This window comes from Pelobates fuscus, chromosome 1 (genome assembly GCF_036172605.1).
Source record: "Pelobates fuscus isolate aPelFus1 chromosome 1, aPelFus1.pri, whole genome shotgun sequence".
NCBI classification, from domain to species: Eukaryota; Metazoa; Chordata; class Amphibia; order Anura; family Pelobatidae; genus Pelobates; species Pelobates fuscus.
The window spans coordinates 387,635,754-387,779,932 of NC_086317.1; the positions used below are offsets into that span (position 1 = coordinate 387,635,754).

Consider the following 144,179-nt stretch of genomic DNA (forward strand, 5'->3'; position numbering starts at 1 on the left):
CAGGTAGGCACATGTATAGTCCTGGAATCCATCTAGGAGTCGATCCACCATCCTTTGGAAGGTGGCTGGGGCGTTTTTCATCCCAAATGGCATGACCTTAAACTGGTACAAGCCAAATGGGGTGACAAAGGCCGACTTCGGGATGGCGTCTGGGGCCAGGGGGATTTGCCAATACCCTTTACACAAGTCAATAGTGGTGAGGTATTGGCCCCTGGCCATTCTGTCCAGTAACTCGTCTATCCGGGGCATCGGATAGGCGTCAGATACAGTCTTTTCGTTCAATCTCCTATAGTCCACGCAGAAGCGGGTCGTACCGTCTCGCTTTGGTACGAGGACTACAGGAGATGCCCAAGGACTGTCTGAGGGTTCAATCACCCCCAGTTGGAGCATTTCGTCGATCTCCTTACGCATGTTTGCCCGTACCGCTTCTGGAATGCGGTATGGCGTCTGGCGCATGGGTAGTTGCCCTGGGGTCTCGACCCGGTGAGTTGCCAGAGGCGTGTATCCAGGTACATTAGAGAACGTGTCGCGTTTCTCTTCCAATAGTTGCTGTACCTCGATCCGCTCCTGTGGGCTCAGCCGATCTCCCAGCGTAACCTCCCCTAAATCTCCGGACAGCTGCCCATCCCCCAGCAAATCAGGGAGGGGTAAGCTGTCAAACTCTTCCGTGTTAGGGGCACAGATGGCGGTTACCTCCTCAGTACGCTCGTGGTAGGGCTTCAGCATGTTCACATGGAGCATGCGTCGCCCCCCAGTCCCTGTGCAGGGGCCGATAATATAGGTGGTATCGCATCTTTGCTCCACCACCTTATATGGGCCCTGCCAGGCGGCCTGTAACTTATCATGTCGGACAGGTTTTAAAATTAGTACCTTCTGCCCGACTTGAAAGCTACGGTCCCTGGCTCCCCGATCATACCATGTACGCTGGCGGGTCTGGGCCTCCTGAAGGTTTTCCCGTACCGTCTTGGTCAACGCTTCTAGGCGGTCCCGAAAGGCCAACACATATGGTAGGATGGGAGTGCCATCTGTGCTCCGGTCTCCCTCCCAATGCTCTCTAATAAGATCCAATGGGCCTCGGACCCTCCTTCCAAACAATAATTCAAACGGGGAGAACCCTGTGGATTCCTGCGGCACCTCCCGGTATGCAAATAGGAGGTGCGGCAGGAATCGTTCCCAGTCCTTGTGGGTCTCTGCGAAGGTTCGGAGCATCTGCTTCAAGGTACCATTGAATCGTTCGCAGAGGCCGTTCGTCTGGGGGTGGTAAGGGGCGCTGATAATAGGCTTAATGCCACAGATCCTCCAGAGGTGTTGGGTGAATTCTGCGGTAAACTGGGTACCCTGATCCGAGATAATCTCCCTGGGTAATCCCATCCGGGAGAATATCCGCATGAGGGCATCCGCGACCGTCTCAGCGTGGATGTTGGTCAGAGCCACTGCTTCTGGATACCTGGTGGCATAATCTACGACCGTTAAAATATACCGTTTTCCTGACGGGCTAACTTTATTGAGGGGGCCTATCAGATCCACCGCTATTCGGCTAAAAGGTTCCTCTATTATGGGTAAGGGGTGAAGTTTAGCCTTCCTGCGATCCCCCCTTTTTCCCACTCTCTGGCAGGTATCGCAAGTCGTGCAATATCTGCGTACTTCCTGGCTAATCCCTGGCCAGAAGAAACTCTGGGTTAGTCTGTACCTGGTGCGACTAACCCCTAGATGTCCGGATAGCGGAATATCATGCGCTATCCGGAGTAATTCAGCCCGGTACCGCTGTGGTACCACTAATTGTCTCCTCGCTATCGGGTCTAACCCCGTAATCTGTTGGGTTGTTTCCCTGTATAAAAGTTGTTTATCCCAGATAAACTTCTCTCCCTCCGCCCCGGGGGAACCCGTGCCAACCTTGTCCCTATACACCTGAAGCGTGGGGTCTGTTGCGACTTCAGCTACAAATTCATTAGGTGGAGCCCAGGGGACACATTCTAGAGGGGGGGTAGGGTTGCTTACCTGGACCTCCGGCAGTGTGTTATGGTCCTGGGTGCGGGCCTGTTGTCGGGTGACTACAGGGTTGACCTCTCCTGTGGTGGGTGACTGGGGCTCAAAAGCAGAAGTGAGCCTCCCCAGATCATTCCCCAATAAAACCTCCGCCGGTAAATGTGGCATCAACCCCACCTCCACTTCCCCTGCCCCCGCTCCCCAATGTAAATGTACCCTTGCTGTAGGTAGCCGGTACACTGCTCCCCCAGCTACCCGGACGGCAACAGTTTTGTTCAGTTTTGCCTGATCTGAAATCAGGTGGCTCTGTACCAAAGTGATGGTGGCTCCCGAATCTCGTAATCCCCGGACTGCTGTACCATTCAGATATACCGTCTGTCGATGGTGCCGTAGATTATCCACATTGGCCTGGACCGGATCTGCCTCGTGCAGTACCTCCCATTGTTCCACAGTAGTAATGGGGACTGCGGAACCATATGGGGTGGTGACTAGGTCCTGGTAGTGGTGGGCTGCGGCCGCCCTGGGTGGAGGTGGGCCTGGACGAATCCAGGTGGAACGGTCCCGTAGCTGTGGGCATTCCCTTTTATAATGTCCCCACTTCTGGCAGTGATGACAGGGGCCAGCGGTGGGTTGTCGGAACCGGGGCTGTGCAGCGGGTGGTGGAGGTGGTGGTAGCGGTCTCGGTGGAGCTGGGGTGTAGTTGTTTCCCCCGAATGTTTTAAAGGTTGCTTTTGGAGCTGCAGGTTTTTGTGACCTGCGTGCATCCAGGTAGTCATCCGCTTTCCTAGCCGCCTCGGTAAGGGAAGTAGGGTTTCTGTCCCTTACCCATTCCTGGACCTCATTGGTTACTCCCTCATAGAACTGCTCCATCAGCAACATTTGTATTACATCCTCCATAGAACGTGCCTTGCTAGCTTGCACCCACCCGAGCGCTGCCCCCTGTAATCGGCATGCCCACTCTGCGTGCGAGTCCTTCTCTGTTTTCTTTAGATCCCGGAACCTCCGCCGGTATGCCTCGGGTGTTATAGCATACCTGGCGAGTATAATTTCTTTCACTTTACTGTAATTCCTTATTTCGTCATTAGGTACAGTCCGATATGCCTCTGCTGCCCTCCCGGTTAACCTTCCGGCCAAAATAGGTACCCAGTCCTCTGCGTTAATTTTATGCAGTGCACACAGTCTTTCAAAGTCTTGCAGGAAAGCGTCTATATCTTCCTCTGCCTCCACATATGTTTTAAAAGCCTGGTATGGTATTTTAGGCTTACCTTCCTGTGGCACATTAATTGCAGAGCTTTGTTCTGGTGCCTGTGTCCTTAGGATGAATTCTTGTACCTCGGCCATTGTCCTGGTAACAATTTCTGTTGGGGGGTTTTCCCCATAAAAGGATAGCCTGAACTGAACCTGCCTCTGGAATTCCGATCCTTGTGGTGTTCCTCCCGGCTCCCTCTGTGCCGGAACTGAATCGCCCTCCATTCTGTACTCTGCCATGAGTTCTGTAACAAGTACTGCTTTCTTCTTATTGCTGGCTTGTATACCCCTTGCCTCTAGGAGGTCCTTTAGCGTGGAGCGTTTTAGCGCAGAAAAATCAATCTCCATCCGTACTCCATTTACGCTTGTTCCTCTGTGAGTTTGGATCCCAGCGCTGCCAACCAATGTAGCGGAGAGCCGATCTTGCACAGCTATTCTCCACTAGAGATTCCAGTGAGGCTCAGGAACAAGGTGATGTTAAGTCCATAGGCAAGGTTTCCAGCAGGTAAAGTAATACAGCAGTATCCCCATCGCAATCCCAATAACTGGACGACACACAGTTTCAGGAGTAGACTGACAAGCTTTATTCCACAGTTCCTTATAAAGCCCTCTCCCATGCAAGGGAGGAGGTTCTAACACTTAAGACATTATCCAATCTCTAAGTAGTAACCTCCCACAGATCTCCTCCCCTCCTCTAGCATCATAATCCCCTTATTGTGTACACAGTTTTCCCCGAGTTTTGGATGTACCCTAAATACTTGGGGTACATCCACAAATCCAACATCCCCAGATAGCTCTATTCTGGGGGACCAACATACTTAAAAATTAGCCCATTCGGATGAATGGTTCGTGAGATATGGGGTTCCAAAGATTTGACCGACCGCATGGGTAAAGTATCCGAAAACAGTTCCATGCATTTTGGCCCTGCGGTCGGTCACAAACAAGGGAATGAAAACAGGCGAATTGCCTGTGTTATAGAGCCTGGAGAGGGTTTGAATGAATTCCCTTGTTTGAGGGGTTCTTTCTACCGAACGTCGGGTCATTCGGTAGTTTCCATACGAATTTCTGGAAGTATGGAGGTCTCAGCGGTGTTTGCCTAGTCAAGTGTCCGATTTTAGTTCCAGACACTCGACGGCAAAACACCGCTGTTCGGTAGTTTAAGATGGCCGCCGCCACGTGTTTGTTTCCCGAATGGCGGCCACCCAGAGGACAAAGACCACACTGCACTGATTGCCAATTACCTGTTTGCAACATTGTTGCAAACGGTAATTGGAGGCACACTCATTCCTGGGTGGTCTGGTTGTTCGGTAGTTTCATTCCCTTGTTTTATTTGAATGATTCTACCGAACAACTAGAGGAATACAATTCTTTACATACATTTAACTGTCATTATACCCGGATACCATGCTTTCTATACATGTACATATACATTAAACCAGCCATATGACCAAATACACTTATTCTCATACATGTCGTGGGACAGCCCGGTACCAATCCGCTACAACTTCCAACTGATTGTGCATACCAGCAGGTCATAGCTAATCCAGCATAACAGGGCACACGGCAGACACACGCAAAAACACACAGCTGGCACTACCACACACTGGCTCTGACAGATGCACTCACACTGAAGCACGCATACCGGTCTAGGGAAGTAACTGCCGACCGTTACCACATACCGTATTTATCGGCGTATAACACGCACCTCATTTTAAGAAGGAAATTTCCCCCCCTCCCATAGTATTCTCCCCCCTCCCATAGTGTTCCCCCACCCTCATCCCATAGTGTTCCCCCCCCTTTCCATAGTATTCTCCCCCCCTCCCATAGTATTTTCCACCCCCTTCCATTGTGTCCCCCCCCTCATCCCATAGTGTTCTCCCCCCTCCCATAGTTTCCCCTCCTCCCCTTGTCCCATAGTGCACTTTCCCTCCCCTTGAAACCGGAACCTGAAATTGAAGTTCCAGTATCGCGGTGCGCGCTGAACACCGGCCCACGCTTCAAGACAGGTAAGTAAACCTTCACATTCGCTCCATAAGACGCACAGACATTTCCCCTCACTTTTGAGGGGAAAAAAAGTGCGTCTTATGGAGCGAAAAATATGTATATCGGCGTATAACACGCACACATCATTTGCCCCCTATTTTCAGGGAGAAAAAGTGCGTGTTATACGCCAATAAATACGGTACTTACACACCATGTCCTGGAAACCCCCTAGCCTGAAATACTCAGCATCTCGCTATATCTACTATTGTTAATCTTTTCCTAGATCATAGCATGCAGATTGGTGGACAGTACTAGGCTACCAATATCAGCATGTTAAAGCAAATTAGTAATATTAGTAATATTTGACATGATTTATGCTTTATATTATAAAATAGTGCATGATTCAACTAATACCCCAGTTGTATAACCTGCTAATGAGCCTGATGACTGCTGTTGGGGCACCTCTGGCATGTATGTAATAATGTTCATATGCACTGCAAAAATAAAAAAAATGTTTGTTTTTTTTTAAAGTTGTCCAACCTCACTTCTTCTTAGGCTAAACAACTCTTGCATCAACTGTCCCACAGGTTACACTACAGTGTTAGGTGGTTATGGGACACGGCAGGTGTGAATTAAAGTGAAGAAACAGCAGCATAATATTTGACATCTGAGAACAAGGTCATCAATTGCTTCTTTAAACAAATGTTGTTAAGTAAACAATCGCAGTCAAATCACTTAATTTGGAAACCGTTTTCACTGCACATCTTGTGTGACATTATTCATTTCTTTCTAAATATGCATGTTGCCTTAAATATGGTAAAATCACAAAATTTTGTATTAAATGAACATTCCAAGTACCATAACCACTGCATCCCAGTGTAGTGGTTATGGTGTCAGGAGTGCCTTAGCGCTATCCCAGTGTAGTATGTTAAACAATGTTAGTATGGTTTTCCATTAGGAGAATTCGGTAAACACCACAATGCCAAACTGTTCTCCTTGGCCGAGAACCTTTTCTTTTCTATATTCTTCAATGTGAACCTCTACATGTTTTTTTTCATTTATACATTTTTGTAAAAAAAAAAAAAAAAGAATCTTGAAAATAAAGGGGGCCATTCGGCTCTACTTGCACGTATATAAGCCCTTAGCATGACCCAAGAAGTCCTCGGCACCTGTTGTGGAGGGCACCATTGGCTTTTACTAGTGGAAGTAATCAGCCCATTTAACTTGTTACTAAAACCTATTGTTGACCCAATGCACATGATCTACCCCAATGCATTTTATCTATGACCCTCACATCTCTTGTTCTCTTGTTTTCAAAATAAGCAGTTTGTTGCATAAATCCCCAAGCATATGCTAACTGGAGGACATTTAATCTTGTGTTATTATTTGTGTTGTCACTAGATTCAGCTTAGATATTATCAGTTTGTTTGGTCTACCATTTGATTCACTGATTTACCATAGCTTTACAAAAGACAAAAAAACAGTGCAACTTTTCTTGACATTGTATAACACATCTCTGCTTCCTACTGCAGTTAATCTTTGCAATGTTCATGCATGCTTGTATGCCTAACTTTGCACTGCAAAAAATAAAGAATAATAAAAAAAAATAAAGATAAATATAACACAGAATTCATGTTCATAAAGTGCACGCAAATGTGCATTAGCTCTGTGAGCAATAGTTAATATACAAGTCAATACGCCTTGTCTTTATCATGGATTTTCAAAGCACATTCAATGGCATACTTGAAAGGGAAATAGAGACACACCCAATCTGTCAAGGCCCAGAGGAGGCGGGCTGAAAGCTAGCCGGATAAGAGGCATGTGTGGGTGTGGTAGGTGTGGGTGTAACAAGTGGGGGTGTCATTTAGGTAAAGGAGTAGGGTGGGGTCATATAAATAACGGACATTTTGTCCCCTTACCTCAGCCATCTTAAAACTAATGGCGAGGTAACAATTTCCCTCCTGTTTCAGGCATCATACAGTTACCAGCGCTTACCCCACGGCCAAGGAGCATGGATATTGATGGGATCCTTGCTGACCTCCGGGCTGAGGCCCTCCAAGACGGTGGCCGGCACCTGCAGGCCCAGCTGGTGTGGTTTCAGGGTGCCTCCGTGATGGCCGCTCCCTCAGACAGTGGACACGGTATCCTGCGCCGTCGGGCGCGTCCTCCCACCCGGTATAGCCCCTCACGGGAGGGTCGGGTGAGTGAGAGAGAGGAGCAGGAGCCCCGTTGCCGGCCCGCGCGCCAGGTCCCCCGCGGCCGCGGGCGGCATTACCGTTGTTGATCCTATCGCCTCCTCCCCAAGGCGGTCGTGGAGTGGCAGTCAGGTTGCCGCAAATCGGGGAGGTGATGGCCGTTCCGCCCTGCTCCTCCGGTCTCGCGTGCCCTCAGAAGGGCGCCCGCGAGATCCCACTCCAGCAGCTTGTCGCGGGCGGCGCGACGGGCACCAGAAACACGCTCTTCAGCCGGCCCTTCTCCAGGATTGGTGAGTAGGCCGCAGGTCGGCAGGGCTACATCCAGGGGGATGGGGGGTTCGGGGGGCCGGGGCCTAGAGCCTGGATCGGCTAACATATCTCACAGCCCCCCCTTCTCCTTCTCCCCACTCTGTCTCCCCTGGGCTTGCCCCTGACATACTCCCATCATCCTCATATGCCCACCTCATGGCTGGGACTCATTCCATCCCCTCTGAGCCTCTTCCTATAGGGCTAATACCCTCTTCATCAGGCCCCCTCATAGCTGGGGCCCATTCTGCCCCCCTGGGTCTATTGCCTCTGCAGGTTTGACACCCTCTTCTTCAAACCCCCTCACGGGGGTTTTGGGCCTACTCCTACTTCTACAGGGTTGCTACCCTCTTCTGCAGGTCCCTTCATGGCTGGGGTGGGTGGGCTGGGTGCCATTTCACCTGTTCTGTCTTCGCAGATTACCCCTTGTCGGCTCACGGGTCGGTTCCCTGACGCTGTGACTGGTGCAGTGCTTCCTGCGGTCGCAGTCCCCCTGGGGCTGTTGCAGCCTAGTGGGCAAGTTGTGGTTCCGCTGCTGCCTTCGAATTCAGTTCCTGCCGGTGAGTACTCTGGTGTAACAGGGTTGGGTTTGGGGAGCACTAGCGCGGGGGAGGCACAAGAGTAGGGTTCGGTGCTCCAAGCTATTAAAAATGTTTTACAAACGCTTGAGCGGGGTTCTCGCCCTGGGGCACCATCCCCTGTGGCTTTGGATACTCAACTTCGGACGGGGTGGGCAAGTACCGCGGCGTCAGATCCCGCAGGGGTCGCGGCGTCGACCCCTGCCAATTCGATAGAGGCCCCCGGGCCTCCATTTGACGCCGGAATTGCGGGCCAAAATAAAAAAAGGGGAATTTGTAGACATTTTTTCTCTCCTCCCTATCTGCCTCGGGCGGATACAGAAGCAAAAGAGTCCGAGAAAGACAAGGAAAAGTATCGGTATCGGAAGATCCTGAAAACTTTTGGGAACTGGATTAGGGCTTTTTCTATCCTGGCCAGCGTGATATGTGAAAAGACTCCCAGCAAATGCTCTTCCCTATTTTGCTACCAGGATATGATATGGAATGCTTGTCGGGTATACGGCGGGTTAGGGTGGTGGCGGTATGATGAGCAGTTCCGCCAACGATTAGCGGTTCGGCCTTCCATGGGTTGGGATGAAATGGACATCGGCTTTTGGTTGGCTATCATGACCCGCCCTGCCTCGCATCAAGGTGGTCTCTCGTCCTTTCTTGGGGGGGGGGGGGCGGTGCAGGGTCTTCACCCGCAGCGCCGGCCAGTCAGCGTAGAACGGGCTGCTGTTGGCAATATAATGACGGCCAATGTAAATTCGGATCGGGTTGTCGTTTCAAGCATGAATGTTCTGGGTGTGGCGGGTCACACCCCGCTTCCAAATGCTTTAAACGGGGTAAGGCTGGCGACAAAGGGGACTCCGTGGGCGCTAAGGTCGAAGATGCCAGTGGACGTCGACGCGATGCGTCCATGGCTAAAGCGTTATAGAAATAAAAAGGCGGCTGCCTTGTTACTGGAAGGTTTTGGGCATGGGTTTTGGATTCTTCACCGGGCTCGGCAGGTCTCTGGGACATGCCGGAACCTGAGATCGGTTGCCGACCACCCAGGGGTGGTCAGAGAAAAATTGGCAAAGGAAGTGGCGTTGGGCCGCATCGCGGGCCCTTTCCGGGATCCTCCTCTCCCTGATCTTAGGGTCTCACCGTTGGGCGTCGTGCCCAAAAGAGAACCGGGAAAGTTTTGGCTAATTCACCATCTATCGCACCCTCACGGGGGCTCGGTAAATGATGATATCGCGGCTGAATTATGACGGGTTTCTTACGCTTCTTTTGACGCGGCGCTGGGCATGGTCAGGGCTGCTGGCCCCAGGCTACTCATGGCAAAAAACGACATTGAGTCGGATTTTCGCCTCCTACCGGTTCACCCGGAGTGCCACCATCTCCTGGGTTGTGCATTTGAAGGTCATTACTACGTGGATATGTGCCTCCCGATGGGTTGCGCGATATCCTGTTTTTATTTTGAATGTTTTAGCTCCTTCATGGAATGGGTAGTGAGAGCGGAGTCTGGTTACGACTCCTTGCTTCACTACTTAGACGATTTTTTGTGTGTGGGTCCCGCGCATTCCCCGATGTGCGCACAGATTTTGCAATCAGTGGCAGATGTGGCATGTGGGTTTGGTGTTCCGCTGGCGCCTGACAAAACGGTTGGCCCTTCCACGTGCTTGTGCTTTCTCGGAATCGAGATTGATTCTGTTATCGGGGAATGTCGGCTCCCTTCGGAAAAATTGATCTACGGGGGGTAGTGCAGGAGGCGGGCTCCTTACTGAAGATTACGTTGCAACTTCAGTCCCTTTTGGGCAAGTTGAACTTTGCCTGTCGGATCATGCCTATGGGCAGAGTGTTCAACCGGCGCCTGGTGGCAGCCACGGCTGGAATATTGAGGCAGTTCCATTTCATCCGCTTGACCAAGCGGCTCAGGGAAGATTTAGCAGTATGGGCAGTTTTTCTGGACACGTACAGTGGTAGGTCCTACTGGCAACAGCCAGGTAACGAACGCGGTGTTGCATCTGTTCACGGATGCCGCGGGTTCATCGTGTTTTGGGGCTATCCTGGGGAAGCAATGGTGCGCGGAACCTTGGCCTGCAGCATGGTTCGACTCAGGCCTGACCAGGAACATGGCGTTCTTGGAACTCTTCCCCATCGTGGTGGCAATCCATCTTTGGGGGCCGGAACTCAAGGACCGGTGAGTCGTGTTCCACTGTCACAATTTGGGTGTTGTTCAGGCCTTTAATAATTTAACAGCCTCTTCCCCTCCGGTGGTCAGGCTCCTGCGGCGACTGGTTTTACGATGCTTGTCGCTAAACGTGATATGCCGCGCTGTGCACATTCCGGGTGTTGTGAATACCAAGGCTGATGCTCTTTCTCATTTTCAATGGCAGGTGTTTTGGTCAGCCGCACCGGGAGCAGATATGGAAGGCCTCTCCTGTCCCAGAGAGCTATGGTCCCTTGGCCTGAGCGAATAAGGGAATGGATACAGTCTTCAGTGTCAGAGGCGACATGGGTCCGGTATGGTAAGGCATGGGGGGACTGGGTCGCTCTGGAACAGCATCATGGTGGGTACGCCTCTAATGCTGAAAGGGTCCAGGGCCTGTTATGCCTGCTCTGGTTCTGGGAGGCTAGCGGGTGTTCCCCGGCTACGGTATCGGGGAAGTTATCGGGTCTTAGTTTCTGGTTCAACTTGACTCAAGTGCCGGATGTTACCAAGGACTGCATGGTTCGGCTTGCGATGCGCAGTTGGCATAGAGGCCCAAAACTGCGGGATTCTCGGAGGCCGGTTTCAGGTGCGCTTCTGCTAGGGATCATGTCGGTCTTATCCAAGGTCTGTTTTTCTGATCTGGAAGCTCGATTGTTCCTGGTGGCTTTCACTTTCGCCTTTTTTGGGGCTCTCCAGATTGGTGAACTCGTGAGCCCTAGAAGGCGGATTCCAGGGGGTTTGTTGTTCAATGATGTGTCCGTCGTGAATGATACGGTGCGTTTCTTAGTGCGGAGGTCCAAAACTGACATCTTTGGCAAAGGGGCATGGGTTACCCTCCGCGTCATCCCTGGTTCGGCAGTTTTCCCCATCTCGTCCTTTCAGTCTTACTGTCCCGGTCGCCCGGATGTGGCGGGCCCGCTGTTAATTCATGGGGATGGTTCGTTCCTATCTCGCTTCCAATTTCTCCGCGTCTTTCGGCTGGCGCTTGAACAGCTGGGAATTCCGAGTGAAGACTTTGGGGGTCACTCTTTTCGGATTGGGGCAGCAACGGAAGCCTCTCATCTAGGTTTCTCTGATCAGGCCATTCAGAGGATTGGTAGATGGGAATCTGGGAGGTTTCGATCTTATGTACGGCCTACATGTCTGATCCCCCTTGTGTTTTCTCCACAGGGCCCGGCCGACGGATCTGGCTGATCAGTCATTCTTATATCTACTGGGCCCACCTGCGGGCAGGTGTACGCCCGGGTGGGACGCGGCTTGGAATACCTCGGGAGCTGGCGGAGGTCCGGTGGTTCGGTTTCCGGGGCATGAGATGGGGTCAGCTGTTGCTGGAGGTTATGCAGTTGTCGACTTTGTTAGGGGCCCCGGATGTGTTAGTGGTGCATCTGGGGGGAAATGATTTGGGGGCGCTGCCTGCGTGGGGCCTAGGAGAACTGATCAGGCGGGATTTAGCGTGCTTGCGAGTGCTGTTTCCGCAACTTTGCTTAGTGCGGTCGAGTATAGTGTCCAGGAACTATTGGAGGTGCGCACGCGATCAAGGGGCTATTGAGCGCTGCAAGGTTAAAATTAATAAGCGGGTGTCCAAATTTGTGCTCGGTGTCGGGGGTCTGGTGGTGCGACACCGTATCTTCGAACGTGAGGCAGCGATCTATTTTCGCCCTGATGGTGTCCATCTGACCGATGTAGGGTTAGACCTATTTAACTTAGCACTGCAGGATGCGTTGGAGCAGGCCATGGCATTGGTTGGGGGTCGCGCCCGCTGATTTAGGCGTAAATGCAGCAGGTGCTGGTGGTGGGTATGATCCTTGCCGAACCAATTGGGAAAGGAGTACAGTGGAAGAAGGAATGCTGGGTCGGGTCCCTCCCCAACCTCGGGAAATGTTTGAGTATTTGGGCGTGCCCTCCGTGCCAGGAAAGGCGGCCAGGGGTTGGCATGTGGAATTGGAAGGCCAAGATGAAGGCCAGGTATCTTGGACGAGGGGGGAGGGCAGATGCCCTGGTGGGGGGTGTACTCTAGAGGGATTATGGTCCGGTTGGCAAGGACGAGTTTGAGATATATTATGCCCATATCTAAAAAAGGTTATTTATAGTTGTTTATTTAAATATGCTTGTTAATTTATAAATAAAAGCTGTGGCCTGTTTATACCACATTTATGTTTCTTGGTTTTGATTGGGTGGGGGGGGAAAGGGAGTGGGTTGGTGGATATAATGGGTCGCACCACACAATAACCACTACCTACACACAAGGCCCAGAGGAGGCAGGCTGAAAGCTAGCCTGATAAGAGGCATGTGTGGGTGTGGGTGTAACAAGTGGGGGTGTCATTTAGGTAAAGGAGTAGGGTGGGGTCATATAAATAACGGACATTTTGTCCCCTTTCCTCAGCCATCTTAAAACGAACGGCGAGGTAACAATTTCCCTCCCTCCCTCCCTTTCTGTTCTGTGTTGTTATCTTTTGCGTGTTATTAATTTATTTTCTTGTCAAAGCCGGCGGGTATGGTCCTTGCCAAACCAATTGGGAAAGGAGTACAGTGGAAGAAGGAATGCTGGGTCGGGTCCCTCCCCTAAAGTCGGGAAATGTTTGAGTATTTGGGCGTGCCCTCCGTGCCAGGAAAGGCGGCCAGGGGTTGGCATGTGGAATTGGAAGGCCAGGTATCTTGGACGAGGGGGGAGGGCAGATGCCCTGGTGGGGGGTGTACTCTAGAGGGATTATGGTCCGGTTGGCAAGGACGAGTTTGAGATATATTATGCCCATATCTAAAAAAGGTTATTTATAGTTGTTTATATTAATATGCTTGTTAATTTATAAATAAAAGCTGTGGCCTGTTTATACCACATTTATGTTTCTTGGTTTTGATTGGGTGGGGGGGGGATTGGGTTGGTGGATATAATGGGTCGCACCACACAATAACCACTACCTACACACATGTAAAAAATGCTGGTATTAAATGGGAATTTCTCAACTAACTGAAGCAATGTATATTCAGTGTTTCCTTTCTCTTCATAACTAAGTTCATAACTTAGTACAAGACTAATCGTTGCCCATCTAACATAATGTCTACATTACCATAACACCCTGCTGAAGAAGATAAAAGGGTTTAGACCAGTGGTTTCCAAACCAGTCCTCAAGTCACGCCTACCAGTTTAGGACTTAGGAATTCTAAAAACACCTTGGACACAACTGGATAATCCCTAAATCCTGGACTGGTAGGCATCCCCTTAGGGCGGGTTTGGAAACCACTGGTCTAGACTCTAGACAATAAAGTGCATTCAGAACGGTCTTGCAAATTAAAGGGGCACTGTAGATATTATAGCCATTTCATCTCATTGAATTAGTTATAGTGCTTGGAGTCCAATGGTGCTGATTCTGCATCCAGTTTTAAACTATGTTTGATCAATTTAACACTAAACAAGGGTCCCTGGATACCAATGTAACGGATCACCTGGCACCCCGACTGAGTACCTCCGTTAATGGATGCTCCTAGTGCTTCCTGAGGGCTCCAAGCACTCTGGCAGACACCATAATCACCGAATCCAAGAAACCTTTAAATTCTCCCAAGCGTATGAATGCTGTAGACCATTGAATAGGAACCATACGAATAGGCTTGTACCCCTAGCAGTCAACTGGAACAGCATACAATAAATCCTTCCCCCAATAATGAGACGACACATCACTTTGAGGTTAAAACAGGAACTCTGGACTGTCTCATCCAGCCTGGCTTTTATTCCAATAATACACATACAGGCCACACCCAGGGGGAGGCATAAAATAACCAATCACATACATGGTTCAGCCCACACATCCCCTCCCCTCAGATAACATTAAACTCAATTATCCGGTACACTTTTTCAGCCAAGTTCTGGATGTACCCCAAAACCCGGGGGTACACCTTTAAATCCAGCATCGCTGGATAGCCCTTATTCAGGGGGAGAACATATCCAAAATTCAAGTAATTCGGATGAATGGTTCGTGAGATATGGGGTTCCAAAGATTTGACCGACCGCATGGGTAAAGTATCCGAAAACAGTTCCATGCATTTTGGCCCTGCGGTCGGTCACAAACAAGGGAATGAAAACAGGCGAATTGCCTGTGTTATAGAGCCTGGAGAGGGTTTGAATGAATTCCCTTGTTTATGGGGTTCTTTCTACCGAACGGCGGGTCATTCGGTAGTTTCCATACGAATTTCTGGAAGTATGGAGGTCTCAGCGGTGTTTGCCTAGTCAAGTGTCCGATTTTAGTTCCAGACACTCGACGGCAAAACACCGCTGTTCGATAGTTTAAGATGGCCGCCGCCACGTGTTTGTTTCCCGAATGGCGGCCACCCAGAGGACAAAGAATACATTACACTGATTGCCAATTACCCGTTTGCAACATTGTTGCAAACTGTAATTGGAGGCACACTTATTCCTGGGTGGTCTGGTTGTTCGGTAGTTTCCCTCAATATAATGAATGGAGTGATTCTACCGAACAATCAGATGAATGCTGCATACATATCCCAGGTTAAACTTAACACACAAATACACATATAATATTACAGGCAGTACACTAGAATATGTAGCACAGTCTTAAAGGGACAGTAGTCCCAAAAGTCCCAATATGTCCATAGATGCTGTTAAAAGGGCCAGTAGCAGCAATATACAGTACAATATGCCCCAAATAACCCAGGGGCCATAGTCAGTAGGTAGGAGGCTAGCAAACAGGCTTCTCCAGGGCCCAGTGGCGAGGTTGGTTTTGCCACAACCAACAGCTGGCCCCAACCCTGAGGTGTGGCTAAGAAAGACATTACACTCATCCTTCGAGCCCTACTAATTCATACCTGAAATGCACTGTGATAGGTGGAAAGTGGTCAGCTGAAACTTTCCGCCAATCACAGTCTCCCTCTGCTGCTCAATCTAATACCTCCTAATTAGCCCAAGCAGCACAGAGGGGCTGGGGCTGGTGGGGATTCTCATATAGCATTCAAAAATTAAACACGGATTAACGCTGAAGTATGGATGGAAGGACTGTGCCAGGGATCACCAGACACTATAGCCACTTTGATTAGATGAAACAGTTATAGTGCCTACAGTGGTTTCATACTTGTAATAATCATACTTTGAGATGCTGCCACACCTGTTATTATAACCTGAATTTTCCCAAGCCAGTTCTGATTCCGCTTCAACTACTATTAAGTGTATAGGTACAATAGGTACAGGTTTACACCATCCTTTCTAGGATGTGTTACTGGCTCTATCGAATTAATAGAGCACCAGTAACACATATGAATTCAGTTATAGAGAATATGCACAGAGTTATTCACTATACCGGAATTGTGGAGAAATTAGTAAAAGAATTGTAAATTGTAGGTCAATTGAAAAACACTGTTAACCAGTTTAGCTAGTTATGTCTGTAATTTACCATTTCCCTGTCATTTTCCTGTGCAATATGAATTTCTGACATCCCAACTAATTAAGCTAATTTAATACAAACTAAGTTTTCTCAACACAACCCAAGCATTAGCATTAATCCCCTACGGTGTTCCATGACAGTAAATCATTGACTAGTTATTTTGAGAGCGGTTATCCAGCATTTCCAGGGTTGCACATGTAATTTAGAGTTCTATAAATACACCTGTGATAAAAAGCTGCCCATATGATTTAAACCTCATCAATTTTAATAATATAAATATATGGCTGTATTTTCTATGATGTCTTTGCCAAAACCAATGCAACTATGACATATTCTCACCGGCATAATAGAACCCCCTGGCTGCATGTCAAAGACTTAAAAAAGATGCATTATATAATAACATACTAAAAAAATAAAAAAAAACCTTCAGGACAGTATATAACAATAATGGAGGGGGGGCATGGCTGACCAAGAGACTGACTAGACTTGCTCTCGCGGAGCTTTGCTTAGCCCAGCAATTATACCTAAGTTACCTTGGTTTTCAGCATCACAGAAGCTCCTACACAATCTTAACCCCCCAGAGACATAATGGGGCACAAGCATTGCACGTTCCATGTGCCTGAGCCTCCTAAATTGCAATGTATAAAGCTCTTGTTTGAGCAGCCTACTCCAGCTGTGCATTCCAAAATGGCACCCACCATTTCATGGAGGAAGCCTCTGAGGAATCCCTGGAGGATGAGGAGCTACTTACCTCTCCCCGATGAGGCAAAATATACTGGGAAGCAGACTCAGATGTGCTACCTCTTATGCTCTAACAATATAATCTATATATTGATCTCAAACAATATATACTATCGATGACAATTAAAAGGCATTTTCTTCTACATCCTTCCCCTCCTATAGCAGAGACTATGGAAAGTGGAGACCTTTTCTGGAGAATTTTGAGAGCATGGTGGATCAAGAATTTTGATCCCTTACAAAAAAGAATACAAATTGACAATTTTATATTCTTACAAAGCAGGAGAAATTATGTCTAAATAACCTGATGGAGAGGAAAGATATAGTGATTAAGGAGGCTGACAAGGGGGTGGTATTGTGTTGATGACCACGGATTATTATTTACAGGAATCATTGAATATTTTACATAATAAAAAAACCTATAAAGTTCTCCAATATGATCCCACACAACAGTTTTCTTTGGAATTAAAATCCATATTGGAGAATGCAAAAAGTAATAATACTATTTCACAAAAAATATTAGATTTTTTATTTTAAAAAAACCTGATTATTCCCATTTTTTCATCTAAAATTCATAAACGATCAATTATTTAACTCCCCAGGCCGTCCAATAATTAGTGGTGTCAATTCTATTACCGCCAACTTGTCAGCCTTTGCTGATTCACATCTACAACAATATGCTCAAGGAGCTCCTTCTTACATACGTGACACTAAATCCTTCCTACAGGATACTGAGAACATCGAGTGGGATCCCAATTATAGTTGGACTACGCTCTATGTAACTTCTATATATACTCTAATTAGCCATGATCTGGGTCTTGAAGCCATTGATTATTTCTAGACTAAAGATGCACACCTCCCATTAGAATAAAAATTGTTTACACTTCCATGAAATTTATATTAGAGCACAATTATTTTTACTTTAATGGTGATTTTTATTTACAAACCACTGCCATGGGCACCAAGTTTGCCCCCAGTTATGACAACACTTAAATGAAGAGATGGGAAGATATGTTTGTGTGGTCGGATCATGACTGGAGGGCAAACTTGGTGCTCTGGCGGAGGTATATAGATGATGTTATTATTATTTGGAGTGGGTCTTCTTCTTGTTTTCAGAACTTTGTGGATTTTCTTAATCATAACCAATACAATCTCAAATTTACCCACATTTGGAACAGAGATGTGATCAATTTTCTTGACTTGACCCTATTCTGTGAAAATGGGCAGATTAAAACCGAAAGTTTCTTTAAGCCAACAGATGGCAACGAATATGTTCATCAAAAAAGTTGCCACCATCAACCATGGCTTAGGAGGATAGCAAGGGTACAATTTAAACGTTTAAGACGTAATTGTTTACATTTCCACGATTTTAAGGTCCAGTGTCAACATATAAAAAACAAACTTATGGAGAGGAGATTTAGAAGGCATGCCTTGGAAAAATATATCCGCCTTACATCTCAGCGGGAGAGGAATGATTTATTGCTGGATAAATCTAGTCCAAGTTTACCCACCGATACATTTAAATCTGCCCTTATTACCCAATATAACACAGATCATAGGGGGATTAGGAAATGTCTACAGAAACATTGGCCCATTCTTATTTAATATCCCATTTTGGGATCACATCTTCCTTTACATCCCACACTTGTTTATAAAAAGAACCAGAATGAAAAAAATATGTTAGCTCCTAGTTATGCCATTAAAACGAATTTTATAAAATGGTATATCCCTTTTTCTATATACTATTTATATATTCTTTTATGCATTTTTGTTTTTTATGAGGCTATGCTTTGCCTTATTTTATGTCATTTATATCTGTAGTGTTCATGGTGTATATACCAAGCCTTTTTCACTACATGATTGACTTCCGCACAGATTTCAACATCGCTGCTAATTGCAAGTGTAACCGAACACTTAGAAGTTTGTTTTTGCGTTCCACATTGGAACACATGACTTTGTTAAAGTCTCAGCATAGCAGTTTATATGTTATATATTTTTTCTATTTTTTCATATTTTGTATTATTCTTATTTTTTCTATTTCTGTAATTTTATATTTTAGCCATATTTTTTCATTCTTTTTTTCATTTTTTTCTATTTATTTTTTTATTTTTCATACATATATTCTTAACAGGTTGGATATATTTCTGCTATGTTTTGCTTTATTTTCAGTTATCTCTTATTACATTTTGATTCTTAATACACATGTTGGGTCCAATAAGGCTTCTCCTTTCTGCCCGCTGTGGATATGTTGGTAATAATACTACACTTCCCACGATGCCTTTCACAATAAGAATGTCATCGGCACATCTCCGCCTACCGGAAGTGATGTTGTTTTCCCCAGAAGTTTGTCAAGCGTTCCACAGTGGAACGCACGCCATCGTGACCACCAGCTGCAATCAAAAACATATCTAAGAAGAACCCGACGGATCAACATTATACGGAGTAAGTCCTGATAGGACGAAATGCGTAGGACTTGTTATTTTATTTTATCTTGGTTTTATTATTGTTGGGTTTGGTTAGGGATGGGTTTGGTTAGACTGCTTTCTTTCCTTGTGGCATGTTTTGTGATTTTATATCAATCTTGGGTCCCTGAGGAAGTTCCAACTTATTGGGAAAAAACGCGTAGGGCCATATCCACGTAAATGTTTAATTCTGTAGGTGTTTTACACCTTTTTTTATATTGCAATAAAGTTGCTGTCCTTTTCCCAACTTGCATCTGGAGTCCTAATTTTGAGTGGGCATTACAGACCGTGGAGTAGGATTTTAAGCCCCCCAACATCATCAGGGGAGGCACCCTTGAGCGCAACCAACATTTCTATCTGGTGAGTGCATTCAATGATAGCGCACGTTTATAATATTTAACTGTGTTACACTATTATTATTTTTTTGTTCTTTTTAGATTTAGCCGTTTCCCATATTTATTTTTGTTGTCTATACAAGTATCCATAGATTTGGGGCGATGGGGGGATATAGGCATTTATCCTTTAACATAAATGCAAATGTTGTGTTAGCACATACAGAGTATTTGTCCAATGAAACTATATTTTGTTATGTTTTATTTTCAAATATTTCAAATATAAATATAATAAGAGAACAGAAATCGTGTTCTGTGATATCTAGTGGAAACACAGATCAATTTAACATTAGGGTAGACACGCAATGTAATGAGGAAAACTCACAGGATAATAAATGGTATCTGGCACATCATCCTTAGATAAAGTATATGGGATGAGATTGCTCCAAGATGTGGTAGTCTTCTTACTCTTAAAAGAAGCAAAATAGCCCAATAGTGCAGATGGTAAGTATAACACAAAGAATTTATTAAAATTGCACTGACAAGATAAAAGGCATGTCTCACCTTCCAGTGGATCTGGATACTGTTGTAGTAGAACATGCATTGTCCAAGTGAGTCGAACAGTAAAAAGGTAGTAAATAAAGCGATAAAAACAAATCAAAGATGCAAGTCCCCAAACTCGGTATCCAACGCATTTCGTCCTGTGGACTTCTTCAGAGATATCACATCTTCAAGCAATCTCTTCCCATATACTCCATCTAAGGATAATGTGCCAGATGCCATTTATTCTCCTGTGGCTTTTCCTCCTTACATTGCGTGTCTACCCTAATGTTAAGTTGATTACACTATGTTCAGTCTGTGTTTCCACTAGATATCACAGACTATGATTTCTGTTCTCTTATTAAGGTTGTATTATAATTTTTTTCATCATTTTCTCTTGGGAGGTGTCACTCCTATTGATTGAAATTCCTACTTATTTGTTTGTTTCAGAAGACATTGGTGAGCCAAAAGCATTTTGGGGGAATTAAAAGGGAGCCATTGGGCTGATAATATAACAACACATGTCCTTGTTATTTTACAGCTCCACAGGATTGGTGCAAAAATGTTTATCTACACAGGCGAAGATGCATTTTGGCCCCTATTTAAAAATAAATAAATGCATCTTTACCTACGTGTCTTGTTTTAACCCCACCTTTTGTGCTCTAGTGTATTTTACCCCCCCCCCCCCTAGTGTATCCTGACCATCAGCCTGACAATGCGCCCCTAGAGCCGGTGCATCCTAAGGTGGCCGACTGGGCCGCCTTATAGTAGCACCGGCCCTGCAGCTCCAGCAAAACTCAAGAGTATTCTCCACGGTCGCATAAAGAGTAAACTAACAGATGTTTGAACTACAACCTTATCACTCTAGAAGGGAAGAACCTGTGCAGGTCTTGTTTGGTGGACGAAGTAGAAGACTAGAATAGAAGGAGTCGACCTAAGGAAGAACTAAAGCAGTAGACATCTCAAGATATTGTCAAAGGGTTTAGATCAGAATAACGTTTAAGAATTGAGCCTCCTTCCTCTGATTCAGAAGAGAATTCAGATACATTGGAAGCTTCTGAAGGAGAAGATGTAGATTCTTCCTTTAGATTTGTGGACTCAAGGTCAGTTGATAAGTTAATCATGCTTATAAGGGGCACTTTGAGGATCCCAAAAGAGAAGTCAGATATTCAACAATCAGACAGATACTTCACAGACCTAAAGTCAAACAGAGCTACCTTCCCAGTTCACTCTACTATTAAAGAATTTACCTCTCAAAAGTGGCACAAACCAGAAAAAAACGATATCCTTAAGATCAAAGCTTTTAGGGTAAATCCTTATTTCCTAAGGATTGCAGGTCATGGAATGAAATCCCAATAATAGACGCTGCAGTTATCTGTATGGCCAAGGAAACTCTAACTATAGGCTCTATGGCTTACATGAAAGAACCCATGGAGAAGCATCTTGATGCAGATCTCATGAAGACGTACCTGTCCCTATGATCTGCTCTTCAACCGGCAGTAGTGTTGACAACTCTCTCTAGAGCATTGAAGGTCTGGTTTGAGAACTTGGAAGAAGACATCTAGAGAGGAGTACGTAGGGAGAACCTTGTTGATAGTTTTAAAGACTGCAAATTAGCCAAAGAATATTGCTTGGTGATATCTCTTGACATTACCAAGATTCTGGCTAAAAGTATGGCACTTTCAGTGGCATCCAGGAGCAGGGCCACCATCAGGGGGTGACAACCATCTGGTATTTTGAGATGTAATTCAGTGAAGTGTTCTATTGGCAAACATATTATTGAGGACACTTGGGATTCAGTCTAATATTGTAGTAATAGAGAACAAAGTTTTGTTGATTTTTATTGTTATATTATTGGCAAATTGCTTTACTGTTTTTAGCTTTATTTGTCACAATTCAGTTGTGTATTCCTGTTTGTTTTTACTATGTCCAGCTCATATTTGCATTGCATCATTTGATTGATGGCACAACAAGTGTCTTCAAGGATAGGGCTAAGTGCTGATCCATCCATATAAAGGGTTAAAACCTGAAGAGTGAGCAAAAAAACTTATTGGAAGGCCTGTGCCTTTAAACTGGAGAGTTCTACCATACGGAGCATAACAGTCTTTATAAAGTCCAGAGCTGGCTTAACGTGTAGACGTTGGCTTGTCAGTATGGCGAGGGCATCCTGCTTCATTCTCAGAGTGTTCATATGCTTGGTCAGGCACATTATTATTCTTGCACATACATTTAAGTAGCTCTATGAGGAGGAATGCCATTTAAATATATACCAGCACCTCTACTTTCTTCTTCTCCAGTGCCCACATTTAATTTGGACGGAGTGCCCATACTAGACCTTACGGACCCCCACGGGGAGTTAATTCCACTCAGTATTTATATTGCTGCTACTGATTAGACTACTTTGGTGCCAGTTAACTAAAAGTTTTTTTTTATATTTCTATTACCTTTAGATCTGTGCAATAATCATATTATGATACATTCTAAGGTGTTCTAGAAGTTTTTGATTATATTTTTAATGTAATCAATATTTTATGATTTAGATTAACAATAGTATGACTGCACCGTTCTTCCTCTTTGGTTAAATAATAACATGACAGTATTTTGTCATTATGAGGTTGCTTAGTTTATAACATTGAGTAGACTGTCCAGATGTTGAAAAGTGTGGATTTTCAATTGCATATAATCTCATATGTCAGTGACACAGTGCTACAAATATCTAAGAATTATAGAGCCATTACTTGCCAATGTTGTCTTACGGATATGGTTTAGCTCGAAATAATTTATATCATTTTAAGAACATTAGATGGAAATAAGCAAAAAAAATGTTTATTGAATATTGTGTATTGAATACACAATACCTTCTAATACAACAGAAAGAGGGAAGTGGGGTTTTTAGTGTACTCATGATTTCCAATTATACAGACATACCCAAGGCAACTCTGCTCAGCTTGTTATTTTATTTGATGTGGAGTAGCTTGTGTAGGGTGGCTCTATACCCACTAAAAAAAACACTTATTAACTAAACAACTAAGTTGATAACAGAGCTGCAAAATGACATAGACCCAGTGGGAAAAACTATTAAATGTCCAATTCAATAGAAGTGTAGATTTGGTTTTCCAGCTAACTCTGGATGATAATAATTTGGATCAACAGAAGGACTAAGAAGTCATTATTTAGCAAATAAGGTCCAGTAACCCAATTGGAAGGCATAGGAGTAAAAATGATTAAAATGATCTCCAGAAAATACAGAACTTTAAAAATTAAGAAATTTTTCCTTGCATACATTACAATTCACAGCAGTTTTAGACAAACCCACAAATCAGTGAAACAGTAAAGTTTCCCCCATCACAAGTGCCATAAAGCAATATGGTCTCAGATCTCGGTTACATAATGATGCACAAGTGAACGTATCTTGTCTTTTTGAACAAGTCTGGATTTACCGTGTAAACAATTAAGTATTCATAATGGATACATTTGGTGCTTGAGAAGAATTATTAAAATGCCTGGCTGTATTTTCAACCATTGCTAACATCCTAAAAAGATCCATATAATGTTTAGTTGTTTTTTGTACACATATTCATGTATTCAATATGATGTACGTGAATACGTGTGCAAATGACAGCTGCTATTATAAAAATGTATCATATACAGTATATAAAATCATTGCTTCATTTGTCACAAACAACAGAATTCTACCATAGTAAAATGCCAAACTCTTAAGCCATGAAAAGGCATGCCGGTTAGTTTTCCTTTGAATTCCATTTCCTGTAATTGGATACAATACTACAATAATTTAAAATGTATTACCCAAAGGCCATTCCAAGGCCTACACTGCAGTAGTTCCTCTGTTTCTTTTAAACTTCCATATGCCTGACTTTGCACCAAGCTTTTGTAATCGTTTAAGGCTCTCAATGACTCTAGTTACAGATGATATTTAAAGATCCATCTGAACACAGGACTGCCTGCACCTCTTGTGACCAGTAACTTGTGCAGACAAATGTGTTTCGATCTGGTAAGAGTGAAAGGTAAAACTATCTATCTGGATGCTCTTCACTTGCCCTTTGTGAGAAAGGGGAAACTGAGGCTCTGATATGATATGGGTGAGTGGAGGAAAATTGCTATCTTTTTCCTGTTCGACGTGTCTCTTTGCCGTTGCTGACTGAGTTGGGAGCTCCTGAGCCGGAATGGTTGGGTTGACTACGTGTGATACGTCCACTGGCTGGGTGAGCAGGTGCTGTGGTTGATCCTGGAGCAGTGTTGCCGTTTCCGTTAGGTAGGTCAGAGGCTGTACAATAAAAAGAAACACATTGATGTACATTCAGAAAGCAGAAAAAAAGTAAATCTCTTTAGTTTTGAAAAACGGCGCCTCTGAGGGGATATGATAACATTATACAAATATATTCGGGACCAGCACAAACCAGTATCTGGAAATCTATTCATAAACAGGGCTATACATAGGACACAAGGGCATGCATTTAGGCTGGAAGAAAGGAGATTTAATCTAAGGCAAAAGAAAGGTTTTTTTACGGCGAGAACTATAGGGATATGGAATTCTCTGTCTGAAGTGGTGTTTTGATCAGTCCATACAGATATTTAAACAGCAATTGGATAAATACTTCCAAAAACATAACATACAGGGATATAATTTCTAGTTAGTGGGGTAATAGCTGCTTTATCCAAGGAGATATCTGACTGTCATTTTGGGGTCAAGAAGGAATTTTTCCTAGTTTCGTGCAAACTTGGAAGCGCTTCAGACTGTGGTGTTTTTTTTTGCCTTCTTTTGGAACAGTAAAAACAGTAAAAGTGAGGAAGGCTGAACTTGATGGACGCAAGTCTCTTTTCAGCTATGTAACCAGCCTTCATACCAATTAGTATCTATTTCATCACTACATTATAAGTTATATTCTATCAAAGGAAAACGTTGATAAGAATATTGTTATGTCACTTTGGTAAGAATGAAATACAATAATATTAAAGACAATGTGCTTAAAATGCACATGTCAATACCCTGTGCACCTTATAAACAGATTAATAAAGGTATGAACATTATGACTGTTGTGAAATTAAAATGTTTTTTACCCCCAGCTTATTGAATTTGTTATGGTGAGTAAAATCATTACCTGCAGGCTTTTTGCTGTAAACACTGACTTTTCAGAGAAAATGCAGTGTTTACATTACAGCCTAGTGATAACTTCACTGGCCACTCCTTAGATGGCTGTTAGAGGTCCTTCCTGGGTCATGGCTACCTAAAATGCATCCAACCATTCAATGTCTCCTCCCTCTGCATGCAGACACTGAACTTTCCTCATAGAGAGTCATTGATTCAATTTATCTCTATGAGGTGATGCTGATTGGCCAGGGCTGTGTTTGAATCATGCTGGCTCTGCTCCTGATCTGCCTCCTTGTCAGTATCAGCCAATCCTATGGGGAAGCACTGTGATTGGATCAGGCTACCACTTCTGATGATGTCAGCAGACAGCTTGTTTTTCTGGGACAAACAGCATGCAGAGTTACAGCTTCAGATTTTGCTATATTTATGGAGGCATGAGGGGCCCAGATGGTGGTTTTAACACTATAGGGTCAGGAATACATGTTTGTGTTCCTGACCCTATAGTGATCCTTTAAATAACATCACAGCTAGTGATTTTGCATGTCACTTTACTGACTAGAACAACAGAGTTAGGAATGCAATCTCCTCTTGCATCACATTGTAATAGGATAATACATCCTCATAATAACTCAGTTGGTCTCAATGTTGTGTTACATACATTGCTAATAGAGGTATGATGTAGGATATCCAGCTGTCTAACAGTATAAAATAAACACTGTAACAAACTACTGTAACAAACTTACGGGTCTCAGTCACACTATCTACATTTTGTAAATTCCCTTTCACTTAAAGTTGTTGGCTCTTATTTTCAGTTAGGGAATAAAGCTTAGGTCCCTTAAAATCTCAAGAAGTGACACGCAGGTCCCAGTATATATATTTCAAGTGCGTGCAACCGTGTTTCAATTTCAGGAATGCTAAGCAACTGCATCATGTAAGGTAAAACAGTGTGATCCCAGCTGCTCAGCTCCCGGTTGGGCGTCTGTTTTATGTGTTAGGAAGACGAGTGCACCTTAGTGTGGTCACTCTCTGGGCCACACCCCGAGCCTCAGGGAACAGGTCCCTCGAAGAAGAGGATGGAAGAGAAGGAGCTGAAGCGGGAATGAGAGGTAGGGCAAGGGGAGAATGTCATATTAAAGCGGGTGTGGATCAGCTCACCCGCCTCCCGGTGTCTCCTACTGAGGATCCTCAGGTCCCTCCCCCTATGGTCGCAGCAAGCTGGCCCCCCCTGTCCCCTCTCCTCCCCCTCCCAGATATCTGGTCAGGAACTCCTCCGTGACCGCACGCACCAGCTATGGTGCGCATATGTCCGTGTGAGTCTGTGCTCGGTCTCGGGCTGAGTACCACAGCTCTTCCATAACCCATAACTCCTCAATTTTGGTATACCAAAGGGTCAGCGGTGGGGCCGTGTTCTTTTTCCAGTACAAGGGTATTATATGCTTTGCAATGTTAAGGATCCGAATGGTCAGAGAGCGTTTGTATCGGTTTGTGGGGGATGTTGTGTGGTGTAGAAGATAGGGAGCTGGCCGGAAGGGTGGAGTCTTATCCATGAACAGGGCCACTATGGAGGCTATTTTTTTCACAGAAGGGTACTATGATCGGGCATTCCCACCATAAGTGTAAGAAGGATCCCACTTCCCTCCCACACCTCCAGCAAAGACCATTGGTATCCGTATGTATTCTCTGCAGGCGTTCCGGTGCCAAGTACCGTTGTGCGAGAACCTTATAGGCAGTTTCCTGGATTTTACTAGCTATTGTGCAATGGTGCACCAGGTCGCATATCTTATGCCCTTGGTTCTCAGTGAGTGTTTCTCCGATGGCAGTTTCCCATTTGGACATGAAAGGGGGTGGGGAAGGGAGTCTCTGCTGCTGTTGTATCATTGAATATAAGAAGGAGACGCTATGGGGCATGGTGTCCGGTTCCTGACATAGTTGTTTAAATGGTGTGAGGTCTCTATGGATATCAGGGTGTTGTGGTATCGCAGTGACATAGTTCTTGATTTGAGTGTATCTGAAGTCAGTCATGAAGGTGTGGGTGGGTATGCCTGTGAGTGTTAGCAGGGGCAGGATTTTGCCATTAGCAGTAATGTCTTGGATTCAGGGTTTCTTGTGGAAGTACGCAGCAAAGGTTTCCGAATCTTATCCCCGGCTCAAAGTCTGGGTTGTACACCAAGGGCAATAGTAGGGACAGGAAGGAGGACAGATGTAAATTCCTTGCTTGTGAGTGTCATATAGACATAGTGGCTGTAATAAACGGTTGCTGGGAAACCAGTTGTCTGGTAACAGTGGGATCAAGCCATAGGAGGGCAGAGAGTGGCCTCCAGGGTTTATGTAACCCCTCTTTAGCCCATTCTAAGTTCCATTGCATATGGCATGCCAAGTAGTATAGTTTGATATCTGGAACAGCCAGACCCCCTGCTGTTTTGGGGAGTGTAAGTTGTGTGTATTTGAGTCTGAGTTTAGTGCCCTTCCAGATTAAATTAATGAGGAGGGTGCAGATTGATGTAAAAAAGGCAGTGGGGAGTGGGATTGGTAATGTTTGAAAGAAATAGACTACCCATGGTAGGATGTTAATTTTGGTTATGGCCACCCTACTGAGCCACAAAAAGTGGGGCGTAGCCCATTCTGCTATGTTCTTCCGTATAACCCCTAACATTGGGACAAAGTTGGTTTGGTATAGTTTGGTCAGGTCTGATGTAAGCCCCACTCCCAGGCATTTAAGAGCGGTGTCCTGCCATTCAAAGGGGAATCGTCGAATCTGGTCAGCCCTCCCCAAGGGGTGCCGATATTGAGGATAGAGCATTTGACGTAATTGATCTTTAGGTTTGAGACTTGGCTATATCTCTTAAACTTAGCCATGATGTATGGGAGAGAGATTTCTAGTTTGGTGACAAAGAAGAGCATATCATCTGCATATGCTGCGACTTTGTGATTGTCTGCCCCCACCACTACCCCCTGATATATGCGGGTTGTCCCTAACTGCCTGTAAGAATCGTTTGAGGGCCAAGATCAAGAGCATTGGCGACAGGGGGCAACCCTGCCTTGTTCTATTTCTGACTGGGAATGCGTCAGTATAGATCCCGTTGATACACATTCTGGCCGTGGGGGATGAGTAAAGGGACTCTATCCATTGACACATATGATTCTCCAGGCCTATGTGTTCCAGGACCGCGAAGAGGTAGTCCCATGCCACCCTGTCGAAGGCCTTCTGCACGTCCGTAGAGAAGAGAATAAGGATCTACAAAGTACGTTGCGCTTGATGGATCAGTGATAGAGCTTGTGCCGTATTGTCCCTGGCTTCCCTATAAGGGACGAATCCTACTTGATCAAATGAGATCAAGCCTGATAGGTGTGGTCCCAGCCTCCTTGCCAGTATTTTGGCAAACAGTCGTAGGTCAGCATCCCCATCCTCTTTTTTCAATAGAATAATGTTGGCTGCCGTTGTCTGCTTGGGGATCGTATTTCCCTCCGTTATGGAGTTAAAAGCCAAAACAAATTGAAGGGACAGGGTGGTCATGAAGGTTTTATAGTATTTGAGAGGAAGGCCGTCCGGGCCCGGGCTTTTGCCTGTCTTCGAGTTTTTGATGGCGAAGGCCAGTTTCCCCTCCGTCAGAGGTGCCTCATTCGCGTCCGTGGGAATCTTGGTTCTTGCGTATTTAGTGAAATAGGAGCTGATGCGCGCTGTATTTGTCTGCGGTTCCCCCGGGAGGTGTGTGAGGGAAGCGCGTATAGGTCCATATAAAATTGTTTCACTGCTGTGGCTATCTGGTCTGGCATATGGCAGAGTTGACCCTAGGCATTCGCGCGATGTACATTGTGTAGCGTTTTTTATTTATCATTCTTGCAAGCAACTTGCCGCATTTATCTCCTTCCGTGAGGAAAAATTATTTTGTGTGTTGAAGAGCTCTGGAGCATGATTGTTGCAGGACCTCTGATAATTCCTCACGCGCTATTGTAAGCTCTCTCAAGAGTGTGCAGTCCAGTGTTCATTTGTGTCAGGTTCTTACTTTTTGTTACTTTTGACTCGGGTCTTACATTGTCTCCTCACACCCAGTCTGTTGCCATTTTCTAACTCAAGATACAACTAAGGCACATGTTCATGCACTCATTATTTCCCCACTTGACTAATGCAACTCACTGGTCTTCCAAATACCTGCATTTCTCCGCTTTAGTCTCTAATAAATACTGCCACAAGGCTGTTCCTGACTAACCACTACTCCCACACTTCACCTCTTTGTCAATCATTACATTGGCTTCCTGTACCCTTAAACTTCCAATTTAACCCCTTAAGGACACATGACATGTGTGACATGTCATGATTCCCTTTTATTCCAGAAGTTTGGTCCTTAAGGGGTTAAACTCTGAACACTAACTTACAAAGCCCTCACTAAATACAATCCTCACTAGACTTTACTCAAACATAACCTTTATCGTTCCCTTTGCAAATGACCTTCTCCGGACATTTGCTCGTTCCCGAATTGCCAACTCTCATCTGCAAGATTTTTCAAGGGCTGCTTCATTCTTTTGGAATGCACCAACCCGTGTCATCAGACTCTCCCCTAGCCTCCAGTCCATTAAGACATCACTGAAAACACATCTTTTAAGGAAAACATACCATCTACCTGGGTGATGCTTCTCTCATTTCACTGCCCTCATCAGTACCCACTCCTCCTTAGCCCAGCTCTCTTTCCCTCCTGTCACAGTTAAATTTTTCCCCTTTTACCACAATATTTCGACACAGGCATCTTATCCATCACTCCCTACCCCCTCTGACATGCTGTTATTTCTCTTGTGTGTCTTTACCCATTCCTCATAGACCAGTGATGGCTAACCTTGACACCATAAATTGTTTCTGGACTTAATTTCCCATGATGCTCAGCTAGCTTTAGAGTCTAAAAGCTAGCTGAGCATTATGGGAAATGTAGTCCAGAAAGAATTTATGGTGTCAATGTTAGCCATCACTGTCATAGACTGTAAGCTTGTTTGAGCAAGATCTTCTTCACCTCTTGTCTGTTATATTCCATATGTAAAATTACCTAATGTCAAATATCCCCAATTCCTCAACCTGAGCCACCACAGTTATACCATCAACACACTGTTCACACACTCGAAGCACTGTCCACACACCCATGAATGGGGCCTCACAGGGGCAGTCGCGGGACTCTGCCTTAGTCTCTGTAGGTTGGGTCAGTGGACATTGAGTGCTGGTTCTGATTTCAGCATGGGGCTGGAGTGTTGTGGTGCACTGGGTCCTATTGACCAGCTCTCCTTACATCCCCCATAACTAAGGGACTTCTTTGAGCCTCTGTCCCAGGGAGGGAATTGGATGATTCTTTGCGGCTACATTATGGTGTCACTGAGTCACCTGCCAGTGATACTCTGCTTGCCAAAAAAGCAGGGGCCAGATGCACCTTTACTTGCATGTTAATTTGCTCATACTAGCACAGGGCACAAAGTGCTACATAATCTCCAAGTCGGAGTGTACTTTTCTTGTTAAGTACTAACATGCCTGATCTACTTGTTTGAAGTCCCTGTAGCAGCATGGTTTTTCTCATATTTCCATATTCTGTAAAAATTGTGCAGTTGTATTGAAGCCACATGATTGTTATTTCAAGTCTTAAGTTGCACTTGCAAAGGCTGTTATTGCTTAGCAAGTTTCTGTGTACCACTATGTACGACAAAAATACTAAATAAGGGGGGGGGGGGGGCAGAGCCGACCAGCAAGCCGAGCAGACGTACAGAGCTGAGGCTCCGTATAGCCAAGCGAACTAAATACAGCAAACTGGGTGCTACGCCGAAGGTAAACCAACCCCTCACCCCCATAACGCGATGGGAAAACAGGCCAAGAAGAATAAAGCTGGGTCCCGAAATATTGGGGATTACATGCAGGGAGGCCTCCCGCGCATGGCGCCAAAAATGGCGGAGCAACGTACAGAGGACTCGTCCTGACACTGCTTCAGCTTAATATTGAGCAAACAGTTCCTCATATTGATATGCTTTGCTACCAATTATAATTATCTTTTATATATACATAAAAGTATACTATCTGTCATTGGTACCATCAGCCCTGTGTTGTTTTCGCAAGCAGGGTTAGGGTTGCTTATGCTATAGATATTCCACCAAGGACTTTTATATTATTCTGGACTTTTTAAGTGACAAATTATTTGTATTTCTTTTTTTTTTTTTCGCATTTGTGTTAGCTACTGGATACTCTATTACTACTCTGGATACTATATTTTATGGTGTGTTTTATTTATGTTCTAAAGGTTTTGGTGAATTCATTTTTCCAGTTTAGAGCTACTCTATCTTATTCCCCTCTATCTTTTCTGTAATATTTGTTTCTGAATATTAGAATACCATACTCTACTGAAAACATGTATATCAGGAACAGCAGCTTATAAAAACTGAAAAAGATTAAAAGTTTCTCCGCTAACGCCTCCCACATAATGGAGAGGAACGTTATGCTTTTAATGAAAGATATGAATCAAAACTTACAAAAATTTAAAAACTTAGAAACCCTATGGACAGGTTGAATTAACCCCTTAATGGCACAACTTCTGGAATAAAAGGGAATCATGACGGAATATATCTGTCGTCTGTCCTTAAGGGGTTAATATTATTAATTCTTATATTCTACCAAAATGGCTGTATCTGTTCTCTTAAAATCCCTAAGACTTGGCTATTAATGATCCAATCCAACATCAATAAATTAATTTGGAAAAATAAAAAACCTAGAATAAGTCAAAAAAAATATCTCTAAAAAAACTGTCACAGGGAGGGCTAAACTTTCCAAGCATTACTAATCTTTATTATGCAAATACTATACGACATATATACACTTTACAAGAACCAAAAACATTTTCTGAACCTTGGTATAATATGGAATAGGAAGCTTTACATGCTTCTAGTCTCTATTCATATATTTGGTCAGATCCTGGGAAGTTCCCGAGGGACTTGCCCAATTGCTTGATGTCGCTGGCCCAGTCTTTGGAAACATGGGCTGAAATTAGGAACATTTTGGGCTTAACTAATTTAATCCCTAGAACATGCAAATTAAATATACTAGAAAGTAATATAGAGGATTTATCACTGAGACACTGGCCTAACAAAGATACAATAATTCTATCGGACATTATGCAGGGTGATAATATTCTACCCTTTCAACAGATTGCGGATAGTCTCCATATACCATCTAAATAATTAATTATTTACTTACCTCCGTATCAAACATTATATTCAGAAACATGTTGTCCAATCTTCTTCTCCGTGGGCTAAAGAGCTGCAAACTATAATTTCTTTCCAAACTGTACCCAAGATTATTTCGGTTGCTAACTCGCTTTTTAAAGGTTTAGATACCTTTCCCTATAAACCGGTTAAACTATGGGAAAAAGAACTTAACTTAATGATTTCACCAAATGACTGGTTTTCTTCTTTAATTCTTGTAAATAAAATTGTCCATGGCTTAAACCTGACTGAGTGCCACTTTAAGTTACTATATAGATGGTATTATACTCCAACAAGATTGGCTAAAATGTACACTTCTCAAGACCCTACTTGCTGGAGATGTGGCACCTATTCAGGTACATATACCCATATATGGTGGTTTTGTCCAGCACTCAAGCCACTATGGGCCTGGACGTTTAACATCATATCTGAAATATCTTTGAATGAGGCATCATTTAAGGATACAAATAGAAATCCAGCCTCGGCCCTCCTTCATCTGAACTGGCCTTTTAAATCAAGCAAACACATTTGTTTAGCTATTCATTGCTTTATTGCAGCTAAAATCATCATAGCGAGACAGTGGAAATCTTCTGAGCCCTTTCAGAAGATTTCCCTAATAAATCAAGTTAAATTCCAATTAACAATGGAAAATTATATTATCAAAAGTCGGTCAGTGATCTCTAAAAAAAGAGACTGGTATACAGTTTGGCTAAAAACTGTTCTCTACTCTATGGTAATTCATAAACCCTTTATGAACTGGGGGTGTGGATGATGCAATTCTAATTGGTCAGTAGAATTCACCCCATGGCCAACAAATTTCTAAATGTGTGCTTATTCTCAGGGAGATACTTCCTATTACACTTTCACAGACTCCTGTCTATGTTATATTAATGACTTCCTGGTCTGTTTTTTTTTTTTCCATTAAGAATGTTGGACTGCTATACTCTAACGAACTTATTATTTTCTACATAATATGACTTATTTATGTTCACTGGATGTATTTTGTATGATTGTGTGTATGTATTCTTTTGAATTGTCTTGTAATATTAAAACAAATCTTCTGAATAAAAAGCTATTAAAATAAAAAAAATTTAAAAAAAAGAATTACAATTATTTCCTTCACGGGAGGAACTACCAATATTATCAATAGGCCAACTTAGATGGAACTTAAAATCCCCAGAAGGGTTTGCAAGCTGTTGTCTGAATGCTCAGAGGCTTACTTCATAATGGCCTTTCACTTGACTTGAATCTGATATATCAGGAATGTGAAATAAGAAATCAATCAAAAGTAGGTGTAACTTAATTGTCTAAGTAGTTAACAATTTAACCCTTATAAAACCATGCCAAAATAGAGGGGGGGGGGAGACATTTGATCCAAAAAAGTCCTGGAATTCCATTTAAAGATTAAATTTTCATTAGTAGAAAATCCAAGATAAATACATTTCATACTAACAACTCTTTTCTTGATGCTGCATCTCACCAGTTAAATGAGTTATAATCTCAAGGGATAAAGTGAATTTACCTTGATTAAGCCACTTCCTGCAGAAAGCAGGGGATCTGATAGTAATCATACACAACTGAGGATATCCATAGGTTACAATAAAATCCGACCATTAGAGGGGGCGGAAAGTAACAGAGGCCGCTTAAATGAACCTGGTAAGCCCACTCTTGTCCGGTTTGGTAGTTCTGAGTCGGAGGTGTGCATAAGCGGCCTACAAGAGTTTGGGCTGGGGAGAGGCGGCCGCTCCTCCCGCTCTACAGCTATCTGGTCTCACCTCACTCCTATCTTCCTCCCCCCCCCATGGTCCGGCAGGGGTTATCCCGGACCACACTGGGAAAGCAGTGATGATCCAATATTCTGAGAAAACTGCTCCACACAATATGGCAGAGACAACTCTCCCTAGGCCATAAAGCTCACCGCAGTGCAGCTCATAACAAGAAGACCACTCTAGTCACATCCTGTGGAAGCGATATTTCCGCAATTTTGCGCCCAATTTGAGGCACGGTTGGCGGCAACATGTTCTTTACCAACTGGGAGAGACTAGAGGAGCTGGGACACACACAAGCAACGATTACAGCCAGCACCACAATCCCCTCTCACTCACCCGGGCAGCTGTTTCTATCTCTTCGGGCCAAGCTTGCGGTCAAAGTTTCTCAGAGGGTGTGCACCAAGAGGCAAAGACCGCAAAAGCACAACTCGAGGCAGACTGCAAACAAGCCTACTCCAGAGCGGAGGGAGATAAGCCCTAGGATTGCCACGTGCACAGCGGAGGTATGGGAGGCATGGAGGGAGCCAGGGAGGCTGCAAAGCTTACCTTTCACCACATCAACAGCGCTCACACTACTGGGCTGGCAGCACTACTCCACCTTGTGGGACTATAACCTACCTGTTGCCGGTATCGGCTGAATGACGTCCAAGCATTGCCTTATTTCCCCTCATGTTTAGCCTAGCTGCTAGATTTTATTTTATATTCTGCTGGACTTTGTTTCTTTATTCCTTATCTCCCTATGAATCAGTTTTTGTTGTTGTTGTGCATACTGGTATCAACATACAGGCTTGAGGTGCCCCAACAGCAGTCCTTTAGCGTTTTATCATGCATAACAATAGGAGCATTTGAGAAACGTGCATTTTTTTTAGGTATAGTAGTAGGATAACAGTAGCAGGTACAACGATATATTCAGTGTTGCAAGCTAGAAATGCAGGCTTACATTATAATTGCTTAATCTTTATGTGTGGGTTCTAAGCTTGGGTAATCACAGGCTGCCGGTCGGAGTGTTGTCAATAAGTGGTTCTTATCGGCATTTGCTCCCTAAGACAGGTATGGTGTCAGGTGTTGCGAGTGTGCGTGTATCTATCAGAGCCGGTGCATGGTGGCGTCAGTTGTATTCTGTGGCACATGTCTGCCTTGTGTCATGTCTAAAGGTCTCACTGTGGGCTAGGTCATGTTTAAAGCTGTGTGTGCAGGCCTGTATGATAGGAACCTGAGGGTAGTCCAGCATATCATGGGTATATAGTTCTGGCTCAGCCGATACCCCGGCTTGGTAGCAGGCTTAAGGGGTAACATGTCAGCAAGAGGCAGGGTTAGAGTGCGTCCTCCCCAAAGCCTTGGTCCATCGTGAAGGCCTGCATCTGCGGACCATGAAGTTGGGCGTAGGAAGCCAAGTTCCTACCTTGCTGGGGACTGCCATGGATCCCGATGGAGAGTCGCCATCTGTGGCGTTGAATCCTCCGCTCCGGTGGCTGATGCTCCAGGATTGTATCCCCGATGGTCTTCAGCCCAAATGGGCCTGAAGTGTAGAACTGTGTGCTTGCTTGGTTAGGAATGCCTACAGGGGACCCACTCTTTTCCCACCTTGCATTTCATTGCTCGTGCATTGAGATTATCAGGGTAGTCAGCTGGCTTGTCCCAGGGGCTGTTGAGTATTTTATTCAGGCACTGTGGTATGTGTTCATTTATGCTCTGCGATGTCTTGCCCGCAAGTTGTGCTTGCAGCTGCCTGGTGTCGGCCATCTTTGGGTGAGTCGCCCCGTCAGTGCTCCACAACATGGCAGGTGTTTGGGGCTTGCTGTAGCCAGTTGTGGTCGCCCGTGGAGACCGGGATAACCTCCACCGGTCCAGAGGGGAAGGGGGGATAGCAGGTTGCCATTCGGAGAACTGGGAGAGCGGTCGTCTCACCCTAGCTCAAGCTCGGATAGGCATCAGGCCTCGATCGGGTTACTGTGATGCCGTGTTGGGTCGTTTGCTGCATCTCCGTGTACACCGTCGGCTGGTGAGTCGTTTGGTCACTGATTTGGGTCAGTGTCTGCTTGTGGCACGCAGTTAGCACCGATATTTCAGGCTCAGATGCAGGTGCTCAGAAGAAGCACGTCTGATCCAATCATCATTTTTGGTAAATATTTTATTAGATCGTTTCATGTGAACGCTGAAGAAATTTAAACGTAAAGTAGTAAGTGTACAGCCTGTAGAACAGTGTAAATTTGCAGTCCCCTTAAAATAACAACACACAGCCATTAATCTAAACCGTTGGCAGCAAAAGTGAGTACCCCCCCAAGTGGAAATGTCCAAATTGGGCCCAATTAGCCATTTTCCCTCCACGGTGTCATGTGACTCAGTGTTACAAGGTCTCAGGTGTGAATGGGGAGCAGGTGTGTTAATTTGGTGTTATTGCTCTCACACTCTCTCATTCTGGTCTACATGGCACCTCATGGCAAAGAACTCTCTAAGGATCTGAAAAAAAGAAGATAGCAGAGATAGTGAGGGAGCTCTCCATCATAGCGGTTACTCAGACTGTCAACACAGCTTGATTTTTCTGCATCGTAAGGAAGACAGAATATGTGGCCGCTTGAGCCACTTTGGTGGCCCCAGTGTCTGCCTTCATGGCGGCCATGCGGCCTTTGAGGGTGGTCACCTCCTCCCTGATCACTGCAATATCTGCTTGGAACATCGTCTGTATGTACTTTGAAAGGGCTTTGATGTTAGCTTTGGTGGATGGGGCTTCATCCCTGGGGTGAGAGGCTGGGGTGGTCTGACCTGTTTTCTCGATGGTGCTAGCAGGTCCTCTTCCAGACTGTAATCCTCTGAGGACTCAGACGAGCAAGTCAGATCAGAAGCCATCTTGGAAAGAGTGGGCCTTTGTTTTTGGCAGAGCAGTGCTCCTATATTGCGAGTCCCGGAACCAGGGTCTGGCCGATTTTTTTTGTATTTTTCTTCCCCATGGTTTGCAGGTGGGGGATCGGTCACTGCATGGCCCAGGAGAGAGTGGTGTCTCGTTAGGAAAGGTATTAGCTGGGCAAATCACGAGGAGCTTGAGGCACACACGTCTGTCTCCGTTGGGTGCTGACTTCACCCCTCATGAATCAATTTATTTTAAGTTGACACAGTAGGCTTTATACCGTTTTGCTCTGGTCTGTTGTAATTTTCCTATGGGGTCATGTGGGGAGGGACGTCCGCTAGTTGGGAGTCACCTGGTCTGTTTGCCCTTTCACCACATTGTGGATCATTTAATCATACACACAAGTTATCTCAAACGCTAATCTACGTTTATGAATACTCTAAACATGTCTGAAGTCTTAACTATACCTTTCTTTTCAGTCGCACAACTGCATGTTTGCCTAGCTTGATTGTTAACTATTACTATAACAATTGTGCGGATTCTTAAAATACCACACTGATGTTTACTGTGTCATATTATTCTTGTTTATGCTGTAGTGGCAAGGCAAACTTGTATTGTTATATGTGCACAACAAAAATAAAGAATTATAAAAGAAACATTTTGACCAGTAATTTAGCCTGATCGCATACAGAGTTAAAACACCCATGTTAATGGTAAAACTTTCCTCTTTCCAAGGAATTTCCTAAACTATTACATTGTAAGTTTGTTTGGGTAAGGCCGCTTTACCTACTGTATGCCAAACCTGTTTCTTCAGGATTGCTTGTGTAAGTTTACATATTGTACAGAATATGTTGGCACTACATAAATAATTGTAATTGAATCTTTGGGAGTAATATCACTCACTGAAAATTTTACATACACCCAGTATGTACAGTGAGGGAAAAAAAGTATTTGATCCCCTGCTGATTTTGAACGTTTGCCCACTGACAAAGAAATTATCAGTCTATAATTTAAATGGTAGATGTATTTTAACAGTGAGACAAAATAACACAAAAAATATTCAGAAAAATGCATGTCAAAAAGGTTTTACATTGATTTGCATGTCAATGAGTGAAATAAGTATTTGACCCCTTCGACTTAGTACTTGGTGGTAAAACCCTTGTTGGCAATCACAGAGGTCAGACATTTCTTGTAGTTGGCCACCAGGTTTGCACACATCTTCGGAGGGTTTTTTTCCCACTCCTTTTTGCAGATCCTCTCCAAGTCATAAAGGTTTAGAGGCTGACGTTTGGCAACTCGAACCTTCAGCTCCCTCCACAGTTTGTCGATGGGATTAAAATCTGGAGACTGGCTAGGCCACTCCAGGACCTTAATGCGCTTCTTCTTGAGCCACTCCTTTGTTACCTTGGCTGTGTGTTTTGGGTCATTGTCATGCTGGAATGTCCATCCACTACCCATTTTCAATGCCCTGGCTGAGGGAAGGAGGTTCTCACCCAAGATTTGACGGTACATGACCCCGTCCATCGTCTCTTTGATGTGGTGCAGTTGTCCTGTCCCCATAAAAACACCCCTCAAGCATAATGTTCCACCTCCATGTTTGACGGTAGGGATGGTGTTCTTGGGGTCATGGGCAGCATTCCTCCTCCTCCAAACACGGCAAGTTAAGTTGATGCCAAAGAGCTCAATTTTGGTCTCATCTGACCACAACATGTTCACCCAGTTCTCCTTTGAAGCATTCAGATGTTCACTGCCAACCTTCAGATGGGCCTGTACATGTGCTTTCTTGAGCAGGGGGACCTTGCGGGCGCTGCAGGATTTCAGTCCTTTCTGGCGTAGTGTGTTACCAATTGTTTTCTTGGTGACTACGGATTCCGCAGCGATGTACAATTAGTGGAGAAACGTACAATATACACAGACAAATACAAGAGGTAGAGAGAGCCCTGCCCGTAAGCTGATATCTAGACATTGGAGCTCTTTTATACAAAGTGCTTGGCTAGATGGCCAGTGAGCTTACAATCTAAAAATCTCTTCATCCCCCAGCATGCCGGACCAGTATGAACCAGGAAGCAAGTGGGATATATAGTGGCAATCTGAAATATTGCTACTAGTACCCGGCAATTCTACTGACATAGTGGAATTCCAAGATTTGTACTTTTAATATTGCCCTGTTTTATTGGAACATTCTCTGCATATGTGCCACAAATAGATTAACCTGCGTAAACTAACTACCGATTATCCTTCCTTGGGAATGGGAGTTGGGATCCAATGCACACTATGGATCTGATTCTCCCGAAGTGCTATAGTGTTGAGTGGCACTACAAACTGCTCTCTCCTTGTAAGGAACATTGCCTTGGGGTAGTGTTGATTATATTATCTAAACTGGATTTATTCATCTGCACTATATACATATTATTTTCAAGTAAAGAAATGCATTTGATGGTTATGTTAAAGTAAAGTAGAACAATTTGTCTTTTATTCTATTTCCCCATACACAGATACTTCAGCATACTGATGCACCAATATATATCAGACTCCAAGTCTGCTTGCACAAACCAAAGTTCACACAAAATGTGAGATAGAAAGTGCATTAGTTCTTTTTATATTTTACCTGGTGGAGCTGGGCTGCTGGATGAGCTGTGATTTGCTGTTCCCGTCACATTCTCTGCCTGGACCTGAAACCACAAAACACATCGTAAACCATAGAAATTGCACTACTGCCCATCTCACATATTAAAACACATCCCACGCACCTGTTTGCTTTGAGATTGCTGGGCCACATAGTCAGGGTTTGGTTCACTAAAGTTGGGCATCTCAGAATACACCATGCAGAACCTGGAGTCAAAACAGTGTTTATATTTTTTTAATTAACATTGATTCATGGTTAAGTGTACCAAGAGCAGAGGATTATTTTGCACACAAGTATGTGCCTTTAACTGAACCGTTCATGACAAGTTATTTTTAACGTAACCCCCAAACCATGAGGAGGGACAGACTGTTACACTATTATAACAACCACCTTCTGCTCTCCTATGCTCTACTAACTCTGTGAAACATTTTATAAAAGTAGAGTGATCTTTCTTCATTGTGTAAACATGCTGGCTTCATTTCCAGCACTCTGGCATCAGTATGAAAAGACATCATTCACTCGTGTTATTACACCCCCTGCCATAACCAGATCATATCACATGTTCTCTGGTTGCTTTGCTAACAAGCAGGAGGAATCGGATCACCTATAGTCATGGGAAAAAGAAAGAACACCCTCTTTGAATTCTAAGATTTTACATATCAGAACATAATAACAATCATCTATTCCTTAGCAAGTTTTAAAATTAGGTAAATAACAGCACAAAAATACCAATAATAATAATAATAATAATAATAATAACAAGACATGACATATTACACGGTCCCATGATTAAACAAAAATAAAGTCAAAATGGAGAAGCCATGTGCGAAAAATTAAGTACGCCCTTACTGCTTCCATAGATATTAAGAGGCTATGTTGCAGACAGGTGCTGCTAATCAAATGCAGTTGATAAAATAATCATCAGCAAGTGTGACCACCTCTATAAAAGCCAACGTTTTAGCCGTTTGCTAGACTGGTGCCTTTAGATGTTTGTTAACACAATGCCTAGGAAGAAAGGCATTAGCATTGATATTCGAGAAGCAATTGTTGCTGCCCATCAAACTGGGAAGGCTTATAAGGTCATTTCCAAAAATGTAAAGTCCATTATTCTACACTGAGAAAGATTATTCAAAAGTGGACAACATTCAAGTTGAGTTCCAATCTTCCCAGGAGTAGACTTCTCATTAAATTCACCACAAGAATAGACCATGAAATGCTCAGAGAAATTGCAAAACACACAAGAGTTACATCTCCGACTCTGCAGGCCTCAAATAGCAAGTTAAAGGGACACTATAGTCACCAGAACAACTACAGCTTAATGGCTTAATGTAGTTGTTCGGGTGAGTAAGATCATTGCCTTCAGGTATTTTCATGCAAACACTTCCTTTTCAGAGAAAAGGCAGTGTTTATATTGCCCCTAAGGACACCTCCAAGTGGCCACTCCTCAGATGGTGTTCCTGACCCTATAGTGTTCCTTTAATGTTCGACAGTACAACTAGAAAAAGACTGAACAAGTATGGTCTATTTTGAAGTGTTGCCAAGAGAAAGCATCCTCTCTCTAAATAGAACATGGCAGCACGGCTTAGGTTTGCAAAGTTGCATCTGAACAAGCCACAAGACTTAAGAGGCCTCAAGAGAGCTGTGCATAAACCAATACTAGCAAACCTCAATGAACTGAAGCAACATTGTAAAGAAGAGTGGGTCAAAATTCCTCCACAACGATGTGAGAGACTGATAAAGTCATAAAGAAAATGATTACATCAAGTTATTGCTGCTACAGGTGGCTTTACAAGCAATTGAATCATAGCAACTCCATTTTGGCTTTATTTTTATTAAATAAATCATGGTGTTCATCCGAGCTTGTATTTACCTCATTTTAAGACCTGCTAATAGTATTCAAAGAGGGTGTACATTCCTTTTCCCATGATTGTATGTGATATACCTATCGGTTATTCAGCACTGAGGTCTATGTTGACTCTATGCCTAAGAATTGACTGAAAGGTGGGGGAGGGGCCTACTTAAAAAAAAAAAGTCTTCATCAAATATATCCATTTCCTACTGTACAGATGGAATATATTTCTTTTAAACAAAGCAAAATTGTGTGTATCACAATAAATACAACCTTAAAGAAAAATGGTCATGGTATATTTTTTCTTAATTTAAGATTTGATGCCTTTGCGCCTGTTTCCTTTTTGTTTAAAGGAACACTATGGGGTCAGAAACACAAACATATATTCAGGACCCTATAGTGTTTAATCCACTATTTACCTGGCTTGCCCCCCTATAGGCACCTTAAAAGATATTAAAACTCACCTTATTCCCAGCGCCGCGCAGGTCCGCCGGCGCTGGCCCTGTCCCCGATCCGCCTCCTTGGTGACATGATCAGAATTGACCATTTTTAGCCAGTCCAATGCTTTCCCTATGGGAACGTGGGAATGCTGAACGGCAGTAGGCTACTGTGCAGCACTGCCCTAGGAAACAATTCCAGTGGCCATCTGAGGAGTGGCCACATGGAGGTGTCCCTAGAGGGATGTAAACACTGCCTTTTCTCTGAAGAGACAGTGTTTGCATGGAAAGGCCTGCATATAATGAATATACTCACCAGAACAACTTCATTAACCCCTTAATGCCTGAGCCAAATGTACATGTTGTGATCAAAATGTAAACAAAAACTTGAATTTGGGCTATATGTCTTTGCACCCACACTTATTATACAGTTGCAAGAAAAAGTATGTGAACCCTTTGGAATGATATGGATTTCTGCACAAATTGGTCATAAAATGTGACCTGATCATCATCTAAGTCACAACAAAAGACATTCACAGTCTGCTTAAACTAATAACACACAAAGAATGAAATGTTGCAATGTTTTTATTTAACACACCATGTAAACATTCACAGTGCAGGTGGAAAAAGTATGTGAACCCCTAGACTAATGACATCTCCAAGAGCTAATTGGAGTGAGATGTCAGCCAACTGGAGTCCAATCAATGAGATGAGATTGGAGGTGTTGGTTACAGCTGCCCTGCCCTATAAAAAAACACACACCAGTTCTGGGTTTGCTTTTCACAAGAAGCATTGCCTGATGATGCCTCGCACAAAAGAGCTCTCAGAAGACCTACGATTAAGAATTGTTGACTTGCATAAAGCTGGAAAGGGTTATAAAAGTATCTCCAAAAGCCTTGATGTTCATCAGTCCACGGTAAGACAAATGGTCTATAAATGGAGAAAGTTCAGCAAAAATGAATTCCCAAGTTTATCAAGACATTTTGCAGGAGAACTTAAGGCCATCTGTCTACCAGCTGAAGCTCAACAGAAGATGGGTGTTGCAACAGGACAATGACCCAAAGCATAGAAGTAAATCAACAACAGAATGGCTTAAACAGCTTCTGAAGTGGCCCAGTCAGAGTCCTGACCTCAACCCGACATCCCAGATGTCACACCAGACATCCCAAGAATATTGCTGAACTGAAACAGTTCTGTAAAGAGGAATGGTCAAGAATTACTCCTGACCGTTGTGCATGTCTGATCTGCAACTACAGGAAACGTTTGGTTGACGTTATTGCTGCCATAGGAGGTTCAACCAGTTATTAAATCCAAGGGTTCACATACTTTTTCCACCTGCACTGTGAATGTTTACATGGTGTGTTCAATAAAAACATGGCAACATTTCATTCTTTGTGTGTTATTAGTTTAAGCATGCTATAAGTGTCTTCTGAAAGCCCGGTCAGGCATATGTCAGGCTAAAGATCATAGGGGTGCGCAAAATAATATAAATGGGCAACAGGCCTAACTAAAACATAATTAACAATAAGCAACTCAGGTGATGATTGAAAATGTCACTTAAGTTCCGTTGCTCAACTTAACATCCTCTAGGAGAAGCCTGGCTGCCAGCCGATCCCTGTGTGTGGCAGTCCCCTTAGGCTTTGTGGTAGTCCACGCCATGTTCGGTAGGGCGCTTTTGTGTTTCCCACTCCCGTCTGCATACCGGGTCTGTGTGGGTCTTGTGCTTTCTCCTATCGGCTAGATCTCGGTGTGTGGGGTCTCCATCTTCCATGTCCTCGGCCCAAAGCCTTTTTGGGGGGCCGTGCCTGGTGTCCATTGATCCTTTCCGTGGGATCATGGGCCCATAGGTTCTCCGGGTATGGGATGGCCCTCTGGGTATATGGATGGCGGTGGGGGGTTACCTCCGTTTGAGCCCCCGGCTCGGAAGAAGAGCAGGCGTGGCAGGCCCCAGCATCCTCCATCCGCACCGCAGGAGGTGTATGTACGTGTGTGCCGCTCTCCTTTACAGTCTCCTGCTTGGGTGAGGGGTATGCTTCAACGATTTTGTTCTGGGACCGTTGTTCTGTGTGGGAGGGTTGCCTCTGAGCTCGGTCTTGGATCCGGCTCCAGAATTTCTGACAGATGTCGTCAAATCTCCGATTGAATGCGGTGAGCCAGTCCTGTGTTGTCAGGCCTGACAATGATTGCTGAGTCACTGAGGCAGTGGCCATGTGGTGTGCGCCGTGTGGGTTCCTAATGGGCCAGTTGCTTGTTGCTGTAGAGCGAGAGTCCTTCAGTGGAGACCGGGATATCCCCCCCGGTCCAGGGGCGGGAGGTAATGAGGTGAGTGATGGACTTCACGTGGGGCGGGTGATCGGCCGTTTCACCCGCCCGGCAGCTGTGGTAGGCCGCAGTGTGGTCTCCGCGGGAGAGTCGAGTAGGTAAGTCCGCAAGGTGGCAGGAACTTCTCCCGGGATCGTGTATAGCTGTGCGTAGCTTTGTAGGGTGTCGGCGGCCGGCTGGGTGCCCGATATCGGGCAGATTGTGTGATTTAAGTCTGGAGCTCATGCAATGTGCTGCCCGGACTCCGCCCCCGTAAATAAGAATTTAAAAAAAAAAAATGTTTAGTTCTACTTGACATTTTAACTGTGAATGTCATAATACTGTTTGACTTTACTGCAATAAAATACACATACTTGTATTCGATGATGTCTCACGTGTAAAACAGTACCCCCTATGTACAGGTTTTATGGTGTTTTCGGAAGTTACAGGGTCAAATATGGCAGGTTACATTTTTCAGTTTTTTCACATTGAAATTCGCTAGATTGGTTACATTGCCTTTGAGACCGTATGGTAGCCCAGGAATGAGAATGCAAAGCAGATGGATGTAACTCAACATGCTGATGAACAATAAAAATATATTACCATTATTTTTAGGAGGAAAATATTTTGACCCCTAACCATATCGAACAAACAATTTCCCAAGATGGAAAAACTACTATAAGAAATAAAGATAAAAAAAAACAAAAAAAAAACAGGTATCATTACAAATATCTAAAAATTATTGAAACTATTGATTTCTGTGCTTGGGGTGAAAGCGCATTTCTAATAGGTTCTAGGACTAGTCTAGAATTTGCAACTACATATATTTTAGCTTAAACTTGTAGCATAACTTCAAGACCTTACTCTCCAATCTTCTGCAGGTCACCTCCTCGCCCTGTGTATAGAGTCAAGCAGCCCTTGAATACAGAAGCATACCTACAGAAAGAACAAAATACAGATCTGAATATGCACATCTCAAATACAGTACACCTATGTGTTTTTATTTTCTAAAGACTAAATGCTATTACAAAGATTAAAAATGTCCACTTACATGCTAGTCAATAAGTTCAAATTCTGCCCTGAGTATGCCATGGACTTTTCAGTGCACTCAGTGTTGTTTATAAAACAAATATGGCTACAGCTGATACCTAAGGCCATCCAGAGTGGGGTTAAACCAGGGGATTAGATAGCAGCATGTTTTGAGAATAGGTAAAGAGTTAAGGAACTTTAAGGCCCTCTGCCCCGGTTTCCCACTCACAAGGCAGTAACTGTGATAGTGTCTGGTGGGAATCCTTTTTTCCCCACTCCTGGGAGTACATAAGGGCTGTATGACTTCCAGGGCCATATTTCTCATTAGACAGAGTAGGCACCTGTCCTATAAGGGGCGTCTATTTACAGCACTTGTAATGCATATTTTGGAGCTCAAGTAGCTGGAGAGTGGAGATTATTAACAGGAGCCTTGGCTAGTGTTATCTTAAGTCCATTCAGCCCCCTGTGCTTTCTAGCAGAGCTGCAGGAACAGTTATAGAGGTTGTACAACACAGTGCTTTTCCAGCTCTTCAGGTGTCTGTGTATGAAGCTGGAGAGAAAGTGGAATGATTATTTTCCCATTTGCCCACTTGTCATCTCACACAGAAAATGCCTTGGGAGGAACAGGGGAAGCTCAGAGTGATGCACACTGTATAAAAAGCTCCGTCAGTTCTACTATCCATCGTAGGAGGATATGTACTTTGCAAATAAGCCTAAATTTAAACTGTCAGTCATATTATAAAAAGATAGTACAAGAGCATTTAAAACATTTAAACCATAAGGGGTGAATTGATCTTATAACAAATATAAGCTTGTCAAAAGTACTTCCAAAATGGTGAATAGATTGGCTATGAACTTATAATTTTTAAATTTAGCGAAAGAGAACAAGACCAACCCTAAAAAAAGTTTTTTTAATGTATGTTGATGCCAAAAAGGTTAAGAGTGAAAGTGTTGGTCCATTAAAAAGTGAGATGAGTGAGTTAATCAAGGAAGATCAGGACAAAACAGACATTCTAAATAAATCATTTATTTTTATTATTGTATAGTGAAGAAGAATCTATGGCTGTAGACTTGCAGATAACCGTTACAAAAACCTTGCCACAAACAGGCAATTGGTAAACAAAGGATAAAGTACTTCAGAAATTAAATAAACTTAATCTAAACAGAGCCCCAGGACTAGATGGTATTTACCCATGTGTGCTTAGGGAGTTTAGTGAACAAATATCCATAACACCATTTTTTTCTGGTTTCTTTTCTTTCAGTAATTGTACCAGAGGATTCGAGAAAAGCAGATGTGCTGCATATATGTAGAAATGGTTCAAAAAACAGAGACTATAGATCTGTGATCTCAACATCTTTTTTTGGAAATTCTTTGAAGGGCTGTTAAGGGATAACATTCAAGAATTCATTTTGAACAAAAATATAATTAGCAGGAATCAACATGGCATTATGAAAGACAGGTCATGTCAATCTAACTTAATTGCATTCTATGAAGAAGTTAGTAGAAATATAGATCAAGGTGTTTCAGTAGATGTGTTCTACGTTTATTTTGCTGAAGCATTTGATACAGTTCCTCACAAAAGGTTACTAGTAAAACTGAAATCAGTTGGTTTAGACAAAAAAAATGGCGTTCTTGGATAAAACACTAGCTTAAAGATAGAGTCACCCCAGATAGTGTAATAGGACCATATGCAAAGAGTGTGTAAAATGAAAAGTATTGATGTAATCTGTGGATGGCAGGAGATACCCAGAGTAGTTATGTAATCCATTTTCATTGAGAGGTAACCAGAAGAGAGCAGGGAGTAGATTACTCACCAGTTGGGCATGTTGGATGTCCACCAAACAGATGTTACCTGGATTGTCAATCCAAGAGAACATTTTTGAGATTTGAGAAAACTCTATAATAAGTAAGGAAATGAAAAAACCCCAAACCCTGCCAATAAATAACTGAGGTACATCACACATATGTAAAATGATGTGGACAAACAAAATAAGTACAAGATTTTTTTTTATACATATTCTACAGACACAAGTATACACAAAAGTAATAAATAGAATTGTGAAAAAAAAAGTAACAAATTAAAGTGACAGCTATTATACAAGTGGGACCTCACCCCTTAGTAAGCCTGATGATGTCTCCAGGTTGTATCAGGTTCCCTACATCATCCCAGACAGAAATGTTGATGCTGCCAGTCTTGTCAGCCACCTTACAAGTTCTTACTTCATGTCCATCCTTAGTCTTTGTTACTCGGCCTGGAAACATCATGGCAAATATGGAAAAGTAAATAAAATTATTGTAATGTGTTATGTAGATTTGTTCCCTAAAGTGTTACTCGAAGCATTATAACCACTACATCATACTGTAGTGGCTAGGGGGCCATACATACCCCAACTGGGCACTGAGCATTAAACAATAGCTGCTGAGCTGCATCTAGCTTCTGTAGAGTGGAAGAAGCTGTAAACCGATACTGCAGTTCATTCATTGGCTGAGCAGAGAAACATCAGCAAAAAGGAAACACATGTTCTGGGCTAGTTGATGAAAGCTGTCAAAGTGGAGTTACACCTGCAGCAGCAACATTAACTATCTCAGTATGTACAATGTTCCATACTGAAACTCTGTACATACCGGTCCCTTGCAACATAACCAATTCAAAACACCAAAATAAGTCATGATGCTTGGAGTAACCATTTACCAGGACTGTACAAACTACAACGGCACATAAGAAATCTTTATCTAATCTAATATAATATAATCTAGAACAGAGCAAAATAAAGATTAAAGTTGCCTGTCTAGAGATGCTATTTTACCAAAACAGTAGATGTCTTTAAATGCCGCTTCTCAAAATAATAAATAAGACATATAAATGGTTGTTAATCCACAATGAAATCGGATGATTGAGATGATCTCAGCCAAGGAGGGGAGGCGGGGGCAGAGTCAGCAGAGCTTTTTAAGGGGGAAAGTGGGGGCAGGCCACCTAAACAGTGTTTTTACACTATAGGGTCAGGAATACACATTTATATTCCTGACCCGATAGTGTTTCTTTAAGATTGGGATTAGAATACATATTAGGTTTATATTTAAGATGGATTGAAGATGCTGGCCTACAAAAAGGCCTGGGGAATTCAACCTAACTCACTGCTGTTAAAGGACCAAAAAAAAAAAAATTAAAAAAAAAATATATAAGCCCCCCAGTTTAGGAGACATACCCCTAATGAATAAATGCATGCATTTTTAGTTATCATTGGGGGCATGCGTTTTTAGTTATCATTGGGTGTATAGTCTAAAACAGCTTACAAAAGCTGCAGTTCTTATGACTGCAGCCTTTTTGAGCCCTCCCCTTTTTCATAGGATGTGACTTGTCACTTCACAGTGAATTAACCAATCAGAGGCTTCTCATAGAGAAGCCTCTGTTTCTATTTTCCCTGTCTCTTCAACTTCCTCGAGTCAGTGTGTTTGGTATTTTTTTTCAATTTGCGCAAAATTTTTGAAGGACAAGATTATTTTAAATTGAAGGCGACCGAATGAGCATTCAATGCAACTCGTGCTTTGTATTTTCGCGTGTTTTCAGAGTCTTAAAGGAGCGCGTGCGCACACACCCGTGTGTAACCCAGTGTACAGTTTCACTGAACTTTGCTGGCTGACAGAACTTTTGTTATTTTGTAAAAGTACCTCTACAGGGAAATAAAGTAAATACATAATTATTGTATATTATTAGATTTTATATATATCTACCTACCTACCTATCTACTTTTATCTCTGTCTAACTAGATCTACATTTCTATCTTAATCTATATATCTTCATCTATCTTTATTCATCTATATCTTTCTGTCTCTTTAGCTATAGTAATCTATATTTAGCTTTCTATCTCACAGACTGCAGGAGGGAGAGCAGAGAGTTTTTGAAGCGGCAGTCAGGAGGAAGGAGGGTGGGTTTGGGGAAGGCAGGCAGGAGGAAGGAGGGCAGTGTAGGAGGTTGCAAGCAAGAGGAATGGAGGCCTGGAGGTTACATAAATAAATACATTTAAAAAAAATACAGGAAAAGTAGGATTGCAGGTGCGACCTAGAAGAACGCACCTGCTACTTCTGTTAGCTCAATAGGGCTAATGGAAGAAGGAAGTGAATATCCCCAGCTGTTTGATTGCTAATGATAAAAGTGCCAATTTCACAATGAAACTGGCACTTTTATAAATGGATCTTTTAAAGGCATACTCTATAGCCATACAGCATTTCAGCCAGCTGAAGTGCTGTACGGGTCTGGAGTGGTCCTTTAACCCCTTAAGGACACATGACATGTGATGTGACATGTCATGATTCCCTTTTATTCCAGAAGTCTGGTCCTTAAGGGGTTAAGCTATCTCCTCCAAAGCTCACCCTGCAGGTCCTATGCACTGCCCAGTGGCGCAGATCAGTGGATAGTGGACTTACCTACCTACATAGTCTGCTGTACAGCCTGACATTACATCCCTGCATGATATTTGTAGATGCCATCTTATTTATGTTTACATGTGTTGTTTTCAACCTTTTATTCTAATTTTACGGTGTGTCGGCTGCAGTGATGTCTTGGGTTCCAGTGGTTCTCAGTCGTGAAAAAACGTAACACTTCTACAGTTATTAATCTTGTCCAGTTGCTCCTCTGTATTGATTAGCTCATACCGTTATTTCTGGCTGGACAGGTACGATGAGCCTGCGTTTGTTGAGTTTTACTAATTGGATTGTTTTGTCTAACTTACGATGGACTTTAATAATGCATTCTTATTACATGCCTCACCTAAGTTCATCTGATATACGTAACTCCTATTTTTTTTATTCTATAATGCTCTTTTAACTATCTTAATAAAAACAGTTTGACAAAAAAAATAAACACTGCCAGCAAGAAAGGGCAGATGGATTTTGCTGAGTAAAGTGTTGAGTACCCAGTGAAATGGCAAATTTAATACTCTCAATTGGAAGACTAAGAAAAACTGCCTTGCAAAAATCTGTAAGCAAAGGACAAGCCTACCATACATATATTAGGGAAACATTTCACCCACAATTCCTACAGTTAAATTGGCATAGAGTAGAAGCATACATATGAGTCAGCTGTTCTGAAATAATGTACCACCTAAATAACATTTTCTTGAGTACATTACGGTTTGTGCAATGCAAACATTTACATATTGACTGCAGAGTGCTTTTTTCTTTCAGATATGAAAGTGTTAACCCACCTGTTTCGAGGACAATAAATAAAACATTCAGGTTTTTCAGTCCAGGTTTCACATCTTTCACAAAGGTTTCTGTGGTCATAATGGCTCTCTTTTGCCTTTAGAGCTTGTGGAGGACAAATCACTGTAAATAAAGAATAATTACTAAACTCTTAACCATATATGAAGGGCTCATCTCAAAACAACATTATGAAACTGATCCAAACTCAAGAATGGAAAAGGAAAAAGCAGAAAGAAAAAACGGCAAGGTAATATGTTGGAAAAAATATTACTAAATAGGGTTTTACAGTGGTTAGAACAAGCCACAGATTAAGAGTCAGTAAAAAGTTATTTAAAAAACATTTAAATTTACTCTAGAAAGTTTGAGGGTGTAATCAAGACCTTTCTTCAATGGAATACTTAATGTGATATGTTTCCCCTGCTGATTACAGAGAAACAATTTCTATCACTCTATATACTATGCTGTTAACTAGTACTAGGGTATTTAAAGTTAGGACAGATTGTACCAATCATTCCATTACACTGAAAGCCCAAATATCAACAAATAACATAAATAGAACTCATCAGTTGGAAAAGAAAAAAAGAAAAAAAAAACAACTTTTTTTTTTTGTCAATTTCGACCAAAATAAATCCAGGAAACACGAGGATACAAAAAATAAAAAGATAAAAAAAAGTAGAAGGCAGCCATCACATTATGCATGTCACCTGCTGGGCTCAATTATAGATAATCTGTGAGTAAGTCCAGGAGCATGAAACAAGTTAGAGGATGGCAATGTTTTTTGGTTTGTTTTTTTCAGATTCTTGTTTCCTGACGTTTTTAATGAATTTACAATAAAGATTCTTTACCTGGCTGGTGAATTTTTGTTGCACTCTTATGAGTGCAGCACCATTAAAGTGACTGTCACCTAAAACTTGCCTTCCTCCTATTGCTTCCTCTGTCCCAATCTTTTCTTATTTTACTAATTTCTGATCTATTTCTCTTTAACCCCTTAAGGACACATGACATGTGTGACACGTCATGATTCCCTTTTATTCCAGAAGTTTGGTCCTTAAGGGGTTAAAACATAAGACAAAGTCCCTACTTTGTCTTACGTATTATTCCAACACTTGACAAATGTGACAAAAACATCCATTTCCATTGACACAGAAAATTCTCCCGCAATGCTCATCTCTCATGTCGTTCCTCAATGGCTTTGAGAGACCCTCATGTGTCATTTCTACTGATAGTAGACTTGGGCTATTTGTCCATTCGACTAAAAGGCAAATGAATGAATACAAATAACAACAAAACGAAAACGAATTACTCATTTGACAAAATTTTGTTGGCACAATTCGTTCGTTCGAGTTACAAGGAGGGAGCTACCAGCTCGCGGCTCCCTCCTTGTGCCATTTAAAAATAGAAGCCCAATCCTAATTCCCTCATCCCCCACTCATCCTTTGGGGGATCAATATGACCCCCATATTAGTATAAGGGAGGTTAAATCCTTCCTCCTGCCCCTACCTGCCGGGCTGCACATAGAGGAATGTGGGAACTAATAAACTAAGGCTGGCAATGGGCTCCATAAATAATAAAACTAGGGGTGGACCTATTGTCCTACCTGCCACCAATCGCTAATAATACTCTCCCCCAATCCCTAGTCACAACTCCGCTCTAAGGACTAGGGGTCCGAAAGACCCACCCCATAAAAAATACCCTACCTACCCACCATACCCTAATAAAAAGAAACAAATAAAAAATCCACAAGATTGCATCGAACTATAAATATTGTTTGTTTGTTTTTTCAAAGAAAAAGTTTGCAATGAAAAAAAAGTTTGCAGGGCGGGGAAAGCCCTATAAAACAAATAGGATTCAATATTTTCTGAAAAATGTATTTAAGATCAAATTACAGTTATCTGCCTGTTTTACATTCTGTATTTTTGAATGTGATGCTGATATGCTTCTTGCACCATTTCAAAGATTAAATACATTGAGTGGTTTGACTTTACTAAGAATTTTAAGTAGATGTATCAATTTTTAAAGTGAAAGCAGGGGGAGCTGCATGCATGTACCTATTCGCACTCTCGCGTGGATATAGACATATACTGATCTCCTATTTTGTAACTATGCACACTAAAAATATTGTTTGCTAAAGTAAGAATTCAAAGTTAATTCAATGTAAATGTCAAATTTAAGGCCACTATGGGTGAACTCAACTCAAAGCTGGCTTAGAGATTTTTTTCCAGTTTGGCTGTTTTGACCTTAAATAGCAAAATTACTTTTGAATTCTGTTTAGTAAATAAACCCTCAAAGGACAACTGTCATAAAATGTTCACTTCTGATTTTTTAAAAAAAAGTTTATTATATCTAATGATACTCAATGACTTTTTAAAAATGATGTCCAATAATTTTTCTGAGACAAATTCACCTTTTTACAGCTGTCCAACCTAACTTGCCTTGTGCAGCAGATTCATATAAAACAATCACTGCAGCAGACAATTGGTCACCTAACAGTAGTGTGTGATATAAAGTTGGAGTTTCTCAACAAAAATAATTCAATATACATAATTTGAAAAACAATACTATTATGTTGACAGTCGTCCTTTACTTTGTTACCAGTATCCAGTACCACCAGGGCCTCCCCACAAATCTCAATGATAAAAATATCACTATAGTGTCAGGAAAACAAACTCGTTTTCCTGACACTATAGCATCCTTAAGAGCCCCCTACCCTCAGCGCTGAAGGGGTTAAAATCCCTTCAGTTACTTACCTTAATCCAGCGCTGGGCTCCCTCGGCACTGGTGACCTCTCCTCCCCCTCCGACGTCGGCTCCCGAGTGGAGCGGAATGTGCATGCGCGGCAAGAGCCACACGCGCATTCAAACAGTCCATAGGAAAGCAATTCTCAATGTTTTCTTATGGACGTTCTGCACGCTGAATGCGAATTTCACATCCAGCATTGCAGAAACGCCTCTAGCGGCTGTCAAGAAGACAGCCACTAGAGGTTGGATTAACCCTGCAAGGTAAACATAGCAGTTTCTCTGAAACTGCTATGTTTACATCTAAAGCGTTAAAACATGGGGGACCTGGCACCCAGACTACTTTGTTGAGCTGAAGTGGTCTGGGTGACTATAGTGTCCCTTTAAAGAGCAACGCACCATAGGCATAGAATATGTATAGAGAAAACACCAAAAGTACAGTCTCACTGGCTTATAACTGATTTGCAGAATAAGACCAGGATCTGTAACATCAAAGGAGGAATTTTGCCTTGTCCTTTGCTATCAGAGATTTGTCAAACATTTTTGTACAGCTTTTCAACTCTTTGTATTTATAAGCTAAGTGTTATTTTATTATAATTTATTCAGTTGCAATAAATGTTTTCTTTGTTTGAATTGTATTAGTAAAAGTGATTTTGTATTCACTGTATACATATGCTATGAATATATTATTGTAGCATACAGGGAGTGCAGAATTATTAGGCAAATGAGTATTTTGACCACATCATCCTCTTTATGCATGTTGTCTTACTCCAAGCTGTATAGGCTCGAAAGCCTACTACCAATTAAGCATATTAGGTGATGTGCATCTCTGTAATGAGAAGGGGTGTGGTCTAATGACATCAACACCCTGTATCAGGTGTGCATAATTATTAGGCAACTTCCTTTCCTTTGGTAAAATGGGTCAAAAGAAGGACTTGACAGGCTCAGAAAAGTCAAAAATAGTGAGATATCTTGCAGAGGGATGCAGCACTCTTAAAATTACAAAGCTTCTGAAGCATGATCATCGAACAATCAAGCGTTTCATTCAAAATAGCCAACAGGGTCGCAAGAAGCGTGTGGAGAAACCAAGGCGCAAAATAACTGCCCATGAACTGAGAAAAGTCAAGCGTGCAGCTGCCAAGATGCCACTTGCCACCAGTTTGGCCATATTTCAGAGCTGCAACATCACTGGAGTGCCCAAAAGCACAAGGTGTGCAATACTCAGAGACATGGCCAAGGTAAGAAAGGCTGAAAGACGACCACCACTGAACAAGACACACAAGCTGAAACGTCAAGACTGGGCCAAGAAATATCTCAAGACTGATTTTTCTAAGGTTTTATGGACTGATGAAATGAGAGTGAGTCTTGATGGGCCAGATGGATGGGCCCGTGGCTGGATTGGTAAAGGGCAGAGAGCTCCAGTCCGACTCAGACGCCAGCAAGGTGGAGGTGGAGTACTGGTTTGGGCTGGTATCATCAAAGATGAGCTTGTGGGGCCTTTTCGGGTTGAGGATGGAGTCAAGCTCAACTCCCAGTCCTACTGCCAGTTTCTGGAAGACACCTTCTTCAAGCAGTGGTACAGGAAGAAGTCTGCATCCTTCAAGAAAAACATGATTTTCATGCAGGACAATGCTCCATCACACGCGTCCAAGTACTCCACAGCGTGGCTGGCAAGAAAGGGTATAAAAGAAGAAAATCTAATGACATGGCCTCCTTGTTCACCTGATCTGAACCCCATTGAGAACCTGTGGTCCATCATCAAATGTGAGATTTACAAGGAGGGAAAACAGTACACCTCTCTGAACAGTGTCTGGGAGGCTGTGGTTGCTGCTGCACGCAATGTTGATGGTGAACAGATCAAAACACTGACAGAATCCATGGATGGCAGGCTTTTGAGTGTCCTTGCAAAGAAAGGTGGCTATATTGGTCACTGATTTGTTTTTGTTTTTGAATGTCAGAAATGTATATTTGTGAATGTTGAGATGTTATATTGGTTTCACTGGTAAAAATAAATAATTGAAATGGGTATATATTTGTTTTTTGTTAAGTTGCCTAATAATTATGCACAGTAATAGTCACCTGCACACACAGATATCCCCCTAAAATAGCTAAAACTAAAAAAAAAACTAAAAACTACTTCCAAAAATATTCAGCTTTGATATTAATGAGTTTTTTTGGGTTCATTGAGAACATGGTTGTTGTTCAATAATAAAATTAATCCTCAAAAATACAACTTGCCTAATAATTCTGCACTCCCTGTATGTCTGTCAAAGCATGTCTTTATTATCATGATTCTAAATATTATCTACATTGATAAGTGTAGGATAGTGCAGGCTTGGGTGGTGTACAATGTGTAATATTAGGAAGGAAAAAAAATGTCCCCTGTCTCAGTCTTACTTGCCACATACTTCAACCAGGATACTCATGGCACTTCTACACTTGGACGTATTGATGCAATAGAATATGCCTCTATCATCCATTCACTTAAGCTCCCCTGTCATTTTTGGGGGGGCAGTCGACAATGCCTGCATTTTTGTATGTTAGTAGCCTCCACTGTCTTCAATGTGGACTTACCATGTATGTAAGTGAACACAAGCACATGCTCAGTCAGGGTTATCCACTAAACTGGAACACTGTGGAGAATGCAAAGAAAAGCAAACTTTAGTCCAAAATAGTACAAAAGAATTAATAAATCTCTATTATTTTTACATCTCACTTTTTAAACCTAAATGTTGCGATTCTCCACAATTTTAAAGTTTACAGAAGTGGGAGATCATTGATTAACGTAAAGATTTTTGAGTAATGTTCCTGGTTGACAGTCTGGGGAAAACATGCAAAAAATGAGAAGACATTCACAAGCTTTATATTGTTTTTTTTTTTTTTGTATTTTCTATATGATGCATTTAAATAAAATTATTGATTAATTATTCGCGGCATATCCCTTTAACCTTTTTAAAACAAGTCATGTACATTCTACATGGAGACTATTTACAATATTTACATGATTCTGACATGGTAATAATAAAATACAAATCAACCATTATCATCATCATGACAATTCCTAGTCATGGAAACAAGTCAGACGGACATTTTATTTTTCCCAGTTAAAAATATTTAAATTAAATCCATACAGGCATTCACACCAGTTTTGAACTTCTAACGCTCTGCAATGTAAAATTAATTTCACTATATATATGTATATATATATATATATATATATATATATATATATATACACACACACACACACACCACATTTTATTTATTTTTTTATTATTATTTTTTAAATAAACAAAACTTTTATTTGCAGACTGACTGATAAATGTATTAATATATTAGAGTTAAGGTTTAAGAAACCAAAAGTGGGCAAGTTTTAATTAATATCCAAATACCCCTGTGCTGTATATTAAATATGTGTAGAGACTCTGCCATTATCAGCCCAGCAGTGGGAGCTGGCATTGATGCCCATTAGTTGGCAGGATGTACTCTCCCAGTGTCTCTACATGGGGCAATCATGCCCATGTCTGTATCCTGCAGCACATACCATGGTGAGCACAGGGGGGAGCATCCCAGGACACGTGGCTCCCGCATGTTTACATCACACTGAACTGATACACACAACCCCTAAATACCTTCCGTGTGGTATGTCCACTGCCCCGCTCGCGACAGCCTCCCCCGCTCGAGGTACCTCACATCCCCTCGCCCGGGTTCTCTCCCTGATCTGCACTTGCAGGAAGTCACTGACGAGCCATCCAATGGAAATACGGAATTCTGAGCCGCGCACCAATCAGCGACAAGGATCAGCTGCATGGACCAATCAGAACAGGCGCCCCGCGCAGGACTGAAGACTTTCTTAGCGTCAAAGGAGTGGGCGTGACAATCGCGCCCAGTGGGCGGGGCTCCTGTCAATGCAGTTCACTGCTAGCCTAGTGATGGTTAGTGTGGCAGTGCATGTAATGTGTATGGCAATGGAAGCATGCTGGGAAAAAAAATCAGCACAGCTTTTAAGTAAATAATTATGTGTGAACCATCTGTCAGTATTCCCAGAGAATGAAGTCTGAGGCTGCTGGGAAATGTCATTATATTTTAACCAGGTGTGGGAAGGGAGGCAGGGAGTTAGGGTTGGGCAAAAGGGCAAATGTAGAAGCTCATAATGTCTGTCTCCAGCATGCAGGGCGTGCTGATGAGTGATGTCATTTTTCAGAATTCACACTATGACTACCGAATGCAATTTGGGGATGCTGCTGTCATGTGTGCCAGGTGTGCAACCTCTGGAACAAACGTACAAATATTTGTGTGCAGCATTTCTTAGATAAAAAAAAATATGACTACCTCTAAAAACAGAAGATATATATATTTTTTTTAACACAGATTCCCATAATCACCTTTTTTGTTTCCGGTCTCTTTGTTTTTCAGACTGTACGTGAGGAAGAAAAATATATTTATAGGCAACTACTACAGGTAGTGACTGGGAAAACTTATCTGTCCACAACCTCTATCTTTCCTCCTCAAACGTAAGTTGCTATCATCTTTAGAACTTGCATATTTTGTAAACGTATGTTTATTGCATGTTTATTGAAACAGTATTGTTTTTTTTTGGCAGATCTCAGTGTTTGAGTTCAAGCAACAGTATTTCAGAATAACCTGTTGCTTCAAGCCTCAGTTCCCTGGAACCTTATAGCCTGGATTTAGAAACGTCGTACAAGCCCTCTCTAAGTTTTATACAGCCATCGACTCATGTTCTTGAACCATTGTTTAATAACACATCTGAAATTAAACTTAACAGTAAGGCTAGAATCCCTATTAATAAACAGCTCTGCAAGGAACAAAATCACACAAGTCCGTCACAATCTGAAGGTACGTAGTTTTGTTTTTGTTTTTTGGAACATGCAAAATTTTAAACATGCTTTGTTTTTTATATTTTTTCCTCTCCCCTTTTTCTTTGAAAGATGACCGTACACACACACGTTTTTTTTTACACTAAGTTACGTTCTGATGTTTCAAATTTTAAAATCAACTCGCATGACCATGTCATACTGATACCGGAGAAACTGACGGAAGCGAAGCACAGAGAGATGGACACAGGTTTCTTCAGGAAGGAAGAGATTCTTTATTGGATCACCGATCGGGACTCAGAGGGACTAGCGTCACCAAAATACCACAAGTTCTGAGTCCCGGACAATAGTGCAGGCTCCTTATATAGGCACATAACTCCTCCCATATTAAGCTCCACCCGCACATTCTCTTGACCAATCAATACAAATAAGAATTAACTTCCTGCTTGACCGCATGGCTTGTCCAGCACAATGGAGGAGGGGGAATACTACATCCTGTATTCTTGCACATGCTCCGTACACTACTGATCGTATCTTGCCTCGTGCAACCAACTGATCGATACGTCAGCATATGCACGTACACATGCCACGTGGTAATCTCGGCCTACTAAATTTATTTTTACCGAGATTCCACCACATTCCCCCCTTTGATGCCTCTTGATATTTCACAATTACTTGAGGCATCACTTAACCTTGGTTTGCATACACCGCAAGTTACCATGAACCAGACCAGACTTATCTTATGATGTGAATCTTTTAACACTCATCTTCCTGCATTGGTTCTCCCTGATCTAGAGCCTTATACTTATAAATCGCCATTATCTGTGCAGCAGCCTTCCTCTCTGCTATATTTTCTATCAGGCTTTGCACAGACCTAACTACTAAGGGTATAAGACACGGCAGGAGTAGACACAACATTAAAATCAGTAGGACTCCACCTACCACTGCCTTAAGCCCTCCAAACCACTCATACCAGCTACCAAACCAACTGCTTGGATTATACCCTTTCCATACCTGAGTAGGCACATGCGCTAGTTTAACCATATGGCTAGTAAGCTCAGCTATTGCTTGCCCTTCGTCATCTATTTGAAGACAGCAATTGCTCAGGTTAAACTTCCCACATACACCTCCCTCTACTGCCAAAAGGTAATCCAAGGCTAACCTATTTTGGTAGACTGCTGTCCTCATCCTGGTGTTATGCTTCGCTAGAAGATTGAGCGCTTGTGATGTCTCGTTGGTGATAATCTCAACCACCGCCTGTAATCTTATAATTCGGTTGAGCATATAAATAGGGGTTCTATAACCAAAGGTACCATCCTCAGCCCACGTGGCTGGCCCATAATAATCTATAATACGCTGGGGAGGCCATTCATCATCTTCCCAGGCGCCTATCTCTATGGGCCCCCTTTTCTTCCTATGATTCACATCATACACTTTAACACCTAAAGTCTCACCTGTTTCAATCGGTAACAAGAAGAAGGATGGTTTGAGCATACCCAACACACATGCCCCTTCCCAGTCCTGTGGCAACTCCGAATAGGCTTTCTTACCACAGATCCAGTACAAATTTGCTGGGGCTCTCCAGGTAGATGTGATGGATAAATCAAACCACACATCCTTTAAATTGGCGTATCTAGCAAACGGGTTAGATGGTTCTGAGACATTTGAAGCCGACCACCAAGTTGTATTCTTTGTATCATCATCATAAGCTTTTTGCCCTAGACAAGTTAATTCTCCTACAGAAGTGTTATACATTATTCCTTTCCTTGCTATGCAAACATAACCTATGATGGAGGTCTTTAATCTCCACTCAGATTTACCTCTAACACTCATATGATAATCGGCTTGTGTAGATATTAGTTGGTCAACTGCCTCAGAACCGGACATTACCTCCTTTGCTTCCCAAGGCCATTGGTCTCCCATGTTAGTACCTCCACACACATAGCAGTTGGTAACATTAAGACTACCGGCAATACTTTCGGCTAAATCAATAAACAGGTTTTTAGCATTATGGGGGATCTTATTATCTATACTCATCTCTTCATAAAAGGAATGGTATACTTGATGAGTTTGGGAGGATACCGTATCAGTCTCTATCCCTATAAACAATACTGTCCCAGGATCTAAACCCGTCCCGTATATTTGAAACCCAAATAAATTGCCATATTTGTCTAAGAACTTATCGGGGTTATTTATAAGTATATGGGTGGGATTACATTCCATAGACTTACAATATGGGCTAGTCGGCAACTTAGTCACTATCATGTCCTTGTCTACTGTCTGTCCCCAAGTCGCCCACCCCACACAAGACCAATATGGGCAAAAGTTATAATCTTTATTTGGGCATCTAGGACTCACATATTTATTTTTACTACTGGGACAAATATATTTATCATTAGACCCATACGTCCTCTCCCATCTAAGATCCCCACATACATTCCACGGCTTTCTACCACTCGATATCGCTTTACACGCATCAAATAGCAGAACACCCGAAGAATGTACGGATTCTAACACCGTCTTATTAATTAGGGTCCCCTGAGGATCTCCATTCCTGAGAGTCAACCAAATTGTACGAGGTTGATACTCCGGACTGAAGCACTTAGGTTCTCCTACTCCTAAATGGCACACACTATAGTCTATATTTAGGTATCTACATCTCGATACATCTCCTTTACACTCGTATTGTGAATGCCAAATTAGGGTTTGGGAAATATGGTTACCTGTTCTCGTAGTCTTAATGCATACCTCACAGCTAGGAGTGTCGGTACCTCTACCTTCCTGAATATAAAAACACACATAAATAAACACTATCAAAAACACATCTTTCGCCGTCATCCTCAGTCTTCGTCCGTGCGAAGGCACCTCAGCTTCCAGGATGTAAGGGCTGCAGGGAATGGAGTTCTGCTCGTCTTCACAGGAGTCCCTTCGAGACTTTCCCTGGCTTATATACTATGTGCTGGTGAGCGGACAGGCTTTATTATGGCCGTCTAAAAACACTCACTTCACCAAATCCCTGTAACAATAAAATTTGTAATCCACAATAGTTCCTCGTTACTCCGACTGAGTAGTGCGTTTTAACCGGATCTTGCAGGGATTCTCTGGATCTGCTGTAACTTGCCAAGAATCGACTGCTGCTGGTTTAACCCTGGAGTGATGTATCCACGGAGTCACTTCGGCTACTTTTATCGCTGTAGGGGTAGACAAAAGAACAACATAAGGACCTCTCCACTTGGGCCCTAACGGTACATTATTCCACTCTTTAATCCACACTTGATCTCCTGGATGATAACTATGAACAGGGGGATAAATATTCACAGGTAATCTATCTTGTACCCATTTCTGTACCTCCTCCATAGTCTTACCCAACTCTACAACCTGCTGCCGGGTAATTCCTTCTCCCAACTGACTCAAATCCCCCCTTAAGTTACCAAGTACGGGAGGTGGTCGCCCATACATGATTTCAAAAGGAGAGAGGCCCATCCTTCTGGTAGGGGTACTGCAGATTCGCAATAGAGCTATGGGTAAGAGAACGTTCCACTTAAGTTGGGTTTCCTGACACATTTTAGCCAACTGGTTCTTAATAGTTCTATTCATTCTCTCTACCTTACCAGAAATCTGGGGTCTATATGCTGTATGAAGCCTCCACTTTATACCAAGCATATGAGTCAGTTGTTGTAGGCACTGATGAACAAAAGCTGGACCATTGTCCGATCCTATAAAACAGGGTAGTCCATATCGGGGTATTATTTCTCGTAGCAGGAATCTCACAACTTCTCCTGCTTTCTCTGTACGAGTAGGACATGCTTCTACCCAGCCTGAATAGGTGCACACAATTACCAGCAGGTAACGATGTCCACCCGATTTAGGCATCACTGTAAAGTCAATTTGTAAATCGGACATGGGGAGTCCCCCCATAAACTGGACTCCTGGTGGCTTTACTGGTCCTTGTCTTGCATTATTTTTAGCACACGTTACACATCTTCGTACAATGGCCTGAGTCAAGTTGGACAATCTTGGTATGTAGAAATGTTTTCTGAGAGATTCTTCAGTACTGTCTCTCCCAGAATGTGTCCCGTTATGATAATTTTGGACAATTTCTACCGCTAGTGATGCTGGTATGACTATTCTTCCATCTTCTAGCTGATACCACTTGTTCTCCAAATACTTTCCTGGTTCAGTCTTTAACCACTCCTCTTCTTGAGCTGTATAAACTGGAGTCCATTGGGACAGTGGAGTTGGTATAAGAGCAGCTATATGCCCCACATACTCCTGTCTTCCTGATTCAGCAGCACGCTTAGCTGCACTATCTGCCATCCGATTTCCCTTAGTTACATCACCATCTCCTCTCAGATGCGCTCGACAATGTATGATACCGACTTCTTTCGGCTCCCACACTGCTTCCAATAGTTGTAGGATTTCAGCTGCGTATTTGATTTCTTTTCCTTCTGAATTCAGTAGTCCTCTTTCTTTATACAAAGCTCCGTGGGCATGAGTGGTTAAAAACGCATACTTAGAGTCCGTATAGATGTTCACTCTTAAACCTTCAGCCAATTGTAACGCTCGTGTCAGTGCTATCAATTCTGCCTTTTGTGCTGATGTTCCTTTCGCCAGTGGCCGAGCTTCTATCACCTTGTCTATTGTTGTTACTGCATATCCTGCATAGCGGATCCCTTCTTTCACATAACTACTGCCGTCGGTATAATATTGAACATCGGGGTTCTGGATGGGAAAATCACGAAGATCTGGTCTACTTGAGAATACTTCATCCATTACTTCCAAACAATCATGTTGACTTTCAGTAGGTTGTGGCAAAAAGGGTAGCTGGATTTAAGGTGTTTACAGTCTCTAAATGCACTCTGGGATTTTCACACAACATTGCTTGATACTTGGTCATACGGCTGTTACTAAACCAATGATTTCCTTTGTAATCCAACAACGTCTGTACTGCATGTGGGACTCGTACATAAAGTTCTTGACCCAGAGTGAGTTTATCGGCTTCAGCTACTAGCAGGGCGGCTGCAGCTACGGCTCTTAGACAAGGTGGAAGTCCGCTGGCCACTGCATCCAATTGCTTAGACATGTAGGCAACAGGTCTTTGCCATGATCCTAAGTACTGTGTCAATACTCCCACAGCCATTCTTCTTTGCTCGTGTACATATAAGTAGAATGGTCGTGTGTGATCAGGTAGACCTAATGCTGGGGCACTCATCAAAGCCTTCTTCACATCTTCAAATGCCGTTTGCTGTTCTTGGGTCCATAAGAAGGAGTCGTGCTCTGTACCTTTTATAGCTGCATACAGAGGTTTTGCCAGTATCGCGTAGCTGGGAATCCATATCCTACAGAAGCCTGCTGCCCCCAAGAATTCTCGCACTTGTCTTCTATTCTTGGGTATTGGTATTTGGCAGACAGCTTCTTTTCTCTCTGGCCCCATAATTCTTTGACCTTCAGAGATATGGAATCCCAGATATTTGACAGTTGGCAAACACAACTGAGCCTTCTTTCTAGACACCTTGTATCCTGCCTTCCAGAGAATGTGTAGTAGATCGTGCGTAGGGTAGGTGAATTTTTAAACCCTTGGGGCAGTCTTGTCCAAGTCATTTGGCGTTTTGAGCCCGTTACAGCGTTCTCCCATTGGAAAGCGAAGATACATTGACTTTCTGCGGCAATTCGGAGGCAAAAGAAGGCATCTTTGAGGTCTAAGACTGTAAAGTAAGTAGCCCCGCCCGGAATTAAAGCAAGCAGGTTATATGGATTGGGTACAACTGGATGTATACTAACAACCGCATCATTGACTGCTCTCAAGTCCTGCACAGGTCGATACTCATCTGTACCGGGCTTTTGAACAGGCAGCAATGGGGTGTTCCAGGGGGAAGTACAGAATTTTAGGATACCATACCGTATGAACTTATCCAGATAGGATTGGATGTTCTTCTTAGCCTTCTGCGGGATGTGGTATTGTCTTAGGCTCACTGGATAAACCCCAAGTTTTAGTTAAATTTTTATAGGTGGAATATTGCGGGCCAGTCCTGGTGGGTTGTTCTCTGCCCAAACTCCTGGTATGTTAAATAATGTCTCATCACTCCTAGGGTTTTGGCTAGTCAACGCTGTATAAAGTCGCCACTCTTCTTCCTTTGGTACGGATAATGTCATGATACCTGAAGGTCCATTAAACTTTAAGGATGTTGTTCCATTTGGTAGGAACGTAATCTGCGCTTGTAACTTAGATAGCATATCACGTCCCAGCAATTGGACTGGACATTCAGGCATATAAAGGAATTGATGTTTTACTACGTGGCCTCCCAATGTACAGAGTCGACTTTTAAGAACCGTTTTTTCAGCACTTCTTCCAGTTGCTCCTATCACAGTAATAGTCCTTCCAGATGGAGGAGCAACTAGATTAGTCACCACTGAATGTTCAGCACCAGTGTCGATCATGAACGCACTCCTTTTTCCCCCTATTGATACATCGACCATAGGCTCCGCTCGACCAAGGGGGATGGAGCCCGGTCGGTATCAATAGTCCTCCATGACCGTGTCAGCCAATCCTACAAAGTCCCTACCTTCTCTATCGCGGGACCTTTGCGCTGCTGGAATATACCTGTCTTCCCTAACACTTCCTCTGTTCCCATTACTCCCTCTATTACCATTACTCCCTACGGGGCCTCCTCTACCTCTCGCTCTGCCTCTAAAGTTTCCATAACCTGCCCTGGGTTGGTCTCTCTCGTACTGCTCTCTTTGTGGACATTCGTTCCTCCAATGCCCTTCTTCCTTGCAATACGCGCATTGATTCCTACTCAAAGGCTCCCTATTCCATCTACTATCGCCTCTATCTGGGCCCCGTCTATCTACGCCTGCGATCGCTACCGCTAGCATATCAGCCTTTCTACGCATCTTGCGCTCCTCCTCTTTCTTACTTTCTGTTTCCCTATTCATATAAACCTTATTCGCTACCTCCATTAGTTGGGTGATTGATATACCTGCAAACCCTTCTAACTTTTGTAGCTTGCGCTTAATATCTCCGTAAGCTTGGCTGACAAAGGCGGAGTTCACCATTCGGGAATTGTCTGCGTCTTCCGGATTAAAGGGGGTATACAAGCGGTATGCCTCCAATAATCGGTCATAAAAGACACTGGGCGCTTCATCACTTTTCTGAATCACCTCAACTGTCTTCGACATGTTAATGGCTTTCTTTCCTCCGGCTTTCATGCCAGCAATTATAGCGTCTCTATAGGCTCTGAGTTGAACCATATCAGCACCATTTACATTCCAATCGGGATCGGTGTTGGGATAATGTGTTGCGGCCCATGCTGATGGATTGGCTTGGTTTAAAGTACGGGCTTTATCCTCTAGTGCTTTAATGGCCGCTTGATTAATTCTTGTCCTTTCCTCATTGTTGAATAAAGTCATTAATAACTGCTGGCAATCAGCCCATGTCGGGTTATGTGTCTGTACTATTGAGGTGAACAGATCAGTCGTAGCTTGTGGTTTCTCAGTATACGAGGAATTGTGGGTCTTCCAATTTAAGAGATCGGTTGTCGTGAATGGGACATATACAAAGACTGGGTCAGCATGTGCCATTTGGCCTGCGGCATCGATATAGGTTGGCCCAGGATTCAGACGAAGAGGCATCTGATAGTGTTTTAATTGTTGGGCACCGGTCAACTGTCGGGTCTGTATGGGGCTACATGGAGGGGCGTCAGTCATAGGTTCCAGTCGGGGAGAAATAGGGTATGGGGATGTGGGAGCTTGGTTTTGGGAAAAGGTTGTAAATAAAACACTTCGAGCCGAGCTAGATGAAGCTTGACCGGAAGTCTGAAGTGGCGCCAAATCAGGATATTCGTTTTTAATGGGGGTTGGTTCTGATTCCGGAAGGGGAGATTTAGTACGAGGGGGGGTGGATCCTGTACTGGAGGAGGAAGCGGAAGTGGATGGGGGTAATGAGGGGAGGGTTGCAGGACTTCCTGCATTTGCGTCACTTCCTCTTAACGGAAAGTAAGGGGGCGGCAAAGGGATCTCGGACTCAGGGGGCGTGTCCAAAATGGGCCTAACACCAGTTCTAGTGGACAAACAAGTCCTAGCTACCATGAGGCGACACTGCTCCTCGTGGCATGTCTGGAGCCATTTTGGCGAGTCATTTACGGCCTGTCTCCAACAATCAATATAAGGAAACTGGCCGTAAAGTTCAGGCCTACCTGATACAGCCACGTGTAAGCGCTGTACCAGAGTTGGATCCAAACTGCCACGTGGCCGCAACCAAAGTAGGCCACTCCCTAGTACACAAAGTGACCAAACGTACAGGAGACATTTTAACCCCAAAATCACAAGTTTTGAATCCCTTTTTAAAATTCTTCACCATACAACCTAAGGGATCCGGAATCGTTGACTGCGACGCACCCATACTTAACAATGGAACGTCGTCGACAACGAATACTATACACGCGTACTATTCAACAGTCACACCCGTTTCCTCTGGCAACAGCACCACGTGGTACGGTTACCAAGTGAAACGTACACAATAACAATAAACACTCAGGGAATTCCCGTACACACACAGCTGTTACACCAGTCACTATATAATCAATATTATGCCCTTTGGCGAAACTATACAGTCACCCACGCTATAATTCTCTATATACGAATTACCCGTCTATAACACACCCCAGTAACATCGTCTTTTACAAATAGCGGTTACAGTACGGTTAGCATAGGTCAAAGCACAAGTTAAGGTCACAATACAATTATTAGTGGTTATGGTGTTAAACATGCAATGGACGACAATGATTAGTACTTATATACAGTGTCAGTAAATATACAGGGTTATGGTACCGTGCACTATAATACAGCAACACACTATTAACACTCTCGCTAGACGGCTGAGCTCGCGCTATCTAACAAGATATACACTTTACTAAACAATCTTTATCACATTTACAATTCCCAACTAAACTATTGGCCAGTACCTTGAATGGACTACCTAAAACTATATACACCCGTTTTGGTTAGCCACACTGCCCAATCACCACATATAGCGAGCTAGAGAACCGAATTTACACAGGCGCCTCTTAGTCGCACTATCAAAAGTCTAGTGGGTTCCAAATTTACACGCCTTCCCACTTAGCCCAGATAGGTTGAGAGCTAGCGAACCGAATTTACACAGGCGCCGCTTAGTCTCCCAGTCCCTCCGACCTAGCGAACGTAATATACACCCTAGAATGCTAGTCTAGACAAGACACCGGTGTCCGGCTAGGGATATTTACACAGGACCCCGCCTGACTAACCAAATCAAACGGTCTGACTAAAGAGCGTTCGATCGAGCGGTGCGCCTTCGCTCCTTCCCTCCGACAGAGGGGGCAGATACACAGATTCAAACCCCTTTGGGCCTACCGCACAATCGGTATACCCCTAGTGGGTTCTGCCGTCTAAAACAGCAGTTGTCTTACCTCCTCGTTCCTGAACCTGAGTTCACACTCATCGACGGGGACACCCCAGCACTTCTCACGTAGAGGCCGATGATCTCCTGGACAACAGACCAGTGGCGCCGAGACGAAGGGAGGTCCACGCAGAAGTTCAGGGGTGCAGCCGTAGAGAACGTGAGCAAAGATAGACCGTCTCACGCCTCTGCCTCTCAGCTACCGTTGAACGATGAGCTTCCCGGCCAATGCACCAAATGATACCGGAGAAACTGACGGAAGCGAAGCACAGAGAGATGGACACAGGTTTCTTCAGGAAGGAAGAGATTCTTTATTGGATCACCGATCGGGACTCAGAGGGACTAGCGTCACCAAAATACCAATAAGTTCTGAGTCCCGGACAATAGTGCAGGCTCCTTATATAGGCACATAACTCCTCCCATATTAAGCTCCACCCGCACATTCTCTTGAACAATCAATACAAATAAGAATTAACTTCCTGCTTGACCGCATGGCTTGTCCAGCACAATGGAGGAGGGGGAATACTACATCCTGTATTCTTGCACATGCTCCGTACACTACTGATCGTATCTTGCCTCGTGCAACCAACTGATCGATACGTCAGCATATGCACGTACACATGCCACGTGGTAATCTCGGCCTACTAAATTTATTTTTACCGAGATTCCACCACAATACAGTTATTCAGACTTGTACATTCTTTATTTTTTACAAAGTCTGAAACAAGCTGGTTTGTACACTTTTCAGGTTCAAGTTCAGATTTAGTCCCTGAAGATGCTGTACCCAAAGAACAAAAATCTACTAGGTGAGTTTTCAGTACTTATTCTGACGTTGGTATATTTTAAGTGCAAGAGAAAGTTGACACTTTAGCTCTTAATACAAACTAATGCCCAGCAATATAGACATTGTCTAGTAAATGCTTATCTTAATGGTACAGGAAAATCTATGTTCAGATGCTTTAAGGAAACATGGGATACTAAAACTAACCCATGTTAAGTAGATAGTGTTTTAAAATATGCAAATATGTAAAGTTTTTGCAAACACACAATTTGCAGAGTTTAGTCACATTACCCATTTCCTCCATTTATGTATTTTAACCTCTTAAGGACACATGACATGTGTGACATGTCATGATTCCCTTTTATTCCAGAAATTTGGTCCTTAAGGGGTTAATGAAAACCTGGAGCTATACAAGTGGCCATTGCAGCAGGTTTTCAAAGCTCTTTATACATGGCAGCTAGAGAATGCAGGGGCTTCTATGGCTCAGAATTGCTTTACTAATGACTTATTTTAGTGCAGCTGTAAATTTAATATTTATTTTAATGATGTTTTTGCATTCTAATCTACATAGCGATTGCGGGGCCATTCGGTTCAAGAATTTGTAGACTTGCACCTAAGGGTGCCTCTTGAAAAGGAAATACCTGTGACTTTGCTTCCAAAAAAAGAAATACAGGAAGAGGAGAATGAATTTCCTGAATTAACAGAGGTACGTTTATTAAACAAGATACCTATTTAATTTGCAGTGTGCACTAAACACACTAATGTGGCGAAAATATACCAGCTACTGTATTTAATAAGCTATAAGACATGGTTAGTAGTCTGCCTTTTACAGTGCCTCTAAGCACCAAAACCTCTACTTCGACAACTTTTGACTGAAAATGTAAATTTGCATTTCTGAGAAATGGCAATATTTACAGTTTGTCAAAAACATGCCTCTGACTGTCAAGTCCACTAGAGGCACTTCCTCCTTCAGATCCTTGAATGTTCGATAATGTTTAGTGTTATCACACACCGCATGATGCTGAATGCAGCTAATCCTTTTTATAGAAAAACATTGCTCTGTCTGTATGTGTCCTCTGCTTTGAAGATGTATTCCTAACAGTTTAGTGTCCCTTACCCTCCCTCCCCCACTCCATCCTTAAAAGGATTACAATCCTTTGAACACTTACCTGATTCCAGCGCTGATTTACCTCTGCGCCTGCCTTTGGGGTTTTGCTTGACGCTGCATTTCCACATGCAAAGCGAGAGGACGTTCTCATTGTGATGCTGCTATATGGTAATCTTGAAAGGAATTATTTTGTTTTCTTCTTTAGATTACAGGCCCCCTTTAAAATGTATCTATCTCAATCTCACTTTATACATCCAGTGCAGAATAAAACTCTCACTGCAGCCCAATCCTACTTGAATTAGTCACTGTACTCTAGGTTGTAAAGCAATCTTCAAAGTTATCTCACGTTTATTGGTGGTATCGGTCATTTTGAAATATATGTTTTTTATTGTAACCTTTTTTTTTTTTATTCTTTATTTTTCATCGACAGAGGTTACATGTACAGAACATATGTGAAAATAAACATATTTGATATCATTATAAGCATGATAAAAAGTAACACTTGCAGCACCTTTTAACGCTTCAATTTACCCTGATTTATGTCTGAGTGCTCCTGACTAATGCGCCCTGCTAGGGTCATTCCTCCTGTCCGTGTTATTTACACAATCAAGTTACCTCTTGTCAACATTTTTGTCCTTTCTAAGAGATTAACAGCGCTTCTTATATTCTGATCAAGTGAAATGAGACGCTACATCAACATAGATGTGTTTCCCACTGGTTATGTCCCTGTTTGATTACTTATGATCTGTGTCATGCGATATTTGTCGTAGAGACTTTGAGATTCCGCGTCTCTTTCCTCATTCTCTTTCTTATACCAGTACTCAGTTGGTTCCACCCCCTGAAATTGTTTAACCTTGAGGAGAAGAACAGTAATAGAAAGTGAGATAGAGAAAGATAAGAGAGGTGGTGGTGGTGGTACAAAAGGCTGCTGGGGAATTGTGCTCTGTTATTCTGTCTTGTGAGGATGGGTGGTGGTGGTGGGGGGGGGGAATCGATGTCCCTCAGCACAGGGGGCTATCCTCCCATGGTGCCCATATTTTCTGAAATGTTTTTTGGGTCCCCTTAAGTCTTGCTGTGAGGTCGTCCATTAGGTGGACTTCCCGTATTCTGTTAAGGACCCCCGCTATTGACGGTGTGGTAGGTTTAAGACAATCGAAGGCGATCGCTTTCCTAGCTGCGAGGGTTATTTTGTGTATATGTTTCTGTTTGTTTCTAGTCCACCTGTCTGTGGTCCTACTCAGGAGGTATATCCACGGGTCCAGGGGAGGGGCCCTGGCTAGTACCTGAGTTACCAAGTCTCTAACCTTTTCCCACAATTGTGCTATCTGTGGGCATGGCCACCACATGTGGACATACATTCCCTTCATACTGCACCCTCTCCAGTACACATCTGTTGGTGTCTGTTTCATGTGGTATATCTTGACCGCAGTTGTGTACCACCCTAGCATTGATTTAACAGCTTGTTCCTGTAATGTAACGCATATAGAGACTGTGTGGTTGGCCTCCCATATCTCCTGCCACTCTATTCCCTCCAGTTCCTCGCCTAGATCCCTCTCCCACTGTTCTGAACAGATGTGTGTGTGTGTAGGCATATTCAATGTAACCATTTTTTAAAGCTGTTTTATCCATAACCACTTATTTTGTTTATTAGGAAATGGATCGAGAAATAAAACGTGCATTTTTTGGTGGCAGCCAAGATCAAATTTTAACCCCTTCAGGACCGGACTGTTTTTGCGATGTTTGTACGTTAAGGACCAAAGCTATTTTAACACTTTTGTGGTGTTTGTGTTTAGCTGTAATTTTCCGCTCTCTCATTTACTGTTACGATACAAATGATATATTGATTTTTTCAGGACAAAAAGGGCTTTCTTTACATACTATTATTTTTATCATGTCATATAATTTAATTTTAAAAAAAATAATAAAATATGGTGAAAAAACAAAACCAAAAAACATGTTTTTTGACTTCTACTTAAAAAAATATTTTACTGATCTACAAAATCGAATAAAACAAACTGCTAAATAGATTAAAAATGTTGTCCTTAGTTTAAAAACACCCAATGTTAACGTGTTTTTTTGCTTTTATTTGCAAGTTATAGGGCTATAAGTACAAGTAGGAAATTGCTGTTTCAAAATGTACATTTTTCAAATGTATCAATAGTGACATTGTAACACTGTTATGTCATAAATCTCCAAAAAACACCCCACATGTATATATTTTTCTTAAAATAGATAACCCAGGGTATTCATCTAAGAATATTTTGATACTTTCTATGCAGCCATTTTACCACAAACCTTTGCCAAACTTTGCATAGGTAGTTTATATTTTTTAATTTTTTTCACATACATTGCAATTCAGGTATAAATTCACAGATTCTGTTAGGTGTCACTGCCAAACAACACCCCAATATGTGTTCAGCATCATCTCTCGAGTACAGGAACAGGGGGTACAGGGGGTACCAATGTATAGGTGTGTCGGGTTGTTGGGGGGCTAAAAGGCCACATTTGGCAGGTGCGCATATCAGTTTCCCAGCTTGGAATTTTGACATGTAGTCAACCTGCATGCATGTCCTATTTGGGACATTTATGAAGCCGGCCAATGTATTTTACCCCCATCAAACCATATATTTTTGAAAAGTAGACACCCTAGGGTATTTCACATGGTGGTATTTTTACACTTTCCATGCACTAATTCTACCACCAGGCTTAGTCAAACATTGAGTTAGTAAATTGTTTTCTGTTTTTTTCCACACACATTGTACTTTAGGCATGAATTAACAGATCCTGTTATGTGTCACTGCCAAACAACACCCCAATATGTATTCAGTAACATCTCCCGAGTACAGGGATACCCCCCATGTATAGGTGTTTTGGGTTGTTTGGGGGCTAAAAGGCCACATTTTGCAGGTGCGCATATCAGTTTCCCAGCTTGGAATTTTGACATGTAGTCAACCTGCATGCATGTCCTATTTGGGACATTTTTGAAGCCGGACAATGTATTTTACACCCATCAAACCATATATTTTTGAAAAGTAGACACCCTAGGGTATTTCATATGGTGGAATTTTTACACTTTCCTTGCACTAATTCTACCACCAGGCTTTGTCAAACATTGAGGTAGTAAAAGTTTTTCAGTTTTTTTCACACACCTTGTACTTTAGGCATGAATTATCAGATCCTGTTATGTGTCACTGCCAAACAACACCCCAATATGTGTTCAGCAAGATCTCCTGAATACAGTGATACCACCCATGCATAGGCTTGTCGGGTTCTTTGGGGGCTAAAAGGCCACGTTTGGCAGGTGCGCTTATCAGTTTCCCAACTTGGAATTTTGACATGTAATCAACCTGCGCCCATGTCCCAATTTGAGCCAATGTATTTTACCCCCATCAAACCATATATTTTTGAAAAGTAGACAACCCAGGGTATTTTAACCCCTTAAGGACACATGACATGTCTGACATGTCATTATTCCCTTTTATTCCAGAAGTTTGGTCCTTAAGGGGTTAAATGGTGGTATTTTAACACTTTTCATGCACTGAATTCTACCACCAGCCTTTGTCAAACTTTTGGATAGTAATCTTTTTTTGTTTCTTTGTCACACACATTGTACTTTAGGCATGAATTAACAGATCCTGTTATGTGTCACTGCCAAACACTGCCCAATATGTTCAGCAACATCTCTCGAGTACAGTGATACCCCCCATGTATAGGGTTGCCGGGTTGTTTGGGGGCCAAAAGGCAACAATCAGAACTTGTAGATGTCAGTTTTTCAACTTGATATATAGATATGCTTGATCTATCTTCAGTTTGACATATTTTTGTACCCCCCAGTTAATGTTACCATCATGACAATATGTATAGTATATATTTTTATAAAGTAGACATCAGGTTATAGGTTATAGAGGATGGGGTGTTTTGACTTCTTTCCCCCAACCATTTTGCCCCCAAAGAATGTGTAGTGGTATTTTTTTTTTATTCTGGTTTTTATGCACACGTCATCTGGTTTTGGCCAGCTGGTTATGTGTTACTGCCAGAAAACTTGTTAGGCCAAATGTGCAGGTAGCAAATGTACATTTAGCAGCAATCTTTAAACTGACTCCTGCAAATAGAATCTAACTGGAGATTTTGGGGGAAGGAAACTGACTAACAAAAAAATGGCTGCTTTCCAAAGAAACAGAAAATAAAATAAAAATTCAGGAACACTTCTTACAACTGTTCTGTGTGGTACAGCTTGAAACATGTTCCTACACAGAGTCCTGGTTTCGGAGGGCAATCAGGACAGTGAAAAGGGGTGTCTGTCCTTTTCCCGTTTTTAAAACAGACCCGGCCACTTTTCTGGGGTTTTTTTTTTTCTAGCAGTTGGCGGTAACTTAAAAATAAAATGTCTGGACTCAGCTTGCACCGTTTTTGGAACTTGTCCATCTCCATAAATTGTTAAAGAAATTATTTTCAACTGAAATTGGAGAAAGGTGGTTTTCCCTGGATTATTTTTTTTAAAAAGTAAAAATGAGTTGTGGGTTGCTATTTGCATCAGATAGATAGCCACCTTTTTATACCATGCTTTGGTTTTTCGTAAAATAAGATATGGCTGCATCAGCTGATCAGCCAAATCAACATGTACTTATTATACGCCCTGATGCAAACCGGTTTGGACTCTACTCTGCCCCGGACAGAGACGTCTGACATGCGTTCGTCATGGATGGTGGTGAGCATGTTGACATCCTTCCTGTCCCTAAATTCTAGTGCAAGCACTTCAGCTTTGCGAAGTGCTTTACATTCGCCTTTTTTTAATTTTGCATCTATGAGAGATCGTGGAAAGTCTTTGGAATTTTTGCTGGCAGTGCCGCAGGCCAGTGTCTGTAAAGCATAAAGTGTTTTAAACAGACGAACACTACTATAAAAATTATCCACATAAAGGTGGTAACCTTTATTAAACAAGGGGTTTAGTAGGTCCCATACAAGTTTGCCACTTGTCCCCAGGGAGTCAGGACAGCCAGGAGGGTCCAGTTGCCCATCTTTCCCCTCATATACACGAAAGGCAAATGTGTATCCACTTTCGCTCTCACACAGTTTGTACAGTTTTATGCCATACCTAGAGCGCTTTGAGGGGATGTATTGTCTGAACCCTAATCTCCCTTTGTATTTCATTAGAGATTCATCTATGGATAAATTTTGTTGAGGGGTATAAACATCCGAAAATTTGTCCTGAAAATGGTCTAGCAGTGGGCGTATTTTATGAAGCCTATCGTATTGGGGGTGATCTCTAGGGTGACAGAGGGTATTGTCACTGAAATGTAAAAATCTCAGCAGTAACTCGTATCTGGCTCTAGGCATGGTTTGGGAGAATACTGGACTAGACATTATATGGTTGGTGCTCCAGTATGAGCGAATCGATGGCTTTTTTATAATCCCCATGAGCATTGTAAGAGTCCAGAATTTTTTAAGCTCTGGGACATCTGTGGGATGCCAGTCATGCTCCCTGGCTGTATAGCTACCTGGATTGTTATCAATAAATTGGGTAGCATACAAGTTAGTCTGGGAAGCAATCTCCTCCCAGATGGTATCCCGTTAAAATAGTTCTACATACTGCATTGGGGAGAAGCCATCCACATTAACATTAATGCCTGCATTGGCACTAAAAGGGGGGACGTTGGGCTCGGCTAACTGTGGAGGGACCCAGTCCTCCTCCAAATTTGGCATAGCAGAGGAAGCACAGCTTCTTTCTTCAGCCGGCTCACACACAGATGACATGTCGTCTTGACTAGACATGTCAGAAAACTGACCTGGGTCAAAATCTGACGCAGTGTCAGTGGCGTCAGTGTCTGACGCCAAGAAGGCATATGCCTCCTGCAAGTTATACATACGCTGCATGTTTTACACACGACTAAAACAAATTACAAACACACACATTTTTTTTTATTTTTTTTTTTTACTAAAACAGACTAAACAGCAATCCCTAAACTAACTCCTGTCACAAAAATCTAATGGAGATTTGGGGGAAGGAAACTGACTGACTAAGACAGACCAAGACAGACCAAGACAGACCAAGACACAGATTTTTAAAACAAATTTAACCCTTTAAGGGCAAAAAATACAGACAGTACAAATGCACTGCTGTAACAGATCTGGCAGGGAAGGGGTTAAAATTGATTTTTAATTCACTTTAGATACTCTGGAACACTTCTGCTGCAACAAACTATCACGATCTCTGTCTCTCTCGCCTCACAAAACGCTACAGAGGAGAGAGGGGCAGAGATTACTGTCAAAGTGAGTGTTTGTAACACCCACTTTGACAGCAGCCAATTGTGAGCGATCGCGGATCGCTCACACGCCGCAATTGGCGGTTACTATCTGCCTGGGATGTCTGGCAGATAGTTACAGCATTATACTGGCTGGAGCGATCTTTGATAGCTTCCTGCAGCCCGTTTTTTGCTATGATGGTTCAGGACCGTCAGCGGTCCAAACGCATGTTTTACCGCTGACGGTCCTGAACCGTCAGCGGTCCTGAAGGGGTTAAATGAAGCCTTTCGTTTAGCAATTACCCGTAAGGACATTATGACACTGAATAATCTGAACTAGCTAAATGATGAGGTATGTATTTTAACTGTGTAGTAGTGTGTTTTGTGTGTGTTTTTTTGGGGGGGGAGGGGGGGGGTCAAACTAAAATCCTAAGCTTAAATTTTTCTAGTTTAAACAGATCTTTATATTGCTTTAAATCTTTCAATTTGTTTAAGTATTATAAAGTACAATCTGTCACTTTTCACTCTATACATGCAGATTATACATTTTATATGAATCTTTTGGTGGAAAGAAGCAAGAAAAAGTGTTTGCCCACGGTCCATGCATTCAACACATTCTTTTATCCCAAGTTGAAAAATGGCTATCAAGCTGTTAAAAGATGGACAAAAAAGGTGGATATATTCTCAATGAACATTATATTGGTTCCAGTTCACCTTGGAGTTCATTGGTGTTTAGCAGTAAGTAAAGAGATGCACCCATTTAAATGAAAAGTATATTGAGTTCTAGTTGTTAAACTGTTCTATATTGATTCAGTATATCACTTTTTCTAATTGTTTGTCTAATCTATAGGAGGAAATCAAACATTTTTGTTTTTGATTTTATTTTTCGCTCCCCTTTCAGGTGATAGATTTTAGGAAAAACTCCATCACATATTATGACTCCATGGGTGGTTTAAATAATGAAGCTTGCAGAATATTATTGTAAGTACTCCTGATTTATAAACATTTGTTTATTTTAACCAAGTACTTATTACATTCACTTTGTTTTTAATAAAAGTTTTTTATAGAACATTGCAATTATTAATGATTCCAGAAATCGATTTGTAGAAATCTTCCATCTTGCCAGTTTTCAGTTGCTACTTCAAATTCTGTAATCTCCTATAGTGAAATTCTGGCCTTCTGCTTGGTTATTGGATTTATTTACTAAACTCTGAATTGTAGTGAGTTGAAGGCAAAATGTAGTCAACAATAGATAATTAAGAAAACTTCTCCCACTCTGTTATAGTCAACAAATTTGCAATGCATGTTTTCATCCCTTGCAGTTTGGAGATTAGTCTACAAACCCTTAAGTATTATATAAGTGTGTGTGTGTGTGTGTGTGTGTGTGTGTATGTATGTGTAGTTGTTCAAGCAAGTTTATCATTTTTTTTTCCTCCATACAGACATTACCTAAAACAAGAAAGCCTAGATAAAAAGGGAGTATGTTTTGACACAAATGATTGGTCTCTGTCCTGCAAGAACAATCAAGTATGCTTTTGTGACATTTATACCTGTGTCTTTGTTATGCTTACTTAAATGTAATGCTTAAATATTATTTTTTAGGAAATCCCACAACAAATGAATGGGAGTGACTGTGGAATGTTTGCCTGCAAGTATGCAGACTACATTACCAAAGATAAGCCAATCACATTTACCCAGGTCATTTCAAAGCATTGCTTGCTGTTATCCCCTTTTTGTTATAGGTGCTGTGTGTGTTTTATTTTTTTTTTTTTTTGTTCACTCTGCTTTTTCTTAATAGATATTAAAGTAATGTCTCTGTATAGTCCATTCTATTTATCTCTCTTCATCCAACCTCTTGGTCTTTGGGAAATTATGCAGCAAAACAAATATGAAAATACTTCAATACAGTCTAACAGATTTTCAGTTTTCTATGTTTATCCCCACTCCAATAATGCTATTTTATTTAAATGTTTTGTGTGTTATTGACTTCACCAAATGTCACTAGTCATTCAAGGGTCTTTACTTACTTATAGCTTTCCCTTACTTGTTTCGCCATCTTTCTCCTAGCATCCATCTTCAGTTCCTGTCAATTCCCTTAAGACAATGTCCCATCCTAGAATGTAATGCTTTTTTCCACATCATTGGCACTAAAAAGCAGATATAATACTGGGTTCAGTTAGATATTCTGTATCCAAGCAGTGTTTCAGAGGACCCCTGTTGACAAAGACATTATTCTTAACAAGTTTATAATTGCTAAGATAATCAGATTCCCCCCCCTTCACCCCCCCCCCTTTTCTTTTTGATTGCAGCGTCACATGCCATACTTCAGAAAGAAAATGGTTTGGGAAATTCTTCATCAGAAATTGCTTTGAAATTTCTCTGGAATTAAGAGAATTCAAAAAGTAACCGGTGACAAGTGTATCACAGTTCACTGAGCAGAACATGGACCAAGGAACATCAGCATTTTTTTTTTTATTTTTTTATAACACAACACGTTTACTAATATAAATGGGAAAAACTGTTATGGCTTCCTGCCATATTTTTTTATTATATTGCCAAACCTTTGACTTTTTTTTATTTATTTTTATAATTTCCTACATTAAATTCTGTCTGAAAATAGACCTACCGTATATACTCGAGTATAAGACGAGTTTTTCAGCACATTTTTTTGTGCTGAAAACCCCCCACTCGTCTTATACTCGAGTCACTGTCTGTATTATGGCAATTTACATTGCCATAATACAGACAGGGGGCTGGCAGCGAGCGCTTACCTCTCCTGCAGCTCCTGTCAGCTCCCTCCTCCTCTGCGCCGGTCCGTTCAGCACCTTTGTCAGCTCCCAGTGTAAGTCTTGCGAGAGCCGCGGGGTCATAGTGCGGCTCTCGCGAGACTTACACTGTGAGCTGACAGGGGAGCTGACCGGACCTGCGCGGAGGAGAAGGGAGCTGACAGGAGCTGCAGGAGAGGTAAGTGCTCCCTGCCAGCCCCTCTCTTCCCCCCACTGAACTACCAATGCCACTGGACCACCAGGGAGTGAGAGCCCCCCTCCCTGCCATGTATCAAGCAGGGAGGGGGGACGAAAAAATTAATATATATATAAATAATAATAATAAAATAATAAAAAATAAAATAAAATAAAAAAAATAATAAAATAAAAAATAATAATAATAAAAAAAATATTAATGAAACAAAAAACAATATTAAAATAATAATTAAAAAATAACCCCCCACCAAGGCTCTGCATCACACTCTGCATCACACACACACACACTGCATTCATACACACTGCACTCATACACACACACACTGCATTCTCATACACACACTGCGTTCATTATATACACACTGTAAATAAATATTCAATTAATATAATTTTTTTAGGATCGAATTTTATTTAGAAATTTACCAGTAGCTGCTGCATTTCCCACCCTAGTCTTATACTCGAGTCAATAAGTTTTCCCAGTTTTTTGGGGTAAAATTAGGGGCCTCGGCTTATATTCGGGTCGGCTTATACTCGAGTATATACGGTATTTAACATAAATGCCTACTTATGTAATTTTTCAGATGGGATTTTCATTGAGTAAAATATATTTGCATTTTGAGCTGTTATTCTAACCGTAAATTCTCTTCAGACACGCCTATAAAGTTCAGTCACATTAACTGCAAAGGTGTATGTTAATAAGTTCCAGCACTATTTGCTCTGATAATGAGCATTCACTGTTTGTACTTGTATAATAGAATATATATATTTCCAGCTACTGTTTTACAAAGTGTGTACTTAAGTGTGATATAACAAACCACTTTCTGATTTCTGTCTTTTCTATACTGGAATTTTTTTTTTCTTGGGGGGGGGGGGGGGGGGGGTGATGGGGATAAGATTTGAAGTACTAGTGTATAATTGTAATATAAGAGTACTTCTGTAATATGGTTGTGTTTTGGTTTTGGTTTTTTTGATCAATGATTTAAGCTTCTAGCCTACCTCAATTCGGTTTAAAGGAAAACTCATTACAATATAATATTATGTAATTCCGTCCTTGTCCTGTGTTTGTTAACACCGTCATAGGCCGTGATGACGGAGCGCGGCGGGACGTAAGCGCACGCACCGGGAGGTGGAGCTCAATGGGGGTAACGGAGGAAGGTGCAGCCACGAGGAAATGGCGTCTGTGCTGAGCTCGTCGGGGAACTGAGAAGCAGCAGCTGCCCGGTATCCCTCTGGAGAAATGTGGACACACAACTACAAGGAGACGAGGAATCGGGGTATATATTAATACTGGCACTAATCTATGTGGATTTATAATCGGATAGCCGGACGTATACTGGAGTATTAGCCGGTAAACAACCACAGCGATTTCTATGTGGCTTGGTTTACTTTGAAGCAGTGGCCGATACCATTTAAGATATAACTGCTGGAAGCTGCAAGTTTATAGATCAATACCCTTGATTTTTATTTTTTGTTAAACAACCTATTAAATAACATGAGTATATAAAATTGGATGAGAGACAATATAAAGGTCAAAATATAATCAGTGGCTGAATAAAGTGGTTTAACAAAATAGAAGGGTTATGACCACAAGATTTGATGGCAAGGACTGATTGTTTGAGAAACAGATGAGGAGAATTCTAACAGCTTAACTATCAGTTGATAAACAACTACTATTTTGGTGCTATTTTGCTGCTTCAGTTTGGTTTGTTTTTGTTGTGGTGGCTGATACCACTTAAAATACATATGTTGGACTTGCAAGATCATAGATGGGAATTTTATAACGCTTGATTTCCCTGAATGACATTACTGGTATCTTTGGACCTCTAATTGGATCCCTAATTGGATCATTTGATTATTGGATTCCTTGCAAATAATTGTGAAAATAATGAGACCAAGAAACTGGGGGAGAAAAACAGCATAAAAGTCATAAAGGTCAAATCACAATAAAGTCTAGACCATAGAAATTGATTATAAGGACAGATTGTTTTCAAGATAAGATAAAGAAAGGGAGAAGTTAGGGAGAAAGTGGAAAGGATAAGGGTTTCTAGACACAACAAAAAAAAAAAAAAAGATGGCGATGCCAAAGATCTCAAAAAAAAACAAGGAGGTCAAAAAAGATAATAAAAATGAAAAAGCGGTCTCAAACTTTTTCTCACCACATAATAAACAGAGTGAGGAACTATCCTTTCTGGACGAATCAACATTGGAAGATAAAAGAGTTTCAATAACCAATTTTAAAGACTTTATAAAGATAAGCCTGGACAACCAAACTGAAATTTTCAAAAAAGAATTAGAAAACAGCACAGTTCAAATGACAAGACAAATGGAAGAAATTAACAGAAAAATAGTAAAAGTGGAAGAATCTCAAGAACAAATAACTAACCATTATAATCTAATCACAGAAGAACAAACCAAAATAAAGGTGGAAATAAACAATTTAGAAGACCGAGTAAATATGATGGAAGAAAGAATGAGAGCTAAAAATATACGGATAAAGAATATTCCAGAAGATATCTCTCATGATAAAATCAAGGATTATTTGAATGGGCTGTTTGCAGCATTAAACTTGCAAACTCTAGTTTCGGCAGTGTGTATGGAAAACATATATAGAATTAAGAAGCCACAAGGAATCCAGAACGCCTTTCCTAGAGATACGATGGTTACTCTACACTCCCTGATTGCCAAGCAACAAATAATAAATGCAATAAGAAACAAAAAATTCTCAGAAGAGGATAAATTTAAAGATATCCAAATTTATCAAGACCTACCTAGAGCAGTAAGAATGGAGAGAAAAAGATATTTTGAAAAATTGAAACCACTGAAAGAAAGAAATATTGGATATCGATGGGGACCAGGCAAGGCTATTACAATAAATTGGAATGATACAAGAAAAGTCTTTCTGAACCCAAAATAATTGGAAGAATGGACATCTCAACAATTTAAGTAATAAGGAGAAAAATGCAAGAACTTTGGCGAAAAAGGGAGGAGGAGTGGAGAAAGAGAGAGAAATTTTTTTTTTTTCTTTCTTTCCCGACAAGAGTGCTGAACACGAAATCGTGTATGAGATATGTTATCCCACGGATAAATTAATACGAGACTTTCTAATGTAAATATAATAGATGAATGTTGGGATATAATTTGAAGGGGAATTTTTTTTTTTTTTTTTTAAGTATAAGATGAAAATAAGGGAGTAATAGACAAATATTGTGAGTACTTAAGTATTAAGAGTAACAGTATATAATCACTATTGGAGTTAGGAGATGCATTTCAGGACTAAGGGAAGATCTTTGCACAGGAGGTATCACAAATAATTGGAAGGATATAATGATATTGCATAAACGGAGGGGTGCGAATTTGTGTGTGATATTTTGATAAGGGATACATAAAAGAGATAAACTAACAAGAGTCTTGCTAAATATAACTACACAATAGATGGAGTTTTGGTATAGGGGATAGAAATGGACGCATTTTGTTTAGGGATATAATATGAAAGGAAATTTTGATAAATATAAGAGGAAACAAGGGCGTAATAGATAAAAAAATGTGAGCACTTAAGTATTAAGATTTACACTATATTAGCGCCAATGGAGTGGGAAGATGCATTTTGGGATCAAGGGAGGATTTTTTTGCACAGGAGATATTATAAATAATTAGAAGGATATAATGATATTGTATAACACGGAGGGGTGTTGTTTGTGATATTTTGATACGTGACACATAACAATAGACAAATTATTAAGAGATTTGTTAAATATAATATAGAATAGATGGAGTTTTGTGTAGGGGATATAAATGAACAAGAGAATATAACATTTTGCATGGATAAGGTGAAATAAGGGATTAAGGCTAATAATAATATGAACACCTAAGTATTAAGGGAAAATACACAGTTTCATTAAAAGTCCTGTGAGAAGAATTAGTGATTTACGGAAGATTATAAATAATTAGAACAGGGGGCGGGGGAAGGGAGGGAAGGGGGTCTTTTTTTTTTCTCTCTCTCTGCCCAGTACGAGGGACAGACAAGGGGAAGGAAGGAAGGAGGAAAAAAAAAAAAAAAAGGAAAAATGGCTGCATTTGCTCTGATTCCCCCTGAGTAGCTACCACTTTAAGGTCAGAGATAGACCTTAGCCCTAGACAGTACACAAGATACCGTCAAGGCTTACAGGTTGAAGAGATGATTAATTTTTATTATCTCTTGAAACAACAAGTAAGAATGTTTGGGAATGGGCTACTCTGTACTATGAGAGCTCAGATGTGTGTGAATGAAGTGGGAGGGATGGCAGCAGGAATAGGTGTTACAGGAAAACATAAAACATGAAGTGTATCTCACTAAATGTACAGGGGCTAAATACCCCATATAAAAGGGCCATGATGAGAGGATTGCTAAAAAAAAAAAGGAATAGACTTAGCGATGGTGCAGGAGACACATTGGAAACGTGAAGATAGGACTAGTTGGAGCTATGAAGGATATGAGATAATCTCTCAAGCAGCCTTGAATAAGAAAAAGAAAAGAGGAGTGGCCATAATCCTTTCAAAAAGAATAAATAGAGAAATCATATATGAAGATATAGACATAGAAGGACGGTACCAGATAGTAATATGCAAGTTGGAGGAGAAAATTTACACTTTGGTAAATGTATACCTCCCAAATGTACTACCTACTAAATGTTTTAAAGAGATTATGGAAAAGGTGGACAAAGTTAAGACAGGATTATTAGTTATTGCAGGATACTTTAATTGTGTGGTGGATACAGTCTTGGATAAAAAAACAAAAAATAATAAGCCCATAACTAAACATTTGATAAATCAAGCTAGGATTCTGAGAAACTCACTTCTAGAAAATAACTTATTGGATATATGGAGAGTATTTAACTCAGAGGGAAGAGAATATACGCATTTCTCAAGGGTACATTCTTCACTTTCCAGAATTGATCTTGTGTTGGGGGAAGCTAATTTAGTGGAACAAATAAAAAGCATATATATAGAAGAGAATGTCTGGTCAGACCATAGCTATACTATTTTTTCTATAACCGATGTTAAAAAGTACAGATCTAAAACGACCTGGCGTTTAGACGACAGCATTTTGAAGAATAGTAAAGATCAGTCACAAATCAGAGAACTGATTCAACTGTACTTTAGAGAGAATATCTCAGAAGAACTCCCGATAACCACCATTTGGTGTGCATTCAAAGCAGTGGTACGGGGGTATCTGATTAAACTTAAGAAAAAGATCCAAAGAGATAGAGGTCTGACCAGAGAAAAACTATATATAGAGTACTATCTGTTGGCCAGAAGAAATAAAAGATCTCTAAGTAATGAATCTTTTAAGCAACTATCTGAGATTAAAATGAAAATAGAAAAAATGGAAAAAGAACGAATAGAGAAAAATCTGGAGAGGATGAAATCCAATTTTTATTATGATAACAATAAGATTAATAAGTGGTTAACAAAAAAACGTAAAAATACAAAAAATGGTAAAAATAGGATTAGCAGTATTAGAATTGAATCAGAAATCTGTAGAAAACCAGAAACAATAGCAAAGGCGTTTCAAAAATACTATGAAAAGTTGTATAATTTACCAAATCAATCAAAAGAAGAGGCTATAAACGATTATCTGAGGGAAATTAAATTCCCTAGGATTTCTGAAGAACAGAAAATAATGCTCAATGCCCCTCTACAAATTATGGAGTTTACAGGTGCAATTAAAAAACTTGTGAACTATAAGACTCCTGGCCCAGATGGTCTGACTAATAGATTTTATAAGGTCTATGGAGATATATTGGCAGAATATTTGACTAGAACATATAATGAAATCTCTCTGAAAGGTACAGGCCCTAGAGAATTATTACAAGCAAATATAATCCCTATCCATAAAAAAGATAAGGATCCTCAAGATCTAAAGAATTATCGCCCGATATCACTTATCAACGTCGATTCAAAGCTATTTTCATCTATATTAGCAGATAGGTTGAAAAGGATAATAATGGAATTGGTAGATAGAGATCAGATAGGGTTTGTCCCAACCAGACAGGCTAGTACTAATATAAGAAGAATGATTAATGTTCTGGATTGGAGTGATAGAATGCGAATTCCCCTCCTGACCCTGTCACTGGATGCAGAAAAGGCCTTTGACAGGGTCGGGTGGGGATATATGATGGGAGTATTGAGGGCAATGGGCATAGATGGATGGATGTTGTCGGCAATAGGCTCTATTTATCAAAATCCTACGGCGAGGGTAGTGGGCATAGATTTATGCTCTGACTGGTTTCCATTGAGAAATGGCACACGGCAAGGGTGCCCACTTTCACCTATTTTATACATTCTCTCAATGGAACCCTTCGCAATTAGAATAAGAGAGAACCTGGATATCCGGGGAGTACCAACTACGGATAGAGAATTAAAAATAAGTATGTATGCCGACGATACCATTTTGACCCTAATAGACCCAATTAAATCAATTGACAACTTGATAAAAGAAATAGAAATGTTTAGTATTATCTCAAACTATAAAATAAATTCAGATAAAACGATTGTCTTATTTAAAAACTGTAGCAAAGAGTGGAAAAGTGAATTTTTGAAGACTTATTGCTTTGTGGATGCGAAGGGGAGTTTTGAATATCTAGGGGTAATAATATCGGAGAATTTGGACAAAATGGTGGAGATTAACTTTGCTAGGCTTTTGAAATCCACTGGGATATCGTTAAAAAAATGGAACCCCTTGTTTCTGAGTTGGTTAGGAAGGATAAAAGTAATTAATGCGTACATAGTGCCTAGATGGACATACTTTTTTAGAATGGTTCCTCTAAAAATCCCTTTGCCATGGTTGGAGATAACACAGAGGCTTATTAAAAATTTTATCTGGCAGGGGAAAAAACCACGGATTGGATTAGACCAATTAATAAACAATATTGAGCATGGAGGGGTAAATTTCCCGAACATAGCAAGCCATTATGAGGCCTCTATCATATTCCATACTCAGTTATTAATTAAAAAAGATTCTGAAAAATCTGGCTGGTTTGGCTTAGAGACCCGAGCCCTAAATGGAAAAGAACTGATTAGGTACATCTGGCAACCCAAGAAAATTGAAAAAGAAGTCAGTAGTGTAATTCTAGAATAGCTGTTGAAAGAATGGAATAAGATTAGAAAAAAACTAAAAATCCTGGGAAACATTTTTGGGTTCATGAGGATAGAAACATTAGAAGCCTTATTGCCAGATTTAAAAATAGACTCTTGGAAGGATAGGAAAATTGAAACTCTGGATGATATAACAATAGGAGATAGAATCAAAGATTTTGTAACTCTGTCTAGGGAATTCGGTCTCCCTCAGGCTGAGGCTTTTCGATATTTAAGAATAAAATCCTTTATGGACAAATCACTTGCTAAGAGTAATATAAGTAGTAGTATCCTCATAAAACAGATTTTTGGAAATAATAGTACTCGAAAAAATATGGCAAATTGTTATGCCCTTATAAGAGCGACCCCCAAAAACATAAGGTCTAAACAAATAAAAAGTTGGGGAAAAGAATGTAATTTAAAAATAGACCCAATAAAGTGGGGGAATATGTTGATACAGTTAAAAAGAAATGTTCACAACGATATATTGTTTGAGACTCAGTATAAAGTTTGCTATCGTTGGTATTTAGTGCCAATGAGATTAAACAGAATTGATCACAATGAATCTAAAATATGTTGGAGATGTGGAAGTAATTTGGGAAGTTTTATCCATATTTGGTGGAGTTGTGGATTAATTAAGAGATTATGGGATGAGGTTTTTAGAAAAATATATGTTTGGGACAAAATTCTTATAGAACAATCTCCAATAAGGGCCCTCCTACACCTTCAATGGCCTGAGTTATTAAAATACCAACAATTTCTGGTCTGTCATTCTTTTATGGCAGCAAAGATTTTGATAGCACGGGGGTGGAAGAGTTCCGCGACAATTGAGTTCAAACATTGGGAGAAACAATTAAAACTTCAGATTAAAAACGAGATAGGGCTTTTTAAGAGGAAGGATAATGTACAGAAATATGAAATGGGGAAAAAATGCTTAAAACTCTTAGAAAATAATGAGCAATAATAACAATCTTTTGTGATGTATACACAGAAATGTTAATAGATAAAATTGACTATGCATGTTTAAATCCTATTGTAAGGTGCTGCCTACTCCCACGAGTGTAAGAATGTATGATGTATGAATTGAACTGTGAAAGATGTTTTATGATAAAGTTTGGAGGGTTGGATGTCTAACAATACTGTGGTAATTGTTTACAGTTTTATATTTTGTATGATATAAATGTCTTGATAATGATTCAAAAAATTTAAAATCTAATAAAGATATATTTAAAAAAAAAAAATATATTATGTAATTCCCCTTGTATCCCTTCTTAAGGAAAATCTACTTTTACTGCAACAAACTGGTCTGTCTGTGTGTGTGTGTGTCCTCCCCCCTCTGTTCTCTGCGAACAGTATTTAGTGTGATCCTTTGTTAGATGTGCCACTTGGCTGACTCAGGATTACTCCATGAATGAAATTCGCTCTGACTGAGCTTCCAAAGTTATCATTGATAGCAGGGAAATGGGAAGCTCACCTCTGTATAGCCGTGATAACCTCAATCTTTCTACTTACTAAATGCTTCGCAACCACAGGTGTCTGCGTCATGTTAAAAGTGCATTCATTGAGTGGAAATTGCATCTGCTGCAGTAAAAAATGATTTCATATATGTAAAAAATGATTTCATATATGTAAAAAGCAAACTTTTTAATGATGGTTTTCCTTTAACTACTCATGACAGCGGTGGACATTAACTGATTTGCTAATTATCACAATTTAGTGGCCTGAGATGTTTGACTGTAGCAATGACTTCACCACAAAGACTGACAGAGTAAAGAAATGAAAGGCGAAATGATATATTTTGGGGAGAAAATATTTTTCTAATTGCTTTTTTTTCTGCTTTTGCTTTTCTTTTTCTTTTTCCAATTCTCTTTTTATTTTGAATTTATCACCATAATTTCACTTATACAAAAAGTATTAAAAAATTAATATTCATACACATAGACACTTAGACAAAAAACGGACAAAAACACAAAGCAACCCACCACCCCACAAAAGCTCTACATACTTCCAGCTTCTACTTCTTATTTCAAATGGTATCGATATTACATTTGTAGTAATTTTTTTTCCCAATTTGCCCATAGGCTCAAATTATCATTCAGAAACTTGCAGTGATCCTTCTCCATTTTAATTTGGTATATCAACTGAATTGTTATTAATTTGATGTTAAATGCGGTATCTCCCTTCCAGTTCCTTGCTATTATTATTTTACAAGCTATTAAACAATGAGTAATTAAAATTTATTTATTTTGTTTAATTTTGGCCATTGATAGTGTAATAGCATTATTTCAGGTTTTAGGAATATTTTTACATCACACAGTGTATGGATGATAAATTGAGCCCACTGCCATACAACTATCACTTGTTTATATGACCACCACATGTGGATATAATTTCCTTTTTCCGCTCTACAGTTCCAACACTTTGTGTCCATGGATGTATCAAATTTAGCTATTTTGGTTGGCGTCATATACCATTGATAGGCCAACTTAAAGTGTGTTTCTATCAATATAAAAGAATGGACATATTTATTGATTTTTTGTAGAGTAGCTAACCATTCATTTGATTCTATATTTATTTTTAAATCCGTATTCCATTTTTTAATAGCACTGGATAGGACTGAATCATTTATTGGGTCTAGCATTCTAACACATCTAGAGAACAACTGCTTTGTTTTATTCTGGTATATTATTGATTTCAAAATATCATACATCTTCCCCTCTATTACTATCTCAACTTTCTCCAAAAAATGTTTTACTCTGAGATCGGTATATACATCTTTAACAGAGAACTTAAACTCCTCTATCAACATTTTATAAGGTTTAATTTTGCCATCTTTGGTCAGATCTTTTAAAGTGCTTATTCCTTTTTCCTTCCATAATTTTAAGGAAATATTCTTCATATTTAATTCTATTATATCTAGGTTTTGAAAATCAAATATTTTATTAACTAAATCAATTTTTTTCCTTATTTTTTGCCATATTGGAATTATCTGTCCTAAGATATATGAGCCAGATAAATTACATTTTTTTATTTTCCATAATAAGTCTAAGGGATCTCTTAATTGGCTAGATTCTAATTCTGACCACCACCATATCTCCTCTTTATTTTGTTTTATCTGGCCAGCCATGACATGGGTTATAATCCCTGCTTCATAATATTTCCTTATGTTTGGATAACCTAAGCCTCCCTTCTTTATTCCTCTTGATAATACTTCGTTTTTAATTCTGGGTTTTTTCCCTCGCCATACAAAGTTAGAAAACTACAAACAGTATAGATGTATATGATACCTCCAAATAAGTAACAATAGTATCTGAATATACTTATACTTATCTCATGTAGTTAAAACAGCCTCTCAAGGTCGTGGCCCAGTTCCCGACCTTTTACAACATATATAGACACAAAAAGGAATGAGATACGGCTGTGCATAATCTAGAACAGGAACAGAAAAAGAAACATAGTGTGATACAGCAAAGTGAGAGACAATGCGCTTATACAATGTTGCACTCACGAGATCAAAGTGAATATGGGTTATAATCCCTGCTTCATAATATTTCCTTATGTTTGGATAACCTAAGCCTCCCTTCTTTATTCCTCTTGATAATACTTCGTTTTTAATTCTGGGTTTTTTCCCTCGCCATACAAAGTTAGAAAACGCGTTGTTGATCATTGTTAACCATGCATTCAGGATTTCTAATGGGAGCATTCTAAACATATAAATCCATTTTGGCAAAACATATGATTTCAGAATATTAATTCTTCCTCCCCATGATACTTCTAATTTTCTCCATTCTTTCAAATTCTTGTTAGTTTCTTTTAAGAGATCCATAAAGTTTATTCGCATAATGTTTTCTACTTTTTTGCTAATTTTAATTCCTAGGTATGGGAACATTTTAGCTTTAATAAAATTGTATGTTTCTTGATATGAATCTATTTCTTGATTCGACATATTAATATATACAGCGATTGATTTTGTTTTATTTAATTTATAATTTGATACTTCGCTGTACATTTCAATTTCTAACATTGCGTTTGATATAGATGTTGACGCATTACTTAAAAATAGAATAGTATCATCTGCGTAAAGAGATATTTTCAGTTCTTTCTGATTTACTATGAATCCCTTAATATTTTCGTTATTTCTGATTCTGTTAGCTAAAACCTCTATAGTTAATATAAACAATAAAGGGGACAGCGGGCACCCTTGTCTGGTCCCGTTGTTCAACTTAAACCATTCTGAGCATATGCCAGGACCAATTGTTCTTGCCGTTGGATCTTTGTATAGAGCTAAAATTGCATCAAGCAGCCAACCTTGTATCCCTATTTCTTCTAATGTAAACTTCATAAAGTCCCAGCTGACCCTGTCAAAGGCTTTCTCAGCATCTAAAGACAGGATCAGCATGGGACTTTCTTTGCGTTGTGATATATCTAGTGCATCTATCAGACGTCTAATATTATTGCTTGACATTCTGTCTGAAATAAAACCTGTTTGGTCAGGATGAATTAGTTGTTTCATAACTTCTTTTAATCTGCTAGCTATTATCGCAGAAAATATCTTAATATCTACATTTATTAATGATATTGGGCGATAACTCTGAACTTTAGTTGGATCCTTCCCTGGTTCAGTATAGGTAAAATATTTGCTTTAAGCATTTCTTTTGGGAATCTGCCCTTTTTAACTGTAGTATTAAAAATATTGTTTAGGTGGCTTATCAATAGGTGTTTCATTGTTTTATAGAATTTGTTCCCAAACCCGTCCGGACCTGGAGTTTTATGAATTTCTAATCTGTCTATTATTATGTTAATCTCTTCTTCCGTGATTTCTTTATTTAGATTATTTATTTGTGATTCTGTTATTTTATTCAATTTTGATGATTTTATATATTTTTTTATTATTTCTGAAGGAGTTGTTACTGAATGACTATATAGGTTGGCATAATACTCATTGAATGCTTTCCCTATTTGTTCTGGTAAAAGGGAGATGGAATCGTTAGTTATTATTTTATCAACCTTATTAAATGTATTTCTTTTATTTTATCAGCTCTATTAGATTTATGATAATATTTAATTTTAAGTTTATGCATATTTATTCTAATTTTTTCATAAGTTTTTTCCTGTATCTCAGATTTAATATTATCTATTTTTACCTGATTTTCCTTGGTTGGGTTTGTATTATTTTCCTTATTTAACTTATATAGTTCAATGTAAAGATCTTGTACATTTGCGCCTTTTTCATTTTTCTTTAATTTATTAAGCATTATGCAATGTCCCCTTATTACTGCTTTATATGTGCACCATAGAGTATCATTCTCCACTTGTCCATTATTATTTTCTTCAAAATAACAAATGGTCATTTTATCTATATAGTCTTTATATTCTTTATTTGATAATAATGCTTCATCTAGCCTCCAGGTTGTATTGTTACTGCACTTTGATCTATTACTTTTTAGTTCCAGGCACACACTATCATGGTCTGACCATATTACTGGCTTGATCTCTATTTTATCTGTTCTTTCTATCAGTTTAGAATCTCCAAAAAACAGATCTAGTCGCGAGTACGAATTATGAGGCCAGGAATAAAACGTGAATTCTTTCTCTACAGGATTATTAAGCCTCCATATGTCAAATAGACCTTCTCTTTTCATCAAGTTATTAAAAGTCCTTGCGTTTTTTAAGACTTGTTTATCCCAACTAGTTTGTTTTTCAGAGAACTTGTCTAATAAGGGGTCTAATAAGGGGTCTTGTATACTATTAAAGTCTCCTGCATATATCTTAATTCCTACACCTACTTGCTCAACTTTATTTAATACTTTTCTCAATAGACATATGGGTTTTTTATTGGGCAAATAAACGTTAATTAGGGTGAATAGTTCATCATTAATTGTAGCTACTAGGATGATAAATCTCCCCTCTTGATCTATTTCCATAAATTTTATATTTATTTTTAAATCTTTTTCAAAAAATATTGCTACTCCTTCCTTTTTTCCCTCCTCCCTTGAGGAACAAATTTTTAAGGGAAAGGATCTGCTATTCCATCTTTTTTCATCCTGTTTACGCCAGTGTGTCTCTTGGATCATAGCAATTTGAACATGTTCCTTTTTTAAATACTCTTGAAAAGCTTGTCTTTTTTGAGGGATATTTAAACCCTGAATATTTAACGTTATTATTTTAACCATTCTCGTAAAAAAAGTTTTTTGTTTTTTTTGATTAGTCTTTCTTACTCTCAGATTGTTTCTTCTTGAGCGATCTTCTATATCTCCTAATTTTCCTTCTATTTGTCTCATTTGATTTTTCAGCTGCTCATTTTGTTCTTTATTTACTCTGCTTTCGAATTCCAAGGCTATGATTTTTTCTTCAGTTTGCTTTAACTTTTCCGATATTTCCTGGAACTGTGTTTTTATTTCTGCTGTGTTTTTATTAAATTCGGCAGTTATAGCTACCAGTTGCTCTTCTAAGCATTGTTTTAAAAACTCTGCTGTAATATAGTTTTCTGTTTGACTGGATGGACTATGAATTGATTCTTCGCATTTTGATGAGTACATAATTGAGCTATCTACATTTTTTTCAGCAGTGGATTTTTGTCCTGGTGAAAAGAAACTTGAGTTTTTTTTTTTCTATTTGTTGATCTTGCTTTGCTGCTTTTTTAGTGGCGGCTTTTCCTGATGACTTGGTTGCCATGATCTCTTTTTACTTTTTTTTTTCTTCCTTTTCTCCTTTAATTGTGTTTTTTTCAAGATTCAAAATCTTACTCCTTTTCCCTTTTTTTTTCTCTTTTTTTTTTTTCCTTAAGTTATATTTACACTTCTCCCCCCCTTTTTTTTTTTTTTTTTTTTTTTGCTATTCAAATCACCAGTTTTTTTTTTTTTCTGCCTTTGGTTCTTTTATTTATCTTCTTTGCTGTTTTTTTTTTCCAAAGGTTATTTAAATCTTCTTTTATATTAGTTGTATTTACAATTCCCCCCCTTTTTTTTTATTTATTTTACAATTCACCAGCTTTTTCTGCCTTTATTCCGTTTGTTTGTCTTCTTATTTTTCTGCTTATCTATTCCCAGTGCTTTCCCTTTAATCAGAGACAGTTCATTTTCAAAGTTCATTTAATTTTAATCTGATAGGTCTAATTAGTTTTCTTTGTGTTATAGCTTTTTTTTTTTCCGCCAGTTTTAACTTTACTTTCTTTACTTTCTTTTTCTCTCCCCCTTGTCCTTCCTTTAACTCTTTTTCTTTCTTCTTTATTTTTTATTCTCTAGTGAGATACAGACTGGGATATCAGAGGAGGCTAGTGAGATACAGACTGGGATATAAGAGGAGTTCCTTTCAGTCCTTTCACAGTCCTTTCTCTGCCTTTTCTCTCTTTACCTTTTCTTTCTCTTTTTCCCTTTATGTCTTTATTTATCCATTATCTATTTCTCTCCTTTTGCTTTCTTCCACTCTCAGTCCGTTCTCGGTTTCTACCACCGCTTAACAAGTATAGAGGAAAAGGGAGGTACTTAGCTTATCTTCATTTGTTTTTTTTTTAATCTAGTATAAGCAGCTTTGCTGTATTATTCTTCCCAAAAACGGCGTCCTTTGCCACTCTGCCACTTAGAATTCAGCGTCTGTTCATGCCTCGTGTAGAAAGCTGCATTCCTCCTCCATTACGGTCTCAGCCTCCCCGCCTCAGGATGCGTGCGTGCGTGTCTCCGCCCACCTCTACGTCATCACGCAACCGTGCTGAAGCCCTTTTCCTGCTTTTGCTTTTCAAGAAATATTTAATGTAGTTTTTCTATACAAAATTGTGTACAGTGAAGCTTTTTTTTCATGTTATTCACTTGCCTATTTTCTATTTAAATAAAATGTAAAACATTTGTGCACTTGATGTTGATTTACGATTAATACTTAATCATTCTTTCCACAATGACTTCTTGTTCGTACTGAAGAATTCACTCTCAAACTTTAAGGGCAATCACAACAGATGTAATCCCAGAAAAAACTGATAGGGGTGCAATATAGAGAACCAATCTAAAGAATATATAATAAAACTGCTTAATCATTTTGATCCACAGCTACGTATAAAATAACCATAGGAGACAATTGATAACTCACAATTTCGTCTGGCTATATAAGCATGTAGAAGGTGTATCAATGCTGCTCCAGATCTCCCTTTCCAGTCTTTCAGTTGTCAAAGGTCAAGACTCAGAAATAAAGGCAAGAATAACAACATTAATGCAGCAAATAAATGAAAACAAATCTAAAAAGCGCTACATCAGATAAAAAAGCACAAATGAATAATAAAGAGTTTACTAACAGCACAAATTTTTTTTTTTTTTTGGTTTTAAAATTTTTCTTTATTGGTACAAAAGTGATATACAGTACAATCAAATGAGTACACTCAGATTGACAATCGATTTAGAAATGACTATAATAAGAACGTGTTACACAGTGCCGAAGCAATTGCGAGGAATAGTATTTTGCGGTCTTTGGGAAGTGACACATAATAATAAAAATAATAATAATAGAAATAATATTAGTAGTAACATTAACAGTAAAAATAATAATATTTTATCGATTAGGTGGAGTGAACTACTCCTCATATTAAACGTGAGTAGATGGAGAACCAATACATAATAATTAATGCATAGAAGGCAGATACGTAACGCAGGAGAGTCAAGTATCTATTATCGGGTGTCTGTCCACAACCATTCATGTACAACGAGCAACCCTAGGAATGTGGTCGGTATATGTGTGGTTAAGTTGGTCGTCCGTGCGTGCTACTGGGTGTTACTGTGTCGAGGTGGTGCCTCTGTGAGCCATGAATGTTGTCCATTGTAACCGTGTGTGTGTTTTTTACCATGGTTTTAGATTTAGAGGAGGTAATCTCTTCCATTTGTCTGATATTTTCTACTTTTTGGATCCATTCCCTGATGGAGGGCGCTCTAGGGTGTTTCCTATGTAGTGGAATAAGGAGATTGGCCGCTATTAAGAGGTGTGTAAGCAAAGAAAGGCTCAGATTTTTTGGGCTTTGTGAGCTTTTCGGAGGGGGCAAAAGGAACAGCATGTATTCTGGGGCGAATTGATATTGTGAGCCAGTTATAGTTTGTGTTAAAGTGTGGATACGTGTCCAAAAGTTGGCTATAATCGGACAGGACCACCACATGTGTGATGAGTGAGCTGGTTGTTGTTTGCAGCGCCAGCATTCGTCTTTAAAATTCTTATGCATCTGACTAAGTTTTGTCGGGGTATAGTGCCAGCGAGTTAGTCTCTTGTAGTTACTCTCCTGTGTTGTTAATGTCGGTGACGTAGTGTGTGTTCTAGTGATGATGCGTTGCCACTGGGGGTTGGAGAGCGATATTGGTAATTCTGTCAAACATTTGTTTATGAAGGCCGGGAGGGATTGGGTTGGGTTCTTTTGGAGAATTTGATACATCGTTGATAGAGATTTTTTCTTTAGTGTGTGTGTGACTGACACAGTTGTTCAAATGATGTAAGATCTCTCGCTTCCCTCGGGAGTAATGAAAGAGCACGGATAAAGTGGTCAATTTGGTTGAGAAACAGATAGTGGGTGCTTGAGGGGGTGGAGTTTGGGAGAAGAGTCTTTATGTCCCTAATCGTGTCTCCTTGAGTGACGTCCCGTAGTTGTAGGTAGGAGGAGGTCTTGGTTAGCTGTTTTGTCCAATGTGGAATACTTATTTGAAGTAGAGGATTGTGTTAGTGGGTATAAGGGAGAGGGATATGGTGGTAAGCGTTGCCGGATGCCTTCATTAGACCATATTTTGAGTGTGGCTGTGATTGTTGGATGTTGTTTGTGTGATAGATTTACACGTCCATCTTTGTGCCATGGGATTGTGGAGATGGGAACCGTCATGGAGGCTTCTTCTATGGAGGCCCATTGTTGAGTCAGTTTGTTTCTTGTCCATTCGTATATTCTCGTTAAGTGGATAGCCTTATGGTAAGTCTCTATATCGGGGAGTCCAATACCCCCGTCTTGTCTATAATTTGTGAGAAGAGAATAAGCTATTCTGGGATGGGAGTCTGACCAGAGGTATGCTGATGTGATTGTTTTTGTAATTCTTTATTTTATTTGTGCGTGGAGTAACAGTAAACATGCAGAGCCACAACAGCTGCTGCAAGCATCGTCATAGCATTTCACATAGCACATTTTTATAATATAGATTTAACAAGCTCTAAGGCATCATCGATTTGTGGTAATTGGTATAACATGCTAAGACAAATAGCACAATTTAAAGTGTTATGGAAGGCAGGCTTAACATATTTCTCAACATGAGATCAATTCACGTTTTATCAACATCTTAAGCTAAAAACAAATTACTATAGGTTTAATTACATGTCAAGATGGGTTAAACAGCAGATTATGCATGAGGGAGAGGCTTACATGGAAAGTGATTATATTTTAAATGACGAGAGACAAACTAGTCAAATGGGTGGCTGAACATGGTATACTTTGCTTATAAACTGACTATATATTTGTTTAGATTCGAGCAGTAAAAGACAGGCTGGGTCACTAAAGCGGTGTAAGCAAGAATTAGGTAATAGTCCCCAGGAGGCTTCCACATGGTCATAAACTAAACTAGTTAAACTAGTTAAGGGCAAATGTAATAGCGCTGGATAAAATAAGAGACAAAAAGTTAACTTGCGTTGCTCTCCCTGTGATCGATGTGTACATGAGAAGCTGGTGGGGGTTAAGTTCCCCCTTGCTCAGTCCGAGAGTTCACTCAGCCGATGCCTGCCAGAGGAGCCCTACAGTCCTGCATCTTGGAGATGCATAGCATGCCTCTGGATCCAATCGCTGTCAGATGGAGCTGGTCTGCTTGTGGAGTCAGGAGTGTTTTAGCCCGCTTTTGATCCGCCGATACCGACTGACAGGTAGGCCATGGATAATGGCAGGGTTGGCGTCTCTGAGGGGGCTCTTTGCATGTGTCTATTGTGTGCCGGGTACTTTGCTGCGTCCCAGTTAGCCACAGGGCCCCCAGTGTGGATTCTTGATTGCCGGGTGGTGCCTCGCTGGTCGGTGGTCTCTGGCATTGCTGGGTGATGGATAGGTCGTGCTTGCCCAGCGATCTTGCACTGATATGTGGGTGTGTGGGTGTTAGCGCCCGCAAGGCATGTCGCCGTTGCCCGCAAATTAGATCTCTGGGGTCGTCTCCCTCGGGAGGGTGCCCTGGAGGCTCGCGGTGTGTACTCACATAGTTGGCGTCGGGTGACCGGGAGGATCCACGCTGCTGCTGCCTGCAACGCTAGCCTGAAGGGCCGGTCCTTGCCTCGGAACTTTGTCCAAAGGTTGGTGCAGAGCTGATGGAAGAACTCTTGGGTGTGCCTGGGTGGGGTGGCAAGGGTGCTGCCTGTTGCAGGTTGTGCCTGTGTTACCAGCTTTGTCAGTTGTGCTGTGGGGCTTTCTGCATTAGGTTGCGGTTGATTCAGACCGCGTGTAGTGAAACCAGGCCTGTTCGCCATTTTGGGCCTTGTATTTTCTGTGCTGCTGGAGTGTGCACCAGCATCTGCTAGTTCGTCTGAGTTTCTGGCCTCTCTTGCTGGTGTGGACCGGGATAACCCCCTCCGGTTGATGGGGGGAAGCGATTTGCGAGTGTCCCCCTTCAGCCTGAGAACCGGGAGAGCGGCCGTCTCTCCGCTACTCCCACCCGAGAAGGCCGCAGATTGCGGTGTGGTAGTTTTAGCGGCGGGGAGCCCCGTGTCAGGTATCCCCAGGTTCAGCATCCTCTCCTGAGCTGGAGGGTAGGGATTCGCAGCCGGCACGATCTGATGGTCGGGCGTAATGCTCAGAATCAGGGCTTCAGATGCGGGAGCTCTCGCCATAGACGAAAACAAAAGAGTATACTGACTAATTACATATAAAAAATCTATATAATAGAAGGGGTCCTAGGTGAACCTCACTGATCACCCAAATAGTGAGACAAAAAACAACAAAGTGGAACCCACATCCAATGAGCATACGATATATGTATACAACCTGGGAATTAGACCAGAGTGAAATATTCTATATACAATGATAGTAGAATCTAGAAAAACAAAAATTGTAGATCATAGCATAACACTGTTATGTGTAATAAGTGAATAAGTGGTAGTGGTATCTCACTCACAAACGAAGGTAGAAATCAGGCCTCTCACCCCCTTGGGGTATATGGAGTATGAACCTTGATAGCCGCTTCAAATGCACAATTCAAGGAGGTATATATAAACAGAAGGAAATTCTGAGCATATCTCCACTCTCTGTGGAACTCCAGAGCAGCATGGAACAAACAGCACGATTCCAAAGAGGAGTAACACGACCAAGAGAGATCAAAATACAATAAAATATAAAATAAAAATTAAGAACAACTTGAGTCCATATATTCAACGCGTTTCGTCCAGATAAAATATAAGGGACTTCTTCAGGGATATGTAGAGGATAATATACCCGTTGAAATTCTTCATAATGCCGATCACCGGCGGCGTGCATTTCAGCGTGGAACGCATAAACATATTTCCTGTGACGTACATCCGTTTGCTGAGCGCATGCGCGCTAGGAATCTAAGAGCAAAACGCTCTAAACTCGAGCATATGTAAACACAAAAAGGGGAGATCAAAACACCAGAGATCTAAATAGCACATGAATATGTCGTTTTGCAACGATAACATAGTAAGAACCATATAGAACCCCAAAATATATGGTGTATAACCAATTAAAAATTATATATATGTATAGACAACCTATCTAATAAACAAATACATAATAAATCCAGCGTCAATTCAAATGTGTACATGGATGTGTAGGCAGGTTTAAATAACACCCAATGTACGCATCCATGTACATAAATGATAACGAACTGGAACAGATTGGGTGATATAATTACAGAACAACCATCTGAGTATGCATATATACCTCATAGTACAAATAAAAGTGGCAAGGCAAAAAATGATATAAATGTTATATACATACATATGTCAGTAAATGAACAAGAAATGAGGAAATTCAAGAAGAAAAACAGTCTATACCAATCTATATTAATATGACCAGTGTTCAAAATATCTATATAAGACCTTGAAGATCTATTTCAGCATTAAGGCCATAATGTAGCGTCTTTAGTGTATAAATCCAAAATGCTTCTTGCCGGATTAATTGTTGGAGCTTATCTCCTCCTCTGCAACCCAGTGTGATATGTTCAATACCAAAAGCCTGGAAATTTTCCCAACAAAAAAGGGGACATGAATTACAATGTTTAGGAACACTGTGATCCAGAGTACCCCTTTTAATGTTGTTAAAATGCTCCAAAATTCTGATGTGGAGTTTTCTGGTGGTACGACCCACATACTGGGCTCCGCATCCACACTGAAGTATATAGATCACAAAAGTGGTAGAACACTGTATGTGTTTTTTAATTACATATGTTTTTTTAGTCTGAGTACTGACAAAGCTAGTAATTTTTCTTTTTTGATGTTTGCACATGGAACAATGTCCGCAACAATAAAAACCTTTAAGGGGTTGAAGAAAAGAACCAGAAGTAGATGAAGGGAGTGCAGGATGAAGGCTAGGAGCTAATTTGTTTTTTAGATTGGCCGCTCTTTTGTATATAATCATGGGCTTATCAGGAATGATCTCTTTAAGTACACTATCACGTTGTAAAATGTACCAATACTTGTTTAGAATCTTTTTGATTTTATTGGCATGTGGGTTATATTGGGTGATAAATGCAAATTGAAATTTATTGTTCTTAGGGTCAGCCGTATTTTTGCTTTTAGTGTGTTGTTTTTTATGATGATTTTTCAGGAATATATTCCTGTCTGTAGTTAATATGTTTTGTATGTCTGTGTTGATTTGATCCTGATTGTAGCCCTTTTCCAAATAGCGTGCCTTTATTACTTGAGCTTGTTGTACAAATGTAACATTATCTGAACAATTCCTCCTGAGTCGAACTAACTGTACCAAACATACCAAACATATTCTACAAGATATTTCCTCAATACGTTGGAAATCTACATATGTTTTGGCCACTACAGACATCACAGCCCTATATTCAAACATAGTGTTATGCTATGATCTACAATTTTTGTTTTTCTAGATTCTACTATCATTGTATATAGAATATTTCACTCTGGTCTAATTCCCAGGTTGTATACATATATCGTATGCTCATTGGATGTGGGTTCCACTTTGTTGTTTTTTCTCTCGCCATAGACGTCTGGCTCGCTCGGCAGCTAAGCTCCGCCCCCGATGTGATTGTTTTTAGGTTATCAAAAAATTTTTTAGGGATGAGTATAGGTAAGGTTTGTAGCAAATATAAAATGCGTGGGAGTATGTTCATTTTTAAGATGTGCAGTCTACCAAACAACCATATTGTGGTTTGTGCCATTTTGTCAGGTCTTTATTTATAGTTGTTAGTAGAGGAAGGAAGTTGAGATGGTATGTTTGAGATAGCTGGTGTGGGATGTGTATCCTAAGTATTTTATCGAGGTCGGAGCCCAAACAAAGTGAAATTTGTTCCTGAGCTGAGTGTCTACGTCTCGTGTGGTGTGGATGGGAAGTATTTCGCATTTCGTGAGATTGACTTCAAAGTTGGAGAATACCCCGTAGTCCTGCATTTCTTGAATTCTATATGGGATGGACTGAATGGGATTTATGACAGAAAAGAGGACATCATCAGCAAAGGCCGATACTTTATATTCTGAGTCTTTAATTTTTATCCCCTGAATTGCTGGATTGTCACGAATGCCTTGTAAAAAGGGCTCTAGAGACAAGATGACGCAGAGGAGAGAGTGGACAGCCTTGTCTAGTACCATTGGTTATCGTGATTGGTGTAGATAAGTGCCCGTTTATCCTTAATCTAGCTGTTGGTGTAGAGTATATTGCTGCCAGCCAATCTAACTATCTAGGTCCAAATCCCAATGCCTTAATGGTCGTTAACAAAAATGCCCAGTCTACCCTATCGAAAGCCTTTTCGGCATCTATAGCTAGGAGAGCGCTTGGAGTGTCTAGTCATTGTGCCCAGTGTACAAGATTCAAAATTTTTGTAGTGTTATTTTTTGCTTCCTGACCTGGAACGAAACCGGATTGGTCTAAATTAATTATGTTTGGGAGAAGGTTTTTAAGTCGGGATGCAAAAATTTTGGTGGATATTTTGACGTCTATGTTTATCAATGATATCAATGATATTTTGACGTCTATGTTTATCTTTTCCGGGCTTCGGGATGAGTGCTATTGTCGCCTCCAAAGTTTGTGTGGGGAGTGGCCAGCCTTGGGATAGAGAATTGAAGGCATTGAGAAAAGGTGTGGCTAGAACAGGGGCTAACAGTTTATAGTATTTAATGGTTAAGCCATCAGGACCTGGGCTCTTACCTAGCGGAATATGTTTAACAGTGTGAATAAATTCGTCGTGTGTGATTGGATCGTCCAGAAAAGGTTCTGGGGAATCGCCGTGTGAAGTCGTTTTTGTAAATATGTCTGCACCTCATCATGAGAGGGTGGGGCGTCCCTAAGGTTATAGAGTTGTGTGTAGAATTTTTGAAATTCTGCGGTAATTTCGGGTAACGTTTGTAAGCGTCCCGTCTTGTTTTCGTAGGCCCTGTATAAAGGTCGTTTGTCTCTCTGGCTTGAGGGATTGTGCCAGCATCTTACCACATTTGCCTCCTTGAGAGTAGTAGGACTGTTTAGTCAATTGTATCTTCCTCTTTGAGTGTAGTTGCAATAAGGTGTTTAGTTCGGTTCGTTTGGCTACAAGATTAGTGTAGGTTGCGAGGTGGCAGTCAGTGGTGTGTTTGTCTTCTAGATGTTTTATGTCCCTGATTAGTATCTTGATAAGGGCCTCCCTTTTCTGTTTTTGATTAGCTGCCAATTTTATGAGTTCCCCCCTTAAAACACTCTTGTGGGCTTGCACAACACGTTTTGATCGGCTGTCCTCTGCCTGATGGCTTTAAGAAAAATATTCTGCTCTTTATTGATTTGGTTTCAAAGTACAAGTAAAAATCAGAGATAAAGGATGGCGCTAAAAATTAATAGTAATATGTTCAAATATCATATATAAAAAAAAACAGTGCAGCACACATAAAAACCACCCAAGTGTATAGTCACTTTATAACACTTACTACAAAGATAAAACAGAAAAGAGGGCGGTGGTTGCGCACACAGTGAATGATATCCTTGGTCTTAAGTGTAGACCCTTAGGTTCTGTGAATATAAAAAACCATCATAGGGCAATACATCTTAGCCACAATAAAAGTGTAAAAAACTTGGAAAACTCACAATATTTAGAGCCTTTCTGAGTTGGCTCTAAACTTTAAAAGCAGTATGCTGAATCTGGTGCTGGTAATGCAGTCAGGGTCCCTTGGGAAAAACGCCAACCGCCTCCTTTGTGTTTAAATCAGGAACCAGGATCACCAAATAGATAATAAGTAAATACTTTAATTTAATACATAAAAATATATAAATAAAGCACAACGCGTTTCGACCTAGTCCAATAGGTCTTCCTCAGGTGCATAACACAAATGGACTGACAGTTTTCTTATATATCATGCCTAACACATACAATTACTAATCAAATTACTGTAAAATATCGGCAGCTGTGAAGTCCATCCTTAAAATCCATATAAGGAGTGTTTCCGGCGAGAGTTCTAATGCTTATGCCTCCTCCAAGATGGCCGCCGTCTGTTAATGTCCATAGGAGTGCGTGCGACCTTCCCAAGATGGCCGCGCGTCATTACCAAGACGATGTGTGAGTGCCCTTCCGGTTTCGCTTTCCTCCGGTCACGTGATGCAGCTACCAATCACGTGATGCCGGAGAGGGGCGTGGATAAGCGATTAAGCTTACGTGCAAAAACAAAAGTGAGGAGGATAGGATACCCCTATCACTCCAAGTCCGTGTTTAGAGTCCATATCACATAAAGGTATAAGGAGAGAGAGAGAATAATATTAGGTAGAGAGTTCATAAAACAGTAATATATCATGATAATTAAAATGAATCTTATAAGAGCATTTAGATGAGTAAAAATAGTATGAGAGAAAAAAAATAATATATTTGGTATAAAAGCCTACATACCAAAATGAATTATAATAGATTAATAATCACATACACACAATTAGATATAAAAACCTACATACCAAAATGGATTATAATAGATTAATAGTATCATATATACAGGAAAAATTTTTTTTTATAAAATTGAGCTTATTCCAAAATCGATATTTAAGCCCTTTGGGCATAATGTTTGTAGCTCAAATATCCAGTTAGATTCTTTTCTATTTAGATTCATAGCACTATTGCCACCTCTCCAATGATTTTCTATTTTATGGATTGCTGTAAATTGTAGATCATTGGGGTTAGAGTTATGTTTTTCTAAAAAGTGACTCGACACACTATGGTTTAGAAACCCAATTTTAATATTCCGGATGTGTTCATAAATCCTGGTTTTTAGTGGTCTTGAGGTTTTTCCTACATATTGTAGGCCGCATGTACATTGAAGCAAATAAATAACGTTTGTAGACTCACATGAAATAAAAGAATCAATATTAAAAAAATTTTTGGTTATATTAGAGATAAAATCAACTTTCTTTTTCTTAGTTATATGCGTGTTTCTGCAAGCATAACAATTACCACAGTGATAAAAACCTTTTTGCGTTTCTGACCACTTGGTTAAAAAGTTTAAATTCTTGTTCTCTTTATCTACATAGTTAGAGGTTAAAATTTGCTTAAAATTTCTTGCCCCCCTAAAGATGAACTTGGGTTTATCCCCTAAAAATTCTCGCATTTCATGTTCTTGTTGTAGGATGTGCCAATTTTTGCTTACAATCCTTTTTAAAGTGCCCACGTTGCTACAATAATTAAAAATGAGAGGGATTTGATTGGTCAATTCTTTTTTATCTTTATTCTTATAGTTCAAAAGTTGTGGTCTGTCTAAATCTCCAATATTGATAATGTCCTGTTGGAGATCTTTCTCACAGTATCCTTTTTGTACAAATTGTTTTTTTAAAAACAAGGATTGAGAGTTAAAATCATTTTTGTCTGTGCAATTTCTTCTCATACGTAGGAACTGGCCCTTAGGAATATTCTTGATCCATGGATCATAATGACAACTACTTGTTTCGATAAAACTGTTTACATCCACTTGTTTGAAGAAAGTGCGTGTTTTAAATTTTTCATCGGAGATAGATCATCGTAGATCATTGGGGTTAGAGTTATGTTTTTCTAAAAAGTGACTCGACACACTATGGTTTAGAAACCCAATTTTAATATTCCGGATGTGTTCATAAATCCTGGTTTTTAGTGGTCTTGAGGTTTTTCCTACATATTGTAGGCCGCATGTACATTGAAGCAAATAAATAACGTTTGTAGACTCACATGAAATAAAAGAATCAATATTAAAAATTTTTTTGGTTATATTAGAGATAAAATCAACTTTCTTTTTCTTAGTTATATGCGTGTTTCTGCAAGCATAACAATTACCACAGTGATAAAAACCTTTTTGCGTTTCTGACCACTTGGTTAAAAAGTTTAAATTCTTGTTCTCTTTATCTACATAGTTAGAGGTTAAAATTTGCTTAAAATTTCTTGCCCCCCTAAAGATGAACTTGGGTTTATCCCCTAAAAATTCTCGCATTTCATGTTCTTGTTGTAGGATGTGCCAATTTTTGCTTACAATCCTTTTTAAAGTGCCCACGTTGCTACAATAATTAAAAATGAGAGGGATTTGATTGGTCAATTCTTTTTTATCTTTATTCTTATAGTTCAAAAGTTGTGGTCTGTCTAAATCTCCAATATTGATAATGTCCTGTTGGAGATCTTTCTCACAGTATCCTTTTTGTACAAATTGTTTTTTTAAAAACAAGGATTGAGAGTTAAAATCATTTTTGTCTGTGCAATTTCTTCTCATACGTAGGAACTGGCCCTTAGGAATATTCTTGATCCATGGATCATAATGACAACTACTTGTTTCGATAAAACTGTTTACATCCACTTGTTTGAAGAAAGTGCGTGTTTTAAATTTTTCATCGGAGATAAAAATATTCAAATCTAAAAAATCAATAGTGTAGGGGCTAACATTTTTAGTCAATTTTATTCCCCAGGTGTTAGAATTAAGATAATTTAAAAAAGAATTAAAATCTGCCTCAGTGCCCTTCCAAATGATAAAAATGTCATCAATATAGCGTCTGTATAGGGCCAAGTTTGCCCCCCAGCCATGCTCCTGAAAAATAAATAGATGTTCCCAATAAGACATAAAAAGGTTAGCATAGCTAGGGGCAAACTTGGTCCCCATAGCAGTACCCTTAGTCTGAAGGTAAAAGTCGCCATCAAACCAAAAAAAGTTGTTTTCTAAAATCATCTGAATACCTTTAATAATAAAATCAATTTGGGTACTTAAAAATTCCTTAGATTGATCTAAAAAGAAAGTAGTTGCCTCAATACCTTTAGAATGCTCGATAATCGTGTATAGACTTGTGACATCACATGTGATTAGTAGATAATTATCCTCCCATTTTAATTTGTCTAGAATCTTTAAAAGGTTCATTGAATCTTGTAAATGTGAGGGGCATCTTTTTACTAGTGGTTGTAAGTAATAGTCGATGAATTGGGATAGTGGCGACAGAAGAGAATCGATCCCCGACACTATGGGTCTTCCTGGGGGATTTTCCAAGTTTTTATGTATTTTGGGCAGTATATAGAGGACCGGTATTTTTGGATGTTGTACTTGTAAGAACGAAAATTCATTTTTATCTAGTACGTTATTTTCCATCCCAATTTTAAGAAAACTCTCATATTTAATTTTGATGTCGGTTGTCGGGTTTTTCTCCAGTTTTGTGTAGGTGGTATCATCTAATAGTTGACGCTTGATCTCATCAAGGTATGCCTTTTTTTCCAAAATAACCACCCCTCCCCCTTTATCCGCGGGTTTAATTACAATAGTGGAATTTTGTTTTAAGTCTTTAAGGGTTGATTTTTCTTTAAGCGATAAGTTTTGTTCATACTTATGTTATGGTACTTTTTCAGTAAACCAATATGTTTAAAATGTCTATCTGTTCCTGTCCAAATTAAAAAGAATTGAATTGCGTATATACGCTGAAGTAATTCAGTCTGACACACGGAGTTCAGGTTAAAATAACTTCGAGGAAATTTATTGGCAAGTGATGCATCAGAGGGCGCGCAGGCCCTTTTAAGAGACATTTTCGTCATCATTGATTATCAAGATATCAGTGAATAAACATCATTAATTGGATTAATTGTTAAGTGTCTGGATTAGTGTCCACCTATCAATATAATTAATTGGATCAAAAACTAAGTGGTTAGTTCCGTGTCCACCCACCAGGAGGTGGTATTATTCTAGACACGGGTGGGGACAAGGGGGTCTTGAGCGTCATTTTACTCGGTCGGTGATGTCAGATCTCGTGGTTAGGTGCAAGGTCTCTTATGAATAGAACATTTCATTACTACTGTGTTCTCATGGCCTTTAAATTATACTATGTTGCGAGTTAGGGGAAATTCAGCAGTTCCTGGGTTAGTCATATCTTTATGGAGAATACAGTCTTTGTCTATTGTGTTAGATGTGCTGAGAAATTCTGTCATGTAATGTGGTTTTCATATGGAGAAGTCAGGTTATGAGGACAAAATGGAGGATTTGTCACAGCATCAGGTTAAAATGGAGTTAGTGCAATAATTCAATACAAGTACAATAAAGATTTTTTTAATAATTCTACATCAGTCCCCCCTATGAAATGTTAAATTCTAAGAGATAAAAACTTTATTTGTTAATATCAGAAGACGTGTTAGCCCAAAGGCACAGAAACCCCGTGGCCGCTAGCTAGGTGTTAATGCAAAGTGCAAGTCTGTCCCTAATTCTGACCCTAATAGGCTAACTCATCTGTCAGTATGGCTCTCGAACACTTCACACCCATGGGTGGCCCATGGCGGCTAACCCACCACTTCTCCACACGGGGCCTTTACCATTCACTGACAGATGCTGTCCCTAAGGTGGTCCTTTCCTAGAACTCTCGCATTTTATCATCAAAAGGGATAGATTGCAGCGGCAAACAGGGTGAGTTGAGATCCTGGAAATCTTGGTCATCAACTTCAAGATGTGTGAAAGTGGGTGCCACTTGGTCAACAGTCTTCGTGAGGGCTTTTCTTAGACAAGGGAAGACACAACAAAAGAGAAGAGCAAAGATAAAAAGGAAAATTAGGATTGCCATACCAATATGCATTAAAGCCTTTTGCCAACCCGTCATCCAACCAAACCATCTGTCCCAGGGATCTTTTATCCCAGAATTTCTTTTTAACTCTTCAGAGAGGTCATTTAATTTTTCTATGGCTAAAGTAACTTTACCATTAGGGCCTGTGTTTTCTGGGATGTAGGTACAACATGTCATGGTGTCGGGCAAAATTTTACATACCCCTCCTTTTTCGGCTAGGATCATATTTAGGGCTATTCTATTCTGGAAGGCCATTTGGGATGTGGCCTGTAACTGTTCGGCTAATCCCTGGAGGGCGTCTCTGGTGTAATTAACAAAACGCTGTTGGTTGTAATAAATATAATTTATCCAGTTTAAATTCTTGTTTGCGGTAACTATGGTAAAAATTGATTCAAATCCTGCAGCAACCTCATCTCTTGCTTTAAACTCATTGGGTACCCCCCTAGGCACCCCAATGGCATCAATGTAAATGTGAGGGTCAAAACTTCCTTTTACTGGTGCTTCACGCTTAACCTTAGTGTGGATGGGCTCATGGGTGTTGAGGTGTGTGTCAGAGATAATGTGTATAGGCATAATGGCCTTAGTCAAAGTACACTCCCCCCACCATTCTGTGTCCATTCTGGATCTTAACTGTAAATCCCCACACAATCAGTAAATATCTCCTAATGACCTAGTGTGATGCTGCAGTAAACGTACAGGAACAGTTCGATATGTAGCACAATATCCTTCGGGAAAGTTACCCACAAATTTACCAATCCCATCGTGCATGGCATAGCAAGTGTAATTACCTTTATATATTGTAATACCATTAGGAGGTCTGACATTTTTGGCTAGAAGAGGATACTCCGCTGTCCATGCTTGACATAGAGACCTGTTGAAATCATATTGGTAGGCAAAAAGACTTAAAACACAATTTTCTGCATCTACTGGCAGGGTTAAAGGTACAGTGCCCAGATGAGGCCGGGCACCACCACACACATAGCATGCGGTTCTGTTATGTTTGTTGGCATTATATTTCATCCATTCTAACCATAGGTTAACATCATTAAAACCTGTTTCAGCGGCTATGGTATCTTCAAAGGTGGGGTTGGCAATGGCCATCATGTCCTTAAAGGACTGGATGTGTGACTTTAATGGATTTATGACCATGTGAGTAGCTCCTCGCCACTCAGGGGAATTACACATATCTTTAAGGTAGAAATGCCCTAATTTAGTGTAGGAACCCTTTTTCCAATACATTCCCATTACATATCGGTCTGCATCTGTTGGGCTTGGATGCTCAATATTAAGAATTAATTTCATTGGTGTGCCTCCTCCAGGCTTTCTTAGAGTCATTCTTTGAAGGAGGGACCTACCATGATCATCTACTTTAGATAAGGCACTTTTTGGCTTGTAACCCCAGGAAGGCCCGGCATTCCATCCCGCCGCCCCCCAACGGCCACAATTGTGCCCCCATTGTTTGTCAACTACACAAACATATGGGTCTTTTACATGAGGGATATCTCTATAGATATTCTGGATTTGTGTTGTAGTGAATGGGCATTCTACGATGTCACAATAATCAAAGGTATAGGTAGCCACACGGGTACATGATGAATTATTCCAGAAGGTGTACCCACTAACATCTTTAGTGATGGCTACTTGCTGGGCCTTAATTAAACTAATTAAGGAGACAATGTACCAGAGGTACATGGTTGTGCGGTATCTGCTTCCTCTGGGGCAGGAGACTTCTTGCAGTGGGAAGCGTGGATCCAATGTGGCCTACCGGCCAATTTGACGGAGGTTGCGGTGATCAGGAGAACTTGGAATGGTCCGTCAAATCTTGGTTCCAGGGTACTTTTCCGCACGAACTTCTTAACCAGAACCCAATCTCCGGGAAGCAGGTTATGGGTACCTGTGTCCAAATCAGGATCTGGAATTGAAGAGAAAACTTGGGCATGTATTTTGTTCAGGACACTTGCAAGTTCAGTTACATAGTCTACTAAAACATCAGATTGCAGCTGTAACTGTTGCGGATAATAACAACCTAGTCGGGGTGCTGTCCCAAATAGAATTTCATATGGGGATAACGAGTGCTTCCCTCTAGATGTGTGCCTAACGCTGAATAAAGCTATTGGCAGGCTTTCTGGCCAGGGCATCTTTGTTTCTTGTGACATTTTTAACATTCTGGCTTTTAGAGTGCCGTTCATGCGCTCTACTTTACCACTACTTTGTGGGTGGTAAGGGGTGTGAAAGGCTAGGGTCACCCCCAGAGCAGTCCAAATGTCTTTGGTCACTGTTGCTGTAAAGGCTGGGCCCTGATCACTTTCAATGACTTCTGGAAGTCCAAATCTACATACAATGTCTGTAAGTAGGCGTTTTGCGGTTGTTTTTGCAGTGATATTGGTCACAGGGTAGGCTTCTGGCCAGCCTGAGAACATGTCCACTATAACTAGTGCATATTCATGAGGCCCACTCTTGGGCATTTGAATGTGGTCAATTTGAATTCTCTGGAATGGGTACATGGGTTTTGCTAGGTGCTTCGCAGGCACCCTGATTGGTCTTCCTGGATTACATTTTGCACAAATGACACAGGCCTTACAGAAATTGCTGATCAAAGTTGTGATTCCAGGTGCTTCATAATACTTTTGAATGAGGGCGGCCATTAAGTCTTTTGACAGATGTGCAGGCCCATGTGCCCATTGTACAACTGCTGGAAATAAATTCTTCGGAAGGCAAAATTTAGAGTTGTTATAGTAAATTCCGTCCTTTAGGACAGCTCCTTTCTTTTTCCATTTCTGGATTTCTTCAGGGGTAATTGCAGCTTGTTGTTCTCGCAAAATTCTTAGGTCAGTAGGAAGAGTTTGCAAGGTAAAGATAGGAACTTCTTCTTCTTGACCGGACACTTCTTCATCCACTTCCTGCAAATCTCTGGCCGCTTGCTTAGCAGCCTGATCAGCTAAATGGTTGCCCTTAGCTTCATCTGAATCCAGTTTCCCATGTGCCTTTACTTTCAAAACGGCCACTTCTTCAGGGAGTAGGAGGGCATCCATTAGTTCCTTGATTGCAGAGCTGTGTTTGACTGGTGTACCGGCAGTGGTAAGAAATCCTCTTGTCTTCCAAATGAGGCCGAAGTCATGTGCCACACCCAGAGCATATCTTGAATCTGTATAGATGTTGGCACGCTTTCCCTCGGAAATCTTGCATGCTGAAGTCAGGGCTTGCAATTCAGCTTCTTGCGCAGACATTGCTGGTGGTAGAGGTGATGACTTGAGAACTTCCTCTGTTGTGGTTACGGCATATCCTGTGTGGTATTTTCCTTCTTCATCAGCATACCTTGAACCATCCACAAACAGAGTAAAATCCGGATCCGGTAATGGATTCTCATGCACAGTTGGTAAGTGCACTGTTTCCATTTTCATCTGTTCGAAACAGTCATGAGGAGTTTCTGGGTCATAGTCATTCACTATAACTAGGTCTTTAAATTCCTTTTCCAGGAAATGGCGTGGCCATGCTTCAAGAAGGTCAGTTGCTGGGTATTTGGCAATGCCATTTTCCTGTAGTTGTGATTCATCCATGGTGGCCCATAATTTTGCCATGGGCCCAAGGTCATTCCATGATCTTGTCTTCAACTTGGTAACAGGAATATGTGGAATAGCAGTATCCCAATAGCGGTATAGGTAATTGAGTTCTGGGGGCAGTTGGATCAGGACCATGCTGTTGCCTTCCGAGTCACAATAGAAATCTTGGGCAGTGAGCTTTACTTCAAACCAGTGGTAGAGCTCATCTTCATAGCAAGGTTCAGGAGTAATGTCTGGCTTGTACCACATGGTACAGAAGGCATAATCTGGACCTTCACAGAGAGGTGTCTTGTCTTTGTGAAAAGTTAAATGTGGATGCATTTTCTTGATACATCCACAGAGAAGGTAGATGTAGGTTTCATCTGTGACAAACCCATAGTAGATACCCCCCTCAGGGAGTGGAAGAAGAGTGGATGGGTTAAGAACTTGACATCTTTGTATAGAAATGTTGTCAGGCAGAAGAAGATGACATTGCAGACGTAGGTGTCTAGCGGGAGACACGTGCTTGAGCTGGACTTGGTTGATAATGGCAGAGATGTCATGAGGGGCCAAAACAACCAACGGGTGGCCAAGGACCAGGTCTGAGGTTCTTTCAATGAGTTCTCTTGCAGCAAAAACAGCCCTAAGGCAGGAAGGGGTCCCTCTAGCCACAATGTCCAGTTGGCATGAAAAGTATCCAATAGGCCTCTGGCGGCCTTTTAAGTCATTAGTTTGGGTAAGAACTCCTGTAGCATGGCCTAGTCTTTCAGAGACAAATAATTTGAAAGGCTTGGTATAGTCTGGTAGGCCCAAGGCAGGAGCAGAGACAATGGCACGTTTAAGAGATTTGAAATTGTCCAGAGCTTCGTTGGTCAGGCCGAATGGATCTGACTTGAGTGCATCGTAGAGAGGTTGCATAAGCAGAGAGGCCTCTGGGATCCATGCTCTGCAATAGGAAATGAGGCCTAAGAAGGCATGAAGAGATTTTGAAGTCCTTGGGGGTGGAATGTCCAGAATTGCTCTGACTCGGTCCCGAGTGAGATGTCTGGTACCTTGAGATAGGCAATGTCCAAGGAAAATCACTGAAGGTTGACAGAACTGCAGTTTGAGAAGTGAAGCTTTGCATCCTTGTTCTGCCAAATAGCAAAGCAGACTAATTGAACTCTTTTCAGTAGTGGGTATATCATCTCCACAGAGCAGCAAATCATCCACATACTGGAGTAAAACAACTTCTGGGTGGTCAGCTTGCCATGGGTCAAGGATAGTACACATGGCTTTGGCAAATTGACTTGGAGAATTTTGAGCCCCTTGGGACATGACAGTCCATGTATACTGTTGCATTTCATGGGTGAAAGCAAACAGGTATTGACAGGATGGATCCAGTGGAACACTGAAGAAAGCATTAGCTAGGTCAATGACTGTAAAATACTTTGCAGAAGGTGGGACGCCAGAGAGCAGAGTGTGGGGGTTTGGTACAAGAGGGGTGTCCAGGACAGTGGCTTCATTGACAGCACGGAGATCCTGAACCATCCTGTATTTCACTGGCTCACCTTTTAGAGTCTTCTTCTTCACAGGAAATAATGGAGTGTTACATTCTGATTTACACTTCACTAGGGCACCCTTCTCCAGGAGTGCTTTGATGTGAATAGAAATGGCTGCAGCCTGTGCTGGTTTTAGAGGATATTGTGGTTTCCTTGGTAACTTAGCTCCTGGAATAAGCTTAACCACCACAGGTGGGACATTTAGGTGACCTATATCCTCTGGGCCCAAGGACCATAACTTAGCAGGCACCTGTGTTTTTAATTCATCTGGGAAATTGGACCTAGGCTCTGCTGCTTCTCTATGGGGTTCTTCTAATTGCAGCATCAGAGGTAAGGAGCACAGGGCTGAAGTGTCTGAAACAGATAGAGGTGTAAACATTTCTACCTGTCCATCTGGAGTGAAGGTTATAGATGCCTGCAGGCGTGAGAGGACATCAGCGCCTAACAGGTTAATTGGGCATGTGGAGGAAACTACAAAACGAGCAAGTAAGCTTGTGCCAACCCGCAGAGGGGTTGTTAGAGGACTGTGTCTCGGTTGGCCATCCACTCCAACACAGGAGACATCAATACTTGACAAGAAAGATGGGTCTGGCAGGTCTTGTTCTCTGAGAACACTTCGGGCTGCGCCTGTGTCAATAAGAAATGTGGTAGGTTGGCCTTCAATGGGTAAAGTCACTGTGGCAAGTGCCCCCCCCCCCCTTTATCCCCTGTAGACACTGCCATGACAGGGGTTAATGACACAGGTTTGCCAATATCCTAATCATCTGGTTCCTCGACAATTGGAACCGTTTTCTCGGCCTTAGGGGCCGGGGCAGGCTTGGGAAACTTTTTGGGCTCCCCTGGTTCCCTTTTGGGTTCTGGACAGTCACTTCTGTAGTGTCCCTTAGCCCCACAATTAAAACAAGTTACATCCTCTAACTTGACACCCTTGGTGCCAGGGGTGATGGGGGTTGCGCGGGCCACCATGAGGGGAGCTGGATTGGGTCTTCTGGGGGTCTGGGCAGATTCCAAACCTCTAGCAACTAGGAGTAACGTATCCAGAGGAACAACCTTGTATTCAGGGCGTGCAGCAATGATTCCCTTACGTATGGAATCTTTAACACCTTGGACAAACGCACCTGATAGCATTTGTGAATGAATTTTGTCAGTGAGATCAAATCCCAAATCTGTAAACATTTGATATAGTCTTGCATGAAACCTTTCCACTGATTCTCCTTTGTCTTGCACAACATCAGTAAGGCCAGCAGCTTGATCTGCAAGTTTATCCTTAGCCCAATCTCTTAATTGATTGCAAAAGGTTACTCCGGAGGGGTAATCAACATCACTAGTAAGCAGATCTGTACTGAGGTGGCGGGCCATGCTGGGCCAATATGCATCCCCTGCTTTAATAGCACAAATGCTCAGTAGGTCACGCCAGGCGGCGGAATAAGTCTTTTGTATCTGAACTATCCCTCGGTAAAAAGGCATAGGCTGCTTCTTTGGGTCAGGGAGAGATTTCATTAAAGCACTAGCTTGTGTGGGATTAAAAGCAACATATTTAGGAGGGGCCCGCTCTCCCCGACCCTTATGGCCGAAGGGATCTTCAATAGAACGGTGGGTCGAGACTCTTGCAGCCTCTAATGAATCCTGGGACAGCCTGTCATCCCTGTCATCCTCGTCCTCATCTAATTCTATGATCTGGGCCCTTCTGCGTGAGGGGATCACCTGAGGTGACAGGGCCGGGGGATGAGAGGGAGTCCCGGAGGTGGGAGTCGCCATTGGGTCATAATCATGGGATCGGTAATCACCGGGAAGCACCGGCATCAGGGGTGCTGAATGACTGGGGGCCGCCATATTGGAGGCGGGGAAGGAAGTTGCATTGGGGTTAAGGGAAGAAGTGGTGGCCATGTTGGATGTGGGCACATCCGGGGCAGACTGTATCGGACTGGGCATGACCGGAACCTGGGGAGTGGCTTGGGGAAAGGGGTATGGATAATTTGGATAGGGCATGGACATGGGGTATGGGTAGGGGTATGGCCAAGCCATCTGGGTGGGGGCTGGGGCGGAACCTGGAGTGGGCAGGAAGGTTGGGTAGGGGTTAGCAAAGGGGGTGGGAACCTGGGTCGTGGTTGGGGCGGGCAAGGGAGAGGATGGAGAAGAATCAGTAGAGGCGGGTGAAGAGGGAGGAGCCGGGGTGGGATCAGCAAGATTAACAGTGGCAGGGGAGGAGGGGTTAGTGAATAGGGCAGATGCAGATGGGAGGGAAGGATTATCAACGGAGACAAAGTGTGGGGAAGGAATGGCAGATGAGATGTTAGCATTAGACATAGAGGGTGGTTTAGGGATGGATGAGGATGATGGGAATGGTGGGGAAGGAGAGGGGGAAAAGTAAGATCCATCAGAATTTAGGACCGGACAAACGGGAGAGGTGACGGGATGGGGGTTGGGAGGATTGGGAGCGGGATACATAGTCAGCTGGCAATCTCCTATTGCTGACTGAACCTTGGGGAGAGACATCCCCTGGGCGCCATTTTGGGGCGCTGGCTGAGGACAAGCCCCAGTGACACAATTATTATTATGGTACACAAACATTTTCACACCCTTGTGAATTATTTCTTCCTCAACCCAACCTTCTTGCTGAATAGCCTTCGCTACTCTGTACCATGCTTCAGCTGTCTTTAATAAATCATTATTTGCAAGCTTGCCTCTCTTCTCCATCAATAATCTACGCCAACTTTCTGGTTGCAATCTGCCACATGTCGGCACAGCAATTTTACATACTTTTGCAATCTTTTCAACACCTTTAACCATCTCCTCACCCTCTCTGTCATCAACTAAATCACATGCTAACCAGCCCTTACTGGGCTTACTTAAATCCTGCCCCATAATCCCTTTTCCCCTACACCAGCGTCCCAGATATAGGGAAAGACAAGGAAAATTGAACAGGAACGTCTACAATGCTCGACTGCCACCCGAGAATCGTGGGCCCTTCTCAGGTGCGTCTTCCCAAAACGTAGACTAGTCACTGAATCCGCCTACCCGGGGTGGTAGACACGGATTGGAGCGAGGTGAGAAGTGTGTGATCAATCACTTCTCTTTTAAGAGGAATGGGAGTGGATAGTATAATAGTACAGGAAGTGTAGAAAAGGTAAAGAGTAAGGAAAAAAATCCTTAGGGACAGACACAGGAGTTTGAATGACTCCTCATTAAACAAACAAGACAACAATACAGTTGAAATACAGTGCATGCATCACAGTTCAAATGAAATCAACAGTAATCCCTTTCCTTTAATCATGTGCTTACTCCAAAGTCACCTCCCTCAATCTCGTAGTGTCCCCGCTCGGAAGAACGACTTTCGTAAGTCTCACTACCAGCGGCCAAGGATAACAGCTAACACCGGTCCGAAATCCTTTCTAGCCTCCCTCGTTACAGCAGTCCACTCAAAGTGGCCGCGCCACCCTCACTCCCGTAGTGCCCCTATAAAACCCACTTTATAAGTCTCACTACCACGTGATGCGGAAAACAAGCAATGCCTGCCTGAATCCCCCCAGGAAACTGAGTCCCCTGCCACAAGACTAAGTCTCCTACCACAATTAAATAATCAGGGGACCTTCAACTCAACTAGAGCCGAAGGGTCCGGGTCAGGAAACCCCCAACTCAACTAGAGCTGGAGGGTCCGGGTCAGGATACCCCCAACTCAACTAGAGCTGGAGGGTCCGGGTCAGGATACCCCCAACTCAACTAGAGCTGGAGGGTCCGAAAGCGCACAGTGAAGCTAGCTAGGCTATCAAAGTGACACAAAATTGGATCACAGGAAACTATGATTCTACACAGATCCCACAGTTCCACAAACTTCTTTTTCCATACAGCCACAGCCACGAGGCTCCTAAAAGAAGTAAACAGGCAAAGAAGACCCCCAGGAAACTTCCACAGGTCAACCCCCCTTTTTCCCTACAGCCACAAACACGTGGCTCCTAAAAGGAGTAAAACAGGCAACAGGACTCCAGGCAAATCCCCCGGGTCCACCCCCCTTTATCCCAAAAAGGGGAAACAGACAAACACAGGACCCTCAGGCAAACTACCACGGGTCCACCCCCCTTTATCCCAAAAAGGGGAAACAAATAAACATTCAGCCCGGGCAACCAAACTAGACACACCCAGGCAACAGATAGACTAAATGCAGGTAATAAATGGGTAATAAGACTCCGGGCAAGATATTACCTGTCTTTGATGTCCTTGACGTGGACGGGTCAATCAAAGGGGCCGGAACATACCGGTGGCTCTGCAGAAGTCTCTACCGTGTACCTGGAGGTGATCAATCTCCTTTCCTTCCCCCTGGATTCCTCCGTCCACCCTTGTCTTCCTTAGGACGGCTCACCGGCCAGACATAGCCCGGAGTCCCTGTTCGGGCGCCAAAGTTGTTATGGTACTTTTTCAGTAAACCAATATGTTTAAAATGTCTATCTGTTCCTGTCCAAATTAAAAAGAATTGAATTGCGTATATACGCTGAAGTAATTCAGTCTGACACACGGAGTTCAGGTTAAAATAACTTCGAGGAAATTTATTGGCAAGTGAAGCATCAGAGGGCGCGCAGGCCCTTTTAAGAGACATTTTCGTCATCATTGATTATCAAGATATCAGTGAATAAACATCATTAATTGGATTAATTGTTAAGTGTCTGGATTAGTGTCCACCTATCAATATAATTAATTGGATCAAAAACTAAGTGGTTAGTTCCGTGTCCACCCACCAGGAGGTGGTATTATTCTAGACACGGGTGGGGACAAGGGGGTCTTGAGCGTCATTTTACTCGGTCGGTGATGTCAGATCTCGTGGTTAGGTGCAAGGTCTCTTATGAATAGAACATTTCATTACTACTGTGTTCTCATGTCCTTTAAATTATACTATGTTGCGAGTTAGGGGAAATTCAGCAGTTCCTGGGTTAGTCATATCTTTATGGAGAATACAGTCTTTGTCTATTGTGTTAGATGTGCTGAGAAATTCTGTCATGTAATGTGGTTTTCATATGGAGAAGTCAGGTTATGAGGACAAAATGGAGGATTTGTCACAGCATCAGGTTAAAATGGAGTTAGTGCAATAATTCAATACAAGTACAATAAAGATTTTTTTAATAATTCTACATCACTTAGATAGAGGTTTAATATTATATATTTCATCTAAGCAGGCCCTTTCGAATACTTTCATACTATTTGATTTCAAATATTGTGGGTTAAAAGAGGATTTTTTCTTAAAATTAGTATGTTTAATATTATTTTCTACTAATTCTGTATTTGCACTTTCTTCGTTTTGAGGTGTGTCGATTTTGTCTTTATTAAAAAAAAAATTTAAACACAATTTTCTGGTGAATCTATTTATATCAATGAATGCTTCGAATTTATTAACGGAACAACTTGGGGCATATTTAAAACCTTTTCTTAAAAGTTTCTCTTTTGTCGGTGATAAAATTGTGTTCGATAAATTAAAAATTCTTATTTCATTATCGTCACTTTTTTCCTCTCTTGATTTATCTCTCCCTCCTCTGGTTCCTCTTCTGACATTCTGTATCTTTTTGTGGGAGTTCCATGGTACTCTTCTCTCCTCATCCATCTTGGTTCTAAAAAAACTTCCTCTCCTTTGTCACTCCTTAATTGTTCAAATCTGTTTTTCAAGGGGATTTGGAAAGATCTATCATCACTGTGTCTTGTCCTAAATCTCTGGTCCTCTCTTCTTGGTTTAGGCGAGATATGTACAGCTTTCCTGTCGAATTGTTTAGGTCTAGTCTGTCTATCTTTGACTGGGCTCATCTTGTTGGATGAATTCCTTCTATCTTTATGGTATTTATTTGGAATACTTTCTTTCCTTTTCCAGACCGGAGTTTTGGGTACATCTATTTATTTTTCAGGAGCATGGCTGGGGGGCAAACTTGGCCCTATACAGACGCTATATTGATGACATTTTTATCATTTGGAAGGGCACTGAGGCAGATTTTAATTCTTTTTTTAATTATCTTAATTCTAACACCTGGGGAATAAAATTGACTAAAAATGTTAGCCCCTACACTATTGATTTTTTAGATTTGAATATTTTTATCTCCGATGAAAAATTTAAAACACGCACTTTCTTCAAACAAGTGGATGTAAACAGTTTTATCGAAACAAGTAGTTGTCATTATGATCCATGGATCAAGAATATTCCTAAGGGCCAGTTCCTACGTATGAGAAGAAATTGCACAGACAAAAATGATTTTAACTCTCAATCCTTGTTTTTAAAAAAACAATTTGTACAAAAAGGATACTGTGAGAAAGATCTCCAACAGGACATTATCAATATTGGAGATTTAGACAGACCACAACTTTTGAACTATAAGAACAAAGATAAAAAAGAATTGACCAATCAAATCCCTCTCATTTTTAATTATTGTAGCAACGTGGGCACTTTAAAAAGGATTGTAAGCAAAAATTGGCACATCCTACAACAAGAACATGAAATGCGAGAATTTTAAGGGGATAAACCCAAGTTCATCTTTAGGGGGGCAAGAAATTTTAAGCAAATTTTAACCTCTAACTATGTAGATAAAGAGAACAAGAATTTAAACTTTTTAACCAAGTGGTCAGAAACGCAAAAAGGTTTTTCTCACTGTGGTAATTGTTATGCTTGCAGAAACACGCATATAACTAAGAAAAAGAAAGTTGATTTTATCTCTAATATAACCCAAAATTTTTTTAATATTGATTCTTTTATTTCATGTGAGTCTACAAACGTTATTTATTTGCTTCAATGTACATGCGGCCTACAATATGTAGGAAAAACCTCAAGACCACTAAAAACCAGGATTTATGAACACATCCGGAATATTAAAATTGGGTTTCTAAACCATAGTGTGTCGAGTCACTTTTTAGAAAAACATAACTCTAACCCCAATGATCTACAATTTACAGCAATCCATAAAATAGAAAATCATTGGAGAGGTGGCAATAGTGCTATGAATCTAAATAGAAAAGAATCTAACTGGATATTTGAGCTACAAACATTATGCCCAAAGGGCTTAAATATCGATTTTGGAATAAGCTCAATTTTATAAAAAAAAAATTTTCCTGTATATATGATACTATTAATCTATTATAATCCATTTTGGTATGTAGGTTTTTATATCTAATTGTGTGTATGTGATTATTAATCTATTATAATTCATTTTGGTATGTAGGCTTTTATACCAAATATATTATTTTTTTTCTCTCATACTATTTTTACTCATCTAAATGCTCTTATAAGATTCATTTTAATTATCATGATATATTACTGTTTTCTGAACTCTCTACCTAATATTATTCTCTCTCTCTCCTTATACCTTTATGTGATATGGACTCTAAACACGGACTTGGAGTGATAGGGGTATCCTATCCTCCTCACTTTTGTTTTTGCACGTAAGCTTAATCGCTTATCCACGCCCCTCTCCGGCATCACATGATTGGTAGCTGCATCACGTGACCGGAGGAAAGCGAAAACCGGAAGGGCACTCACACATCGTCTTGGTAATGACGCGCGGCCATCTTGGGAAGGTCGCACGCACTCCTATGGACATTAACAGACGGCGGCCATCTTGGAGGAGGCATAAGCATTAGAACTCTCGCCGGAAACACTCCTTATATGGATTTTAAGGATGGACTTCACAGCTGCCGATATTTTACAGTAATTTGATTAGTAATTGTATGTGTTAGGCATGATATATAAGAAAACTGTCAGTCCATTTGTGTTATGCACCTGAGGAAGACCTATTGGACTAGGTCGAAACGCGTTGTGCTTTATTTATATATTTTTATGTATTAAATTAAAGTATTTACTTATTATCTATTTGGTGATCCTGGTTCCTGATTTAAACACAAAGGAGGCGGTTGGCGTTTTTCCCAAGGGACCCTGACTGCATTACCAGCACCAGATTCAGCATACTGCTTTTAAAGTTTAGAGCCAACTCAGAAAGGCTCTAAATATTGTGAGTTTTCCAAGTTTTTTACACTTTTATTGTGGCTAAGATGTATTGCCCTATGATGGTTTTTTATATTCACAGAACCTAAGGGTCTACACTTAAGACCAAGGATATCATTCACTGTGTGCGCAACCACTGCCCTCTTTTCTGTTTTATCTTTTTGGTTTCAAAGTAGTTTGTACGAGACCTTTTATGGACATAAGGTCAGCGGCCATACAGTCTGCTCAGACATGTTACTATGTCAGAACCATCTATCAAATCTCCTTTGAGACAAAAAACTTAAGCTTTTTGAAGTTTTAGATTCAAGTTTGTACTCTTCATATGAAAATTCTGCCTCTGAAGACTCCAGTGCTTCCTCACATGAGGACAGGTTTATAAGAGAAATCCAGAGCCTTATGGAAACCTCGGGGGGAGGATAGGGGGGGGGGGGGGGGAGGGGGGTTTGGTGCAGATTCTTCTTCAGAAGCCCTAAAACTCTTAGCAAAAGCTAAGGGCCTCTCTAATGTGGCCAGAAGGGCTATATGGCTGAGGAATTGGTCGAAACACACTGCCTTCAAGAACTCCCTGTGTAACTTACTATTCAAGCACGAAACACTTTTTGGATTTCGGCTTGATGAGTTATGTAAACAAATGGCTGATGGGAAGAAATCTTTATCTGAAGATCACAAGAAGAAACAATAGAATAAAAACAGATCTGCATGCTGGATAACATTTATTGTAGGCTTTGAGCTGTGTTTTAAAAAAATAAAAAAAATAAAAATGTTTTTTTTTGTTGTGCATCGAGACTGCATGGATATCAGTTACAATATTTGAAGCCACATAAGTTAATATCCAGCTCAGAATATGATACAAACAAGGTTAGCAAGCATTGCTAGTAAGCATATCATCACCGAGAACTAAAAGCAGATAATCACAGGCATAGGCTACTTGCCTCATGCTTAGTCTGAGTTGCTGGGCAGGTACCAGTCAATAAGACTGGAGGGTATAGTAAATCGGTAGGTGATAATGAAAACTAAAAAGAAACAAAACCATGTTAAAGGGACACTATAGTCACCAGAACAACTACAGCTTATTAAATTTGTTCTGGGGACTAGAATCATTACCTGCAGGCCTTTTACTGTAAACACTCTTTTACAGCCTAGTGATAACTTCCCTAGCCACTCAGATGGCTGCTAGAGATCCTTCCTGGGTAATTGGCTGCCTAAAATGTATCCAAACATTCAGTGTCTCCTCCCTCTGCATGCAGACACTGAACTTTCCTCATAGAGATTCGTTGATACAATGTAGCGGTACTTACCTTATCCGGGGGCCGGCCGCGGTCCTCTCTTCAAGCCGCGCGCGTTCCTGCGGCTGCACGAGCCGCGCGCGGCTCATCCAACTGCTCAAACAGGAAGGCGGGCAGTGACCGCGAGAAGCGGTCACGTGTCCCGCCTGCAGCTAAGAGCGCGCCGCGAATCTCGGGCGCGCTCTTAAAGAGACAGTGGGAGCCTAAATTGCAAAAAGGCTCCCATTGGCTCCTGTCACGCCAATCACCCCATACACTTACCTGTTGGGGGAGTGGAAGTGACAGGAGCCAATCACGTTAGTTTGAAGGCTACTTATACTTACCCTTTTCCCTTAGTTCCTTGCCCTATCGTGGTTTCTGCTACAGTTCCCTTTAGTGCTTGTTGTGTTCAGTTGTGTTTCTCCGTATTTGACCTTGGCTTTGTATTCTGACTTCGTTTTCGCTTTATCCTTGTCTGTACTGTTTGCCGGCTTGCTGATTCCTGTGTACCAGACCCCGGCTAGTTCTCGTTTACGCTGTCTCTTTGTGCCCTTGACCTCGGATCGCTCCTGACTCTGTACTTCTCCTTTACGTCGAGTCCGGCCACTCTAAGGTCCGGTAGACGTATCTCTCCTCTGTGCTGTCTTCTGTTTTGCTGGATCCTGCGTGTAGGGGTATATACTCGTTACATTACGATAGGGCCATGGACCCCGCAGATTTAGCTCAACAGATGGCGACCCATGAGGCTAGATTTGTAGAGCAGGATCACCGTATGGATCAAATAGCTCAGGCTCTCCAGACGCTCTTAGCTAGAACCATTCCAGCAACCGCACCTAACCCTCCTGCACCCCTGCTTCCTGAAGTATCGACTATGCCTAATGCTACAGCACATTTAACGCCTCCTCCTAGGTATGGAGGGGATTCTAAGACATGCAGAGGGTTCATTAACCAAATAGAGTTTCATTTTGAAATGTATCCACGTTCATTTCCCACAGAGAGGTCCAAAGTTGGGTTCTTTATGCACCAACTTACCGACAAAGCACTTGAATGGGCAAACCCTATTTGGGAGGCTAATGGACCTATGGTGCATAACTTTCACAGTTTCCTAACAGCTTTTCGCAGAACTTTTGACACTATGAAAAGGTCTAAGAATGCCGCTAGAGCATTAATGAGGGTTAAACAGGGTTCTAGGTCTGTGGCTGATTACGCTATACAGTTTCGTACCCTTGCCTCACAGGTCGATTGGACCAATAATGGGTTAACTACTGCCTTCATGGAAGGCTTATCAGATTCTATATTGGATGAGGTAGCGGCTAAGGAACTTCCTGTTGCCTTAGAGGACCTTATTGACTACCTCATCGATATAGATAATAGGATTCGGGACAGGCTCTATACCAAGAACAGGAATAGACGTTTTGTTACGCCTATTCACCCCAGAGTTAATCCACCGGAGAGTGTAAAAGTATCTGAAGAGGAGCCAATGCAATTAGGGGTTGCCAAACTCTCTGATAATGAAAAATTACATAGGAGAAGAGAGGGACTCTGCCTATATTGTGGTAGGAGAGAACATATGGTAAAGGAGTGTCCTCTGCTCCCGGAAAACTCTCGCACCTAAGACCTTATAGGGGACTGGCCTTGGGTGTGATTTCTAAGTCTCCTACATTGCCTCCTAACCGACTGCTTCTCCCTGTTTCTTTACATATGGGAGAGAGTTGTATAGTTGAAAACATATACGCCCTGGTTGACTCTGGGGCAGCTGAGAATTTTATAGACTCTGGTTTTGTAAAGAAAAACAATATTCCCATCAGGGAGAAGGAGATACCCTTGGCCGTTGAGGCCATAGATGGTAGACCATTGATATCTCCAGTTGTTACTCACGAGACTGCACCGCTACACATGTACACAGGGGTTCTACACTATGAAACCATTCGGTTCCAGGTCATCACCTCTCCCTCTTCACAGTTGGTATTAGGGTATCCATGGTTACGTGCCCACAATCCCATTTTTGACTGGGAGACAGGGCAGATAAAATCATGGAGTGAAGCCTGCCATGAGTCATGTACTATTGAAGTCACGCCTGTGAATTCTATTAACGTTCCTACTGTTCCTCCTTTATCTACGGCTATACCCTCTCAGTATTTAACTTTAAAGACTGTCTTTGATAAAAGAGAGGCTGACAAATTACCGCCTCACAGACCCTACGATTGTGCTATTGATTTGTTGCCTGGTACTATACCTCCCAAGGGCAGGGTGTACCCCCTATCGGTTCAAGAAAACCGTGTCATGGAGGAGTACATTAAAGAATCATTAGAAAAGGGATTTATTAGGAGATCCTCTTCTCCGGCTGGAGCGGGGTTCTTCTTTGTATCGAAGAAAGAAGGTGATTTAAGACCTTGCATTGATTATAGAGGTCTTAATAAAATCACCATCAAAAATGCTTACCCTATACCGTTAATAACAGAATTGTTTGACAGGCTCAAACATGCTACGGTATTCACCAAATTAGATCTTAGAGGAGCATACAATTTGATACGTATAAAAAAGGACCACGAATGGAAGACAGCCTTTAACACTCGGTCAGGTCATTATGAGTATACCGTCATGCCATTTGGGCTTTGCAATGCCCCAGCAGTGTTCCAAGAATTTATTAATGATGTCTTAAGGGACTTTATTCACTCATTTGTTATTGTGTACTTGGATGACATTTTAATATATTCTACAGACATTCACACTCATCACAGACATGTTACGACAGTTCTGAAGACCCTTCTTGCTAATGGTCTTTATTGCAAATTAGAAAAATGTCTATTCGACCAATCCGAGGTCCAGTTTTTAGGGTATTTGATTTCCGCTGAGGGTTTTCGGATGGATCCCCAGAAGCTCGCTGCGGTCATAGAATGGCCTCTGCCGCAAGGTCTGAAAGCCATCCAGCGTTTTCTGGGTTTCTCTAATTATTATAGACGTTTTATCAAAGGTTTTTCGTCTATAGTAGCGCCTATTACTCGTATGACTAAAAAGGATGGCAATACACGTGTCTGGTCTACTGAGGCACTTCAGGCTTTTGACTTTCTTAAGACTACGTTCGCCTCTGCCCCTATTTTACAGCATCCTGTCCCCTCATTGCCATATATACTTGAGGTTGATGCTTCCGATATAGGGGTAGGTGCTGTCTTATCCCAAAGAGAGTCTCCTGACAAGCCATTGCATCCTTGTGGCTTCTTTTCTAAACAAATGTCCAAAGCAGAAAGGAATTATGATGTGGGTAATCGCGAACTCCTTGCTATCATTTTAGCACTCAAAGAATGGAGACATTTGTTAGAAGGCACTAAGGATCCCATCCTCATATTTACGGATCATAAGAACCTGTCCTACCTTAGCGAAGCTAAAAGATTGTCTTCCAGGCAGGCTAGGTGGTCACTGTTCTTGTCTCATTTTAATTATATAATAACCTATAGGCCAGGTGACCGGAACACTAAAGCGGACGCTCTGTCTAGACAATTCGAGACTATTGACAAACAGGAGATTGATGTCACTCCTGTCATTCCCCCAGACAGGATAATAGCAACTACTATATTGTCTATTTCCTCGTCCCTCTTGCAGGCCATACAAGCGAAACAGAGCATGGCACCTGGCGAGAGGCCTAATGATAAATTGTTCGTTGACGTTCCCGAGAGACGGGATATTCTGTCACTGTATCACGATACTAAGACTGCTGGACATCCTGGTATTTCCAAAACAGTGTCAGCCGTTTCTCGGTATTTCTGGTGGGATACCTTACGTAAGGATGTTACTGACTATATAAGTGCTTGTTCTACTTGTGCATGTATGAAAACCTCTCGTAGAGTTCCTTGTGGGCTGTTGCATCCGTTACCCGTTCCCGAGAGACCTTGGTCTAATCTATCAATGGATTTTATTGTTGAATTACCCCCTTCGAATGGTAACACAGTCATCCTAATGATAGTAGATCGGTTTTCCAAAATGGCTCACTTTGTGTCTCTTCGCAAGTTGCCCACTTCCAAGGAACTGGCTCTTATCTTCGCTAAAGAAGTGTTTCGATTACATGGTATTCCCTTATCTATTGTATCCGATAGGGGTAGCCAATTTATTTCCAGGTTCTGGAAAGCCTTTTGTTCGGAGATGGGTATTTCCCTCTCATTTTCTTCCGCTTACTATCCCCAGTCTAATGGAGCTGCTGAACGTGCCAACCAGTCTCTGGAGCAGTACCTCCGTTGTTTTGTGTCTCACCATCAGGACAATTGGTCTGACCTGCTTCCTTGGGCTGAATTTGCTCGGAATAACGCCACTCATGATTCTTCCGGCAAAAGCCCTTTTTACGTTGTCTATGGCCAGCATCCCGTTGTTCTTCCGGCTGCATTCTCCTCACAGGGCATGCCAGTTCTGGATGAGCATTTGGCTGGTTTGCGTAATACTTGGGAGCAGGTTCAGCGTTCTTTGGTGGACTCTGCTGCCCGCCAGAAGGCTCAGGCTGACAAGCATCGCAGAGCGGCTCCTTCCTATGTTGTGGGGGACAGGGTTTTGCTTTCCACACGGAATATTCGCCTCCGGGTGCCTTCTATGAAATTGGCTCCCCGCTTCATTGGTCCTTATCGCATTATACATAAGGTTAATCCCGTTTCTTATGCCTTGGGTCTGCCTAAAAATCTGCGTATACCCAATGTATTTCACACCTCGTTGTTGAAGCCTTACGTACGCAACCGCTATACCCGGAGTACACCCCCTCCCCCTCCTGTCTCTGTGGAGGGTCATGAGGAGTTCGAAGTGTCTGCTGTTATTGACTCTCGTTTCCTCAGGGGTCGGCTTCAGTACTTGGTACATTGGAAGGGTTATGGGCCTGAGGAGCGCAGTTGGATTTCTGCGGATGCTGTTCATGCTCCCCGCCTTGTACGTTCTTTCCATTCGCGTTTTCCTGCCAGACCTGGTCCTGCCCGCCCGGAGGGCGTGTCCTCAGGGGGGGGTACTGTAGCGGTACTTACCTTATCCGGGGGCCGGCCGCGGTCCTCTCTTCAAGCCGCGCGCGGTCCTGCGGCTGCACGAGCCGCGCGCGGCTCATCCAACTGCTCAAACAGGAAGGCGGGCAGTGACCGCGAGAAGCGGTCACGTGTCCCGCCTGCAGCTAAGAGCGCGCCGCGAATCTCGGGCGCGCTCTTAAAGAGACAGTGGGAGCCTAAATTGCAAAAAGGCTCCCATTGGCTCCTGTCACGCCAATCACCCCATACACTTACCTGTTGGGGGAGTGGAAGTGACAGGAGCCAATCACGTTAGTTTGAAGGCTACTTATACTTACCCTTTTCCCTTAGTTCCTTGCCCTATCGTGGTTTCTGCTACAGTTCCCTTTAGTGCTTGTTGTGTTCAGTTGTGTTTCTCCGTATTTGACCTTGGCTTTGTATTCTGACTTCGTTTTCGCTTTATCCTTGTCTGTACTGTTTGCCGGCTTGCTGATTCCTGTGTACCAGACCCCGGCTAGTTCTCGTTTACGCTGTCTCTTTGTGCCCTTGACCTCGGATCGCTCCTGACTCTGTACTTCTCCTTTACGTCGAGTCCGGCCACTCTAAGGTCCGGTAGACGTATCTCTCCTCTGTGCTGTCTTCTGTTTTGCTGGATCCTGCGTGTAGGGGTATATACTCGTTACATACAATTCATCTCTATGAGGTTATGCTGATTGGCCACGGTTGTGTTTGAATCATGCTGGCTCTGCCTCTTTGTCAGTCTCAGCCAATCCTATGGGGAAGCACTGTAATTGGATCAGGCTACCACTTCTGATGATGTCAGCAGCCTGCTTTTAAAAAAAAAAAAAAGATTTTTTTTATTATAGACAAACAGCATGCAGAGTTACAGCTCCTGGCTTGAATACAGTAAGATTTTGCTATATTTATGGACGCATGAGGGGCCCAGGGGGGCTAGATGGTGATTTTAACACTATAGGGTTAGGAATACATGTTTGCCTGACCCTATAGTGATCCTTTAAATCTTAGTAGTGATGAGTCAAGATAACAAAAAATACAGAAACCACTGGAGCTCCAGGAAGCTTAGAGCCTCGATCTTGCTTAGTATAGTCAGTTTGAGCAGAGAGACTACAATGTATGTGTGTAATAGCATAAGTTAAATTGATCATGATAATAGCCTCTCAGGAGATTCTCTCTTCCCACTCTGACCTTCAGTGCCTCTGATGTGTAAGTTGGCAAAGTCCCAGCTTAGACGTATGTACTGCTAAGACTGCTCCACCAGCCCCAGAGCTCGTCAGCATCCAATGCCTTCGGATCCGGTCCTCAAGTCGCAATCGGTATTCCCAAAGAGGCTCACCTCTCACTGGCGAGCCCTCTCCTGGGAGCTTGTGGTCCAGGTAGGCGGATGCAGGACCTAGACACAGACCTCGGTTGTTCAGTTTTGTGATGGGACAGCTTGGGTCAGAATCGGTAGCAGGATCTGTAATGAGCCCTCTTCATGGTGCCCTTCTGTCGACTAATTGGTGAAGCTGATGCTGTGGAGTCAGCCATTTTGGATAACCTGGAGAACGAGAGGAGAGCAGGGTCTGTCCTATGGAGTATGGTTATATACACCATATGTCGTGAATGAACAGTTAAAATGTATAACTTTATTTAGTGAAAAAAACACACAACACACACTGAACTATATACAAGGGGGGAAGAGGGAGGGGAGACAAATACATAGGGTGCAAAGCACCTAATATAATACCACTACCTAACTCCAGTACTAGGTAAAGGGTGCAGGCAACAGGGTACTCCAGTGATGAGTGACCTGCCGAGAGCGAGTCAGATCACTTAGTGCTGAAGTAAGGGCTCAGCAGGGCTAAATACCTTAGTGCACAGAAAATGTTTTGTCAATTCACTATGATAAGTAACAAGAACTATTTAAAGCAGTATTAATAGTGCTTCCTCTTCCAATGAGAGTAAAGCCGAGCTGAATTAGCCTGTGTATCACTTCATGTGAAGTGTCTGCAAATGGTAACAAAGTACGTTTGTACACTACTGGGTATAGAGTGTCTACAGGTGATAACAGAGTACGTCTGTACGGATATCGTGCTTGAGTTTATGGTCGGAGCCTAATATGTCTGGATAATTCCGTGCACCACTGCCTGTTACAGTTATTGCAGGTGGTCACGGGGTCCGTCTGTGGAGAAATAGTGTAGCGGGTTAGGGCTAAAATGCCGAGGTCAGTTGCTAGTAGGATCAGTTCGTACTACGTTGCTGTCCGGATTGCAAACTGATACCCGTAAGGCTAGAGAGAAGGTTTCCCCGTGATGGGGTATTACCTCTTTCAGTGGTTGCAAATATTACCAAAGTTCAGCTGCACATGTCCCATATTTGTCGCAGGGCTACAGATGGCGAGGCAAGTTGCTTGGAGAAGCAGTGCGTGGTAGGCCACTTTCCAGGATGCAACTAGTTACCATAAAGTAGTCAGCCGTGTGCATGGGAAAGTATCCACAAGGAGAGTGGATACAATGGCACAAAAAGTGAGCATGTATAGAGTCGTATGTGCTAGACCCTATACCTGTGCCCCGTGGGTTGTAAAGTTGAGGCTAAAAAAAACGTCGTCAATTACCTAGCAAAAGATACTTGTTTAACCAGCTGACTTAGTTGAGCCGGATATAGGGTAAAAGAGAATGATGCCTTCATGGGCACCAGGTATAGGAAAGAGGTATATAGAGAGGGAAAGTACAGTCCTTAATTGTAGATGTGCCGCTAACCCTATCGGATAATGTGTGCGATAATAGTAAAGGAGAGGGTCCCAAAGGGGAATCGGTATGAATGTTAGGTAGTGGTGACCCAGCTTTACGGTTCAGTGGGTCGGGTGACGGTCTCACCCAAAGTCGGTCTTTTGGTCGGTTTTCGTTTTGACAGAGTCGGATATGGTCTCCCAGCTGTCTGTCCCGACGTACGTTTTGCCTGTGTGTACCAGGCTCGTCAGGGGAAAAGACTTCCCGGGTAAGTTAAACTTAAATAGCCAGCTCAAGCCCCTGATTGGTTCCTGGGGGGGTGAGGGGGAGGAGTCAAAATACGGTGGCCGGAAAGGCTCAAAAAGTGGTGAAGTGCATTCTTCATATCGGGATGAAATTCTAACACCTTCATATGTGATCAGAATGATAGTTCCTCTCAAACTACAATGGTGGAGGGGATGACAGAAAGGAGATATATATACTTTGGTTGACTGTATCTTCAGAAATGGGTTACCCATGTTGGGGGAGATAGTCATGATGTTGGGATAATCGTGTGCATGTAAATCCCAGAACAGACATAATTGGTTCTGTATAGCGTGAGGGTCACCGGTTGTCGGGGTGACAGTCCCCATGAGCTAAGTATCGTTTGATCAATACATCGAGATGGAGAAAGAAATAGTGATCATGTGTCACACCTAGAATGCGTGCTAGGGTTATTGTGGCACATTATTGGGTAGGCTAGAGTAAGTTGTGTATGAAGTTGGAAAACTTCGGAGATGTATGCCATGGTTCCTGGACCCACCGTTGAGTCGGTGCGTTCATACACACCTGAATAAGTGATGGGAAGATACAGTTACTACTAGAGCTACAATTGTACTTGTAGAGTGGTAGTTTGGGAGTCAACACGCCAGAAATTTGGCAATCAAATCGGTTACCTGCCAAGGCAAAGTCGGTTACTCAAATAGGATAATCTCCTAATGGATAAATGGGGTATAATTAAATTCCTCGTTCAGACCCAGAGGGGATAAGGTTTTGAACCAAAAAATCCATTGGGATTCTTTGCGCAGCAGGACTTTGTTAAAATCCCCCTTTCTTGGATTTGGGAGTAGTTTCTCAATGGCTTGGAAGGTGAGGTTCTGCGGGTTGCCTCCATGAAAGTTTTGTATATGTCTCGCTACCGGAGTAGGTGTCAGCGTGTTTCTAACTGAAGTTACATGTTGTAGAATTCTCCGTTTGAACTGTTGGAACGTTTTACCGATGTACTGTATGCCACAGCTGCAGGTAATCAGGTAAATAATTTTTGTGGTATTACAGTTCACCAGTGCATTGGTCTCAACGGAGACATGGGTTTGTGTTGATGTAGCAAGTTTTGATGGTAAAACATACTGGCAGGCTTTACAATGTCCGCACCTATAGGTGCCTTTTGTCCCTGTTAGCCAATTTGTGGCGATAGGGGGGGTTACCAAATGGCTGTGGACAAGTTGATCTTGGAGATTCCTGGGCCTACGAGCTGTCAGTGGAGGGTATTCCGGTAGAACCTTCGAAAGTATTGGGTTGTGTAGAAGTATAGGCCAGTTGGTGTTGAGGATCTTAGACATTGGTGACCAACCTTGGTCGAATGTGGCAATACAGCGTGGAGATTTTTGGTCTTGTTTTGGCCTATGGTATGCTATGGTATTTCCTGTCCATGAGACAAACACGATGGAAAGAATTCTTCAAAACCCTATTTGGATAGCCAAGTTCTCTAAATCGGGATCTAAGTATTTGGCATTCATTGAAGAATGCCTGGTCCTCCCAGCAGTTTCGTCTGGCTCGCAAGTACTGGCCGTACGGGATGGAGGCTTTTAATTTAAATGGGTGATGGCTGTCCCAATGTAGCAAGCTATTTGTCGAGGTGGCTTTTCTGAACAGTTCTGTCTGTATTGTGCCATCCATTGATAGCAAGATTTTCAGGTCTAGGAAGACGAGTTCATGTTCGTCAATGACGCACGTGAGTTTTAAATTTATGTCATTGTCATTGAGTAGCCTAACAAACTCATGGAATAGGGGGACGGATCCTGACCACATTAATAACATGTCATCTATATACCTATGCCAACTTATGATGTAGTCATGGAAGTGGCGGAACTGTGGTGTCATGACAACACACTGCTCCCACCACCCCAAAAACAAGTTGGCATAGGTCGGTGCGCAGGCCGTCCCCATAGCTGTTCCAGAGACTTGTAGGTAGAATTGGTCATTAAATATAAAATAGTTATGAGTTAGAACAAACTCGAGAATGTTGAGGATAAAGTTAGTCTGAGGGTCAGTATATGCCGTGTTCTCCAGGAAGTGCCTACAGGCCCTAATGCCTTTGTCATGAGGGATGTTGGTGTATAACGCCACGACATCAAGGCTCGCTAGCAGTGTGTAGGGTGGAACTATTAGGTCTTGAAGTTTTAGCAAGGTGGATTTGGTATCCTGTAGGTAGGATGGTAGTGTTTCCACCAAGGGGTGGAGAATCTTTTCGATGAACTTACTGGGTGATTCTGTTAGGCAGTTGTTGCCGGAGACGATAGGTCTACCCGGTGGAGGGCGAATGCCCTTGTGAATCTTCGGTAGGCAGTAAAACGTGGCAATGGTTGGATTTTTGTGGGGTAAAAGAAAACGGAAGAGGAGCTCCGGGAGAAAACCCGGCTAACAAGCGATTTCTAATCTTTATCTCACACCGAGCCCTCTCATCTGACACAGCAGAGCAGCGGTGGCACCCGGGGACTCACCTGGCCGGACCACCGGACTCGGAGAGGCAATCTTTAGTAACACTGAGCTGCGGCCTACACGTGCATATAGGTGCGGGAGAGGCGGCCGACCTCCCCGCCGACGGACCAGCGGGAATTGACTGCAACGCCTACGACCCTGATCACCCCCCCCTTGCCGGTGAGGGATATCCCGGCACAAGCGACGGACCAAGTGACAAGCAAGTTGGCAGGCCCCACATGGGGATGAAAAAGCTGTCAACCAAACGGGATATTCTGGGCCCAGCCAAAATGGCGTCAGGGACGCAGCCCAGGCCCAAGCACACGCTGATTAAACCACCTAAGCACGCAATAGAGTACATACATAATTTAAGTACCTACCTGTGGACAAAACTCAAGACCCAGAGACAGCTATACCGGGTGGCTATGAGAGAGGTGACAACCTGGCTCCGACCGGCCACTCGGCGCAGCCTGCAAGGAAACCCAGTCCGTGACTCCAGAGCGGCCTTCTGGATGCAGCGGGGCCGAAACTCAAAGCAATCCCAGACTCGACCACGGGTGAGTCGCCTAAATCCCTCACAGGGAATCAGCCAAGGGTTACTACCACATCAATCCTCCCGCATGCACACAGCTCCTTCTGTGAGACACCACGCCGGAGTGCCCGACCGGAGCTGCTCCCCTCCAACCCCACGGGATCGGGACAGAAACACAAGGCCCAAGATGGCAGAAATTAGGAAACTGCAGAGGGAAAAGCACTCACCTCTCCCAAGCAAGACAACACAGCATAGGGGACCGCTGATGCCAAGCTCAAGACCGCCTCAGGTACCCAGAGCAGCAGGGGTGACCCTACCCAAACGGCATGGCCTGACCGACCAACGCCACACAGACCCGCACGACAGATACGCGGTGAAGCACCATCGCGGGCAGCAGCAGCACCAACGAGGCATCGGATAAACCGGGACGCTAGCTCTCCTGACCGTGAGACCTCACACAATGCCCAAAGCTATAGCAGGAACTCACAACCTAGGGGGCATACAATCGTACCTGCCGACTTGATGAGGCCTGGGGGACCCCAGGGAACATTTTTATTGTTAGTTTTGTTTAATCAGATTGATCTCCCCATTGGCACTTTCCTAGCTAACCCATAATGATTACCCCGCACTAGCACTGCCACCAATGTTTCTTTTGTTTAAAGCATTGCCAGTGATCCCATAACCTGATATGTCTTGCCAATTTAGCCCACAGCTAGTTTAGCATGACCCAACAACATGCGTTAAACTCAGAACACGCTTAGTTACTCCAATATATTATGTGCCATAGACGACTTGTATTAGCCTGAACCACACTACAGCTAACTCAGTATGTCTCAATAGGTTCAAATCAGCCTGTAGCTAGACCCGTTTGTATGTCCTCTTAAAACTGTGCCTGACTCTAGCGATCCAGTATCCAGTTACCCCAATCGTTAACGCATATACGCTAGTCATGAATATCGTTGTCCAGTTAATTTTCTCTTACTATTAATTAACACTCTATGTACACTCTAATGCACAAGTCATGTTCCCAGCCTATGTTTCTTCTGTATCTGTTACTCCATGACATGTGTAATATGTTACTATAGTTAAAATCAAACGTGATCCTAAACTACTGTTTTCAAATATTATAAAAAATGTGCCTGTATATCTAATGCCATAACATGTCATACCAATGTTTACCTACTCTACCGGATGTCGCTGTTGTGGCACACGCCGGCTGTCTGTTCAATCAGTGCACAACCAAAATAAAGAATTAAAAAAAAAAAAAACGGAATTCATCTTTGTTGATTATTTTGTTAGTCAAGGCGTCGTTAAGGAGTGTATCAAGCTCCTTAGTAAAGGTCTTGGTAGGGTCAGAAGGGAGGGCCCTGTAGTGAAGTGGGTCCTCAAGGTGTGCCATACACATTGCCACGTACTCTGGCCGATTCATGAGGACTATATTCCCCCCTTTATCGGCGGGTTTGATAACCACCGTATTCAATTGTTTGAGGTCTTTCAATGCCTTACGTTCCATGAAATTCAGGTTGTACAGAGCTGGGGCCTGGTTGGGTGTGGCTTCCAGCTCTTTTAGTGACATTTGAATAAAGAGGTCCACGTGGGGTGTGTCCACAAAGTTGGGGGTAAAATAGCTTGAGGGTTTCAAGTCAGTCAAAGGTCTTGAAATTTCATTTTCGACTAAAAGTGAGTCTAGGGTTTTTGAAAGTTCAAAGTCCTCAAGGGTAAGGCCCATTTCATTGGCCTGCAATTGATCCTTTTTAGCATGAAGGATGTTGAGAGCTAATTTGCGGCCAAACAAATTTAGATCCTTTGACCAATTAAACTTATCACAGCTCGGAGAGGGCACAAAAGATAATCCTCTATTAAGTAGCGTGAGGTGATGTTGTTCAAGGTGGAAGTCGGATAGGTTAATCACTTTATTGGGCATTATTGTCTTTGGGTACGGCTTTGGTACTTGTATGCCCACCGATCCCTGTCTCTTAACCGGCCCCGTTGTTGGCGGGGCTGGTCCTGATCTAAAATAGGATTAGGTGCGGAGTTGGTCGTCTGAGGGTTGGTATATAGTTGGTCGTCTGAGGGCTGCCTACCGAAGATTCACAAGGGCATTCGCCCTCCACCGGGTAGACCTATCGTCTCCGGCAACAACTGCCTAACAGAATCACCCAGTAAGTTCATCGAAAAGATTCTCCACCCCTTGGTGGAAACACTACCATCCTACCTACAGGATACCAAATCCACCTTGCTAAAACTTCAAGACCTAATAGTTCCACCCTACACACAGCTAGCGAGCCTTGATGTCGTGGCGTTATACACCAACATCCCTCATGACAAAGGCATTAGGGCCTGTAGGCACTTCCTGGAGAACACGGCATATACTGACCCTCAGACTAACTTTATCCTCAACATTCTCGAGTTTGTTCTAACTCATAACTATTTTATATTTAATGACCAATTCTACCTACAAGTCTCCGGAACAGCTATGGGGACGGCCTGCGCACCGACCTATGCCAACTTGTTTTTGGGGTGGTGGGAGCAGTGTGTTGTCATGACACCACAGTTCCGCCACTTCCATGACTACATCATAAGTTGGCATAGGTATATAGATGACATGTTATTAATGTGGTCAGGATCCGTCCCCCTATTCCATGAGTTTGTTAGGCTACTCAATGACAATGACATAAATTTAAAACTCACGTGCGTCATTGACGAACATGAACTCGTCTTCCTAGACCTGAAAATCTTGCTATCAATGGATGGCACAATACAGACAGAACTGTTCAGAAAAGCCACCTCGACAAATAGCTTGCTACATTGGGACAGCCATCACCCATTTAAATTAAAAGCCTCCATCCCGTACGGCCAGTACTTGCGAGCCGAAACTGCTCGGAGGACCAGGCATTCTTCAATGAATGCCAAATACTTAGATCCCGATTTAGAGAACTTGGCTATCCAAATAGGGTTTTGAAGAATTCTTTCCATCGTGTTTGTCTCATGGACAGGAAATCCACATTAGCATACCATAGGCCAAAACAAGACCAAAAATCTCCAGGCTGTATTGCCACATTCGACCAAGGTTGGTCACCAATGTCTAAGATCCTCAACACCAACTGGCCTATACTTCTACACAACCCAATACTTTCGAAGGTTCTACCGGAATACCCTCCACTGACAGCTCGTAGGCCCAGGAATCTCCAAGATCAACTTGTCCGCAGCCATTTGGTAACCCCCCCTATCGCCACAAATTGGCTAACAGGGACAAAAGGCACCTATAGGTGCGGACATTGTAAAGCCTGCCAGTATGTTTTACCATCAAAACTTGCTACATCAACACAAACCCATGTCTCCGTTGAGACCAATGCACTGGTGAACTGTAATACCACAAAAATTATTTACCTGATTACCTGCAGCTGTGGCATACAGTACATCGGTAAAACGTTCCAACAGTTCAAACGGAGAATTCTACAACATGTAACTTCAGTTAGAAACACGCTGACACCTACTCCGGTAGCGAGACATATACAAAACTTTCATGGAGGCAACCCGCAGAACCTCACCTTCCAAGCCATTGAGAAACTACTCCCAAATCCAAGAAAGGGGGATTTTAACAAAGTCCTGCTGCGCAAAGAATCCCAATGGATTTTTTCGTTCAAAACCTTATCCCCTCTGGGTCTGAACGAGGAATTTAATTATACCCCATTTATCCATTAGGAGATTATCCTATTTGAGTAACCGACTTGATTGCCAAATTTCTGGCGTGTTGACTCCCAAACTACCACTCTACAAGTACAATTGTAGCTCTAGTAGTAACTGTATCTTCCCATCACTTATTCAGGTGTGTATGAACGCACCGACTCAACGGTGGGTCCAGGAACCATGGCATACATCTCCGAAGTTTTCCAACTTCATACACAACTTACTCTAGCCTACCCAATAATGTGCCACAATAACCCTAGCACGCATTCTAGGTGTGACACATGATCACTATTTCTTTCTCCATCTCGATGTATTGATCAAACGATACTTAGCTCATGGGGACTGTCACCCCGACAACCGGTGACCCTCACGCTATACAGAACCAATTATGTCTGTTCTGGGATTTACATGCACACGATTATCCCAACATCATGACTATCTCCCCCAACATGGGTAACCCATTTCTGTAGATACAGTCAACCAAAGTATATATATCTCCTTTCTGTCATCCCCTCCACCATTGTTGTTTGAGAGGAACTATCATTCTGATCACATATGAAGGTGTTAGAATTTCATCCCGATATGAAGAATGCACTTCACCACTTTTTGAGCCTTTCCGGCCACCGTATTTTGACTCCTCCCCCTCACCCCCCCAGGAACCAATCAGGGGCTTGAGCTGGCTATTTAAGTTTAACTTACCCGGGAAGTCTTTTCCCCTGACGAGCCTGGTACACACAGGCAAAACGTACGTCGGGACAGACAGCTGGGAGACCATATCCGACTCTGTCAAAACGAAAACCGACCAAAAGACCGACTTTGGGTGAGACCGTCACCCGACCCACTGAACCGTAAAGCTGGGTCACCACTACCTAACATTCATACCGATTCCCCTTTGGGACCCTCTCCTTTACTATTATCGCACACATTATCCGATAGGGTTAGCGGCACATCTACAATTAAGGACTGTACTTTCCCTCTCTATATACCTCTTTCCTATACCTGGTGCCCATGAAGGCATCATTCTCTTTTACCCTATATCCGGCTCAACTAAGTCAGCTGGTTAAACAAGTATCTTTTGCTAGGTAATTGACGACGTTTTTTTTAGCCTCAACTTTACAACCCACGGGGCACAGGTATAGGGTCTAGCACATACGACTCTATACATGCTCACTTTTTGTGCCATTGTATCCACTCTCCTTGTGGATACTTTCCCATGCACACGGCTGACTACTTTATGGTAACTAGTTGCATCCTGGAAAGTGGCCTACCACGCACTGCTTCTCCAAGCAACTTGCCTCGCCATCTGTAGCCCTGCGACAAATATGGGACATGTGCAGCTGAACTTTGGTAATATTTGCAACCACTGAAAGAGGTAATACCCCATCACGGGGAAACCTTCTCTCTAGCCTTACGGGTATCAGTTTGCAATCCGGACAGCAACGTAGTACGAACTGATCCTACTAGCAACTGACCTCGGCATTTTAGCCCTAACCCGCTACACTATTTCTCCACAGACGGACCCCGTGACCACCTGCAATAACTGTAACAGGCAGTGGTGCACGGAATTATCCAGACATATTAGGCTCCGACCATAAACTCAAGCACGATATCCGTACAGACGTACTCTGTTATCACCTGTAGACACTCTATACCCAGTAGTGTACAAACGTACTTTGTTACCATTTGCAGACACTTCACATGAAGTGATACACAGGCTAATTCAGCTCGGCTTTACTCTCATTGGAAGAGGAAGCACTATTAATACTGCTTTAAATAGTTCTTGTTACTTATCATAGTGAATTGACAAAACATTTTCTGTGCACTAAGGTATTTAGCCCTGCTGAGCCCTTACTTCAGCACTAAGTGATCTGACTCGCTCTCGGCAGGTCACTCATCACTGGAGTACCCTGTTGCCTGCACCCTTTACCTAGTACTGGAGTTAGGTAGTGGTATTATATTAGGTGCTTTGCACCCTATGTATTTGTCTCCCCTCCCTCTTCCCCCCTTGTATATAGTTCAGTGTGTGTTGTGTGTTTTTTTCACTAAATAAAGTTATCAATTTTAACTGTTCATTCACGACATATGGTGTATATAACCATACTCCATAGGACAGACCCTGCTCTCCTCTCGTTCTCCTTCTCATAACCTAAGGTTACCCCCTGTTCTGTCCTTTGACATTCACTATCCGGCCATCTCTCTATATGTACATTTTGGATAACCTGCTTCGGTGAGCTACTCACAGGCCCCTTTGAGGACAGCTTCAGAGTCTTCCAGCGGGGACTGGGATAACCCCCACTGGTCCATAGGGGAGGAATGGGACCAGAGAGATGGTATTCAAATAGCCCCTGCTCTGCATTCAGGCACGAGAAAGAAGCAGCGGCCGTCCACTGAGCTCCTGGCTTGAGTAGGCCGCAAAATCTGCATTTCTTCTTAGGAGCTCCACAACAACAGAACATAGTCTTAAATTAGAGGGGCATAGGTTTAAAAATAATATCAGGAAGTATTAACCCCTTCAGGACCGGACTGTTTTTGCCATGTTTGTACGTTAAGGACCAGAGCTATTTTAACACTTTTGTGGTGTTTGTGTTTAGCTGTAATTTTCCGCTCTCTCATTTACTGTTCCGATACAAATTATATATTGGGTTTTTTCAGGACAAAAAGGGCTTTCTTTACATACTATTATTTTTATCATGTCATATAATTTATTTAAAAAAATAATAAAATATGGTGAAAAATAAAAAAAAACACATGTTTTGACTTCTACTTAAAAAATCTTTTACTGATCTACAAAATCGAATGAAACAAACTGCTAAATAGATTAAAAATTTTGTCCTGAGTTTAAAAACATTCAATGTTTACGAGTTTTTTTGCTTTTATTTGCAAGTTATAGGGCTATAAGTACAAGTAGGAAATTGCTGTTTCAAAATGCACCTTTTTCAGATGTATCAATAGTGACATTGTAACACTCTTATGTCATAAATCTCCAAAAAACACCCCACATGTATATATTTTTCTTAAACTAGATAACCCAGGGTATTCATCTAAGAATATTTTGATACTTTCTATGCAGCCATTTTACCACAAACCTTTGCCAAACTTTGCATAGGTAGTTTATATTTTTTTATTTTTTTCACATACATTGCAATTCAGGTATAAATTCACAGATTCTGTTAGGTGTCACTGCCAAACAACACCCCAATATGTGTTCAGCATCATCTCTCGAGTACAGGAATACCCCCAATGTATAGGTGTGTCGGGTTGTTGGGGGGCTAAAAGGCCACATTTGGCAGGTGCGCATATCAGTTTCCCAGCTTGGAATTTTGACATGTAGTCAACCTGCATGCATGTCCTATTTGGGACATTTATGAAGCCGGCCAATGTATTTTACCCCCATCAAACCATATATTTTTGAAAAGTAGACACCCTTTTTCACATGGTGGTATTTTAACACTTTCCATGCACTAATTCTACCACCAGGCTTTGTCAAACATTGAGTTAGTAAATTTGTTTCTGTTTTTTTCACACACATTGTACTTTAGGCATGAATTAACAGATCCTGTTATGTGTCACTGCCAAACAAAACCCCAATATGTGTTCAGCAACATCTCTTGAGTACACGGATACCCCCCCATGCATAGGCCTGTCGGGTTCTTTGGGGGCTAAAAGGTCACGTTTGCCAGGTGCGTTTATCAGTTTCCCAACTTGGAATTTTGACATGTAATCAACCTGCGCCCATGTCCCATTTGAGCCAATGTATTTTACCCCCATCAAACCATATATTTTTGAAAAGTAGACAACCAAGGGTATTTTAAATGGTGGTATTTTAACACTTTTCATGCGCTGAATTCTACCACCAGCCTTTGCCAAACTTTTGGGTAGTAATCTTTTTTTGTTTCTTTGTCACACACACACACTTAAGGCATGAATTAACAGATCCTGTTATGTGTCACTGCCAAACAACACCCCAATATGTTCAGCAACATCTCCCGAGTACAGTGATACCCCCCATGTATAGGGTTGCTGGGTTGTTTGGGGGCCAAAAGGCAACAATCAGAACTTGTACATGTCAGTTTTTCAACTTGATATATAGGTATGCTTGATCTATCTTCAGTTTGACATATTTTTGCACCCCCTAGTTAATGTTACCATCATGAAAGTATATATAGTATATATTTTTATAAAGTAGACATCAAAGGTTATAGAATATGGGGTGTTTTGACTTATTTCCCCCAACCATTTTGCCCCCCAAAAAACAGAAAATGTAGTGGTAATTTTTTAATTCTGTTTTTTATGCACACGTCATCTGGTTTTGGCCAGCTGGTTATGTGTTACTGCTAGAAAACTTATTAGACCAAATATGCAGGTAGCAAATGTACATTTAGCAGCAATCTTTAAACTGACTCCTGCAAATAGAATCTAACTGGAGATTTGGGGGAAGGAAACTGACTAACAAAAAAATGGCTGCTTTCCAAAGAAACAGAAAATAAAATAAAAATTCAGGAACACTTCTTACAACTGTTCTGTGTGGTACAGCTTGAAACATGTTCCTACACAGAGTCCTGGTTTCGGAGGGCAATCAGGACAGTGAAAAGGGGTGTCTGTCCTTTTCCCGTTTTTAAAACAGACCCGGCAACTTTTCTGGGGTTTTTTTTTTCTAGCAGTTGGCGGTAACTTAAAAATAAAATGTCTGGACTCAGCTTGCACCGTTGTTGGAACTTGTCCATCTCCATAAATTGTTAAAGAAATTATTTTCAACTGAAATTGGAGAAAGGTGGTTTTCCCTGGATTATTTTTTTTAAAAAGTAAAAATGAGTTGTGGGTTGCTATTTGCATCAGATAGATAGCCACCTTTTTATACCATGCTTTGGTTTTTCGTAAAATAAGATATGGCTGCATCAGCTGATCAGCCAAATCAACATGTACTTATTATACGCCCTGATGCAAACCGGTTTGGACTCTACTCTGCCCCGGACAGAGACGTCTGACATGCGTTCGTCATGGATGGTGGTGAGCATGTTGACATCCTTCCTGTCCCTAAATTTTAGTGTAAGCACTTCAGCTTTGCGAAGTGCTTTACATTCGCCTTTTTTTAATTTTGCATCTATGAGAGATCGTGGAAAGTCTTTGGAATTTTTTCTGGCAGTGCCGCAGGCCAGTGTCTGTAAAGCATAAAGTGTTTTAAATAGATGAACACTACTATAAAAATTATCCACATAAAGGTGGTAACCTTTATTAAACAAGGGGTTTAGTAGGTCCCATACAAGTTTGCCACTTGTCCCCAGGGAGTCAGGACAGTCAGGAGGGTCCAGTTGCCCATCTTTCCCCTCATATACACGAAAGGCAAATGTGTATCCACTTTCGCTCTCGCACAGTTTGTACAGTTTTATGCCATACCTAGAGCGCTTTGAGGGGATGTATTGTCTGAACCCTAATCTCCCTTTCTATTTCATTAGAGATTCATCTATGGATACATTTTGTTGGGGGGTATAAACATCCGAAAATTTGTCCTGAAAATGGTCTAGCAGTGGGCATATTTTATGAAGCCTATCGTATTGGGGGTGATCTCTAGGGTGACAGAGGGTATTGTCACTGAAATGTAAAAATCTCAGCAGTAACTCGTATCTGGCTCTAGGCATGGTTTGGGAGAATACTGGACTAGACATTATTGGGTTGGTGCTCCAGTATGAGCGAATCGATGGCTTTTTTATAATCCCCATGAGCATTGTAAGAGCCCAGAATTTTTTAAGCTCTGGGACATCTGTGGGATGCCAGTCATGCTCCCTGGCTGTATAGCTACCTGGATTGTTATCAATAAATTGGGTAGCATACAAGTTAGTCTGGGAAGCAATCTCCTCCCAGATGGTATCCCGTAAAAATAGTTCTACATACTGCATTGGGGAGAAGCCATCCACATTAACATTAATGCCTGCATTGGCACTAAAAGGGGGGACGTTGGGCTTGGCTAACTGTGGAGGGACCCAGTCCTCCTCCACATTTGGCATAGCAGAGGAAGCACAGCTTCTTTCTTCAGCCGGCTCACACACAGATGACATGTCGTCTTGACTGTCGTCTGTCTCTCTCGCCTCACAAAACGCTACAGAGGAGAGAGGGGCAGAGATCACTGTCAAAGTGAGTGTTTGTAACACCCACTTTGACAGCAGCCAATTGTGAGCGATCGCGGATCGCTCACACGCCGCAATTGGCGGTTACTATCTGCCTGGGATGTCTGGCAGATAGTTACAGCATTATACTGGCTGGAGCGATCTTTGATAGCTTCCTGCAGCCCGTTTTTTGCTATGATGGTTCAGGACCGTCAGCGGTCCAAACGCATGTTTTACCGCTGACGGTCCTGAACCGTCAGCGGTCCTGAAGGGGTTAAGTGAAGCCTTTCGTTTAGCAATTACCCGAAAGGACATTATGACACTGAATAATCTGAACTAGCTAAATGATGAGGTATGTATTTTAACTGTGTAGTAGTGTGTTTTGTGTGTTTTTTTTTTTGGGGGGGGGGGGTCAAACTAAAATCCTAAGCTTAAATTTTTCTAGTTTAAACAGATCTAGTTATAAAGATCTTTAAACAGATCTTTATATTGCTTTAAATCTTTCAATTTGTTTAAGTATTATAAAGTACAATCTGTCACTTTTCACTCTATACATGCAGATTATACATTTTATATGAATCTTTTGGTGGAAAGCAAGAAAAAGTGTTTGCCCACGGTCCATGCATTCAACACATTCTTTTATCCCAAGTTGAAAAATGGCTATCAAGCTGTTAAAAGATGGACAAAAAAGGTGGACATATTCTCAATGAACATTATATTGGTTCCAGTTCACCTTGGAGTTCATTGGTGTTTAGCAGTAAGTAAAGAGATGCACCCATTTAAATGAAAAGTATATTGAGTTCTAGTTGTTAAACTGTTCTATATTGATTCAGTATATCACTTTTTCTAATTGTTTGTCTAATCTATAGGAGGAAATCAAAAATTTTTGTTTTTGATTTTATTTTTCGCTCCCCTTTCAGGTGATAGATTTTAGGAAAAACTCCATCACATATTATGACTCCATGGGTGGTTTAAATAATGAAGCTTGCAGAATATTATTGTAAGTACTCCTGATTTATAAACATTTGTTTATTTTAACCAAGTACTTATTACATTCACTTTGTTTTTAATAAAAGTTTTTCATAGAACATTGCAATTATTAATGATTCCAGAAATCGATTTGTAGAAATCTTCCATCTTGCCAGTTTTCAGTTGCTACTTCAAATTCTGTAATCTCCTATAGTGAAATTCTGGCCTTCTGCTTGGTTATTGGATTTATTTACTAAACTCTGAATTGTAGTGAGTTGAAGGCAAAATGTAGTCAACAATAGATAATTAAGAAAACTTCTCCCACTCTGTTATAGTCAACAAATTTGCAATGCATGTTTTCATCCCTTGCAGTTTGGAGATTAGTCTACAAACCCTTAAGTATTATATAAGTGTGTGTGTGTGTGTGTGTGTGTATGTATGTGTAGTTGTTCAAGCAAGTTTATCATTTTTTTTTCCTCCATACAGATATTACCTAAAACAAGAAAGCCTAGATAAAAAGGGAGTATGTTTTGACACAAATGATTGGTCTCTGTCCTGCAAGAACAATCAAGTATGCTTTTGTGACATTTATACCTGTGTCTTTGTTATGCTTACTTAAATGTAATGCTTAAATATTAATTTTTAGGAAATCCCACAACAAATGAATGGGAGTGACTGTGGAATGTTTGCCTGCAAGTATGCAGACTACATTACCAAAGATAAGCCAATCACATTTACCCAGGTCATTTCAAAGCATTGCTTGCTGTTATCCCCTTTTTGTTATAGTGCTGTGTGTGTTTTTTTTGTTGTTTTTTTTGTTCACTCTGCTTTTTCTTAATAGATATTAAAGTAATGTCTCTGTATAGTCCATTCTATTTATCTCTCTTCATCCAACCTCTTGGTCTTTGGGAAATTATGCAGCAAAACAAATATGAAAATACTTCAATACAGTCTAACAGATTTTCAGTTTTCTATGTTTATCCCCACTCCAATAATGCTATTTTATTTAAATGTTTTGTGTGTTATTGACTTCACCAAATGTCACTAGTCATTCAAGGGTCTTTACTTACTTAAAGCTTTCCCTTACTTGTTTCGCCATCTTTCTCCTAGCATCCATCTTCAGTTCCTGTCAATTCCCTTAAGACAATGTCCCATCCTAGAATGTAATGCTTTTTTCCACATCATTGGCACTAAAAAGCAGATATAATACTGGGTTCAGTTAGATATTCTGTATCCAAGCAGTGTTTCAGAGGACCCCTGTTGACAAAGACATTATTCTTAACAAGTTTATAATTGCTAAGATAATCAGATTCACCCCCCCTTCACCCCCCTTTTTCTTTTTGATTGCAGCGTCACATGCCATACTTCAGAAAGAAAATGGTTTGGGAAATTCTTCATCAGAAATTGCTTTGAAATTTCTCTGGAATTAAGAGAA

The 144,179-nt window shown here is 41.6% G+C and overlaps 1 protein-coding gene, 1 long non-coding RNA gene and 1 pseudogene across 3 annotated transcripts; 2 read left to right on the forward strand and 1 right to left on the reverse strand.

Moving 5' to 3' along the window:
* Window positions 1-22,738: 22,738 nt before the first annotated feature.
* NABP2 (nucleic acid binding protein 2) lies at window positions 22,739-56,798 on the reverse strand. Of its 2 annotated transcripts, XM_063426384.1 has the most exons (8): window positions 56,692-56,798; window positions 55,634-55,692; window positions 50,327-50,447; window positions 47,236-47,374; window positions 44,957-45,028; window positions 39,630-39,711; window positions 39,488-39,551; window positions 22,739-24,219 (listed from the first exon to the last, which is right to left on the reverse strand). In XM_063426384.1, exons 3-8 carry the CDS (start codon window positions 50,403-50,405, stop codon window positions 24,053-24,055), a joined length of 603 nt encoding a protein of 200 aa, XP_063282454.1. In that variant the 5' UTR covers window positions 50,406-50,447; window positions 55,634-55,692; window positions 56,692-56,798; the 3' UTR covers window positions 22,739-24,052. The 2 variants fall into 2 exon arrangements, with proteins under 2 accessions (XP_063282454.1, XP_063282462.1); XM_063426392.1 differs by lacking the exon at window positions 55,634-55,692.
* On the forward strand, window positions 50,536-77,934 carry LOC134574906 (sentrin-specific protease 1-like; annotated as a pseudogene).
* A 64,439-nt stretch (window positions 77,935-142,373) lies between these two features.
* LOC134596011 (uncharacterized) lies at window positions 142,374-143,279 on the forward strand. The gene is made up of 3 exons (XR_010090329.1): window positions 142,374-142,532; window positions 142,696-142,775; window positions 143,231-143,279. It is a non-coding gene; the product is annotated as an uncharacterized LOC134596011 (long non-coding RNA).
* Window positions 143,280-144,179: the final 900 nt, after the last annotated feature.

What these genes read in the sequence shown, in the direction of transcription:
- NABP2 (XM_063426392.1), bottom strand. Translation starts at nt 50,405, where the DNA reads ATGACCACAGAAACCTTTGTGAAAGATGTGAAACCTGGACTGAAAAAC. An exon ending in ATCATCAGGCTTACTAAGGG is followed by an intron (nt 45,029 to 47,235) that starts GTGAGGTCCCAC and finishes TTCTTTCTGTAG; the next exon opens with GTATGCTTCTGTATTCAAGG. An exon ending in GACCTGCAGAAGATTGGAGA is followed by an intron (nt 39,712 to 44,956) that starts GTAAGGTCTTGA and finishes TTTTGACTCCAG; the next exon opens with GTTCTGCATGGTGTATTCTG.